At 42.0% G+C, this 143238-nt stretch overlaps 4 protein-coding genes, 1 long non-coding RNA gene and 1 other non-coding gene across 7 annotated transcripts in view; 3 read left to right on the forward strand and 3 right to left on the reverse strand.

Moving 5' to 3' along the window:
* Positions 1-653: 653 nt before the first annotated feature.
* Positions 654-48724, reverse strand: ARID4A (AT-rich interaction domain 4A). 2 transcript variants are annotated; one of them, XM_035551508.2, is made up of 25 exons: positions 48624-48724; positions 48113-48188; positions 46827-46937; positions 44349-44414; positions 43312-43402; positions 32415-32494; positions 32215-32309; positions 31693-31825; positions 29684-29763; positions 27916-27992; positions 26119-26282; positions 17866-17938; positions 15630-15724; positions 15384-15481; positions 13671-13899; positions 11863-12113; positions 9416-9613; positions 8041-8125; positions 7675-7870; positions 7408-7470; positions 5340-6470; positions 5055-5159; positions 3971-4186; positions 2888-3034; positions 654-2507 (listed from the first exon to the last, which is right to left on the reverse strand). In XM_035551508.2, the coding sequence occupies exons 2-25, from the start codon at positions 48116-48118 to the stop codon at positions 2404-2406; spliced, it is 3894 nt and encodes a 1297-aa protein (XP_035407401.1). In that variant the 5' UTR covers positions 48119-48188; positions 48624-48724; the 3' UTR covers positions 654-2403. The 2 variants fall into 2 exon arrangements, with proteins under 2 accessions (XP_035407401.1, XP_035407402.1); XM_035551509.2 differs by lacking the exon at positions 7408-7470.
* A 565-nt stretch (positions 48725-49289) lies between these two features.
* Positions 49290-55899, forward strand: LOC126913319 (uncharacterized). Its single transcript, XR_007708335.1, has 3 exons — positions 49290-49558; positions 50539-50620; positions 52930-55899. It is a non-coding gene; the product is annotated as an uncharacterized LOC126913319 (long non-coding RNA).
* A 4674-nt stretch (positions 55900-60573) lies between these two features.
* On the reverse strand, positions 60574-72042 carry PSMA3 (proteasome 20S subunit alpha 3). Its single transcript, XM_035551087.2, has 11 exons — positions 71897-72042; positions 71029-71111; positions 70119-70242; positions 69044-69145; positions 68844-68917; positions 68198-68270; positions 67181-67246; positions 63341-63387; positions 61512-61579; positions 61305-61369; positions 60574-60764 (listed from the first exon to the last, which is right to left on the reverse strand). Exons 1-11 carry the CDS (start codon positions 71915-71917, stop codon positions 60720-60722), a joined length of 768 nt encoding a protein of 255 aa, XP_035406980.1. The 5' UTR covers positions 71918-72042; the 3' UTR covers positions 60574-60719.
* A 70-nt stretch (positions 72043-72112) lies between these two features.
* Positions 72113-72185, forward strand: TRNAK-CUU (transfer RNA lysine (anticodon CUU)). The gene has a single exon. It is a non-coding gene; the product is annotated as a tRNA-Lys (tRNA).
* Positions 72186-73977: 1792 nt separating this feature from the next.
* On the reverse strand, positions 73978-88072 carry ACTR10 (actin related protein 10). Its single transcript, XM_035551085.2, has 13 exons — positions 87785-88072; positions 85862-85934; positions 85292-85374; positions 84195-84303; positions 82426-82533; positions 81998-82065; positions 81611-81690; positions 81174-81209; positions 79532-79611; positions 79370-79443; positions 78840-78921; positions 77135-77336; positions 73978-75411 (listed from the first exon to the last, which is right to left on the reverse strand). The coding sequence occupies exons 1-13, from the start codon at positions 87859-87861 to the stop codon at positions 75230-75232; spliced, it is 1254 nt and encodes a 417-aa protein (XP_035406978.1). The 5' UTR covers positions 87862-88072; the 3' UTR covers positions 73978-75229.
* Positions 88073-98452: 10380 nt separating this feature from the next.
* ARMH4 (armadillo like helical domain containing 4) overlaps positions 98453-143238 on the forward strand; it is a 53977-nt gene continuing 9191 nt past the window's right edge. Inside the window, exons 1-5 of the mRNA XM_035551411.2 lie at positions 98453-98528; positions 103293-104685; positions 106199-106408; positions 107603-107821; positions 120574-120822. Coding sequence (XP_035407304.1) covers positions 103350-104685; positions 106199-106408; positions 107603-107821; positions 120574-120822 — 2014 coding nt within the window. The 5' untranslated portion in view covers positions 98453-98528; positions 103293-103349. The remainder of the gene's footprint in view (positions 98529-103292; positions 104686-106198; positions 106409-107602; positions 107822-120573; positions 120823-143238) is intronic.

Genomic DNA, 143238 nt, shown 5'->3' on the forward strand with positions numbered 1-143238 from the left:
CATGTGAGAGGTTTTGCTGGTGACTTGGCAGAAACTCGTCCACCTTTTCTTGCTGGTTAACTTTCTCTCAGGATAACGTTAGTTGTTATTCCAGAGCTCTGATGAGTACTAGTGTGAGGTAAGCAGGTGGAAAGAGGGAACGGGGAGGAGAGTTTTCTTTATATGAAGCAGCAGCAATCTGTTAGACTGGGTTTCCATGTCTCATGGAAATTTTCCATGCGCTATTTTAAACATTCCTAAGAGATAAGGAGAAGCAGTGAGTGTACATACAGTCAATATCAATGCCAAAATGGAGGTCGCTGAGAGCTCATCCATCATTTATGCATGTTGAGTGTGTGTATATGTCTGTTTAAACCTTCATACAGTATATAGACAGAGGTTAGATATCTGCATAAAATATAATCTTGTTTCGCTGAATTTAAAATTTACTTCTATAAATACCAATCATGGAAGATAATCTGATAACCCGTGACCCATGTTATTTCCTTTAAATTGAGTATTGCTATTTTATTCACAGCTATTATGAGGTTAACAGTGAAAGCTAACTTTGAAAAAAAAGCCTTTACAAGAATTCATGGAGAATAATTTCCCTATTTAGATAAGTCCGGACATTTACAAGAACAATCACTTAAATAAAAATAGAATTTAAAGCCTATGTTTAAAACATAGCCTTTATTAATGCTGTCTAGTGAGCTCCATATTTATCTTACATTGAAAGAGTTCTGCTTTGCTTAAGAAAAGACAGAAAAAGTGCATTTACAAGAGTACTTTTTCTTTAATTTTCTGCGAAAATGGAAGGAATCGGAATCACAAGTTGACAAATGTTGTAAAATGAGATTTCAAGAAACATCAATTTTAGTAATGCTACTCCATCACTAGTGTTTCGTTCTGACTTTCTGCTGTGTGAACCAGAATATCCTGATATACAGTCTAGAGCATCTATGTTATTACTCTACAGCATATTAAACACAGAAAAAGGGGTTAGTTAAGAACCCTCTCCAATGTACAAACATGAATAAAAAAATTGATAAAAAAATCACTTTTATACATAATGTATATGCAAACTGCTTTAAATACATGGTTTTGGAAGAGTTATTTACAAAATGTATCTGTCTGTGGGACAATCCACAGACAAAGCAGACACAGTTGCTTTACTTTATTGTTGCATCTCAACTTTGGGAGATATAAGTTCATTCGGCAGTATAGCAAACACAAGAACTTGTGACAAAGTATCTTAAGGGCAACCCAAAAAATTTTGTTCCTCAAAACAAGGTAAGTACTAGGACTGCCAAAGTTTCCAAATAAAGTCATAGTTTAATCCAGATGCCCGCTTACAGATCTATATTGTAGAGGACACATCGACGGACCCACTTTTAATACAGGCATGGCCACTGGATAAAACCTCCTGTAAGAGCCATAACTGATAGGTATGTTTTATCGAAAGAGTGAACTAACCTAGATTTTTTTTTTTCCAATTTTATTAATATTTTAAAAAATACATAAAAATACAACATCCAATGTCTGAATAAATATATTTAACAAGTTGCAAGATACCTTATTTTACACAAAAATTTCAGCTTTAGAAATCTTGTTAAATAACTTCATCGTTGTTATATATTTCATTTTTTGTCTTTTTGTAACAAAATAAAAACTCTGAAATTACATAGAAAAAAGACAAAATATTTTTGTCAAGGGATAAGATAGTCCACTGAAAACCTATTCACAATTCCACTGTAAACATTAATAAACATTAAAATATTTGCATAATTGTGTGCTCAAAAATCCTATAAAAAGTGGAAGACTTATTACAACTGTAGTTTTCAGTCAACTACACTTCCTTTCACAATTTATTTTGTCCCATTTACATCTTTAAAACTGGGCACATTGCTGAACACATACTTTGGCAGTTCTGTATAGCAAGTGCTTCCACAAAGAGGAACTACTCACCAAGAGTTAATATACAGCTCGGTGAAAGTGCAGCAGTTTCTCAGTTCATTTTGATAATATTCTGATGTCTACTTGGTGCACTTGCTCTTCTAAGATTTCCCTAGAACACCTGAATGCTTCATTGGACATAACTTTTCAAATTTGATAAGTGCCCTTTCTCTGCATTAACAAAAAAAAACAAAACAAAACAAAAACAAACACAATGACAAGCATGTCACATTGTGCCTACAAACCTTCAGTTATCAATGAGCTTAATTTCTCTGAACAGTAAATTAAAAAACAAACAAACAAACAACAAAAAAAAGGAGGGTAGAAGGGTAGAACAGATATAGTCCAGCAGTGGAAGTGTGTACAGGATATACTTGGCAATGTCAAACCAGTTGAGTGCTTTCTGTGGTTGAATTTCAGGATTTAAGTCCATGGCAGCAAGTTGCTGGCAAGGCAGAGAAATGTGTATCACCTGCATTCTACAGCAAGCACATTTTGGGGAGGAGAAGACGACGATGGACTCATTCCAGTGTCAGATGAAGCAGATGACATAGACGCTCCTGTATGAGACACTGAATATACAGAACGTATCAGCAGACTGTCCAAGTATGTATCAGAATGAAAGTTTCTGTAGTTATTATATTAAAAAGACCTCAAAGATTTGGCATGTCATAGAAACTGATATACTCAGACCATGCTTACAACTAGGAAGTCCAAATTTTCAATGGACAATTATATACAAAAAAAAAAAAAAATCAGTAAATGTTTTTGTTAGGTTCAAGTTCTGAAAAGCCACAGATGCTCTTTCTAAATACATATATATGAACAGAATAAGCAGATAACACTTTTTTTCCCCAAAAAAATAATACTGTCAAACTTTAGTTGCTTCAGATTCTCTATTTTCAAGAAAATGAACATCTCAGGGGAAGCATAAAGCAAACTTGAAAATTACCTTCTCTGTCTTTCTTTTTTAATCGCTTTCTTCTCCTGTCTATGGTTGCTACTTCTGACTTCAGAGACATGTAGTACTTTCTGATTTCCTGTAGTTTTTCTTGTAAGAAAGAGATCCTTTCAGCGCTGCTCATATTGTCCAGTTCATCTTAAAAGTGGGAAGAAAAGGAATAAAAGCTTCATTAAGGTGATCTTAGAAAAATGAATGCAACTTTCAGAGTATACAAGACACAGTGTGAAAGATATCACTTCCGTAACACTACACCAAAAAGGCCTGTGACTGATTTAGAATATGAGAATTCACATATTTTTCTTCCAGAAAAAAAATTTTTGTAAAATCCCTCTAATCCAAGTCACTTAAATCAGGCAGACAACATTAATAAGAGTCATGCTGCCCATGAGGAAAAGTTAGATATTCAACTATCCTTTCCAGAATCCTTGCACTCTTAATGAAAGACCTTTCTTTAACAATAAGGCATCAGTGGAGGAGGGAAGAGTAACACTCAAAAAAATTCTTTATCTTCCTTAGTTTTAGGCTGTTGGTTTTTTTTAAATGACAGGTGAGAAAAACAAAAGAAAAACATCATAAAATACACCAAATAATTGCTTATCAGCCTGTTCATCCAATCACCACCTCTTCAGATCACAACCTCAATTTTAGCAGCATTGACTCCTGAACTTTAATTTAATATTTTGACCATGGCACCAAAAACTGGGGATTTCAGACTACATTCACTTCTTGGGGAAGCATGAGAGAGGTAGGACTGCAGTGTACAGATGCTCCATAACCCCAAAATTTACTGAAGATCACCCCAAATCATCTGGGATCAACAAGCAAAGGAAGGGGTGAGTGATGTGTGTGTGTGAGGGGGGGGATCAAATTTCTGTCTATTAAAAAAAAAGCTGGAAAGTACAGAAATAGTAGTGAATACGGATATGGAATTCAAGCATTCACTCTGCAGACTTTGCTGAAGCTTTTCTAAAATACTGAAGATCCTATGCCTCAAAATTTATGCTTCACTGTTTAAGATGATACTAAAAAAAAAAACACACCACCACCACCACCACAAAAAAACCAACTTACTGAGTTGAAAACTCCATTTGTGTACTCTAGGAGAAGCATTCTGGTGGTGGTGCTTCTCTCTGTGTTTATCTTTTTCTCCATCTTTGATGTGAGGTGACATCACTCTTGCAGGTGATCGAGAAATCTTCTGTGGTTTGGATGAGTTCATGTGTTTTACAGGAGTACATTTACTGGAACTGTCCAGGACAGGAAGGTCTTCACTGTCACTGCTTTGTCCTGCAGTAAGAGAAACGTACTTGACTTCAAAAACAAAACACTAGCATTTAAAAAATGTTATCTAAGTTACAAAAAGGATTAAGAAAGAACTGCTCCTTCTTGCTCGGAAAATTCCAAAATACACACAGGAAAATTTGAATCATCAGATTCACCACGTAACAATCAGATACAACATGCGCTGAACTCTCAAGTGAACTGATCTTCAATGCAGCAGAGTCAAGGGCTGACCAGGCCCATTAGTTAAGGAGCAATAATCAATTTTTTCTACAGAAGTAATAAGGAAGCTTATTTTAAAATAAGGACATTAGCACAATGATAAGCTATCTTAAGTCACATAGTTTGGGGTTCTAATACAAAGCAGACACTAGAACTCCCTTTTTAAAGATTAAGACTGTATTAATACAGATAGCTAACACATGATTCTGGATATACAGTATATTGCTTTATACATTTACTAAATTGCTTTAAACACCTAAAAGAACACTTGTGAAACTAATAGCATAGAGGCTTTAACAAGAAACAGAACATTTTAAGCTATAGAGTATGCAAACATTTTAGATTCACACAATAATCGCAATATTCTACATTAGCCAGAAAATATGTCTGAATATTCTATGTCAGATAATTAACTATTTTAGTTTGATATTAAAAAAAAATTGACAAAGCTTTCACAAGGCCCAAATACATTGACTCATTCTATTCAGCTTCTTCAAATTTTGATCAAGGTAACAATGATTACCAAAACTGAGGTATGGAAACGTAAGTTCCACCTAACAGAAATAATCTGTATGTAACAATGAAAGCAGGGGGCCCTATACATGTTTATATGACAGCACGCCCTTCCCCATCACCCCCCTCAGGAATGTACCTGTTCCATTCTTTTCATTTTTGGCTGCAGCACTTGATCGCTTTGGAGTACGCTTTTGTTTTTTTGCCAGTGTTCCACTATTGCTGTCACTGGGTCTTTTTTGACCTACATGAGGGGAAAAAGAAAAAAAGATGCACCTCAAATATTTCTGCTACAAACTCTTCATAAGCAAGAAAGAAACATAAAGCTAGAAGATAAAACAAACCAGTCAATTTTAGCAAAGTAATGCCAGACTTAAGATGACTTCAGAAACCATTAGACTGACTTGTCAGAGGAAACGCTCACCCTTCTCTCCGATGTCTCTTTCTTGCACCGCTATGCTACAATTGCTTGACGTAGTACTGGCCTCAAACCCGTTAGCAGACTCGCTTTCGCAGAGCCCTTCTTGAGATTCCTCTGCCACACTGTCGACTTCAATAGTCATGTCACTTTCGCTCTTGATGCTGCGGGACTCATCCTGACTAAGAGTAAGAGGTGAGGCCACTGAAAAGCTTGACTGGGCAGCAGGGGGTAAGGCAGACGGGTTTGAATTTGAAGTGTTCGGGTCTGGCTTTTCTGATATTGTATCTTCACTACTGCTCTTCTCCTTTTCATCCAAGTCATCCAAGTCTACTTCGTGACAGAGCAAAGTTTCCGGACCAATCTGAGGCATTGCATCATCCTCATCTTTTAAGGGAACGTTATCATTTTCCTCAGATGGACATTCAAAGTTCTCATTCCTCATCTCTTGACCGTGCTGAACCGATTCTGCCACCAGGGATGGCATTTCTTCATTTTCAGTTCTGAGAGACTCTTCAGCATTCAGCCCTCTACATTCCTCTGCCCCAGTACATTCATTGGTCCTCTCATCAGATACAATATTTGGGACTTCCATCTCACTCTCCCGTCGATTCCTTTTCTCAGGTGATGCCTGCTCCGAAGTTTTCCTTTTCAAAAGCTTCTTATCTTTTGTCGAAGGTTCCATTTCACTTTCAGTAGTGCTGGAAATCTCTTTACAGTCCAAGGAAGACATGTCTAATCTTTCAGTTTCTGTAAGAGATTCATTTGCCACATCTTCCTGACTTCCTGGTGAAATCTTTGCATTCTCTGAACAGGGATCTTTTGTCTTGCTCCTTCTCCCTTTTCCTTTAGGTGATTTTTCAGCTTCTCTCTTGATTTCTTCCATTTGTTCTGATTTATTTCCAAAAATCTGAACAATTTGTTCACTTTCTTCAACTTCCAGTTTCAGTGTTTCTAATGGCTGCACTTGACTCCTGTCATTTTCTCTCAGTGCATGAGGAATCTTTGGGCTTTCCTCATCTAGCTTCTCATCATTTAGTTTTTCGTTTTTTTCCAGTTCTGAAGTTTCTGGAGAAAATTCTTCATTCAAATTCTTCTCAGATGACTCATCTGCTTCACTGTCAGATGAGCCAGAGTCTGCAGAAATAAAAATAAAAAAAACAGAAGGGAAAAACACCCTAAATCATCAATTACAATTACTTTTGTCGACTACACAAAAACTTTTTACCAGTATTCTATGCTACTAAAATCAATTTAAAATAAACAATTCTAAACTTCAACAACAACAAAAATGTGTATTAATGAACATGCTTTTTACAGTTCTTATTATTACTCAAAATCCTTATTAACTACTGTACTAGTAGAAGTACTATTCCCCAAATTAGCCGGTATGAACAAATGAGTTTAGCAAAAATGATTTCACATATTTCCATGACCTGTAGATATCGTCACCCTATCTGGCATCAGCAAAACCAAGCAACCAACAACCAAACCAAACCATAACTCCCCTTTTCCCCTCTCCATGTACCCCCCCAATCAGGGAAAAAAAAAAACCAAGCATCCCTCCCACACCACAATATGGACCGTCCACTGCTAAACTATTGCACCAATCACACACCATTTACAACACAAGCACTATTATGTTACCAGAAGATTATTGAAGGGACCTGTACTAAAAGATGTTGATTTCACTTCAGTTCTTGTTCGCAGAGGCTTAGAAACATCAAAAATATCGTTGTAATTTGTATATAATTAACTTCGTTACTGGATGATGCACTACTGAGGCTGAGGACTTAATTACCATTATAGAAACTATTATTATACCCCTAGATTTGGTCTGTTCAGAATTAAGACTGAAAGGCTCTGGCCAAAGAAGACAGGATGACTTGCACTGTCATTTCCATGCCACAGCTTGCCAGTGAGCAAATTGTGCTCTTCAACAGTTTCAGTTCAACTACTTCCTCGGTAAAATTCACAAGGAGGGGAAGGAAAAATAAATAAATAAATAAAAACCTCTTCTCAAAAAAGGTACTAAAAAAACCTGAAAAACATACACAGGACTGAGATCACTCACCGTTTGATCCTCTATCAGAATCAAACATTCCTGAGCTACGTCTCGTCTGCCTGCGGGGTGTTGCTAAAATCAAAATCAAAAATATTAATTTTTATAGAGTAAAATCTGCACCGAATTTTGTGTTTTATTGCTTGCACACTGACTGGTTAAGTAGGACTTCAAAGCTGCTGAAAGCACTCTGTTCCCTGAAGTTGTCATGTTAATGCACTGCATTACATCACTGTTTACATGCACTTCCATGCCAGAACAAGAGTGTATCAGATGTACCTTCTGTTCCATTTGGCAATGGTGAGGAATCTGACAAGTTGTTCCGTGCACTTCTGGCTCCTGATTTACCTTCGCTATTAGGTGTTTTGGATAAAGACGTGTTTGATGGAAGAGTAGATTTCAGAGGGGGCCGCCCTCGCTTTGATTTTTGTTTCTCCTCCTCTTTCTTCTCATCCTTTTCGCTGTCTTCTTTATTCTGAGGGAGAGAATTAGGTATTTATTAAGGTGAAACCTTTTCTTATTTTACCCTATACATCAGTTAAAAAGCTACACTATGGACTAAATAATCTTATTTTTTTAAATTAGGAACAATCATAGTCATAAAGTAAGGTACTATAAGAAACTTATTAAAATAATCAGTATTACTTTTGTTCTTTTCTTCTGTTTTCTCTTTGGTCCTCCTTTGTCCACAGGCCAGATAATCCGATCAGCTTTCACCCATTCATCATACCTGAAAGCACGTATCAGCACACTTTCATTATGGCATATAAAAACTTGTTTGCAATATGATATTTAAAAGATTGAATTACAGAAAATGTTTATCAAGGAAAGGTAGAAAAGTAGAGCACGTATTTACAAATACATGCAGTATCTGCCATTAGAAAGATTAAATTTCTAATAAATTTTATTAATAATATTTTTTCTTCTAATAATAATTTCTAATTTGCCATTAAAAATTTACCTTCTAAGATCTTAAGAAAATTTGTGATGAACAGAGGCATGGGGGAATGGAGGTACAAAGTTCCCCGTCTCTTGCTAGCAAAGCACTACAAGTCAGGGAAACGACACAGCTACGCAATTTCTGAATAATTTCACACGATATACCAAAAGTCCATTTTCACCAAATCATGCCTCAACAACAAAATATACCTTTTTTCATTGAGTTTTTAAATTATAGCAACAGACAGAATGAGATTATGAAAAGCACAAAATATACTGCTAGTGCTTATCAAAACTTCCTGATTTATTATCAGGATAAAGGGAAGCCTGTAAGTACCTGGGAGAATACCACCCTCTCCTCCTGCCCAAACTTAAAGTTGCCTCAAAAATAGATTTGCTTAATTTACTTAAAAACTTACGGACTTATCATGTCTCAAGTTATACAACAGAAGTGTTTTATTTTTAAAAAAAATATCACTTTTGTGATACGTTTGCCTATATAATCACAATGTTCTTAAAAACAACAAACCCCGGCGATTTCTACAGCAGTGTTGCGCGGCTGCCAAGAGAAGCTTTTGATAATTTTTTTCCTGTAGTTCTTCGTTGCTTAGCTCTCTCCTACCCTCTCTACATGTAACAACCGTTCTTTATAATCAGTTAGCACTGAACGCAAGAATAAATTTTGTTGCCAAAACCTCAGTCCTTGATAATCTTCTAATTGCAGACGTCTTCACCGTTCCCAGTGACTCTTATTTGAAAGTCTGATGCTGCTAACGCTAGCTGACACAATAAATTACAGGGATACTCCTGTGAGGAGAGAGGATTACTCACTTCAAGCAGGATGGAAACTTGGAAACATACAAGTCTATTCTAAGATTTCAATGCAACAGCGTCACAGCATGAACAAAATTACTACCATTGAAAAATAGAAGAGTCAGATCCTGTTACCATGTTGGTAATTTAACTCAGAGCCAAGTCACCAACTATCTTTCTCTTTTTTTTTTTTTCCTAAAAACAAAAACTGTTTTGGAAGTAATAATCTTTTTAACAAAACAAGAAACGAAAGGCAATGTGTTCTCACCTTACATTCCAACCATAGTAATGAACTAAATATAAAACTTCTCCATCGTCAATTTCAGTGCTTTTAATACTGGCTTCATAAATTTTTTGAGTCTTTCCACGTCCGTATTTTACTTTTACTTTGGTTCCAGTAAGGCAGGGTTCTGTGTCCTCCTCATCCTCTTCACCTTCTGATTCTCCTTTGTTCTCCATTTCCTCCCTGCAGTAAAGTATATTCAAAATACCCACTAATTAGTGACAATCAAATTTTTAACATTTACCTAACACAGCCAAGCTACTAAAAAGAAGGCTGTGTCAAAAATTTTCTAATTTTTTGCATCCTGTGCTGTTTTTAAAACACATTTGCTTTTGACACACTACTTTGAAATATTTTTTTTTTCATCTACACTTTGCTTAATAGATTATAGTTTACTAACAGTGTATGGAAGTTTGGATGGCCATCCCAGTGGCCCTCTCATGGTTGGAAACACCATGGAATGGTGTTCAAACAAATCTTGAATAAATCTGAAACAAACCTTGATTACAACAGTTTTTAACCAAGTTTAAAAGTGTCTACACAGCTTTTATTAGCTATATCTACATCTTATTAGCTGTATCCAATATTTAAACACAGTATCAAAACATTGTTCCAACAATCACAGTCTAACCTATTTTTAGGGTGAACTTAGAGTAATGTAAAAGTTAAACTAAAAAAAAAAGTCACCAGGAAAGAAAATACTGAAAGACTGCGGATTTCTTTTAATACAATATTTTTGCTGGCCCTCAGTGAAAGATGAACTATCCTGTTGTAGCAAATAGTTGAAAGAAAAACAAAGATGACAAGCACCACCTGTATCACTTAAAAGAAAACTATTTTTGATGTCTTAGTCACTTGACATACCCCTGCAACCTGCTACACACCCACACTGCACCTCCATTTGAGGCATTTTTGCATGCTACGGTCTACTGCAAGGTTTTTCTTTGGGCTGCACAGTAACATTTTCTTTAAAATAACTGTGCATTGCCTCCACTCCTCAAACCTCTTTAGCAGAAAAGTTGCAATATCCCTACCCCTAACTCAACAAATCCTATTCATTATCAACTGTGTCCCACACAACTTGGCCACATGCACCAGCAAAAAAGGTAGGAAAACCAGCTTAAACAATTAAAATCCTGTCCTTGACCACAGCCAGAAGCTGTTAGCTAAGAAGACGTCTACTCTGGTAAAAACTCAGACACCTGATCACAGCTTGTTTCTAACCAGGAATGTAAATCCATTTCAAGTTGTCAGACTTTGGATGCAACTTTCCCTCGTGTGGTGGTTTTACCCTGCTGGGCAGCCACACTCCACCACAGCTGCTCTCTCACTCCCCCTCAGAAGAGGGGAAGAATTTAATTAAAGGGAAAAGGAAGAGGGGAAAAAAAAAAACAACTACCAAAGGCCATGAAGAAGCACAAGGAGAGGAAAAAAATGATTCTCTGCTTCCCACAACGAGCGATATTTGGTCATGTCCTGGGACACAGGGCCTCAGTAGGCGTAGCGGTTGTTTGGGAGGACAGACGTCTTCATAACGAGTCTCCCCTCTCCTTCTCCTTTCCCACCTTCTATTGCTGAGTGTGACATCATATGGCATGGAATATCCCTTTGGTTGGTTTAGGTGAGCTGTCCTGGTGATGTCCCCTCCCCACCTCTTGCCCACCCCGGGTTGGAGGGAGCCCTGATGCGGTGCCAGTATTGCTCAGCAGCAGACAAAACACTGCTGTGATACCAGTGCAGTTCTAGCTACAGGCGCAGAGCACAGCACTGCGGGGGCTGCTGCAGGGAACGTTACCTCCACCCCAGCCAGACCCGATACCCCTCTGCAGATGGTTTGTTTCCTCTGCTGTCTCCTCCCCCATCCACTACTCAGTCACTCTGTTGTTGCCCTGCCACGCATCTCCGTGCCATCCTTTTCAACCTGTCTTTAGGTTTCATTCAAACTCCTTTTTCCTCCTTTGCTTTCTTGGCAGATCCTCTCCTACCTACCTACAATACATTTAAGTAACAACAAAACCAAGCAAGCTGCAGGTTCAGTGGTCAGCATTAAGCACGGAAGAAGAGGGGCTCTTTTCCACCTATATTTTAACTGCCCAGTTGCTCACCATCCGTATAGCAGCCTGCTCTACTTGGCACCTATACGCACTAGGGTGATAAAACACAAAGACAACCTTGGCAGGACCTTCAAGGAAATGCAAGTGAAAAATACTGCCTGCCATCTCCCAGAAAAAGGTCACTCCTTAAAGTATAGTAAACTCTCCAAGCTTGAAATAGTATTTTCTTTTTCCTGTCTGGCTGAGTGAATTAAGGTCTTTGATTTTCACGTTTTAAGAACTGGTCAGATCTCCAGCTCTGTGGCTACCCTTGCTTGGAGCATGGCTCTATCAGGACACAGATATACTCCTAGGAAGGTGCTACAAATTAATTCTTACCTCTCCCTCTGCCTCTCTTCCTCTTCATCTGATTCTTTATCAGACTCTTCCTGTTTTTTAATTTTTTTCTCTTTTTGCTTTGGTGTACTTTTTCTCCCTAGTGGAGTTTCATTTTCTTTCTTTTCTGCATTCTCAAGTGTTTCCTCTACATCTTTGTTTTCCTTATTACTGTCTTTTAATTTATCTTGTGTTTTATCCTCTTCACTCTCTCTTTTAGCAGGGGTTACATCACGGACAAGTCTTCTTCGTCCCTAAAGCAGAAACAAAATCGGTTTAAATCTGTTTAATACTGGCACCTTCCTTTCAGCATCTTCTGTCCGGATAGCTACCTGTTGATTTTACAGAACAAATCTGCCAGCTTTAGAAATACTAAATTTTTAAAAGGTACTTTGAGTACCTGCTCAATTGGTGTCTGGCACTGTTGACAGGTTCTTGGGGGTCTAGTACAGATTAACAATTTTACTACTAGAACTATCTTTGATAAGGACATTGCACAGTAACCAGAGCATTTAAAATACATTATGAATGCAAGGTTAGTTATTTGGAGGCTATCCAAAGACAACAGTAGTGAAGGCACTATAACTACGATTCACAGTAAATCGGTAAATACTTTGAAATCATTCATAAACAGACAGTTGTTGACTGGATTAATAAAGCAATAAAATATATGATCAAGTAATATTTAGTTATTGTCAAATTAACATCAACAACAAACGATTAAAAAAAAAATCTTTGATTCCTTTACCATCTCAAGGACTAATTTTCTCCAAAAAGTTTGTCAAGGTAAAACAAACAAACGAAGCTAGTGTCACGCCAGGAATTTCATCAAGGCTGATACAATTTGGAAAAAACACTTTAGATAGAAATAGAATATATAATGCAAATCTAAACTTATGTTTACACTGTGTCTTTCAACTATTGATTTAAAGGCCATATCCTTGTTTGAAAAATTGATTTACAGGAGGTACTTCAGTAGAATTACAGTTCAGTTAACAGGATGCTTACAACTTCGGTGATTTTAAAAGTTGCATTTCCTTGTCCTTCAGTAATATTTCTCTTTTAAGGAGCACATAATGACTTTTTAAAAGATCCAACAGGAATACTACAGCACCCTAATTCAGTCATATTCAAATACCTTAAAAGTATCCTTGTATTCTCCATCAGGTTCAGTTTCCACCAGCTGATGGGTCACTGATCTTATCTACGTAACTACTAACACAACCCTCACCGATACAGCATTCAAAGACAGAGGAAGACAAAAAAAAAAAAGATATCTTCCCTCTCCTATTTTGTCTATGTGCTGTAAAATTGCATGTTTTCTTCAATTAAAAGAGATATTGTGATAAAAATCAACTCAAACAAATAGGACTTCCTTTGATTCTTTACGCTGTAGCAGTCCCTCGATATCCTTGCTTCTTGATGCACAGCTCTGAATTCCATGTGCCTGTGGAAATTCCCACCCACCACCAGGATTGTCCTGCTGGGCTTCTCTGTTCTGATGATATACAGCTCTCAGTAGCTCTCAAACTATCCCTGAATAGAAACATGACTGACACCAACACAGCCTTAGCAAATCCCATGGATGGTTTAGAACACAAAGAAATAGTGAAAACCGATTCTATTCACAGGTAGAATGTAATTAACAACTGAACACCAACTCTTCGATCACTGAACGCTGTCCTAAGCTCGTACAACCACATTAATTCATATGTACAGTTGCTCCACAAGGGAAAACTCATTATGTAAACTGTTCAGTATACAAAGGGGTTTTGTTAAGTACTAAATAGAAATCAGTTCGAACTACTTACCCTTGGGGATCTTAGTTCTATTTCTTCTTTTTCACTCTCACTGCTGGAATAATTTTCTTCTGCTTCTTTTTTTACTTCTGTTGGAGGCATTTTTTGTTCCTCTTTCACACTTTCCTCCATTGGTTCCTCGTGTTTCTGTATGTCTTCTACCACTTTTGGTTCATTGTGATGGATGGTCCTGAACTGAATGTTTGCCGAACGGCAGTATTCTTCAAAACCATAAAGATACCTATAGGTAGAAATAAAGATTCATTTATACGTTTCACCTTGTGTTTTTTAATTCACTGAAGTGCAAAAAAACCTATTTTTCTGCTTGTAGGGAAGAGCAGGAGGAGTAGTAACTTCAGGAAAAAAAAAAGCCAGAGGAGGTTTTGAAATGAAACAGTTCCACACACAAGTCAAGCAGCGAAAAAGAAAACTCTGCATGTACACACAGGTGCTTCTCACACATTTAACTTCATCTCTGTCCAATTAAGAACTCATGACAGTAAAGCTTACGAATATGTACACTGTTTTGCAAACATACACTGACAGCTAAGATCAGCCCAGTATTATAATATGGGCATACAAACAAGTTACCACATGGTAACGAATTGTCGTGCATCGGCTTGTCCTCTGGTAACTGCCTGTGTACACACTCTAATCCAGTTACAGATGAGAGAAGTATGAACTAGCTTATCCCTCAAAGAATAAATACGTAAATCACAACACACCATCATGTGTCCATACAACATCATTACCTCCACTGTAATAGCAACTTTGCACACGTTTATTTTTTTATCATACATACTCTTCTCTGTAAAATACAGACCTTAAACATGTGCCCGGTTCAAATCCCACTGAAGACAGTCTGAATATTTTCAACTTCATCAACATTAACACGAGTTGAGTCATTAGCGATCCCTATTCAATCAGCCAAATTTCCTTAGGTTCGAGTCAAGAGAACCTCATTCTCCCCTTTCACTCAGAAAGTCCAATTGTTTCTCGCTCAAAATTTCAGGAGAATAAATAATTAAAACAATCTTTATTTAGAAAATGAGACTGAAAAATGTAATTCCTAAAACGTTTCCACTTCAACAGTTATAGCCTCACTGAAAACCAGGGGTCAGAATAAAAAGTGTTTGCATTTTCAATTACAGTAGTAATTTTGCTACTCAATACCGTCACATCACCATAGCAATGTACACTGGTTATGCTCTAAAGCTATTACTCTACAGACGCCACACAAAGATGACATTTAAACATGCTGCCTGAAACACATCTTCCTCTACCAACATTTGTGAGGAAGTTAAAGAAACTGGTACAAAATTCTGCTCACAGCATGCAGCATCTACAGGCTTCAAAGAGCATGCGACTGAGATCAATAACCACAAATTGCAAAGCTGAATTTGCCCAAACCTTTTTGCTCCTAAATAACTGACTGTTATATTCTGAAATGGCAGCATCACCTGCTGAAAATAAATGCTTCTTGATAAGAAAATGAGCAGGATTCTACTGTTTTACAGCAACAAGAACTTATCCGGTCCTGACCACTCCTCCTTTTCTCCATTGTTTCAATCCTTGGCACTGGAAAACGCTCAAAACTCCTCATTAACTGAAGAATGTCAACTACTGTTTCATTAAACTATCAAAAATGGCTTTAATATTGTTCAAGTTATTAAAAAAAACAAACAACTAAGAATGTTTTCACCATTATACAACAGGAGAACTTACTTTCTATAAGCAGTTTTTACATTGTAGGAAGCAGCCGAGTTCAAAATAGGAATGCCAAGGTCCATATAAATTTGCTTCCATACAGCACCGCTCTCAATCTTTGATGGGGGAAAAAAGAAAAATAAAAAAGTAAGTTTTCAGGTTTTGTTAGCCAAGAACATTAAGGAATGACACTTAACACAGACACAGTTCACAGCCTTTAAGAACGATGAGACATGTTTAGTTTAGGAAACATCCGACACTTACATTGTCACACCCACCCTGCTGATATACCAGTCTAAAAAGTTTGAAGAGATTAAGGTCCTTGTAGCCCAGAACAGGTGGTTTGTTGATAGGAGTACCTAAATAAAACAAAGATAGAAATAAAACGTTATCACACAGAACAGAAAACTGCTGTTTCCATTCCTATAGCGCCCACTTGATTACCTGGATACACACTCTTCACACTTGACACCTTTCTACATTCTAACATCTCTATTTAATAGTTCTGTATGTTTCAGTTTAGTAGTTTCCAACCCTTCTTTTGGATACATCACATATTTCTGGGTGGTTTATTAGCATACTGCCACCAGCTGCTTGATAACTCTGATTTCTTGATCTCCTTTCCAGTTTTGTGCAATAATCCCTATCCAACTGGCTGCATCCCACTGTTCCTCTCTTGAGGGTGGGGGCAGCCAGAATTGCAGCAAACTCTGCAGAGTGCCTGATAAATGCTGGAATAGAGCGATGTGTGAAGACAGTAACTCAAAACACTGTGGTCTGAAAGGAATGTGAAAGAAGCAGAACTCTTCTGAACTATGAAAAGATACACAGGCAGAATGTGAAACAGCACAGTCCTAACAGGACGTGAATATTTGGGACAATTCTGAGAAAATGAAAGAATTTGACTCAGATGAGTGGGAATTATATAAAAAATAATTTCAAAAGGAGAAACCAAGTGACTGGGGAAAGCAGCTGCCTGTGTAGATGGTATTCATCCCAGCATGGAGGAATATCAAAACTCTTCCCTGCTGCTTGTCATCTTCACGCAATTGTATTTGGAATCTTGAAAATAACTTAATTTGGGAATACTGACATGATTATATGAATCAAAATATTCTTAGCGAGAGAAGAGAATAAAATGTAGAACAAATCTGGTGGGAACAGATGTTGCTATAAGAGCAGGGGGAAAAAAAAAGGTAGACGGGCAGGGGGAAAGACCCAGTCCTGAAGAAGACATGCATATTGCTCGCTCAACATGCTAGCTTAAAGATCAGTTTCTAGACTGGGACTTCAAATTCAGTGCACAAACACTTTCTTCTTTCTCCTCTGCGGATCACTGACGTCATCTCTCTACTTGGTTCATAGTAGGTTTGGTAAGAGTGTTTAAGAAAGGCAGCAGGGAAGGAAGAAAACAGAAAAGGGGGAAGAACCAGCCTACTAGAAATTTGGATTTTACACAACCAATGTAGGTTTTTTTTTTTTTTTTCCTGAAATAACCTGCCTTGGAAGAATAACAGGCTGTCTCTAAAAACACTGGTTCTACACAAATGGCCTCAAAATGCTGTACTGCAGTATACCCTGCCGTAATACACGATCTGTGATAAGCACCTGGCAATATTGAACAGACTTGGAACTCTTCTTTTATTATTGAGTGGTCAAGAACAGACCTCACTCATAGGGATGCAGAGCCTCTTTAACAAAGCTAACCTGATTTTTTATTTTCACTTTAAAACCCAAGAAAATGTACTTTAAAAGGAAATAAAGGAGAAATATTCTGACGCATTCCATTGTAGTGTCAGTCTCATCAAGACTTCAGATATGAACAGCTTATGTAACAGTTCTCCCAAGTCAGCAGGTACATCCTGCTCTCTATCTATACACTGCATGTGTACTACCAATGGATGTCTTACCCCACAACTTTGACTGCTCCAATTTATAACAGTCTCACCTAATTCTGTAAAGAAAAGCATTTAAAATACATTGTTTTCTTGTTCTAGCTACTGGACAAAGCAGAATTTTGTTTCTTCAGGTGAGTACCATGATTAAGATGGTTCTGCAAGGAGCTGAAGATGGCACATCTCCTATTATCTGCTGGTTGAATTTCATCATCCGTGAATAGCTGCCTCAGGTTCCAGCCTGAGATTAACAGCAGCAAAATTCCCAGCCGTGGCTGTCACAACAAGAAATCAACCAAGAGCTTATTCAACAGCGATTGTTAACACAAAAAAGGTTTTGTAAAAGCAAAACAAAACCAGAACACCTCAGGGGGGATTTATGTTTCCTTTGTGCACTGTGCTTCAAAGTATTTGAAGTAGATCTGCCACATGTGAAAATGGGGAGAAGTGTTTATCCTTGACCAGACCAGCTCTTACCCCGGTTCACTGATGTGAGAATATGCTCATAACAACATCCATTACATTTCAAGATACTTTTAAAGCTATTAGAAAAAGTGGACTGAAGTTTTTTGTTTGTTTGTTTTAAATAATTAATTTGCTATTACCTCTGTCTTCCATAAACTTATAAAGCTGTTGGAGGAAGTTGTCCCTCTCTTCAGGATCAAGCTCTTCCTCAGGCTGTGAAAACAAATGCAGTCATAATGAAAACAAAGCATGCAAAGCAACAATTGATTTGTATAAAAGCATAATGGCAAAAACTAAATCAAAACCACTTTCCACTTGGCCCTACACTCATATGATGGCGAAACATCCAGAAGACAAAATCTCCTCGGGCGACTGAAGTGGGTACCTCAAGAGGACAAAAAGGAAGTACAGGTTAGAGAAAACCTCAATCCATGACAGAAAGAGCCTAAGTGTGATCCTCAAAATGAAAATACACCTAATACCTGATACTAATACAGAAAAGATCTCTTATTTACAGGACCAGAGCAGTTCACAGGAATGCTAGTTTTTTTTTTTTTTTTTTTTTTTCAAAGCTCATATTTGGAAACACTTTTACAGTCACTTCCACAATTCTCTGACCACTTATCCTCTGTAATTTAGTATTATAAACTCCTGAATCTTATCTTTAAAACTTAACTCCTCAAAGAAACTCTTACAAACTTTATGGGAAGTAACCTAAACTGTATAACAAAGATTTTATTCTTTGCAGGTGAAAACTGTGAAAATAAAGTAAATTTGGGAAGGGGAGAGAAGGGGGGAAGACAGAAGGCAAGAGGAAATAATTTCCACGTATCTACATAAACTTAACAGCATTCTGAGATTCTAGAAGAGACCCAAAAAAAAATATTTTCCCTGCAACACTTTACGCATGCCACATTCTTCCTGCCAGCCTGGCAATCACAGGGATTGCTGGTAAGGCAGTTTGCTCAGGGAAGACTGCAGCTGTCTGAAAGGAAAGACATACAGTACGTGTCAAAAATCTTACCCTTACATTATTAAAAATAACAGCAAAGTCACACGCAGTTCCAGAAGGAAACCAGAACAGTAACTTCAGTTTCAGCTTTCTCTACATTCTGTAAGCTTTAAGCTTCGAGGCAGGAAGATATGCAGTAAAATGTAAATGTATATGCTACTGCCTTGTTAACCAGAAAGCAATCTGCCAAGCATCATGAATTTCAGCCCTCTCTGCTTCAGTGAATTCTAAGCTTCAAAGCCCAACAGGGATCACCTGTAGTCAGGCAGAGACGGTATCTGTTTCTTATTTTCCCATTTTTTCTTGTGAAATAATTTGAGGAAATTAAATGAAGAATCAGAACACTGCACAGTATCATCTACCATTTACTCATGCTGTGTATTATAGGGATTACATAAAGAGAAACAGTTATCTCAAGAATTATTATGTTCTTCCAGGTTAAGCAATGAATTATTGCTATAGAAACCACAGCTTTTTTTTCCTCTTAACAATCTAGACTGTGAACCAACTTCACGATCGAGAAATTTCTAACAGCTACTGTAATGTTTACCGATTGAAGGCAATACAACTCACACTATACTAACTCAATCTATCTAAATAACAGCAAACATTCAGAAATATTTCTGAATACTTGAACTCAAACCATTTCTTTTACATGGGCATAATGCCAAACCAGAGCTGTAGGTCAGAACAGCAGAAGCGCAGGTTAGGAATAGCATTCTTGCAGACAGAACATTAACCATTTCACTGACACCACGACTTTTCACCTGAAGAAGAACAAAAAAGGAAGGATGAAAAGCTTTTACATTCTTACAGAAGCAGGACAGAAAACCTGCCTGCAATATTCATTCACCTACGTGAGACACCCTGACTGCTGCACCTCCTTCTCTCTGGTGACAGCAGGAGCGAGGCTGGCACCCCTCGACAGGAAGAGTCTGACTCGTGCCCGGTGCCCACGCCAGAGAAGACACTGACTCCTTCTGAGAGGTGACTTGAATACGACCTGAATGCTATCCCCAGAGGAGTAAGTCATGGACTTTTTTTTTTTTCCCCCCCTAGTGACTAAAATTTTGTATTTAAGAAAAAGAAAAAGAGATGAGAAACTCAGGAGAGAGATCAACCCTTCACATATATTATTACTGCAACATTGAGACACATGGATTTTTTTAAGCGATCATTTTTTTCATCAAGGTTGTTTCCTATTTGTAACTGGGCATAGGACCTCCCAGAAGCGTCTGATGTTTTCTTTAACTATACAAAACCATCATCCAAGATGGTGAATCAGCATTCTTCAAAGCTGCACCTGAAGTGAAGAAAACCCCTGAGAAACACTGATGCCACAACCTGCCATCAGTGAGGGACTGAAGAGCTACAATTCCCCAAATGTCTTTCCAGCAAGCACTGGGACAACGTTTCTCCCCTCCAAAACTTACTTCTGTATCCAGGCACTTATACCCATTTTAGGTTGGGCATAAGTAAGTTCACGGTGATGATTCTTCAAAATTAGTTTTCTTTAGAGCATTCTGTCTCTCCATTCATTTTTTCCCTACATAGATGTTGAAAAAAGAGAGACACTACCCAAAGGTAAGTTCTAGCGAGAGGCAAAACAGTATGAATTTTTTAAGTGGCAGAAGTTCAAAAGTGAGACCTTTTTGTTGTTCATCCAATATCCATAACTAAATGCAGCATGAAAATATTTGTTTTGTTGCAGGGCAAGGCACATTTGAATTTCATAAAAAACCAACAAAATGTCCGTTTTCAATTAAAAAAAAAATTAGGGTGCTTGAGATGTTGTTCCTCCTTTCTAACTAGCAGATCCCATCAGTTAGAGAATACTGTAAACACTGAAAAATGAGAGCAGCAATAAAAAAACAGGATCTCTGTATAATGGATTTCCCATTTCCATTTCATATGACCTTCCAACTAATACTAACAGCACTTGTAAGTATCTTGTAAAAAGTATTTGGTGGTTCTTGTTATCAAAATAAGCACAACATAAAACCCACTGAAACTTGCAGAAAACTTGTAATTGGCTTTGCTTCATTTACTTTCAAGCCCCTTTATTTACCGGGAGCTTTCCCTCTATCTTTAGTGTGATTTTAAAAAAGAATACAGCTCTCTTACCCTGACTCATCATTTACTCTCCAGGAAGCTATTAAAGCTTCTGTGGATGCTAACCTGTGGAGCTGAGCGGGAGCAGAAAGGAAGCAGCAGCTTGTTTTATAAAACAAAGAATGAATCCCTACCTACATGATATACTCAATCACCACTGAGCCGAGGTACCAGGGACAGATCTTTCTTTTAATGTTATTAACGGCTGACAATACCATAAACTCGTGTGAAAGAAATGCAATCAAAGAGGAAGAACAATGTGTGCAGGATCTGGAGTTCAGAAGAGTATGCCATCAAGATAAGGTGCCAGAATCAGCGTAATTCTGTTGCTTCAGAGTATTTAATTACGTTTTTGTCACTTGCGTATTTGCTTTCTGATACTGAGTTTGAATGCTAATTAAGGAAATGAAAAGAATTAAACTGACTGCAACAAGTTAACAGCTTTATACCATGTGAAGATGAGAGAAGTCTTAAAACGTTCGTTTCTATTAATAAGAACCAAGAATCCAATCATCCTCAGCAGTGGCTCTCCCAAGAGCTACACCTCAGTTTGTAACCTTTTCACTCACCTTTGAAGAATATTCTGAGAATGGCTGTTAGCATGACATTGGGAGCGAGAAATTCTTTTTTAAGAACATTTGCTCATGGTATAACAGGCCGTGCTTCACAGTAGCCAAACTCCTACACATGCCTGTTTAGTATTTTTTTTTTAAATACATAGACCACTTCTTTCTGAAGGCCAGACTTCTTTAACTTTGAAGTTACAGTATTTCTGTACGCAGTTAGCTTTTTCTATATTTTCTTACATACACATAGGATGCAGCAGAAACGCACAATTGAGGTAAGGTGTTACCTGATCACTTACAGAGAAAAGGCTACATGGGAAACAAGAACTACTCTGAAGTGAAACTTAAGTATTATAACTAATAGATGACCACCACCGGTCATTTGGAGGATTCTCAAGGCTCCTAAAACACACCACGGATTTCATACACTCATCCTTCTTTTATGAACTTTGTGCTCATGAAATATATGATAATGGTTATCGTGAGAACTCAAATCCTTGCTCATTTGCAGAACGGCTACATTGGAATTTCTTCTGGCATTTTCCCTGCTCAAAAATGTAAAGCAATTCTGACTGCTGTTGTGATAGAAGAACCCTAAACACTTTAAGTTAATGCACGCTATTAAACCTACTCCACGTGTCTGTCAGGTGACAGTCAAAATGAAGAATGAAAGAAAAATCCCCTAAGCACACACACGGAGGTGCTACAACTCTTTTTTTTTTTTCAACGGCAAGAGAAGCATGGAGACAAACTAGCTAGATTATTTTTTCTGACCACGTTAGGCATGTTCAATTAGGAGGGGATAAAGTGAAAGAAGAAAAACTGTACTAAAGCGACAAGTTGGAAGTCTTTCAAAGATGGTATTATAACCAATTCTACAAGTAAGACAGAAATCCCCTTTTCCAGCTCATGATGCTATAAGATACAGTTTTGAAACTTGCAAAATTCAAACTCTAAAGAACAAATTCCTTACTTTCATTCTGATCTTACATAAATAGATCTATTAAGAACACGTACTGCGTACTGAAAATATATTTCAAATAACTGTAGGTTGAAATCGTGATTCCTTCAGAAACGGAAAGGCCTACAACAGGGAGACTAAGAGCACCAAAAGTTGCCTATATATTCCCTTGTAAAATGGCAAGTATTTAATTACTTAATCCTGAGAAACAAATAGGCATGGTTTCTTCCCTGACAGAACAACTTACGTAGAAACAAATACAGTAATATATGTAATAGGATTTATAATAAAAATCAAGTCATGCTCCAAAAGCTTCTATTTCCATGTGGAGATGCTGGAATTCAGATTTTTTCTTTCTTTCTAACTGCAGTGTATTCTTTGACTGCCAAACGTCCCCTGAAAATACAGCCATCCCTCTTATTCTGCCATGTTGAAAAATGGAGAAAAACCAAGAGATACCCAGATTCTTATCTGGAGTCAACCCAATAGAGTGATTTTTTAAAAACTTCCATTTGTTAAAGATTTTTTTCTACAGTACCTCCTCATTTTTCATCTTTTGTGACAAAAGCAACATCTGTTCTGTTACTCAAACTTCATATTGTGAATCAAAAGTAATCCTGAGTTGCATCATATGTTGCAATTATTGCCAAAAATCCAGCCATTTGAACATGCTGAGCAACTCACTGTAATACAACCCTTCGTAAAGCCAACGACAAGCAATTTCCACGTTTTCCTCCGTCACAGTCAACTCTGGGCCACCCAAGGCAGTTACCAGCAACGAGGATTGGCATCTCACCACCACCACCATATTGTTCCCATTCCTCAGAATATGAAAGACATCACAGAACAACCGTGTAAACCCTGAAAATAATAATTCTAATTGTGCTAATTCTACCACACTCTGCATATTTCGTGGAAGGCAGCATAATTAGAAAGACAGTCTCTGTCAAAACAAAGTTACAGATTTTAACCCAGCTACTGGAAAAATAGTAGGATCTATTATCACCAGCTACAGCAGGTCTCTGCTCCATTATCATTATAAAAGATTCTACTCCAGAAAAACAGGATCTCTTCCATTCTCACGATTAGGCTCTTCTGACTGACTTTATGCTCTCATTATATATTAAGTAGGCCTGGGCCCGTTTGATTGATGTGATGAAGGCCTATCGTGGCTGGTCAGCAGCAGGCCAAGCCTTGACAGCAAAGCTGCTGTGCATTTCAGACAGTGGGAGCGCAGGGCGTGGAGGAAAAAAGAGCATTTTGGAAATCTCTCCGTCACATCTCCAGCTACATAGCACCTTGCAGTTCTAAAACAAAAGGTTTGCTGAGAGTATTCTGGCAGAGGATGGACAGAAGCTGTTTTGACCTTGATAATAAAGGAGGAACTTTACAAAAGGTAAATGCAAAATTTGAGTAATTCAACATTCGCAGTGAAATACAGGCAAGGCACTACCATTCATTTGTCAATTCTGTTTGCAACCGTTATCACTGCCCTTCTAAGGGAAAAGAAAAAAGGAAATTATGACAAAATTCTCGAAATGATCTTTAACTGCAGTATCTAGCTTGGCCCACAATTAAAATAAGATTATGTACGGTAACAGTTGAATCAGGAATTTGATTGAATTGGCCAGAATGACAGTTCTGCTCTGACAATCTATAAAGATTAATATCTATCTCCTGCTACATAGCTTCAGCATGAAGATGCTCACCTTATTTTTATATCTCTGCCTGTCACCTGGAATTAATGGATTCCACAGCTTTTCCTATCAGCACACCTACCTGTCCGGAATCCTTCGCTTCACTACTCTACGTTTAGATTATTCCTTAAAAATATCCCTATTTCTTTTATAGAAATGCTTTTTTTTTTTCCTTTAAAAAAAAGCCACCAAGCTCCCCCTCCCCCTTCTTTGTTTGAAACACACAGCACTTTTATGCAATAGCCATGAAAAATGATTTTAAAAACGAATACTAGAAAACCAGTACAGCAATCCCTGATTTTTAGTGCCTGATATTCTGCAATTTTAGCCAATGTTAATACAAACAGACCAGTACAGACTGCAACAGTTCACACCCTGCAAAATGTGGCCTATTCAGTCCTTTTCACTGCAAACAGAGGAAAAAACCCAAAGGTTTTTTATATTCTACACACATTTAGCCTTACATTTATCTAACCAGACCAGTATTTTCATATAGACATCCACTCCATTTTGCAGAACACCGTTATTAAGGCATAAAATTAACACCAAAAATAGATTCTTATTGTCTTTTTTTACGTGGAAAGATCGACCCTGGTTGCATGCTCCACCAGACAGTTCACAGATCAGAAAGCTGTAAAATCTACCTCAAACCCCCATTCTCAACAAAAATGTTAACATCACCGATTAAAACACAACGTCCTTACCTATGAGCTGCATTCTTTCAAACGTAAAAATGCTTTTATTTCCTTTCTATCTAATCTGCCCAGTGCCTGGACATAATTTCAGCCTGCCTTCCAAATATTTGCTTGCTTTCTCTCGCACTGCACGGCATCCGCAGTTACACGGCATTACTTACATTCTCTTCCATAAAAAAAAAATCAGACATTACATGAAAGGAAAAAAAAAAAAAAGAAAGAGACAGCCCATTTCAAAGCATCTGGCAAGCCTCCCCTGGCGGGCGGCCAAGGCTCAGCTAAATCTTCCCTCTCCGGGCGAGCATGCTCACTGGAAACCAACAGAGTGTTGCTGAGGCAACACCGTAGGCAGCCTCCAAGTATGAACAGCCATTCTGTTTTCGCTGTGACAAACCGCATACTACAGGGGAAGTGAAAGGGAAACGATATTTGACCTTCCTCGGACGACAAACTTCGCCGTGTTTTTCTAGAGAAAAGAACCAAACGTTGCCAAGCGCATTGTGAAAATTACCAAAAACACAAAAAAACGCACCCAGACGCAACCGAGGATGCCCTGCCCATCCCCACCTCCCCCCTCCACACACACTTTATTTCTAAATTTAACATCAAGGTTAAAAACAGGTAGCAGAAATAAAAGGAAAATACGCAAATACATTTTGTTGACATGAAACCTTCACGAGAAAGGAACAACTCAAAATATTCCAACACAGAAAAACATTTTTACCATAAGTTTCAACTGAACATTAACCAAAATATTCATCCACTTTGTCCCATTCCTAACCTGTAATATAACCTGTAATGTTCAGAAGAAAACCCACTGTGACTCACTTACAAAGGTAAGTACTGCACTGCACTGCTTTCAGCGTCTTAGAAAGCAAACAGCTTTAACAGCCATTATGCACTACCTCACTCTTTGTCAAGCTTCTATTTTTGCTTCAGTGGTTTAATTTGACCTTTTATCAAACTAATTTTCAGAAACAAGCTACTTTTTATGTAAACTACATATGAACTACAGAAGAAAAAATACAAAGCTACTTTTACTTAATACTAAGATTACTACTATTTGGCTCAGTGTCAATTTCTTTTGTTCATGTTTCTCTTTCACCCAGATTCTTTCTATCACTCTTCTCCGCCTTGAATTTTTTTTTATTTCTTTACTTTACATACTTCTTTACCTAGCAGATAATAGCATGAAATCTGCCACTGGTCACAAGTACCAACAAAGAGGATGGGAGCAAAGGGAAGATGAATAGGTCTAAAAACACGAAGTAAGTAAGTCTGAGGGTAAAATGTTGGACATGCACATTACTCTATTACCTTTGAGGAATTACTGAAATTGTCCAGACTTACCATTACTTCTTCATTTTTCTCTTCTCTTTTTATTTCCTCCTCATCAGTTTCTGCCGTAGCTCCTTCTTCATCGCTGCTAGAGGATTCCATAATTTCACTTATGTCCATTTTCCAGTTCCGAGAAACACTCTTTGTGTTGAGAAACGTGCTTGCTTCCTGTAGCCCTACAGAAGAAAGGGCCCTGTTTTTACCTCATCCAAAGTATTCACAATCACAAAGCATTTTTAAGTTTCCTTTTCATGTTCTTGTACATTTCAATGTTAACTTAAACCAAATGATAAAGTAGGTACTTCAGTTTTAAAAGATCAGTCTACATGCTTTATATTTCAAGACAGTCAAATTTTAAAAATCAAGCACCAGTAAGTCAAGGAGCTTAGATCGAGAATAGCCATCCGTATTTTCAAGGCATATGTCCTCATGAACACTACTAAGATTTACACCTGTTTATTTACACAGCAAAGACAATCACCTATACTTATTCACATATGTTCTGTGCAACTGTGAAGCTGTTCTGTTTCTGTATGAAAGTAACAAATACTGGAATAAAGCTATGAAAAAAAAAAATCACAGCGAAAGTACCATAAATTTCTTTGTTGTTTACAAGTTATTTGCATCTTAAAGTTTTGATATACAGATACTTTGTTTAAGAGAACTGTGTTGGAACAGAGAAAAAATAATGAATACGGAAGTGATGATATGGGGAGAGGTCAAACTTGTACAATGGGAATACCCCTAACTGTTTAATGAAGAAGAATCAGAAGAGCATCCAAAAGAGGGACATACTGCAATGAACCATTCACAATATTGCTGGAGAAGAAAATATTTAACAGCATATTTAACAGCTGCTGATAAAGAGTAGACTTCAGAAAGTTGTCTGCTCTCTTCTTGAAACCATTTTTACATTTCATTCCTCAACGTCCCTCACAGCCAACTGTGTTCTGCATTTAAAAAAAAAACCAACACAATCCTTTCTTCAATTTACCTTAAACTTTTGGCTGTATTGAAGTTCCGTTATTCTGAAATAGTTAGCAAGATATATGGGAAAACTTAATCAAAACCACCTCAAACTGTCTTACTTGAATTATGTTAAATCCTTACTTGTAAAGGAGCTGTTCCACACCTTGACTCAAAATGGAGGAACTGTTGGTGGCAGGTTTGTTTTTTTTTTAATACATGTTTTAAGTTTTTTCCTTAAAAAATGTTACATTTTGAGGTGCGACTGGAATGAATAGCACTAAAATTTTAAGAATGATGTATATTAAGGTGAGAATCTGGCCTTTTACAAGCTCACTAAAAACATGAGTATTGTAGTCACATCATCCAAGCATTCAGAAAAACCAACCTCTGTAATTATACTCTTAAACATTAATCACAGGCTATTCACAGAGGCTATTCTAATAAAGTTTACACCTTGATGCCTGGGTATTTTTCACGTAAAGACAAAGTATTTTGAGCTGTAGCACAAAACTGTGGTTTTAGGAGAGGTAACTAAATATTCCATTGTTTAATGACATTTCAAATACTGTACCTTCAAAATATTCTCTTCAATTTGCATGAATTTGGAGCAGAACAAAAGAAGAAAGTCAAATCAAGTAAACAACACCTTTACTAGTTGCTCTATTGATAAGGCAGCTGTATCCACAGTTTCTCTAATTTGTCACATTTAAAATTGTTTATGAAATATCCAAGAGCATTCATCTCAAAACAACATGTGGTTACTAATTTGCAAAAGGTAAATTACCATTGTATGAGTTTTTGTTTTTTTTTTTTTTAAATCTAGAATTTATTCTAATTTACCTTTTTTAGGGGAGGACTCGGATTTTGGTAAGTTTAGAGCATCTAGTTCTTTGATGTCTTTTCTTGCTACTGCGTAACTGAAAAAAGAAGGTGGTTCTGTTATTTTCATAACACAGTAAAGCAAACACAGTAAAGCAAGTGTTTGACTTAGAAAAATAGCAATTTCTAAAAATTCTTTAAATTTATTATTTGCTTTCAAGCTCCTCTCTAACAACTAAATGCGTAGGGCATTTGTCATTGTAAGCCACAATATAAGATTCAAAACCAGGATAGTTTCCAACATTCCTCTGAAATTCAGACTAAAAGAACTCTTATAATTAAAATTAAGAAAAGTTTGTAAAGTTTCTGTATCTACAGAAAAAAAAAATTGCACAAATTTGAAAAGTTAAAATACCCGCCATAGGCTGAAAACACCTTCCAAATTTAAAATGCTCACACCATTCAACAGCTGCTACCCAAAATAGCAATTGAGTTAAAAGGAAACAAAACCTCCATTTTCAAAATGCATTTCGAGTAGCACAAAAGAACAGTGAAGCCAAACTCACATATCTGCACTGATACATGGTTCGTGTTTATTTTTAAATTACAAAAGTGCTTTCATAGCAAAATATATGGAAGCTACTCTGTTCTAAAGTTATAATAAATATTCAGTTACTGAATTACTACAATAGAAATGCTAACCAACCTGCAAGGAAAGCCTTACAAGTGAGTTATTATAATAAGATTTTTTTCTTCTTTCATTATATTCAGAAAAACTGGAGTAAAACCTCAGGAATTGGAGGCCGCCATTTTCTGAAGTTAAAGCCATAATACTATGGGAAAAAAAGTAAAACAGAGCAAGGCTGCATGTTTTTCCAATAACACTCCACCTTTGGTATTTAAGGAACCATACAAACCTAGAAGGCTGATGATACAAGTCTACATTAAGAGGCCAGACTGAATAAAGCCTTCAGCTACCTGAAACATGTTTCAGTAACCAAAACCTCACATGCTAGTCAACATCAAGACTATTAAAAATCACAACTTGTTCACTTTGAAAGAGAGAAAGAGGGGTGACAGGTGGCCTTCACCAAGGATGTTAGTTACAATATGTTGAGACAGATGCATTAGAAATGCTTTAGAAAGAAGATGACAAATAAGGGGAAACAGCTTTGAAAAACAGATTTGGTATTCTTTTGAATATGTTATTCCTTAAGTAACACGCATCTCTCTCTTTCTCTCTCTCTCACTCAAGGTAATGGGACAATCAGATATTGAAACTACTGCAACAGGGGCCTGTAAAGTTGTAATAACTAAGACTTTCAGGGTAATTGTTAGAACCAAAGCACATATTATACAAACACATTATAGAACAGGAAATACTTAAGGTTAACATCTGTTTTTTTGAATTTGTTGATTTTAAAGACACCCAAACTGTACCAATCTGTAATACAAACACAATGTAAAGGGTAAGATGGGGAACACAAAAGAAGAAAATAGTTGAACTATGAATGACAAGGGTTAACAAAAAAAAAGTACTTCAATTCTGTTAAATTGAAATCAGTCATTAACCAGGTATGTTTCTCTAACCATGCAATATTTCTAGCCCTTAAGTGGTAAGCCATTTGCTTGCACTTTTCACTAAGAAACTGCAACAGTCTACAAGCAACAACATACTAAATTGCACCCTTTTGGAAATTTTGGAAAAAAATGTTAACGTCTTCAGAAGTAATGTCTTATGAAAAAAATGAAAAAATGGTAAGTCTAATAAAAGTTAGCTATTACTTACAATTTGGAATCTGCAAAGGATCGAACTAAACACTGGTCCTTTTTCACAGTGACGTCATCATTACAGCTGGGAGATACAACCTGAAGTTTCAAATAAAACACTTTTTTAAGCAAAAAAGAAAAAAAAAGCTTATCTTGAAAGGACTGACAGCAGGAAAATAGCTGTTTTCCTGTTTCTTCTATCATAGTTACCAGTTCTGAGAAAAAAAACATACTACAATATGGATTACTAAAGCCAACAATAACAAATTTCAAGAAGCAGTTTATCTCCAACTATTTATTTACTCTACTTGTCATGTACAAGCTAGAAAAGTTTACTATTTCATTTGTAAACTCAAAAAGTACTCTACAGGGGTGACAACACGGAATCCTGTTAATGCACTTAGCTTTTTTCTCCTGTTCGTACAAAAACCGTTTAAAGCATCTTTTTAAAATGAAAGTTGCAAACCCACTTATTTTACACCAACATCTGATCTTAAGCACTCAAATTGATAGCTAAGTAGCGATTTTTTTTTAGGTGTGAATAATGTAAACCAGTACAGATTTCATTATTTCACAGCAGTATCATCTCCAGAAGTCTAAAAATGTGATAAAAATGCGTTTGCAGTATTTGTATTACCACAAACACATTTACGTTCTGTTCTAGACCATGTATGGACAAAAACCATGAAATGCAGATTGATCTACCAGGATTCAGTGGAAGCTGCGCCACCCCATTCCAATGAGGCAGAAATCATCCCCAAACCACGACAAGACATTACCGGTTCTCAGCTAGCAAAGAACACAGCAAGTACATGGCTTCTAAGTAACTTAATCCCCTGCCTGGAACCACGTAAAGTTAAAATCTGCCGTTAGTGAAGGGATATACAGCAACGAGAACACTTGTAACAGTACCGCATTTCACATTTTTAACTGTGGTATAGTTGGCTAAGTCAGTGTCAGCTATTCACCCTACATTACATCATTATGTTCTCTCAGGGAAGGGAAGACAACTAGCCAGTGATTAGTTCATTACCTTTTGATATTAGATTTACTTAGGGAATAAAATGTTAAACTAAGTTGGAAGATTGCTATAAAGCCAAGCCCTTTCCATCTAAGGAAATCAAGATTCAAAACACAGGACTATGGTATATTCAGTTAAGTAAATGAAATCTGTAAAAATTAGTGAACGAAACCTGCCTGTCTGTTTAATATTCCAAGTACTTTTTAAATTTAAAATACGCACATCCCTGATGGATGACAGAAGATGCATATTCAGCTTGTCTAATAAATTGAATACTAAAGCTGTCTACTAAAAGTTTACTAAAGAAAGCAACTTTTGATATATATATCTATAAACCTTTTTGTGCTTACAAGCAATCTGCAAAGTGTCTGTCTTTACAGTACAAGCCTAGTCACTTGAATTTATTCAAAATATATTTATTGTTAGCAATAGCAATGAACATCTGTATCCTACACTGACTGCTATTTTTATTTGACTGTCAATTTCTAGAGCTAGAGAAACTAGCGATTCACGTAAATGTAAGGATGAAAGGAACTAATACTTCAACTTAAAATGCAAGTCTAAGGAAAAAGGCAATCATTAAACACAAAAAGATAAAAATTCCACTGCACTTAAGGCTCATAAACCTAGTTGCTCTTTAACTGCCTGGGAGTGCAAGTCCTAACTTACTCTATTTTTAGTAGAAAAATATCTTTGCATACCAATCATTTTATGTGCAGTTTTGAAAGACTTAAGAGCCATTAAACTGTAAGTTATACACAAATGATCATCTTCACTCTCCTACTGTTCACAGATACTGCAGAATATTCAGATTTTTAGAGAATACGAGCAGCAGAGTTTAGCCTGACCGCATTCACAACTTTGCTATGAAAGTTGTGAATTCTGCAAATTTTCCTATCCGGGAAAAGCACTATAAGAACAATGCAACAAGTCAGATGACATTCTTGTAAAAATAAAATAAATTAAGTAGTATGACATTAGAGATGTCAACGCTTTAAATCACTTACCAATGCTGGATACCAGTCTGACTTCTCAGAATTACAAGTCACACTCACAACTTTGCCAAGCAATTCATCATTGAGACGCCTTTTATCTTCATCCTCTTCTTCACTACTTTCTTCTTCCTTTTCATCTTCAGTACTGAATTATTAAAACACACGGTATTTTAAAGTTTTCAACTGAAGTTAACATTTGAGAGCAAATACAGCTTACAGCCAGATCTTTCTTGCTCTTCTGCAAAGCTTCACAAACAGAATTTTAAGAGCTGAAATAGCTTGAAATATTCTTGAATATTAAGTGATCTTACTTAGAGGAATTTGGTAGAAATTCTTTCCAAGAATTAGCATTTTGCAAGAGCAGATGTTAGAATTGGAGGCATGAATCAGGTTTGATTGTGTATAGATATGAAACAAAGATAGTCTCTACCCTCAAAATTTAAAAGCATCTTTTTCCCTACTTTGCACAGTATAAAGAAGGTTAAAACCTCCAGGTTTTAAGGAAAGTTAAAACAGAGCACTATCAAAACTCACACAGGAATAGAAGATCTCCTTCCTCTATTAGATTTCTTCCCAATAACTGGGGTTCCAAAGTGCTCTGGATTGGTTAGTGGTAGCTGGTCAAGTGTCTACATGGATAAAGAGAAAACAAAAATAATTTGCAATTTCTTACTATATTAAAAAAAAAAAGCTTGTACTACTTAGCTTTCAAAGTATATCCATCATTGTCTTACCTCACTTTCTGCAAAGTGCCTTTCTCCCTTCAAGCATAATGAAGTTCGTCTCAAGGTCCTTTCATCACCATCATCAAAAACTAGAATGAAGTCAAGAAAACACAATGGCAGAAGATGATCAGATCTCTTTCCCAAGCTGACAAAACAAGTCAGCTACTATTTATGTCACAATTTAGAATATTCTCTAAAACATGATTTCAAAGACCTTCATTTTAATGTTTCTTTGGTTCACAAACAAAAGGAAGGGTGGTATTCAAGATTCAGTCTCAGAACAGATAACATTTTCACAAAGAGATTCAAGTCAGTTCAAAGTAAGGCTTTTGGAGGCAACAGTCTCAGTCTAATTTAGACGTCCTAGTCATCAATACATTGCACTTCTTCGTAACATAGCTATTGGCTGCACACCAGTTACTATTACCTAACAATCTTTTTATTTTTTTTTTTATGATTGTTGTTTTTAGCCTATCCATTTATTCCATACATTCTTCATTTTAATTCTTTCTCTTCCTACAAACAACTCCTCAAAAAGACAAATCAATGGAAAGAATTCCAAGTGTGATAGTTTTTGCTACACTGTCAGTACTGTGCTACCAACAGCCTGAGAGTACTAGAAACTTGCAACTGTACATCTAACCGATTTAGAAAAAGTATAGAAAGAATAGTCAGACAAACATGAGTTTTAACAGAACGGGGTAAGTCAAAAGGAAGTTCCATTAATTTACAACATGCAGCTGAAGAAGTCTAGGACACAACGAGTTTTGGCCAAGAAACATCTACTATTTAGTAGGTTTAAATAAAACATTTTCACAAAGATTTCTTTTAAGAGAAGGAAAGAAAAGATATTAATCCCCCCCCCCCATCCTCCCCACTCCTACCCCAAATTTTATTTTGAAGATTTTTAAATGGTTTGGTACCTACAATTTGTAGTCAGCAATAATATTCCTTTTAACTTAAGTAAGTCACAGAAAGAGTTTGTATTTTAAGATGCACATGATATTTTGGCAGTCCTACATCCCTCGGTTCTGGTTCAGACCCCTCTGTCTGAGCCACACGAACAAGCTCTTCTCAGAGAGCAGAGACCAGGTGGCTGCAGTCTGGCATTCCAGTAAGGTAAAAGTTTATTTGTCCGGGTCAAAGTGCAGAATACAATTCTATATTTAAACTACTTGAAACACGCTTTGTCCAGTAGTGAACCTCTTTTTTTTTTTTTAAATAAAGTTTAAAGATTGTTGTGTTTATCCATATGATAATTTTGACTTCCAGTAAAAAAAATAAGAAATCCTATGATCTAGCAGGAATATGGAATGCATGGGTATTGTTAACAGGAACAGTTTGGTTACAGCAAGAAAAACGCTTAATTTATTTGTCAAAAAAAAAATGAACAGAATAGCCACATTCTCAAAATCTGAGATTAAATCCTTAGACTGAAATAAGACTACAATAATAGCTATATAAAAAGGTATGAGCACAAATGCAGTTACACTTACAGGAACCTTAAAGCTAAGATAAGCTTTAAGGTTCCTAGATCTTCAGAGTAGAGATACTGCTGTGACATGTTCCACTACCAAATAATCTTAATGGCTTAAACCATAATATAGTAAACATGAAGCAAGTAACTTTTTCCCCTCCAAAACCCTAATATTTTAAAACCAGCAGATAGCTATAAGCCTAATTAGCCATACTAGTCAATAATCTTTTCAAAAAACTTTAAAACAGAGATACCACAAAGACCTGTCAACCCCAATGTCAATACACTACTCTCAAAATCCTCTAGTTCGGTTTACAGCTTCAGGAAACCACCGCTGATACACTTTGCACTAAAAGGGAAAACAAAATATGAGGCCTTCCTCTCAGCACTGTACATTAACATGTGTGTATATATATATATATATATGCCACTATATACATATATATATATATACACACAAATATATACACATATATGTGCCACTCCTTTGAAGTTTGAGTTTCGTTACCCAATCCAAATGTATCACTCATGATCTCTCTACGTATACTTTGATATCAATATTTCAACAGGATATTTTAAGTTTTAGGGTGTTTAAAAAAAACAGCAAACAAAAAATATTTTATGGACCCTGCAGTGCTTGTCATTTCTCGTTGGTCTAGAGAGGTTTAAAAGCAGATTATCATCATTATCCTTTACCAAACGCGTTCAGAACTTCAGTCAAAATACTCATTTTTCACAAATTTTAGGGGACAGAAGTCTGGGGATTAGAAACAGGTAACTTTATTGGAAAACGCAAACAGAATCTGATACGTGACAGCAAAGACAAAAAATCAGTATAGTTTCTCCCCACTTTCAGAAGCTCTATTTAATTAAAAGTAGTATAGTATACGAAGAAATCAAGCAAACCATTCATAAACTGAAACAATTTTCAAAATGAGGAGAAGGCATGAGAGGTCCCTAATATTTTTCAAGTTTCAAAGTCATGCTTATTTAATTGCTTCAAGGGCAAAACGAAACTTCCTTTGACCATACGAGATTTTTTTTAGATACCTAAGAAATTCTCTGCTCATTCTAAAGCAATTTATGTTGTGGACATATGCAACAGCACGTGCAACTGACCACATGGTTGGACAACTCAGAGCAAGGCAATATCCTTGCAGAACAACAATGTACATTATAGAAAAGCAGAAAGAGGAAGAATTCCTTAGCTAAATCAGCCATCATGTTTTATGAAGTGTCAACAGAGGAAGGAAAGAACCATTTTTCCATACAAAAATATAATTTGAGTTTCTAAAGTGAAGCAAAACGAGTCTCACAAATTAACTGCGATAAATGAAATATTTTGTAATTGTAGCTACTTTAAACTTCCCTCCCTTCTAGTGAAAGTCTTTAAGTCTTACTTAAAAGGTAACCAGAACCACGCATCGATATTGTTAGCACCTTTAATATATATAGCTTTCCAGAACTAAGTAAAGGCCTTGTGGTTCCCACCTCACTTGCTATTTATGAAAACTCTACAAGCAGTACTGCTCATATTACTGCCACCTTTTGCACGACATTTTAAAGCAAGTCCGAGGTGCTTGTCTTTTCAACATATGGGATGGTATATTAGGGATTTCATGAACAGGAGCAGTAGGTAAGACAGCAGAGTGGTTTTGGCTATTCAGTACGTTGACAGTCTGACAGCAGTCGTGGCAGAACTTAATGCACTCAGGATATGCTATAAGCCCCAAATTCCTTCCACTGTTTAACCACACCCAGAAGTAAAAGTTCTTAACTCTAGTTAAAATGCTTATTACAAACAAAGAGACAAATTTAAAATGATAAATTAATGTTGAACAACCTGTATTAATTGTATAATTATATATATTGTACAATATATATACAATATAGTTTCTTATACTATATATATATATTGTATAATAATAATATTAATTGTATTAATATTAATGCTTTATCATTTCCCAAACAAGTTGTTGTTATAATTCCAAATTCTCTGCCAGCAGGAATTCTACAGGTTGTTCTCCACGAGAAAGACTTTACTGAACAGAGTCAGTTGTGTAAAGGAGGGATGGAAACAGGGATGGAAGATAGGGAGCTCTCTCTCCATACACATGTAATTTAGTCATCAGAGGACGTATTTACAGGGCCACAATATTTATCTTAGAAGAGGAACTTACAATCCTGTCCTTCCAAAGATGCGAGTAAGAAAAAGCAGAAGCCCTTTACGTACCACTGTTGCCTAACCTCGAAGTGGGCACGTACTTGTGGCGATGGGGTGTAGCAGCATGTACGTCTGGAGAGAGAATGACACACACGAGCAGGAACCTAAACCTACTACTGAAGAGTCAATCTAACAAAGTAGGGATGACAAGAGGAAAAGCTGGACAAGAGGCCTTTCTTCCAATACGTGTTATTTAATGAAGAACACTGACAGAAGGAAAAAAAAAAAAAATAGATGACGAAGCAGCACAGCCTGGAGGAACTGTCTCTGTTATAATGTTTGTTCTAATTTCATTCCCAAGATGCCCTACATGGTGCTCAATATGCTCCATACAGAGCATATTTAAACAGCGGAAACAAAATGGAAAAATTCAAACTTTCACTGCATCCCTTGTCAATAATAATAGTAAATTAACAGAAATCATTTTTTTTCCTGCTTGTGGAAGCCTAGGCAAGCCAAAGCTATGACGGAAAAACAAAACTCTCCACTGGGAATCAATGCAATGCTTCCAAAATGCTAGTAATTTGTGAGCTATCTGAGATGCCATCCATGAACACATCCACAACCCCGTGAAAGCTTTGTAGCTTTTTGGTTTTCAACTGTGCAAACAATATAGGAAGTACCAGGATGAGTATTTCTCAGCTGATTAAAAACTGAGTACCTCCAAAATGCATTTATCCGTGTAACTTTCCACACGCTACGGATGAGCACTGTAAAAGGCCTGTATGTGCCTACATATGCCATTAACAAAAATAATATTAATCTTCTTTTCACCAAGATGCTGTCTCAACATCTGTTCTCGTTTACTTAAAGAGAGAGAAAAAGCAGAACAAAGCAGGAGACTAGTGATAACATCCTCATAAGAGTTACAATATTACTCATACATAGAGCCATCAGTCTTACCAGAACAAGGCAGTCTTGTAATAGATGAGAGAATATGGAAAACAACCCTCAAGGCTGCATCTGCTTGCTGACTTCAAATCCAACAAGTTCTGGTACTGTTGTTGCCCAAAGGAGGAGATGTTCTATACAGCATAGCAAGTACTTTTATCTCATTCCCCCCTCCTATTGAAAAATCTTTAAGTCTACCAAGACAACAAAGGTGCACACCAACAAGTAGGAATTGTTCCTGTGCCACTACGCACACTTACTTATTTTCACTTGCTGCCTGACAAAATAATAGTTTGTGAGCTACCAGAGATGCTATCCACGAATGCATCCAGAAACCTGTAAAAGCTCTATAGTTTTTGTTTTTCAACTGTGGAAACAATATAGGAAGTACCAGGGTTCAGGCAATACTTGCTGAATGACCTTGGAGCCAGGGATTGCACTAATCAATGATTCATCTTTGTAACAAGACGCTGCAGAGTATTGTGCTACCGTAGAGACTACAGAATTCAGTGTTCTGTTTTTGTTTTTTTTTTTTTTTAAAAGAAAACTATTTTAAATGAGCTTCAGTTCCTTTGCAGAAAGGGATAGAAATACGGCTGAAAGCACAGAAGAATGAACTTGGAGAGTACTCATATAAAACTATCACCTCACAAAAACCTACTGCCTGAAAGTGTTTCTTCTTTCCTGAGATGTTACAGTAATCTTACTATTGTAACATAGAAAGAGATTAAAAAAAAAAAAATCTATCTCCTGAACATGTCCCAGTACAAAACATGGTGCTGCTATGCTCCTTTCGGCTTCTTCAGAAAGCAACGAATGCAGTTTTATATGTGCCACGGATACCCTAAATTCATGATATGCCCCACAGAAGGATTCCAGGTAAATATGGGATTTCTTCAAAATCCACCCAAGCAACGTTTTAGAGACAGAAAGAGCAAACTCACCGTGGGTGAGGGAAGTCCGGAGCACCAGCTAGATGGGGACAACCGGACAGTTCCCCTGCCACGCTTGTCATTTAGGAATCCGGGATGACACACACAGCCAGAGGATGAAGTGATGCTTCTGGGATGTAGTACTCAACAGGATGCAGGGAAGACGGACTGGTCAAACCAGCCGCACAAACATGACCTGTGCTGTGCGCATACTACGAGAAGCGTGCTGTTGATGTTACAAAAAGGCAAACTAGCAGGACTCTGGCATGGATAAAATCAACTGTCTGTCATGGCTCTGATAGCTTTTCTGATCCTTCATAAAGGAATAAGGCAAGTTAGGAGCTTCAAGTTGTAGTGGAGACAGGACCAAGTGAATTTTTCCTCTAAGCAGAAATATCCCCACTCAACAACAGGTGAGGAAAATACTACAGATAGATAGCTCCCGTTTCTCCTGCTACTGCAAGTCCTAGGACATCACAGCTCATTTTATGAAAAATGTTTTCAGAACTGTCAACTGGAATTTTTAAAACCCACAGAGCATATTTAGCATCTGACATTTCTGTCACCTGCCCTCCTAAGCGTGATACCCCTGGGTGACACAACCTGTGGCTCACGCTGTACTTCATTTCCACAGCAACTCCTGCCACCCCAAACCCCACTTGCACAAGGACGAGCATCAGGTGCCAAACTCCTCCCAGCACACTCACTCACTCAGCCGACAGCATTCCCTGCAAACCCTGCAGCGACCACACGCCAGGAGGAAGCCGCCACCACCACCACAAGAGCCTGGAGAGCGGCGCCAGCAGGAGCCGGGGGCTCACGGAGGTCTCAGAAGCGGTGCCCAGCCTACAGCACAGCCAAAGCTGGGCCATGTCGATGTACAACACGGCACCAGAGCCAAAGAGGAAAACCCTTTTGGCTTTGCATACTCATGTGGTATTGAAAAGAATGAGAGAAATAGTTTACTATTTATAATAAAATATTCTGCCTGAAAACCATAGTTCTCAAAGAAATAAAAAATCATGTTCTCTTGCACTCTGACCAGTACGTAAGCCCTACTACGGACAGCAAGGTCCGCTAGAAACTGCAAATGCCCCTCAATATTTTTAATTTCCTATTTCCTTTTCATTTCAGAGGAAAAATAACTGAGATTTAACTACGTTTTCTCTTTCTTCAGAATAACTTTTCCATGACTCTCTCTCAAAAGACAAGTCACAAGGCTTGTACGTATACAACATATTTGGTCTGTTTTTACTTCCATTTAAAGTTGTAGGTATGGTTAAATTACACATCCTCAACAAAAGATCTAAGCACATGCATGTTATTGGCCTTAGCCTTGTCAAAAGAAAGATGATACTTGTTTTGATGAGACAAGAAAAAAAGGTTGATTTAACAGCAGCTCTTCAGATGCTTCCTGAAAATACTGTTTTGCACTTTTATATAAAAACCGCATTGCTTTCACCTCGGAAAAGTTTTATAAAAGTACTTCCTTAAAGAACTTATACACGGGGGTTTCTGTTTTCTGAACTTATGGTAACAATTCTAAGATTCCAGAGAAGGTTAAGGAAGGAAAATATAACCATGTACTCTGTTAGGTGTGGCCCATTTTCTTTCTTTTTTTTTAAGTTATTTTAGACATTACTGCAGTATTTACCCGCAGCATTTTACAGATTAACAGAGAATCAGATAGATGGTACACTAAGCAAGCAGCAATTCAAACATGGCTCCGCTGAAAACAGATCTGATGGACTGTTCTAATGCTGTATAATTATCACCTAGTAAAATATTCAGCACTTCAAAAGCATCAAGGCAGCACTTCAAAAATTTTAAGTACGTTCATTTAAAATAATTAAGTTTTAAAAGAATAAAACATCCAACTGAGCCATTTGTTACTCAAAGAACTTAAACTGCTATTACTGTCATCCCTCTTTAGATTCTGTTGAGCAGACGAGAGGGCAGAGACGCGTGATGGAGTTTTCCAGATGTTAAACTTTCACTCCAAACAGATTTTGTTTCTTTACCTGCTTATACTTCTTTACCTACTTAAGCTCTCAGAGAGCTGGATTTTGAAGGTATTTCCACATCACATTTGAAAATTTCAATATGACTAAACAGCTACAGAAACACCATTACTATGTAATAATAGGTGAAATAATTCCACGGCAGCTAGCAAAGAAAGTAAACCTTGATTTATTTTGGGCAGAACACCAGTAATAGACAGGAGATGTACTGTTAAAATAGACTTATCGACATTGTGTCTCTCTTGTTATGTTGGTGACAAAGTAGCCGACCACAGCAAATTATTTATTTATTTATTAACGAGTATTTATTACTGATTTCTCTATCCTCATCAGACTACTTTTAAATCACTGAGAACGAGATGCTACATAAAACAGAAAATAAATAGCACAGGAAAAGCACTACTTAAAAGCAAGCTTTCCCTTGTGCTTTCCAACTCAAGCCTGACCGCATTCAAGAAAACATTCTCGAACTGGGAAAGCTGTTTAATCCACTTCCTTTCAGCTTTTAGCTTTGACTGAATCCGTCAATAAGACTGCCAAGTAGTATGGCCACCATCTATTAAAAAGGAACCAATTCAACTCTGTTTACTTGACAGCAACATAAACATACACTCAATATCTATCCAAACCTTTCTACAAGGATACAATGGGAGAAACGGGCTAAAAACAAGGCTTATTTTTCACACCTCAGTGTTTCTGTACTCAAGCTAGAGCATTTCCCCAACTTTAAAAGTTAAAGTAACCACGTTATTAAGATACTCAGATATTAAGATACAGGTATTTCATAATCTGCTTAATCTGGACAGTATTACCTCTGCTTACAATACCTATAAACCTGCCACCACATGCTGCTCATAAACATGTTCTTAACATCTAAATACAATTCCAGTGCGTTACAATTGTATTTTTGTAGTCAAAGATATATATACTCTTATGTGCCATACTACAGTACTGCATGTTAACTTACCATAGAATTACTTAAATCCCCTTCCACTCCCAACAGTTCCAAATTTTGACAAAGTCCTAGCAGTCTTAATACATTTGCATAGGGAAAACATATGACCTTATTTTCTCTATTCTAGCTGTCAAAAGATATTTCTTCAGGGAAAAAAAAGGGATAATAAATCAAGCCGTTCTTTCGAGTTTCTGAGGAACAGCAGTTAATAAATGTATAAGGTAAAAATCACGACATGCATGATTTATCTGTTATTGTAGAGTGTTGAAAAACTTGTTAAATCTAAACAACAATCCACTAAAGCAAGGCAAAGTATGTATTCACACTTCAAATTATCCACTCATCAAGTAAAGATTTTTGACAGAAGTGCTCAGCTCAAAAGAAGAAAACAGACAAAAACCCACCCCCCCAAAACAGGGGATTTGAAGTTCACCTGTCAAATGTAAAAAGGCATAGAAATTTAATTATTTGTATCAATTAATAATTTTTAATCACTGAAGAGGGAATGTGGACGGTTGGTTTACTGATTAAATTTTCCAGTTCAAATTCAGATTTAGCAAAAAAAATGCTATTTAAAACTAAAATAAGGAGAAGTTTCAAAATGGAAATGCTAATTCATTAACCACAAAATTATTAGTGCAAGAAACGTGTTTCTTATCTCTTCTGGATCTGAATGGTGCAAGTCTAAGTCTCATATAGAAAAGGTCCAATGTTCTTCACCAAGTATGTTACATCATAGCGCAAAGCCAAGCAGGTTTAAAATCTGCACTCCAAAATAAGCCTGCCTTTTCCCCCTGACCTGACACACACTACAATTTTAAAGCTAAATCTAGAATTTTACAGCAGTGGTATATCCTCGAAGGAAAATTACAGAATCACAGCATGGTTGAGGTTGGCGGGTCTGGAGGTCTTCTGGTCCCACCCTGTGCTCAAACAGGGCCACCCAGAGAATGGGTGCCCAGGACCCCACATCCAGGAGACTTTTGAAAATCTCCAAAGAGGAGACTCCAAAACCTCTCTGAGCAACCTGTGCCAGTGCCCCGTCACCTGCACAGTAAAGAAGTGCTTCCTGATATTTGAGATAATGATATATGATGATATGAATATGCAAAGAGCAGTGGGGCTTTGTCAACTGATAAGTGAACTGGCTTACATTTAAAGTGTGCAATAATAATAATCACGTAGCGATAAATCCGTCCAAATTACTTCTATTGAGGTTGTGAGTCTTATCCTGATCCCATCAAAGACTACATAGTCTCGCCTACCACAATGGAAAGGTTGGATTACTGAAAATATCTTCCTTCTAACTTAAGGAAAAAAAAAAGGGCTACTGAATCAAAATAATTGACACGTCATGCTATATGGGACGCCTCAGCAGGGTACTGAAGCATATGCAGTAAAACCTGAATACATTCTATATATAACACTGCTAGTAAGAAGAAACAAATACCAATTTAAATTTACAAGTACCTATCTCAAAAGCAGTGGACTAAATTAGAATGTACAGCTTTTCCTCTCAGCCAGGTACTTGCAAAACTATTTGATTCAATTACTGTGGTTTGAAATATTTGCTTATCTAGTATTATTAATTGAGTGTTGCTGGCTGTTGTCATTCTACTGTTAAAAGTTATTGCAGAAAAATCTAGATATCATAATGAGCGATTCTAATTATGGAAAATAATGAAGTTTCTCTTGCAATAAATCCATATTCAACTTTGAAATTTCACTGACAGTGCATTCTGAGGTTTGTTTCAGTAACTGAGAAATGCATGAGCATTCAGCACAAGAGGCAAAGTTGTTTTCTATTTTACTTTAGGTATACTCATTACTTGTTAATGATTTAAACCAATGGTTAATTTCAAGTCACAAAAGAACGTTCTCTCTTTTCTTTGAAAGGCAATTCCTTAAAAAAAAATAAATCCTTTCTGCTGTTGTTTCATACAAAATGTGACTCTCAACTCTACACAAAATGGAGAAATAACTTCAGAAGACATAGAAGCTATTTCATGTTTATAAGATTGCATCAAGTGAAAGAATGCTTGAATGTCAATCATTCATTACATGTCACGAGTTTTCAGCTAGAACTGGAATTTTGAAGTTTATGTCTTAAAATCTGCAAAAACTCTCTCAAATTCCAATGAGTGAAACCAGCTTCAGCATACAGACGTTGTGCCAAATAACACTTGACTGCTGAGCTCTGCAATTATCTCCGCAACAGCCTCCCTCAACATCAAATAATTACTATCCTATTTTAAAAGAAAAAGGACAACAAGACCTGGAAGACAAAGTCCCCTCCAAAATCTCAGCTTTTACGACACAGGATATAATTACTTACATTATTATCTATAATTAGAAATACATTGTTCAAAGATTAGAGGCCATAAATTAAAACATGTGGCTACTCACCTACAGTATACCAACTAGCGTCTGTCAACTTGCTGATAACAGCTTCTTGAAAGGATCCGTCAGGCATTTTTGTTTCAACCATTGCACCGACCTGCAAAAAGGAGTATCTCAAGGTTACATAAAATCTCTAACTCAAATAATGGAGGTAAAACTCATGTAAGCATTAATTCTTCCACTAAGCTGGTTTGCTTGTTTAAGATGCATTTTAGCTATATGTTACTCTGTGAAATGTAGTTACATGGTTGGTACGAACAAAGGTTCCTAGGCTAGAAAGCTGAACTCTAAGTAGACAGTAAAGCAGTAAAAAACTTGGAACATCTAATTTCAGCATGACTTACAATAAATAATAGAAAGCTAATTGGAAATAAATATTCAACTATTCAAAGTAACTGGTACTTTATTGTTGATGTGCATACAATCTCTACTCATTTTTATATTTTAAAACACTTATACCATTCTCTCTAAATTCAAACATGTTTATTCACTGTTGTACCATCAACTAGATCAGAATCTAAGTATCAGCCTACAACATGTACTGGTGTTCTTGCATTAGCTACAAAGAAAAATACAAAAAAAGGTGATCTATAAAGAGCTCTATGTGCAGCTGATGCTCTACAATGCAGCTGTTCCGGCAGACAACTATTAGGTATCATAAAAATACACATCAACACACATTTTTATATAAAATACATTAACTACTTTAACAACACATTTAGAACAATCATATTTACTATTATCTAACAGGCTTGAATTTAGCCTCATGGAATCAAGATCTCCATTACTTATGAGAAGTTTAGAAAAATCAGCGTGTGCAATATTGTTTGCATACGAAATATTCTACAGAGAAGCATAAACAGCCTCCAAACATTACAAGAGTTGATGCTAACTATTCAGAATCAATCTGATTGAAAGCAATGGGCCACCTCCTGTTGATTTCAATTCTGTAGATCAGGTACCCAGATAAACACCATCAAAACTTTCTATTTTACAAATCAACTATGTGATTAAGAAAAAAAAAAGACATGCAGTATACATACTCTTAGAGGTCCTTTCACTTGATCATCTTGCACTAACTGAGTTGAGTTATCCCCCTTCAGAACCACCTGGAAGATATTCATTAACTTTTCAATACATATCTTATTTTTAATGGTAGATAAAAAGCATATGGAAGTGTAATAATAATTTGGAAAATAAGATCTATCAATCAAACGTACTCAAACATTATTGAACGTAAAACCTTTGGCATGGATGGTTTTACTCACAGGAAGCCCCAAGTATCAGACTTAACACTCAACCTGAAACATCATAATTAAAGAAAAGGGCAAATCAAATACCAGGTATATCAACTTTTTGATTGGAGTTTGAATATCAATGCAATCCGGGTTATACCTGGAACCGGGTCTGCAGACCAGAAAATTAATGGGCTTTTTCTCTCTCTCTAACTGTAGCACTTCGTTAACAACACATCGTTTGAGTACTAAACTGCAACCAAAACACAAAGCTCTCTATATTAAAACATATCCAAAAAAAATCTTTGAACTGACCACAATACCACCGTTTCTGCTATCTCAAACAAGAAAAGGTTTCTATGGTAAAGATGTGAACCAGTAAAAGTGTAATTAAAATAAGGATCAGCTACACTGCAAGTAAGCCATGTTTTTCCATTTAAAATCCTGTGTCTGAGAGAGTAACACTGATGACAGAATGAACATAAGCCTATGCAATTTGAATCCCTAAGTTTGCAGAGGCTCGGATTTAGAAACATTAAAAACAAATAATTAATGTTAATGGTTATTAACTGTTTCTCTGCCATTTTCTATGGCAAAAAGAGCTACTTAAGTGTCAAACATGTTTTAATCAAGAGTTCCTACTTCTTTTCAGGATCCAAAAATTCAAGGAACTTCCTTTCTACCTATAAAGATTCCCAGTTATCCAGCTCCCTCTTTATATCATTCAACCACAGCCTATATGGCAGCTGCATGCTAACATGCAGTTTGCAGTACTATGAGTTCCAAACAATAACACAGTTCATCCAGTTTTTACTTTTTTTTTTTTTTTTTATCAGCATTGAGATAAATACAGGTAGTTCTGCTACTCAGGAAGAGACTGCTGGACTCTTTGCACTTGGGAAGTACGCCGGGGTGTGCCCGCACGCTCTTAATTACAATATCAGGCTTAGCTTGCTTAAACTTCAATTGTTATTTTACAATTGAGATACAGTGACAAGAATTTCCACCAAGTCAGAGCAGCCTCCTATACTTACAAGTCTTTCCGTGGAGCAATAAAGCATATTAAATGCTTTAAAAGCTATAGAGTAAAAGAAACTCACACCCATGAACAGTCTTAAATGCTCAGACCAAAGAAATAGATACAAAGATCAAGGATATCACATGAGGAAAGGGAGCACATTGCTTCCTACAGAGCATCTCATTAACACAGATTTCAAAGAACATTGCGAATTTCTAGAAGTACTCATTAAGAATGGGAGAAAAACTGAAATATCTGAAGTTTTTTTTTTTCTGTTTAAATCATGAAAAGAACTCTGATAAAGTGATATGATCTATATATAACTGAAGAGACTGATAGCTTGTTCTACTTGATCCAAGCATTAAAGCACGTGAAAACTTAGATGCATTCTAAAAAGAAGCTTTCATCTCTATTTGGTAAGTTTTATTGGGTCACTAGTGCCTTATTTACATATCCTGGACAGTAGACTAGAAAGTACGAACTGGGAAGAATTTGAGAGAACAAAGTACAAGAACAACTTCTATATTTACTTTGCATCCTTAACTTCTATTTAACTAGGTTTTATTTTTGTTTTCCCACATTAGCATTAACAACAGTACTACAACATCAAAATAATGACTTTCTGTTTTGGTTGTTTTGGCATAAGACCTGTAAATGTAAATGAGTATTAAGTGCCAGTTCTACACTAGCATAGGAATTCAGCTACAGCTAAAGAACACTACTTTAGAAGCGGCTGCAAGACGCTCAAAACTAACAAGTATCATCCTAAACATTTCTAAAACCTGACCGAAAACGCTATTGCCATCTTTTTCATTCTAACCTTGATTTATTTTGGCATTGTCTCTTAAGTAAAACTGACAACGTCAGCTGGAAGGAAATGTAATTTTTGCTTCTGAAGAGTCTGCTCTTATCTCTCATTACTCATGTAAAGCCATAAGCCTCTATTCGTAACATCAAAACTGATTGCTGTGAAACTGATGCATTCCAAACAGAAGACAACCGTGATCAGGAAGTAAGTAGCACAAATAGGTAATTTTTAAGCCCATTCCTGCTGAAACAGGAGTGAGCTCAAAAATCTGGAAAACAAACCAAAAAAAATTTGAAAAAAAAAAAACACATGAAAATCATAACTGCACCAGCATTCAAGCGTTCTTAAAATTCATTTACTAAACTGATGAACATTTCCTAATATTCAGGATTTTTATCTTTTCTAATAACCCTTTCAACACAGTGTTTTAATACCACCAACAACAACCACAGCATACTACCTTGACTTTCACAAGCCTTTTCACTGTCTTAATCTTTGCCTCACAGAAGGCACCACGGTACTTGGCACTGACATCAGTTCCCACTGTCAGGTAGGCAGGTTCATCCGCTGCCTATTAAGAAACAAAAAATAGGAAGAAAGTTAAGTTTTTATTTATTTTTACAGCTACAGCATCATATATTTAATTTTCCATCTAAACTTTGAGACTTATCGATCTTTAAGTGATAAACAATGTCTGCAATCAGACTGCTCTACCCATAATAATTAAAAAACAACAAAAACAACAAACAAACAAGTTACAGGAAGTTTTGTTTCACATAGTGTCGCTGACCCCCGATTCTGTCAGCCTAATTGCTCTCCTAGAAATATCTTTGAGACTTTTAAATTGATCTTTCAAACATCTTATAAAAAGGGTAATAATGTGTAAGAATGACAATTAATTCAAGTTACTCTCATACAACATACAAAAGGAAAATACTTCAGCTGCAGAACTGCAGTACAAAAGATAGCTGCACTTTTCTCAGTTATAAGCAATTCAATGACACAGATTATTTAAAGCATTTGAGACTGTTATCATCCCAATACCTACAATTAAGTCTGTACCATTCTATATATAGGACTTTTTTTTCTCCTGCGGACTAAAAGGAGGCCTCTAGAGAAATTTGCTCTGCTCTTTCAAACAGTTGTTAACTGTTATTTTTTTTCTTAAAACCCCTTTATGAAAGTTCAGCCGCTTCTGCATTCTGAGAGAAACAAATATTTGTCAGCGTGTTTTTTTCCTTAATCTGGATCTTATTACTTAACGTTTCACTTTATCGTGCTTGTAGCAACAGATAAACAAGGACAAAACCCCCGTGCTGAAAACGTCCATCAGGACAGGAAATCAGCGTGGAATATTAAGACGCCGCTTTGTTGTTGTTTTTCAATCGCTATTATTTCTTCGACTGCGAAGGCAAGAAAAGTTTTTCTCTCTTTTGTGAGTTATCCTGCAGTAGTTAAGGCTACGAACGGAGAAAAAACAACACCGGCAACAGCAAAGAGAGGACAAAAGCTGTGGTTTTGCAAACTTGCAACAGCGGTTGCTGGTACAGGAAGCATTTCGGGGCTGGAGCATGAAGGACAACAACTCGCAGGCACCGTGCGGACCTTCAGGTTGGAGCTCCCTCCGCTCTCCCCCCTCAGCTTGGCGGCGAGAGGAGGCAGAAGCGAAGCGAAAACCTCCGGAGGAGAAGAAGGAGGAGGAGAAGGAGGAGAGGCGAGCCGGGGCCGGCCCAGGAGGCAGCCTACCTTCATCTTCGGCCGTTACGTGAGGGCTTCCAGCTCCGGGACTCCTCTCGGCCGCGGCCAGGCAGGAGGAGAAGGGCTGCAACACAACGAGAGCGGCTGAGGCGCGGGGGGCTGCCCGTGAGGGGGCGGTGGATTGGGGGGGGGGGGGGGGGGGGGCGCGCTCCGGGCCGTCCCGGGGCCGCTCGGTGTGTCACGGCGCCATTGCTCCCGCTCCCGGAACCGCACGGGGAAGGAGGGGGGGGGGGGGGGGAGGGGGGGAGAGAACGGGGGAACCGGGGCCCCGCCGCCGCCGCCGTCGCCTTCCCCGCCCCTCCCCGGCCCTCGCAAGTTTGGGCGGCCCGCCGGGGGGACGCGCCGAGCCGCCGCCACCGCCGGGCTTCGGGCTGCCCGCGGGGGGCTGAGGGGGGCAGCAACGGGCGGCCCCCTCCTCCGAGCCCCCCTCCCCTGAGCACCCCCCCGGGGACGGAGCGACGGAGTTGCGGCTGCCCGCCCGCCCCGCTCTGCCTCGTACCTGGAAAGTCGGAGCGAAGTGGGCAGCGCCCGCCTCGGCTCGGCTCTGCCCGGCTCGGCTCGGCCCCGCCGCGACGACGCCGACGCCCCCCCCCCGCCCCCCCCGCGAGCGGCGGCGCTGAGCGCGGCCCCGCTCCGCCCCCCCCCCGGCCCGCCCGCCCGGACTGGCAGCGGCCGGGCAGCGCCGAGCCCAATAACAAGCTGTTGAGCAGAATCCGGCCTGCTCGAGCTCCCATTGGTCCCTTCCTGACGCCCCCAGGGCTCTGCCCCGCCCGGATTGGGCGCCGCGGACGGCGCTGCTATTGGTCGCGGTGAGGACGGCGAGGGCTATTGGTCAGGCGTCGACGCAGGTAGAGCCACGGGGACTTTTGATTGGCTCTCCGCCGGGGAGTGATGAGATTGGTAGTAGTTGAAGTGAAGTCACCGTCCCCCCCGCGGCTGATTGGCGAGAAGCGGAGCCGGATGTGTCTCCGAGCGCGGCGATTGGCCGAGACCGGGAGGCGAGGAACAGCGACGGCGCGACGAGATTGGCTGGAGCCGCCTCTCCGAGCCGCGCAGGGGCGGGGGGACGAGGAGAAGGGCGGGGCGGGGGGAGGGAGGGGGGAGGCTGCGGCGGGCGCGGCGCGGCGCGCATGCGCGGCGGCGGTCAGCCTCCCGGCGCCATTTTGTGTGCGGCTTCTTCCCATTTTAGGCGGCCGCGGGGCGGGGGGGGAGGTGGCGGTGCCGCGGGGCCGGGCCCTCACATGGCGGCCGCGGAGCCCCCTCAGCGCCCCGGGGCCGCCTCGCGGAGTGGTTTCGGTGGCTCCTCAGCGGCCGTGGCGCAGCCGGGAGGCTCCGGAGAAGCAGCGGTGGTGCCGCTGGTGGTGGTGCTCGGCGGGACCGCCTCCGCCGGAGGGAGGCGGAACAGGCGGCCGCGGGGCTGTGAGGCGGCTGCAGGTAGGGGGCGGTTAGCGGGGGGGGGAAGGGGGAGGTATGTGGGGGGGGGGGTTACTCGCTGTTACCGGAGTCCGCACCGCTATAGGCTGCCGGCTCTCCCGGTGCCTTGAGGTGGTGCTGCCTAGTGGCGGTTACTGACAGGAACCGGTTACACATGGCCGTGCTCGTGTTTTAATGGCAGCCTCGCGTTTTGACTCTGTGTGTAAAGCCTGTTCTGTGCTCAGACCTGGCGTAGATCCATTATTTTTCCTCACATTAACGAAAGTCTGTTTGATTTCAGTAGCTCTCTCTCAGCTACATCTGTACCTTAGGCTTATTTAGAGCATCAGTGATGTTACCTATCAGTGTAACTACAAAGCCTGCTTTGCTAATGCTGAAAGGAATGGATTGTTAGCTTATTCGTAGCTTCCATGTGAGATCTGATCTAAAGTTTTTTCTTTTTAAACTAAATTTGATTTTTTAGGAAGCAGCAGGCAAAGAGACAATTCTGTAGTGAGTTTAAGTGCCAGTTAATAGTGTAGTAGTATACTATACTACAGTATAATATTTGTAGTAAGGATTAACGCACGCAAAGAATATTTAGAATTGACTACAGATCACGCATAACACATCTGAAGCATAGCTTCAGGTTCCTGATGTTCAGATCTTGGTTGTAAAGATGTACAAGTTATAGGAAGGCTTGGGGCATTTCTTTTAATGCTGAGGGAATTTTGATTTTGTGTTGTGGTTCCAGCTGATGCAGTGAATAAACTGAAGAGCAGATAATTATTTAGAATACATTAAACTTAATTCTGCTGTTAGTAAAACTTTGAGACTTTACTTCAAATGTAAACTTATGATATCTCTGTGGATTGTATTAGCTGAGTCATGACTTAGACTGTGAGATTTTGGAGCAATGGTTTATATCTCTGTACTAAGTAGAGTACCACTCAATAAATAAATCTATGACAAAACTAATCAGTCTTGTTTCTGATTTCTAGCAGAAAAATTCTGTCCACCTGGGTGTATCTGTTGCAGCTGGCGTGCCTTGGAAGTTCTTGGCACGTCATCCATCTAACTACTGTGAGCAAGGTTTTTTTTTTCCTATATAATTAGTCATCAGAGGAGGTGACTTGTGCTTTTATGGCATTTAAAGCACCTAAGAATGTCTAGCTAGGCAGCACACCAAAGAGCATAAACATTCACACGCAACTTGGGGATGATGTCTGGTATAATGGAATGAAAAGGCTGCACTTCTGGCAAGCCAGAGACAACAACTATTTTTGGTTTAAAGCAACTTTTCATTGAAACATGAACTTCCGAACTCGGAGCAGCACTAGGATATTGAAGTTTTGCATCTAAAAGTATGTCCGTGTGAACTAGCCCTTGAGAATTAAATATAGCTTGGCTATACTGTATCCTTGCAGTTGTGCCCCTTCCCCCACCATGTGATCTTTTACAGGGAAACAGTTGACAGGAGTGGAAAAAATGAGCAGCAGTTTTCTGGTGTGAGCCACTTTAACTTTACAAAGCTAACACTTTCTTCTGAGTTATAGTATGAAACAATCAGTAGGGGTTTTTATCTAATCTCTCTGTAAATAGACATGCTAAAAGAAAAATATTTAACACCATTGTTCAAAGCAGTGGCACTTGTATTATGTGTACTCTGTTAGTACTAAAGGCCTTGTAGGACAGAATAATCACCTTTTGGGTGTGCATTTTGCTCTTAGCTCGTGCAAAGCAATGAACACTGAGGCATCAAGATACTCTAAATGCATAGCTGGTCTTGATGGCTCAGTCCTGTAAGTAAATTAGAAAAGATAACTTCAAATTTCTTTGGTGTAATAGTTGCAGAATTCACAGGAAGTTTGTTCAGTCTTGCATATATGTGGCATTCAATAAGAAAAGGCAAATACACTGATTTCTGTGTCTTGCAATTTCCTTAGTACTATGAGTAGCATCTTTAATATAATTTTTTTTAAAGTGTGGACTCCTTAGGAAAAGAGAATATAACGAGAAGAGAGATTTCTGGGATAAGTAAGGTGTTTTAATTCTGTTCAGTAGTCAGACACTGCTCTTGATGTACTGCATTTACATATAATTAGAAACTCAGAATATGTATACAGTAAGAGCCAAAACATTCAAAGAGTGTTAAAAATAGTGATTCTTGTTCTAAATTGAGCTTCTCTGTATACAGTGAAACACTATGTTACTTTGTCAAACTTCACAGATGTTCAGGAGACTGCTAGCTTTTATTTTTTGTTTCTAGTGTTCAGTTCTCCTTTTTTAGATGCCCTTCCCCTTGGTGTTTCTGTGCTGCCAGTAAGTAGGCAATATTTTTCCAGCAGTGGTTGAGCAAACATCTGCCTTGTGGTTCAAAACCTGTCTGTGTGGAACTGCTGTATTTCTGCATACATGAAGGTCAAATGTGTGCCTGCCGCAGAGCTCTGTCTGATTCTCCGTAATTGGCTCAAAAGAGTGTGTCAAGGAGTTCTGGAGTACTTGGTATACTTTTATAAGGAAAAAAGGGGGGGAGGGAGGAGAGGAAGAAACCCCACAGGAAAGCGATGACACCAGAAGGATCAGTTGTTAATAGCTACATCATAAAAATGAAAGGCCAAACTTTTCCTTGTGATGGAAGTAGTTGTGCTTTACTGCTAACTCTCAGCAACAAGTTCCTTCATGGTTTTTCTATAGATATATAAATAGAGGTAGATATAAAAAGTGTATGTTTTATTTAAAAAAAAAAAAAACACTAATACTGACTGCTTAGTTACCCCAGAACTGGCACTTTCCTGTTCCCATGTTCAGGAAAATGGGTGTTCAGTTATTCAAACGTAAATGTGAATGCTATCTTTGAACACTTCATTGTGAGCGTTGTTGGAGAAAGCACAGCAACCCTTCAACCTGCACTAGTTCAACCTGAATTAGTGCATTTTGTTCCCCAAATCTTACTACTGCTTTCTTGAACCTGTTAGAGGCATGTTTTTCACCGGTGCAGTAAGTTCTGGATATGAATAGTTATGAAAATACTTCTAATGTAGTACTTTGTATGAGGGGAGAGGGAAAAAATCTGAGTCAGCTTTCCTGTTAGCTCTGACCTAGCTGTAGTACTCACTTTGCAGTTTCTCCTTCCAGTAACATGAGTAAAGTGCTGATACCTGCTCAGCTTGTCAGAGTGTATCTCGTTAGTGGCTTCAGAGATCTCCGGGGAGAAATGGTCCTGTTCTTCCTGAATAAACTACATCCAGACTTTATTGTGCTTGTGGCTGCAGTTTGTAAATGCAATCCTGTGTGCTATAAGATGTGTGCAGAAACTAGTGACGCATCAGCCGATCTGTTATTAGCAGCGTTTTAGTTCTCAACTGATGGAACTGCTGCTTTCATCCTAGAAGCTGAAGACTTGTGTAGCAGCTGCCGTTTCAGTGTGGCGGAGAGCTTTGGTTGCCATCACCTGGAACCAAGTGATCAGTCTGTCCTCCAAAACCTGAAGTAAGTGCTCGAGATCAAGTGTGGATTCCGTTACTGCTCTGGGTGGTAACATTACTTCACGTGGCTGCTGAAGGAGAATATTCTTACGTACGTTTTCACAGGCTAACTGGTATTTTAAATGTCAGGAGTAAAGGTGAAAGATTAGATCTAGCTGTCATTCATGCGTCATCACACTTTGTTTCAGCCTTCCATGTAACTTGTTTGCAACAGGCACAACTTGGTACTAGAAATGTATTCTGTGCGTATATCCACGTGGGCTGTGCCAGTGCATCAACCATTCTAGCACAGTAAACCTAACGAGCACAGAATTAAAATAAAATTAACTGGTTTCCAAAGCATTTCTACTGCATGCAGCTTTTTTTCTTTTTGCCTGGCCTCCAATGTGTAGGCTTTATTGTTGGTCTAAACAGTTTACCTGTGCAATTTTTGATCTTTCAAAGTGAGAAGAGACGTTTTCTATGGGATTGGAAGAGTGGTTCTCTGTAAATATAGTCAGTCACTAGTCTACAGAGCAAATATGGTTTTAGTGTTCCTGAAATAAACTCAAGTTGAAAACTTTTAAACTTGCATGTGAAACTCTAGATACTCCTAACTAATTCTTCCTAATGGAGTCAAATCTTGTTTATAAATAGTAGTGCTTGAGTAGTTTCTCATCTAAATCAAACATATGGGGTGAAACTTGAATGCAAAAACTGCTTTGGGGAGTTGCAGTTACATAATTTAAACTTTATCATTTAAATGAGGTTGCATGCTGTGTTTGAAGAATCCTACTGCAGTCTTCCAAGTAAGTTAAGATTTCTGGTAGAATATACTCCTCCTCAAATACTGAACTTTTGGAACCGTCTTGGATATGGATTCACTTCTTCAGCTTTTGGTGAAACCAGACTGGGAGTAAACATACATTGAATGCGTGTCTGTTGTTCACATTGTTCATATCTAAGATGTTGACTGATGCTGAAGTTGGAGAGCTAAAATCAGTTTTTTCTTTTGGTAAAGAGAAGTAACTCCAGTTGGATTATTTTTCTCAATACCTGTGTTAGAATATTCAGGATAGTGTTGTTTTTTGTTCTTAAAGTAATTTTCAGAGTGATTTGTCACAGCCAATCTGAAGTTAGAGTCCTCCTTGCTCATGCTACCTGTTGCCAGTTTATATCTTGACTGTCTTTTTCCGTCTGCAGAAGGAGTAGTTTAAAAAGTATAAGAGGAAATAAAACTTAAAAGCTGTGTTTTCATATGCACAGCCTTTTTCTTGCTCAGTTTGGATTTATACTAAGACACATTTCCATACTTGCAGAGAAAGAAAATACTGTTTTAATACTGAAGGTGAGTCCTTGGACGTGGTCAACCTGCTAGCACAGGTGTCCCCTCCAAGCCTGTCAGCACTGACAAGCTGTTGATTAAAATGGGGGATTGTTTCAGATGCAGGCTGTCAAGCACCATCACCCAGCTGGCTTAGGGCTAGGGCTGCATGCTCTCTCCTTGTCACTTTTCCAGAAAGCAATGCGTATGCCACTATTAGTATGCAGCCCAGCAGAAAGAAGCAAAACTACTTGTGCAAGCAGGGATGTTCAGCAAAAGAAAGCCTGTGAGGGCAGTAGTTATGCCCTTTCTTCTAGGGCTTTTACTTGTCCAAATTACTTTAATCACTTCTGGTTAATTTACTTTTCAGCCTCAGCCAACAAGACTGCAGTTCGTTGGTATTGATTCTTTTCTAAAAGCATTAATGCCCTCAGTCTTTTGAATTAAATGTTATTAGCTGTAAGTAGCTGCTGTTAGTGAGAATCACTTTGGCCAGTGATTACCTTCTGATTTTCCTCCTGCTTAGGCCTTTTTTCAAAAGCTACTTTTTCCTTTGTGTATTTTGCTTGAAGGATATTATTAGTGGTAGTTAACTTCCAAGTGGTGAGGGAATTAGCTGACCAGCCAGCACTGTGTTAGCACAGTTAAGCTGTGAATTAATTGCAAGATCGCGCTGTTTGCTGGTACCTTCAGGGATAAGCTTTCTCCTGTCAGGAGCTGCAGTTCTGCTGTGCACTCTGCCACCCCATTAGTTGCACCAGCACAGCGTAAACAGAACTGCGGAGATGAGCTGTGTTGTGTTGACGTACAGAACTGTCAAGGAACAAAATGTGTGACTTCTTGTGAGTTTAATTATTTTGGGTCAACGAAATGTGTCCTATTAGTGTGGTAGTGGTCTCTTCCTTGCGAGCAGCAAAATGAGGTGACAAACTGCTATGAGAATGGAAAGGAGCATTTGGCTGGGTGAAATAGTTGCTTGTTAAACTGACTTTCCTACTGGAAACACATCAAGCTATGCTTTCATTCTGCTTCCTGAGACAGCATTTCAGATTTCTTCTATTCCTGATGTATAGAGAACCGGGTTTGGGGAAAAACAGCTTCCTAAAGTGGCAATCTTTTTAGTGTGGAAATGCACAGAATGAGAGCTGAAATTGCGCTTTATGTAAGCAAGCTGTTAAAGTCACCTGAAACTTCCTTTGCTGCTGTTGGAACCTGTTAACGTAGTCTCCTTCCTACCCCAAATAATGAACGCAGCAGATTCCTGCTTTTCTAAAAGCTCTGCGAACAAAACTTTCAAAAGCTTCCTGGTGTTAATTTAAGCATTGCTTTTTGTGTGTGTTCAGAATGTATCAGCCTCTGGGTGAATTCACTGTAAGTTAACCTACCCTTAGAGTAACAGAATGGTTTGGGTTTGAAGGGGTCTTAAAGATGAGCTGATTCCACCCTCCCATGGGGAGACTAGCAATCTGTTGCTGAAAGTGGACTCTTAATGCATGCGTTTGGGGCTTGCAGGCTATACATGTAATATCAAATGATGTCTAACTTTATACAACAATAAACAAAACTTTTTCTAAATTTTTACTCGTCTCATCTTGTGTCAACCAAAATGTGTTTGGTGGTTTGTGTTTGTTTTTTTTTTTTTGGTGGGTAGTTCGTATATTGTCTTTAGGGGAAACTTCAGGGGATTCCATTTTTTTTTCTTCTGTATCTGATCATATGCACATGTTTGGACTATAAACTATGCCTGGCTGCTGCCTGCTTTATTCTAGTTGTCCATTTTTGGTTGGCACAGCAATTTGTAAGAACTGTTTTTAAACAACTGTTTCAGAGTCCTTTAATAGCAGTGTACTGAAGATGAAGAGCACTGCATGGTGGTTTAGGCCTCCTGGAAATGGGAGACTTGGTCTGAACTCGGTTGTAGGTCTGGTGTTCTCAAATCCCAACATCTATCTATTGGATAGACAGCAAGGCTACAACCTTACCTCTTCTGCAGCGTGGTTTCTACAGCTCTATAATTGGGTGTAAGTAGAAGATCATTTAATATGGAAAGTTAGGAGCAGTTAATGTCTCAAAATAGCTCCCAATTCGTAGGTAAAAGTAACTTCCTTGCTGTATGTAACCTGAAAAACTGGTGGGTGGAGGAAAAACTAGTCCTTGTCTTGGAGGCAACTGAAAGAAGAAAACAAGGGGGAGAGAACACTCCTTACTGAATTTTGGGTGGTGGTACAGTCTCAAAATTTTCATGACAACTAATGCTACTTTTCTCTTCAGTATCTTGTAGTTCTGCACTTAAAAGTCCGATTATTTTGCCTTCCTGCTGATAAATGCTTAAGCTATGTTGTGGAAATCATTGTTTGGTGTTTTGTTGTATGGTTACAGTTTGTCTTAAGGACGAGACCTGCAGTATCACCTATGTAGTTACACCAAAGCTCCTTCCTTAAGGGTGACTTGGACTGCAGAGCCAAACAGCATCTCAAGCGTTACCGTGTCTGTACGGACAGCAAAACTTGCAGCGTGGGGGGCTTTTAACCTTAGGCCATCAAGCTATTTTTGGGTATGAGAAGTAACAAATGACCTGATGCTTGGCACGCTCCAGATCTGCGTGGAATTAATTGTTTCAAGTGCTTTTTTCTGAGTCAACACCAACTATGGAGTAGTAATAGCTATTAGGGAGATATCCTTATGTATATTTGCTATGCTGGATTTTATGTATGGGTTACTTCTGAGATGTTCAAACAGCTCAATCTTACCTTTGTTTAATCAGCAATACCAGTCATTTTTAATGAAGACAATACCCAAAACACTTCTTTTAATGGCCATGTAAATCAGTACAAATAATCGATTACCCTGATGCTACAGTTTAAATCTCATTTTTGAACACTTCAAGTGAATTTGCATATTCTAAAACCTGTTTTGGTGCAGTCATGGAGATAAATGTAAACTGGAAGGATTACTTTTAAACTTGTCACCTGCAGTCTCCTTAATTTCCTCAAACAAGGCCTCTGTGCATGGACTCGCTGACTAACTGATTGTAACAGGGAATGTGACGTACCCAGTTGTACTAAATATCAGAGCAGTGATTCATCAGGTGCTGAATAACTATCAGTGGGTGTGTGAGACGCAAGAGGAAGGATTATAATGTACATCCTTCCTCGTTCATTGCTAGATCTATGTATTTCTAAAACCTTCCGTGGTGGAAGGATGACTTTAAGCTAAGAGATGAGTTGGTCTGTACAGTCTCTTTTCTGTTGTGCTGTTAGGGCACATGCTTTGGGTCTCAAACAACAGTATTTGCCATGAATACTCCGAAGTTGTGTTCCAGCATGGCAGGAACTACAGTTATGCATTCCAAATGCGTATCTGACTTTCTGCTCTATTATGTATTCCCATAAATGGCCAGAGCCCAGACCAAGAAGGTTACTTGTTAAGCCCGCAGCAAGAAATGCTGCCATGGTGTGGGCTAATTAGGCTCTTCTGCTATCTTCAGAACTGAAACTTCCCAGTACTCCTGGCAGAAATACTCAAAATGAGTGCTAAGAATCGCCTCTTGCTTAAACCTGTGATTCAGAAATTTACCTTACCAAGGACAAGTTTGTTTTTTTTTTTTTTTAGCCTTGCAATGTACTCTTACATTTCAATGTTAAACTACAATCAACCACTTCCAGGCCTCTCACTAGTATCTATAATACAGCTAGATATTTGTTTTTTCCAGGCCTGTATTTAAGAAATGGCCCCTATTAAAGGGAAGCTTTTTTCTTTTTGATATTTCTCTCTCTTGTTCTGTAACAAATCTTGTCCTTGTGTACGTGGTGATCTCAGATCTAGTTTTAGCCCTTCTCGAGCTTAGCTCCAACCAAGTGATTTGCCTCAGCTCTGTATGTTTAGAAATAGGACACAGTCTTCATTTAATCAAAGTTCAATGATGCTGTGCTGTCCTACAGCATTTGCAAGTTTTTATGTAGTTGGTGTTGCCATTTCCTTCTCTTGGAAGACTTCTTCCCCTGCTCAACTTACTGTTTGACACAGCAACGCTAATTCTTAGTAGCAAAATTCACAAAGGCTGGCATTTAGCCTATCAGCTGTAGACTAAAATTAGTGAAAAGTGATACTGCGCAAATATAAATAGTCGTGTTCTTAAGTAACATCTTTCAAATTAATAAGGTATTAAAGTGCAGAATGGTTGTCTCATTGGCTATTGCTGAAAGGTAGCAATTCTTAATGCACTGGAAGCCTGCTAGATTTCTACTGTTGCCCTTTTAAATGTTAAGGAAAACTTCAGTACTAAAATAGCTTGTTCAGTAATTACCTCTCCTCCTGTTTTTTACCACCCCTGAATAAATGCAAATATTCTTCCCCCAAAAAGATCCTTCTAATTCTTGCTTTCTTTATCTTTCCCCATCTGCAGCCAATGAAAATAAGAGTGGCTTTGTTCCTTACTATAGGTGCAGGTCAGTTCTCACAGTCTGATAACTTAAAACCTGACAGTAACACTCAGCTTGGTGTTGTTTAACTGAATGTTGCCATGACAAGTAAGTTCACTGGAAACGTGTAAGCTCTTAAATTACTTCTCATTGGGCTTTTCTACACAACAAGCAACAAACCAGAGCATGCTTTTTCAAAGGAACTTCTTAGATTGTCATGTTTTCTGATAAGTATCTGCTTTGAAACTTGAGTAAGAAAGGAGGCAGCTATGTTCCTGCCTATATCTTAACATGGTGAAACATTTTTCTCATGCAGAATTGATCTTGTTCTTCTCACTTAACCCAGAAACCGAACTTGTACGACTGCTGTACTTCCTGGGCCTAGTTCTGAATGGCTCTTACTGAAAGGATTAGCGGGATAGCTGTAGCCACATAAGGATGGCTTTTAATTTCCCTTTAGCAATATTTCAGGTGCAGAATAAAGACAGCCTGAAGAGAATCAAGGAGTCCTGTTACATACAGTGAGTGGAAGCTCAGCCCTCAGCAAATGCTTTAGACTACTGATCAGTTTCCTAACTGGCTCTCACTGACTCGAAGAGCTGAATCAGCAGTAAGCTTCAGTAGTAAATTCCAGCCGAATGCAATACAGAACTAAGCCCTGATTCAGTGTAACAACTGCACTGTTGCCTCAGGAGACAATGCTGACTGAAGCTATCCGTCATGGTCACCATTCACCTCAGTGAGGGAGGCCTGACAGTTCAAGCAGAGTTTGAAAGCTGCGCCTAGCTGGAGAAGCAGGAGTTCATGTAGCTTGACTGCAGCGAAGGCGTAAGCTGAGATGGTCATTAAGCACTGACACAGACCCATCTATCTCTATTTTCTTTCTTTTGCCAAGAAAAGGAAACACTACCTGTATCCTGTAATCCCATTAGAAAAGAGAAAGCAGAAGCATGGAAAGAAAAAGAAAACTAAGGAAACTTTTTAATGGGCTTGTCATTACTAATATGTAGTACTGAAGCTGAGGCATTTGATTTGTTAGGAAAGTGCATTTTAGATTAAAAATGACCTCTGAATTTTAATTCAGTGTATAAGACTTGCATTTGAAGTTTTAAAGTGGTGAATAGACTTTATCTTTTGAGACTTTGAAGTGACTAGATTAGATGCTGCCCCTTTTCCTAGGAAAGGGGGGGAATAGCTTTTTTTGTTTGCAGCTCCTGGGAAAGTTAACTATTGATTCAGAACTGATTTGAGAAACCACAGCTGAATAAAGCTGTGAGTACTTGAACTGAACTTCTTTATTCCAGTTACACAGCTTAGTAGATCTCAGCCTTACAACTTAACACACGCACTGTTCAAATGCTTCACATTGTTCACTTTTTCTAGTGTGGTCTTAATACTGCAGATTCAAGTGTTTTTTTCTCCCCCCTGCGTTTCTGGTTGTTACATAGGCTGTTTGAAGTTGTCAGCTGTGTGTATCACCAAAACTGGCCAGCTTTTTTTTTTTTAACAGCTAGGTAGGTTGTCTCCTGCCAAGAAGAATCAGGGACTGTGGTGACAGATGAACTTGATTAACTAAGATCATGATTTGCAGGAATAACCAAGTTCTACTATGTACTAAACTAGGTAATGTAAGCAGGAGACTTGTTAGATTTCTAAGCAGATGACTTCTGTACTTAGCCTAGCTCCGTACTCTGAAGTGAGAGAAAGCAACGCCAGCCTGATAAAATTTTTCCTTCTAGTGGCGGTTTTGAAGTACTGTACAGTTTGGAACACAGTTGCCTCTTGATAATGCTGACCTGTACTATATTGAAATAACAGCTAGCAGACAGTAAAATGGAAAATTTATTAGTGCAAGTTGGTCACTCAGTTTTTTCCAGCAAGTACATAGTAGCATCCCATGCTTAATACATTATAAACAAACTTGTACTAAGTTTAAAAAAAAGTTGAACTTGTCTTGAAGTAACAATGTGTTACATATTGTCATCATCTGATTCATCTTCCTCTTTCAAAGATTCCTATTTAAAAAAAGATTAATGAAAAGAATGGTTTAATATCTGTTCTACAGCTTGCCTGGAATAAGCAAAGGCAGTTCTGCTGTTGCTTTACAATCCTCTCAATCTGTACAAAGGTTGGTATTCAGCAGGCTAGTTCCTATTTTTAGGAGTTTAACAATGAGCACCATCACTACTTTTAGAACAAATATAAAACTGTTAAATGCTGGAGGGCTAACTTTCTCCAGCTGCTTGTCTTTAAGTCATGTTGACTGCAATAATTTTACCTTTCCTACTTACACCATTATTGAAGAGAAATATCATTTCTCTTTCAGAAGTAAATATAACTGTAAACCTGCTGAAGTATAGTTTTTAAGAGTAAAAATTCTCTGGATTACACTGAGAAACTCACAATTCTCTTCAGAATAATATCAGCTACTACGTAAGTGATGTGTGACTCTACATTTTCCAGCCATCACAATGCTGGAATCCTACTGTTGATTCGTTCCATCCCAGCTTTGTCAAGCGGAGCCCTGAGATGACAACAACGATGTTGGACCTTACCTTGGCGTATTTTTCTGCTTCTTCCCTTATGTCTTTGGGAACGATTTCATGTTTTCCACCAGTTACTGCAAATAAAAAGTACATATGAAGCAGAATTCATATAAAGATTTTGACATACAGAAAGAAGTTAAGAAGCAAATATTTCTAAGTTCCTGTAACTGAAGTAAAGTTTTATATAGTGTTTCTAGAAGTTTAGAAATGCCTTACCTTCTCCAACCCAGCTGAGTTCCAACTCAAATGCTTTATCTTTTACTTCATCATGAACTATGTAGATTCTGTAAAGAAATATAGATTAGAACAGATTTGTCAACAGGTTAAATATACTCTTCTCCTTTCACAGATTTCTTATTCTGTTGAAATACTGTTCTTATAGCTAATACAAGCTCTGCTTTCTCCCTTACCCTTCCCTTATGTGTATCCCCCACAAAAACAAGAGCACACCAGAGAATATTCTAGGGTTGTTAGTATAAAGGGATGTTAAATGAATACAGCTAAGATGCAAGTTATTTATCTAGTTGAGATGCTTGAGTTATCTTAAACAGAACAGCAGCACCTCTACAATAAGTGTTATTTAAGATTCAGATACTGCAGAACCAAGGCATCATGGCCTGCTCCTGCTGGATCAGTCACAGCAGCATCATATATTTCTCCTGTAAATCTTACTTTAGTTTACACTTGAGACTAAATATGAACATCATACCTTGTATAAAAAAATACATAAAGTGTACTACTACAAGCTCTTGAAGAAATCATTACTTTGGACTCTGGCAAGTACGTTAGGATTTTAAAGAAATGTTTAAAGTGTTTGGTATCTTGCTAAATGCTACTAGGGACTAGCCCTAAGCTAGAAGAAAACAGAACTGTATCTAGAATTGCCGTTAAGTTTTGAGCTGAGGCTGAATTAAAGAACAGGAGGCTTCTGAGCACTTGAGAATCTGTGCCTCATTTGTACAGTTTTAGAATCGGTCCTTGTTAGGTTTAAAGAAGAGTCTACACATTCTTTCCTTTAGCTGCTACCACCATAGCCTCTGACACAAACTCTGAAATAAACTCACAGGCTGCACCACCAACGATGGAAACATTTGTTCCTTCTTTATAGCCTTCTAAATAATAGCCATAAAACGCCTGAGATCAGTATCAGATGTGACAAGCACAGAAATGTCCCTGGAAAACATCAAGTGTTGTAGGTAGCTGAGGGATACTTATATTTGTTTGACAATGTTAAATTCACAAAGTATTCTCAAGATTACTACTGGCCAATTCATGCTCTACCTAGCAGAAGTCGTCCTGGTCTCTTTTCTCCCCTTACTAGTATGTGATTTGCATCATGCCACTCAGTCAGCACGCTACACTCGGAGTTTGTGGGATGGCATTAGCAAGTTCAGGTGATTAGGGCACCGACGCATCATCTTAAATTGCATCAGTAAATAAACCGCCCAGCAGGTTAGCAAATTCAGTATTTCCCATATCTTCACAGGGTATGAACCTAATCAGTGAAAGGAAAACAGCTATACCCTATATGCCTCTTTAAACAAGGAGTTATACCGTGTTTCTTTTCCAAGTACTTGAATCTTTTAAGAAAATAAGGCTAGGTCAGAGACCTCAGCTTCATTTTTGGCCTGCTACTTCATGTCTGAAGCCCCAGGTGATTGTTCAGTCTGCACAACACAGTATGCACCTCTTCAGGACCAGGACACTGAGCTTCTCCCACCTGTCACTTGGTTTATATATTTTAAAAGCAGTGACTATGCTCAGACATTTTAAGCTTTAACCCATTGCTGCTACAAAACTGCACCTGTAACGAGTAGCAGATGAGATAAGTGTATTTTTTGCATCCTTTGTCATTTTGCAGTATTTGGGTAGCATATCCCACCTCAGAAGAGGACAAATAGTAATATACTAGAGTCAACATGAGCACGCATCTAAGAGAAGTGAGACCTGGTACCAAATATAAAAGGAACAGTCTCAGTTTGAAACCATAGCAAGCTCACCAGTACCAATTTCTGTCAAGTTGGAAAAACAGGTTGGAGACTTACATTTTCGCAACCTCTTTAACGACATCACGGCAGGTCATTTCCTTCATCTGTAGGCAAAAAAATACACAGCGTAAGAGAACGTCCAGTCTTCCGTTTCCACAAGGCCAGAAACTGAGTGTGCACATACCTAATGAGCTTGCTGTTATTCTCTACAAATGCATCTTTCACTTTTGCTCATCCTACTACATGCAAGCCCATCTTCCAGTGAAGAATTTTATACGTGAATGGTTCTTTAAATAAAATGTCAGTGTGAAAGACTCCCCACTTTAAAGCACTTACCAGCTGGAATCCTAGAAACTGAACAGCTAACTGTAACATCATCAAAGCTTGACTCATTCTTAGATGCTTTCTGATAAACTACTGTAAAATACCCACACGTACAGTATGGAGGAGGCACTGTATTTTCACATACAACATCTACACTCTTTCTAGGTAGCATGCTAATACTTTAGCTCTTACCAACGTACTGTTGCAAGCAAGTCTGACTTGTAAGTGGTGCCCAAAGAGAGGAGTACTGGTAGCGTGTTAACAACCAACTACATGGCTGAGCAAGGTATCAGCAACTCATTTTGTATTTTTTCCACTGTTAAATCTCAGTCTTCTGACAGCTTCAGAGTTAATCATGATGAAGTCTCATCCCACTTTCTGTAACAAACTCAAGTTTTGCAGATCAAATCTCTTGCCAGTCAACTCTTTTGGACCACTGTATTTCATTAATGCAGGTTTGAAACAAGATTAATTTTACTTCCTTGCTCAATGTTTCATTTGCACCAACCAAATAGACATCAGCCTTTGATCTATCACTCACAAAAACTCACCTGCCGTTATTAATTGAAACCAACGGGCCCTCAGTCACAGGATACAGACCAATATGTTATACATTTTACTAACACTTTCCCTAGCATAAAGTGATTTCAAGTTCAAAATTATTTCTTCCTTTTCCCATTATTTACACTGAGCTCAGAGTAAAACCCACTAATTATGCAGTTTACCACCTCTGTCAGATTTTCAAAAAGTTTTCAAAGCCCCAGTATAGAAGTTACGTCCTTCACCCGTGTCTCAAAACTAAGATGACAACAGTCCTTTGTTCATGTTGAGTCTCACTGCACTTTCTAGGGGTAAAGCACATGCCTGAGTAAGCAATGGGCAGGGAAAGGAACATGCCTGGTCAGACAGACGTGCCATCATATTTGCATTCCAAGAAGTTTCCTAAACAGAGACCCATTGTGCCAGCCCTTACGTTTGCGACACTCAATCCGTAACGCAGCCGCTGACACTCGCTGCTATTTACAAGTACAACTTGTGTCACACAAACATTTAAATGACTATGTACGTTTACGTGTATGAACTTAGCAGTGAACCAGGAGAACCCAAAGGTCTTAGGTTGGATATTAGGAAGAACTTCTTTACCGAAAGGGTTGTTAGGCATTGGAACGGGCTCCCCAGGGAAGCGGTTGAGTCACCATCCCTGGAGGTCTTTAAAAGACGTTTAGGTGTAGAGCTTAGTGATATGGTTTAGTGGAGGACTTGTTAGTGTCAGGTCAGAGGTTGGACTCGGTGATCTTGGAGGTCTCTTCCAACCTAGATGATTCTGTGATTCTGTTACCATCATGCATGTTTACAAGTCAAAACTTGGAGGTTAAGTTTATCTTTTGCCATGATCCTTCTCCCATCCTAGATAATGTTAACTGCAGACAATAGGAAACACCGTAATGGTTTATCACAGATTAATTACAATTATGTCTATATATCAAAAGATTTTAAATAGTATCTGGAGATGCGTGAGAAGCACTGCAGAAGAGATGAAAAGATTCAAACCCTCTTCACATGACTACAAGTTTTCCCCGCAGCTGAAGATAGGAAGTGCTTGCGTAACACGCAACAGATGTGATCCCTGCAGTGTTTTTCACTTGCAGTGTAAGCTGCACACAAGGGTTTCTCATGCTACGTCCCCTCCCAGATACAGCTTCTGCTCCGCAGTACCTGTAAGGCAGGTTTTCAGGTTATGCCTACATGCGTGCCTCTTTCTTCCCACCTGTAGTCATTTCTTCCATGGTAAGAGTCTTAGTCAATAGGCCCCGATAGGCAAATCGCCCCACAAAAGCTTGTGCACTTCTGTCTTTTTCCCACCTCAGTTCTGTCATTCGATCAGAAATTCATCTTAGCAAAATTAACTCTGCCCTGGGAACCTGCCCAGCCTACGGTTAACAAGAAGCATCAGCATGCAAGACTGCGCTTGCTTCACACTGCTCTGACAGGATCAGACGCCTTACTGAAGGCATTCTGCAAACAAGCCATTGAATAAATCAACGCCGTTGTGCTGTGTGGCACACCACTCCTCCCATGTACTACACTTCATAGGCCCTACTGCACAGCTCAAGCAATACACACACTAATTAGCTGCACCAATATCAAGCAATAAAGGTTTTGAAAATCCCAGAACTGCAGAGAATTTTTTTCAGTAAATTATCTATTACTCAACATATTATCTTTATGTCAGTTTGCACATGTGGAAATTGAAATGATGATTTCTCAGATGCCAAGATTTCAATATCGAGATCAGATCATCTTGTAGGACTCCAACCTTTGGTTTGGTGTTCAAGCATCTGACCACATTCAAGACTGAATGAATCGTGTCTAGGAATATTTTCAATTTTCCTGTAATTTTTCAGATGTGATGCTGCACCACCATAAATGGACTATTCTTAAGAGTCTAACAACCGGATGAACTTGAGTTTTTCAATGAACAGCTGTGATGTACTTTTGTAGATCAAAACTATAAATAACACTCAAGAAGAGTATAAAGAAAGAATTACAACGAACAGGCCAAGAGCAGGGCTGCCCCATGCTGTCTCTGGTTCCAAGTGATTCAAATACTACAACCCAAGAGAAGGACAGAAGTCTTCCAGGATTCTAACCTAAGTCAGCTTAAGGCACGCTGATACATTTCGGTCAGCTTCTCTCCGTGGACCACTTTCACACAGCTAACTGTCTACACGCTCATTCAGAAGGCTATGAAACAACTTCTCAGTGTGCATCCACAGAACTTCCTTGTAACACTTCACAAAATTAATTACAGTATTGTGCAAGCAAGAAATGCTGAACAAAAACTGCCCTTTTTGTTTTCCATGACAGCATGCCATACAGTTTATTCCCTCTAGCATTCACAGCACTAAAGTCCTCTTCATCAGATGTAACAGATGTTTTGGAGGGTGCATTACAGTCAGCAACAACAAGCAGCTAGGGGAAAAGAAAAGACAGAAAAGGAGAAGAGAAAAAAAAGACAGAAAAGGAGAAAAGACAGAAAGGGAAAAGAGACAGTACCTCAACATCAGCTAGCTGAGAAACACTGTCTTAGCTGACAAGGATTTTCTTTTTCTCCATTAACATTTCAAAGTCATAATATTCCAGCGGTCACTCTGTATTCTGCAGTTTCACTCGCTGTCCTTAACAAGACCAGCTTTTTTCAACTTTTTAAGAAAAGGATCATCTAAAACCTTTGGGGAAAAATAGATATACCACCCTGTACAATGCTGCCCTAAGGCTTTCATTCACAACTAAAAAAACTCTATGACATTTTTATATGAATTCAATGACTTTGTTTACTGGCATGCGTGGCAGTGTATGTTCATGCTTCCTGTTTTCAAAACACGGACTCCCTACTGACTACACGTTGCCCAGGGGCAAGACTTCTGAAATACTATCGTTGAGGCTAAAACCATCTACAAGACATTTCTTCCGCTTCTCTTGTATCTTACATATTTTAGGCATCCAAAAAAGTAGTATTATAAAGGTAGGAATATTTGCCTTGAACAACACAACAGAACTGGAACATCGTACCTGAAGTTTTTCGATCTCTGTTTTTGCAGCCTGCCTGGCTTTACCAATGGCGCACCCCCAATAACCCTAAAAAAAAAAAAAAGAGACAAAAAGTTTAATTAAATACTATGTCCCCTACAGTTCTTACCATTACATATGACAACCCCCCCCCCCCCCAAATCCCATAATAATAAGGCAAATACACAGTAAACCTTGGTATTCTGTTTCAAGTAAGATTCCTAAACTGGAGAACAGAACCCAATTACTAGATTAAATACTGCCACCATTGATAGATAAGTGCTCAGTAGTTCCTCTGGGCAGAAACGCATCTGCTCAATTTGTTGCAACAGATCATCTACTGTAACTGAAAACAAAAAGAAAAGCAAACTAGAATTGGAGAGGATCCATGCAGGGGGAAAAAAAAACAAAACACAAAAGTCCAAAGCCCCACCTACCATGAAAATACATTGAAGTGTAAGCACGTAAAAATTGAGCACTTTTGCTTCCCTCAAGAGTTACTGTATTAAACATATTGAAATTGAAAAAAAAAAAGAGGACCATCCTGTGTAACACAAAGCTGAAGAGACAAACAGAAGTACCCATTTTGATTTGACTTGCTGTTAGCAGCCAGCATCAGAGTAGCAGCCCTTGTTTATCTAAACCTCTCTCTTACACAAAGTATTTTGTGAACGGGGCATCACTACAATACTCACATTTTTGGGGTAACTTATGGGGCTTTTCATTGGATATAATCAGGTGGAGTGAACTCCCAAATTTCTGAGAGACAAGCTTAAAAAAACTAGTTTCATGGAGACTGCGCTACTTCCAATAAATAGACAATGTCTCTTTAAGAAAGGCATGCAAAAGAAGAAAAAAAAACCAGCTCTGTTCATCTTAGGCAGCGATTCACTGGAGATCTTCCCAGGGGAAGAGAGCAACAATTAAGAGCACTTCTGGAATGGCACTTACTGGTTTCCAAATTAGGAGCTTTTAAAGGGGGAACTTACGCTAAGATGGAAATATTTCTGACACACTCACGTATGAAACTCCAGATGGATCAATCATGTACAGCTGTGCACCATCATCGTTATCATAGGACCCCAACATGAAACTGATGGAGAAAAAGGGAAATTAAAAACATTTGTTCTACCAACGCACACAACTATGAAGACTAAACCAGGTTTCCTACATTCTTGGTGCCTAACTCCTATTGTTCTGTTACATTCTAATACGTGGTTTGTCTGAACAGCTTAGCGTAATCACAACACCAAAGTGTGTGCAAGAAACATTGTGCTCGATCTGTAACCAGACAGCAGATCTCAGCTTATCAGTCCTTTTGTGCTGTAGCTGCATGGCAGCTCTAACCTCTTCTTTAGCTATGAGGGTAAGCAGGATGATCACAGAGGAAAGTTCTGCTTTCAGAACTGCCCCAGATTTAAATCTTTAAACTGCCTCAGCTTTAAAACTGAGGGACAGGCATGTGATCCACCTAGAAGCTTGGTGTTCTCTCATGCAAACATGAATTTTATCCCGTAAGTTTTTCCACACATACAAAAAAGGGATCTGTTTACCAAATGACTCCTAGGTTACTAACGCCAAACTTGAAAGAGACTTTAGCCGACCTAACTAGTTCCAGCAGGTGTGAAACAAGATCCTTACAAACAAGCATTTTCAAAAGACTCACCTGCAACCGAAAGGCCTGACAGCGCTGTACAGAGTGTATGCGTGCACGTACATGGCCACTCTGTCTGCAAGATGCTAAGTGGAAACAAAAATTAATGTCTTTATTTGAAGAAGTAAGCAAGCCTCAAGCAGTAAAATTTAATTCTCAGAATCAAGACTAAGAAAACAAAGAACCCTACACAAGCCGTGCCCGTTTCTTACCTTCAGCGGAATATCATAGCCGTAGTTAGATCTAAAGTTGGAAGCCTCTTCTCTAGCTATGTCTGCCAAAGAACGAGCATCGGCCAGAAGTCCTGCTACTGCCTGAAATGAGAATGACCATCAGCTAGTCCAAACGTTTCTTACAGAAAGCTTTTGAAAAGTCTAATCACGTGACTTAACCAAGATCTTCACTGAATTCTACATATTATTTATTACAGGTGAGTTCAACCAAGCCATGTCAAGATGATTAGATATTAACACGGTATAGAATTTTTCTCTAGGAAAAATCAATAACTAAAATTATCTTCATTTTAAGTAGTGTCTTCTGATTTGCCAGGGCTATATTAATCCAAGCAATACTTCATATTTTATACTTGGTATTTCACATGAAGTATTCATAACATGAGAATTATGAACGTCACGTATTACACATGAGATACAGTTTGGTGTAATACTTCGTGTAACACTTCACAAAGGACACCCATAGCAATGTCCTTTTTTTGCCTCCATTCTGCATGGCCGCTTAGATTACAAGAAAGTCCAGTTCTCTCCCCGATACCGGTGACATCACCAGTAAATACAGCTTCACGCACTTTGGTCACCCAGCAGCCACTGCGTGGCGTCATCCTGACATCACTGGTAGGGATTAGCCAGTAATTGATGTCAGCCTTGACAGAATTCAGTTGACTCTCAGACTGTTAAGAAGGAAAAGATAATCTTGTACTCAAGTGCTATTGCAATATTTTCCCTCTTAACACACCTCATTTGTTTACTACATAAGAGGGACGTGTTTATGTTCATATTCAAGTTTGAGCAACTGGACTGCTGAAAAAAACTTCCACGAAATTTATAGCAGCCTCAAAACGCGTACATACCTTCTACTCTAAGTTTAGAACTTTGTGTGTGTGCAATCAAGAATAAGTTACAGAAAAATAGTCAAAAATTCTATAGCATTTCTACGTACACACAAATCTTAGCATAACTTACTTAAACTCTTCGTTAGTGATTCTCAGGTCTATATATTTCTACTTTTGAGCAGGAAGTCCCTTTCAGACTCTGAGAAATTGTAACTCACCATTCCAACGTGTCGGTCAACATTGAAGAGACGTTTATTGGAACCCTCCTCGTACAGCTTGGACAGAACTAGTTTCTCTACTCCAAAGACAACACCGTCCTTGCATCTTATCCCAATTGCTGTACTGAAAGACAAGGTAAATGGAAGTTTCTCACACAGCACTGATCCGTAGTGTAACTAAGGAAGAATTCGCAAAATACTAGAAACTATGACATAATTTCCACAGAAGTAGATCTGTTACAACCCCACGACTGAAGACAACAAGGGGGAGGAGGGGGAAAACAGAGCAGACTGAACACATCAACATTTCCTCGGACGAAGGCAGAGCTGGCTGACAAGTCCCCACACAAACGTTTCACCGCTCCTTATTTGGCACTCGGGTGATCCAGCCCATGCCTTGCTAAGCCATCAGCTTCTTGTTGCTACAGCGCAGTTGGGGTTTTTGCCTTCCAGCTTTGCCTTGTGTATACTTGAAGGAAGACAGACGCTCTCAGAGAAGCTGAAGTAGCTTTCAGAGAACTTGGATGTCCTCAAGTTCTTCACGAATGCAAAGAAGCCATCAAAAATTAATGAGGCTTTGAGCATATCAGGCTTTCAGTGACTCAGTTTGCATCCAGATTTTGCCCCAAAGCATAAGATTTTGTTGTCCTTAACACAGATGAGTAATTTTACTGCCTGCCTTTGCGTTCTCCACAAAATACCGATTTCCACAAAACTGCAAAGCAAGCAGAAGCTGTTATACTACTTTTATGCTTAATTTGAAGCCTTGTAAAATGAAGCTAGGAACACTGTTGCTTAAAGAGACATTAAAATTATTTCCATCTGCAATGCCATCATGCTTGGCTAATCCAATTACATCGCTTTAATAACGGCCATCCAAGAAGCAGAAATGCAGGCAGTTGTATCTTACCTACTGTTCTCCACAGCTTTCATCGCATATTCAACTTGAAACACTCTGCCATCTGGAGAGAACGTCGAAGCTGACAGGTCATACTGAGGAAGAAAACAGTACTCAGCAGGAGAGCATTATTGCAACATCCCGTTATTTTCAGAACAGGTCTATTTATTTTAAAATGTAGGATTGTCACTTGTGGGACATCCACGGGTATTAAGTACTATAAGGAGGTACTATAAGGAGGCTGCTCCATTCTGTGCAGGAATCACAGAATCACAAAGGTTGGAAAAGCCCTCCAGGATCATCTGGTCCAGGCACCCCCCTACCACCAATGTCACCACTAAACCATGTCCCTAAGCACCAGGCCCAACCTTCCCTTGAACACCCCCAGGGACAGTGACGCCACCACCTCCCTGGGCAACCCGTCCCAATGCCTGACTGCTCTTGCTGAGCAGAAATGTCTCCTCATTTCCAGCCTGAACCTCCCCTGGCACAACCTGAGGCCGTTCCCTCTAGTCCTGTCACTAGTTACCTGTGAGAAGAGGCCGACCCCCAGCTCCCCACACCTCCCTTTCAGGTAGCTGCAGAGAGCAATGAGGTCTGCCCTGAGCCTCCTCTTCCCCAGCCCAGCCCCCCCAGCCCCCCCAGCAGCCCCTCACAGGACCTGGGCTCCGCGTCCCTGTGGCACCGAGGGCCCCAAACCGAACGCAGCCCCGGGGCCGGCCCCACACCCGCTGGGGGAGCTGCAGGCCCAGCCGTGACTCAGCACGGCCCCGTCCCGCCGCTCCCGGCCCGGTCCCCGCTCCCCTCACAGCCGCCCCGGGGCCGCGCGGCCGCCGCTGCCCCCCAGCCCCCCCCCCCCGGTGCCCCCCCCCCCGCTCACCCCGGTGCCGATGGAGCTCATGGCGGCGCCGCAGCCCGACGGAGCCCCCTCGCGCTCCCCACCGCCCAACAAGGCGCGCTCCCATTGGCCGCCGCTGCGGCCCGCGGGAGGGCTGGGCGGGCGGAGAGGCGCGGCGGGGTGGTGACGTCACCCGCGGGCAGCGCGCACGCGCCTGTGCGGCGGTGAAGGGCAGGCGGCGGGAGGCGGCCTCGCAGCGCCCGGCTAGCTCAGTCGGTAGAGCATGGGACTCTTAATCCCAGGGTCGTGGGTTCGAGCCCCACGTTGGGCGGGGAGCTTTTTGCCTCCCCCGCGGAAGGTGCCGGGCGGGGGACGCCGCTGGGACTCCAACCCCGGCGGCGGAGGGCTCGGGGAGCGCCGCAGGAGCTCCCAAAGCAAAGGTGGGCGGTGCGGGCGCGGGGCGCGTAATTACGTGGGGTAGCGGGGCAGACGCTGTGCGACGGCAACAGCTGGGTGAGAGGAAGCTGCTGAGGGCCCTGCTCCAGCCGCCAGTGCTGCTGTCGCTCCCCCAGGCACGGCGCGGCGCTGGCAGTCGGTGCCTGCTCCACCGGTGTCCCGCCTGCGGGCGCCTGGCTTGGCTCACGCCGCTCACTCGGCTACAGCAAAACGTCAAAAACGGCACCCAGTAAAGATCCGAGAACCTCGGAGGGGGAAAAAAAAACAAAAACAAAAAAAACAACCCAGCTGTACTGCCGTGGTTCATGTTTGTCACTAACGCAAGTTACGCCGTGAATTTTTCTGCCGTGCCAAGGAAGGATTAAAACATTTAATCTGGAAAAAAAAGTGCCAAACCTCTCTCTACACGGTAACATTAAGGGCTTCCCCAGGGCTAGGTGTTCTAAAAAGCAGAGCACAGACTTAGCTCACCCCTTGGGCGAAATAAGAAGCCTCGGTTCTGTCCTTAACAGGGCAGGGGGCTCTGCTCTACCACCTGCCGGTAAGGCAGGACGCGCTACCTCTGGCTGTGCGCTTGGAACAGCGCTGTCAGAGCTGTCCGGTGATCGGAAACACCGCGGGACAGTGGGCAGAAGGAAGACGAGGTGGCAGAACCCACCAGCTTTGGCGGCAGAACCCACCAGCTTTGTGGAGCGCCTGAGGCTCTGCCTCAGTTCTTGCCGGGCAGGACGCAACCTGTGTCACGGAGCTGCACCCCAATTATTCACGTTGTAAATGAAAACGAGCTGAAGTTGGGTCTGAATGTCTCCAAAAACTGCATTTTTTACTGTTGTGCTTTTTATTTTTTAAGCATAACTGCTGCAGTCAGACATGCTTTATGAAGTCAAGAAAACCGCTGACATCCCAAATACTTGCCAAAGGCTAGGTCCAGGCGGATCAAATTCACGTACTCGGTAGTTCTTCCCTCGTGCAGCTCCCACCCCGAGTTTCCATGCCAGAAGCCGTCGGATCCTGGAGTTTCCCAGCCAGCCCCGCAGGCACCACACTTTAGGAGCAAGGTTAGGGCAGAGCCGCACACGGCGCAGCAGGGCCGGCTGGAGGGAATGCTCTCCAACGCGTGTGCAACCCAGTGTGCTTGGTGTCAGTGCAGGAGGGAGAGAAAGGGGTTGGTGGGCTGGAACAAGAGCAGTTAGAGCGAAGGTACTGAACCCATCGGGAAACGAGCGCAATGCCGGTGTTTCAAGAATCTGCTCAGCAACAAGCAGCCCCAAGGATATTAAACCATTGAACGACTGGAGGTTTATAGAAGCGAGAGAAGCCTAAGAAATAAAAGAATGCTAAATATCAGACACAATGGGAATACAGGCAACTATGGTGTTTAACCCGTTGCTCCGAGTCCAGGCTACGGCCTGACAGGTAAAACCCCACATTGTATTTTGAAGAACTGTTCCGTCACAGCAGACCAGTACTGCCCTCAGCTTGCCACGGAAAAACTCCTGCGCGTGGTAATCACAACCTGCTTCACCTGGGAACCCACTGCTTGGACCGGAGACTCTCACGTCAGTTCAAAGAGGCACCGGCCAGGCCCCATCGTGCTCCGAGGGCTGAGAAACCACTGCTAAAAAACAGCTTCGGCCCGGGAGTATAAAAGAAGCATCGAGAACTGCTCACAACGATGTCTGTTTATTTTCCTGTTTCCTGTACAACAGCCAAGCAGCTCATTTGAAGTAGGAAGAAGGCGATTTAAAAATACACCTGCCAACACCACTGGAGAGAAATCATTTGTTGTAATGCTTATCAGACCTCTGTTACCAACCAGCAAAATCTCCCCCATGACAGACTATAACACTTTAAACAATGATTCCTTTTTATTTTTTTTAATTTCAAAAACAATAAGATAAAAAGAAACATCTCCTACCATGTGTCAAATAACCCCAACATGCTAAAATAAAACATCTGAAACAGAACAGCAAAGTCATGCAGAAGCTTATTTAAATGCTGCCTCGTGTTAAGTTTCACCACCAGAATGTTTCTTTTAACATATGCTTAAATTTTAGAAACGTGCTACGAGAACCACAGCAGGTAGTTAGCAGACATCATGGGGAAACCAGCCTCAAAAAGCATCTTTCCCAAATACAGTGTTCATGTCAAAATGTACATCGTTTTCTGGAGCAAGGAACTTTGTAGTGCATTTGCATTTAATACATATTGTTGCAGTACAATGAGGTTTTAATATTTCTGATGGGGGGAAGGAGGGCAAAGAAGTGACTTCTGAACTGGGCATTTCAGTAACAGGTTCAAGATTTCCTCATACGCCTGTTTATAATCCTTGCATAGCTGAAGCCTTCCTTGGAGGAGAGGCACTGGGGGAGCTATGTGAGAACTACAGGCAGACGAGTTCTCTGCTAAAACTCTGCAAGCAGGACTCTCTGTGCAGGGGAAATATTGTTCCAGCACCTTTGCTAAACAGCCCCAAACCATTTCCTAACAGTCCTCACAGGTGATTCAAGGGTGGAATACTTCATATAGAATGTGGCAGAAAAGCTTTCACAGATGTTTCCCAAAGTAGACTCTCCGTCATTCTTCTGAGCATACTTTAAATCAAAATATCTTTAAACAAATCTCAACCATGTCATTTACTGTACAGACAAACAACAAAACTCAGAAAGCTACATCTCATCACTATACATTTTTTCAGAAGAGGACAGAATAGCGCAGTAGTTGCCAAAGTTAATTTTTTGAACTACTGGACATGGTTTTAAATACAGTGTTAGTACATACCATGCTACTCCCCAAAACCATCCACACTGGTCATACTTAAGCGTTACATAAATTACTGAATACAAAAAAAAAGTTCCCAATGCGTGTGTGTGTGTACTTGAAATAGATGAGGAGAATCCTTGCGCGGCATTTAGGTGCTTATTTCTCAGTAGAGAAAGCCCTCTTCATCAACGGTGGGGGTGCTTTTCCAACATCAAACATCATTTCCAGTGGAGGGTTATTGAGACAGCACCAGTCAGGTATGCGGCCTGTCTGGCTGTAATACTCTTTGGACACAGACCGGCTCCCAAGGATGTCCTGAAGTGCTCCAAAAATGGCTCCTACATTGTTGGGGAAAAAAAAAAAAAAGCTTTTATTTGGTGTACCGAACTTCTTTTCCTACTTCTCATCAAGAGTCTTAATTTTTTTTTAGCTTTGTCCAAAATAAACAAATAAAGGAATGAAAGGATCTAGTCACTTTCCGTTTTAGCAGCCCAGCTAGACTCAAATTGCTTCCAATAATGTCCCTTGAAAGTAAGTGAAAACAAGAAAAAATAGTTTCTGCTGAGAACAAAACTGGCCTGGTTGACCCCCTTCTTATGATAAGCCTTCTTCAAATTTTGATTTTAAGCACTTCAAACAAACCCTCATGTGTTTAAGATTTCCTCTCCCAAAAAAGGATGCAGCACAAGAAGTTCCCCCAAGCTGTGAGAAGATTTAGAGCACAGCAGCTGATTAGCACTGCCAGTGAAAGTAAGTGTCAGAGAACTTGGTGCATATAAGTCATTCCTGTTTGCTAATCCTAAAATGAGACTCAGAAAGTTTTAAAACTAAAATATGATAAACACATACCAAAAGTATATGGAAATAAAATTAAAATTAGTTCCTCATACATATCGGATGGTCTCAGCTTACTAGCCAGAAGTTTAGAGAAGCAGCAATTCTTTCCAATCTGAGAATCCTCCTGGAAAGAGTTGCTAGCAATGCAAAGCCCTTCTTGACCACCCTTTTTCCCTGTCCTGTCAGTAGTGCATCCAAACTCCACTGCACAGTTGAAGCACTTGTTATCGGCACCCTGGAGCAGCACAGGTGTCCTGGTTTCAGGTAGGACAGAGTTAATTTTCCTCCTAGTAGCTGGCAGGGTGCTATGTTTTGGATTAGGATGAGAAGAGCGCTGATAACATGCCGATGTTTTAATTGTTGTAGAGCAGTGCTTACACCAAGCCAAGGACTTTTCAGCTTCTCGCTCTGTCCTGCTAGCGAGCAGGCTGGGGGTGCAGCAGGAGCTGGGAGGGGACAGACCCAGGACAGCTGACCCAAACTGGCCAAAGGGGTATTCCATACCATCTGACGTCATGCTGAACAATATATAGGGGTGGCTAGCCGGGGTGGGGGGCCGGCTGCTCGGGGATAGGCTGGGCATCGGTCAACGGGTGGTGAGCAATTGCACTGAGCATCACTTATTTCGTACACATTATTACTATTAATACTATTATTATTATTATTGTTATTGTTGTTATTATTTTCCCTGTCTTAATAAACTGTCGTTATCTCAACTCCCAGGCTTCACTTTCCCGTTTCTCTCCCCCATCCCGGAGAGGGAGGGGGGAGGGTGAGCGAACGGCTGTGTGGTGTTTGGCTGCCAGCCGGGCTAAACCACAACAACAGGGCAGTAACCGCCCGCAGCCTCGCCGCAGCTAGCAGCTCCTTGATTTTCAAACGAGATTTTCAGGCACGCTGCAGGTCTCTGCTCTCCCCAATTTCTTCACTGGTGCCGCCCCATGGCAGTAGCCATGCACTGCACTCGAGTCAGCGCTGGTTCAAATTGCACGTCACCTGTTTAAAGCTCCCACAAACCTCGGTGCCATTCTGCCCTCCAAGTGTCCCCGAGGGAGCCGCAGTCTGCGAGATTTCTTCCAGGAGGGCAGAACAATTCCACAGAGCTCAGGTGCAACTTACGTTCAATACTTCATCTACATTTTACTGCTATTTATTTATTACAAATCCCAGCTGGGAAGTTTGTTTTTCCACTTTGTACCTGTGCTTAATCATTTTCGTTCTTACCTCCCAGCCACGCCACGCAGTTGGGTTTGGCAGGCGGAGTGTGAATTCTGAAGGTTTTAGTGGCGAGTGCTTCTTTGTATTTTGGTTTCTCTACCAGGTACCTGATTTCAGCCATGAGTCTGTGCAGGAATCCTGGCAACATGGCAGTGCCACCGATAACTACCAAGTTCTCCGCCAGCTGCTTCCTGGTGTCTATTGGACACTAAAGCAAAAGAGAATTAAAACAAACAAACAAAAAAACATTAAAAAAAACAACACTAACTGAAATTGCATGTATGAGCATTCAAAGGTCTCTTCGAAATTCAGCTAGTTTTCCTGTGCATTTCAATCGTTGTTTTCTATTACTTCTCTGAAAAATAATCTACATCTTTTTTTACCCAGACTTCCCAAGAAAACCAGGCTCAGGGACCTGCCCAGTTGAGGCTTGCATGAGCACGCCGTGAGTTGCTGTGAAGCCCCGTAGCTGAGACGGGCCAAGACAACAGAGGACAGAGGTATCAGTGACTAATTCCCCTGAGCTCTGGGAGATCTGCCAGAAGAGACACACAAAACCTCAACCAGTGCTCTCAGAGAGAAAACTGTTAAATATGAGCTTGACTTGTTTTAGCTTCATATGGGAGAAAGATGCTACAGAAACCTCCGTGGCAGAAAAGCCAGAGCATGCCTTTGGTATCAGATAATCTAACAAGAAGACATACGGGTACAAGAAAACCAAGCTTTGTCAGTTCTGCCCCTCAACAAGCAGACCTGTGGTACCCCTTTGAAAAAAAAAAATCTATTGCCAGAGCACTGTGCTCCTCTTGTCCAGCAGAAGTAACTGGACACTCTCTGATATTTGAAAATTTAACATTTGTCTTTGCTAGCCAAAGAATGATGCAAGGTAAAGGCCTGGAGGTAGAGGGGGGAGGGAACAGATCCAGGAACAGATCTTGTCAAGCATCAGGAGCTGTAACTGATTGTCATGCCATCTAAGTCTGTCACTCCCCAATAAAATATGTCTCAGCAAACTAATTTAAATAACATTAGTAACTACAGGAAGGAAGTGAACTTTACACCACATCATAATGAAAATTTCCATCTATTTTGGTTTTCTAATCATTTTTTTCTTAAACCTAGTAAGAAATGAAGTGTTTGTATATGCCGAGAAAACTTTCCATACTATTTCTACAATACCGCCTGTAATAGAGATGTCCAAATTAATTTTATTCTACCTCAGGTAAGTAAACAGTCTGCAGGATGCAGAAAGTCTAGCTGTGAGCAAAACACCTTTAAAATGACGAAATAGAATACCTATTACTTTGGTTCAAGCAGTGTAATTCTTATAACAACAAAAGTATTAGCTACTCCTTTGTATGTACGCATATATGTATGTACAGAGCTTCACCACCAAAATAAACGCAGCTAGATTCTCCCTTTTGCTGAGGAACACGCACAGTGTTGCTTCTTTTCTTGACTGAAAACTGTTCTAAATAAATTGCTGTATACCCAGGAGTACGAAAACAATCACAGAGCGGATGACGCACCGTGACTTGCTGCCCCACAGTAATTCATCATGTGGCAGAAGGCGAGGAGTCATGCTGTGCTGAGATTTTGAAACCAACTGTAACCTGCAGTCAGGGGGGCATCACTCTAAAAAGAGACGTTTCTAAGAGCAGGTTCCCTAACTCTGGAGACATGCAAGCAATTGTTTAGAAGACAAAGATACCTGAATGAGCGAATCTAAGATCAAAGTGGCAACAGATGTCTCTTCATTATCCTGTTCAAACAGTATTTCCACAACTGAGTCTCTGTTGAAAGGACAGGAAATGAGTGTTAATGAGAAGCAATGCTACACCATGAGCTAACAGCGGGGCTGGAAGTAACTACAGACTTCCTGCTGACAGCACGACATCACAGCTTCTTCTGTCACGCAGTGCGTGCACCAGGCAGTGCCAAAGGGGAGGCAACAGCTTCATTCACTCCACTTAAACCTGTCTCACCATCATGCATTCACACTCCATTTCTGCTTTCCCCCACCCCTCTGATCTGCTGGCTCGTCTTCAACTGTGAGCTATTTGGGGAAGCAGAAACCTCTTATTATAGGCTTTGCACTGTGCCTATCGCAAAGGCTTTATTTAAGAGACATAAAAAAAATGCAAGTGCTTCATTACAATTCAGTTTTATGAAAATTTATGTGCTCTCAGAGTTAAAAATACGTCCTCCTAAAGACAAACATTTCACTACAGTATTTCTCACCTGATGGGGCCAACTACATGGAGAATCTTTTCTCCGTCTAAAGGGTAGTCCACATCTGGAGGTGGCGGAGGACGCTAGAAATAAAAACACGAGCATTGTTTTAAAGGCCAAAACTGCTACGTCTACTTCAAAAGACCAGGATAAGTTTCATTCTCCACCCACCTCAGCACTGCCATCAATGTTGAACTTGGCTGCTTGGATCTTCAGTCCACGCTGGAGATCACTCACAAAACAAGTGCGAACTTCATAAAAGAAAAGGAAGGGACAGAAGAAAGACTGTCGGATCCTTTCATCAATAAAACAGACAATTTTGTTTAACTTAGAGAACACATTTTAGGCCCTGCTGGTAGAAAACAAAACAAAACAAAAAAGCAAACAAACAAAAAAAACACAACACAAGCCTCTACACTTCCATCTGAATTCAGATGTATGTAGATCATAAATTTAAATGAAAACGACACCAGAACTATGTGAGAACAGGCAAGATTTCTTTCTCAAACAAGCTACGTAAGATTTAAAGACAAAAGATGCTATTAATCATGTTTTTGGTTACCACAAGGTGGCAGAGGTTGAATTCCGCTGTCAAACACACCATTCCTGGTCTTGCACTATGGCTTCAAGTAAGACATTGTATTTTTTTTTTTCTTTTAAGCAATCACTGATCATGTAAATATTTTTCCTAATGCACCTCTTCAGCTTCGTAAGAAATCCAGAAGTTTTTTATTTTCCTCTAAGCAGCACTGACAGACCACAATTTTATTTGTATGCCTACTACGATTAATTTGTGCTATATTAAAATAATAATATAATGCATATAATAAGAATCTTCTTCATAATGGTTGTCACAAAGGAACAACCCTTCAATACACAAGCAATTCTAATTTCAACCCTAACACATTATATCTGATGCCAAGAGATTGCATCAAAACCAGAACCAATCAGGAAACTGTGTTCCATGTCCAGGAACTAGAAAAGGAGCTTCCACTTGACAAAGCACCAGCTCTATTTCAGTTATTTTGCATTTCACTGATGGATTTCTTCCTAATGTCGTCCAGAAGATAGATCCTAGTTACTATCTTCTGCAATTATATCTATCTTTATATCACATGAAACCACATGAAACATTACACAGGAGCCCATTTAAGTTCTGCCTAAAGAGATACCCTATTTTCTTTCTGGTGTAAATGTAGTCCTCAGCTCCTCCTGCCTACTTAATTAATGTATCAACATCTCTTTTATACACACTTGATTTTTTTTTTTTGCAAAGTTTATCCTGAGGCAAATGGACACCTTGTAGTTAATTTCTAAACAAAATCAGTTTAAAATATTCATATTGCATGATATTAAAATTACTTAAATGCTGCATTTACAAGCAAAATATTTCTATGATAGTAATTTTTGAAATTAGATCTGCTAACTTTCTACCATGTGCAGTACAGACTGTACACATTCATACACAAAGTGTTGGTAGTTAAAGAAAAATGCAACACCAAGTTAACCTGACCTGCTGATCATCGGATATATGCAATAGTGTAACATGTAACGCTCCTACTGCACTATTCTACCAAAATACGAGCTGTCTTGACAGCACAAAGGCTAAACCTGAATGAGAACTTCAACGTTGTTTTGTGTTTGCTTTCAGAGAGGGAGAACAAGGCAAGTTCTTCTGGTAGGTTAAGAAATACGATAAACAGAGAAGCCAAAATAAGTACCTGAATACAATGTTTTGCATGCTTGTTATGATCATTCTCTCCTCTACTGCACAATTTAATAAACTAGGGTTTCATAAAAAAGAAAGTTTTACCTTTTATATCTTCTACTATGTCTTCTGGAACTGAGCCTGCAGCAACAACAACAAAATCAGTTAGAGCAAAAACTTTTTAAGTAGAAAGAGAATTTAACAATCGAACTAACTTTGAGTTACATTTAGGACACTTCCATTTTGACAGCAGCTTTTAAAGATTTCTAAGTAGAAGAATATTACAGAAAGAAGTTAGCCTTCTCTCAAAAGAGACCGAAAAAATACTACTGACCTTTTATCTGGGCTTTCATTTAAACTTACTGTCATAAGTGGCTTACTTTTGAAGTAATATACTCATTTAATATGGAGAAAGAAATCATGAGAGAAAATCACGTAAGATATGATGAATACTACACACACATTTTTTATTCACTGTCAGTATTAATCCCCTTTCCCCAGTGCAAGTTCACAGCACTTACACCGCAGCAAACAGACCTTACCCATCACAGATGGAAGGCTTTGTCCTTTGGCTAACCCTGTATCAACTGTGCACTGTTCCAACAACTGATATTCCAGCTCCCTAGAACATTGCAAATTAAGTTAGGTAAAGGCAGCTATTAACTCAGGACAATTCTCTGTATTATGCTTAAGGGACAGTATTTACCCCCTTCAGACAGATTCTTTTAAATACAGGCTGAAGTAGATCGGGTTTCCACAACTTTTACTACATCAACAAAAGCCAGAAAGTGGTAACTTTCAAAATGGAATACTGGCATAGCAACAGTTACGATTTAAGTAATGTTCAGTAGGAATCTTTGGTCACTGATCAAAGGGTAACTTCCACAAATCACTTAACAGTAGCCTGGGATGTGTAAGGGTGAACTTACTTGTGGATAGCCTTTCCTCCCAACGGCAGAGAACCCCAGCAGCTCAGAATCGGAATTCCCTCATATATCTACATAAAGATCAGGAAACTCTCCTTTTTTGTCACGCGTTTTCAGACTGCTGGAACTGCTTTTTCTCCTCAACATTTTCTTACATTAGCCGCCTTTCTCCAAAACTAGTTACTAATATATACACAATGGAGTTATGAACCACCTAAGAATCCCATACCACCTTTCCCAAGCTTCAGTGGAACACGGACTTAACATGTCAGCTGTGAAGAGATTCCCCAAGTGATGATATCTTATAATTAAAAGCTGGATGGGCTGATCTGTTTCTATTGCTTTTTATCACACTTGAAAGCCTATAAAATAGCAGCTTGTCATGATAGCCTTACTGCTGACAATGTTCGTTCTGTATTATTAAAGGATACAGGCAGCACCAAGCTTTCTTTATATCCGCAGTCCAGCACCATGGCAGAATTGATCCCAAGTGTCAGGAGAGACATTAGATGACTCGGAGCAAACAATACAGAAGGTACCTTCGTGGAAACCAAGAGGGCAATTGACAGAAGAGGGGAAAATACAAACAACATAAAACACCTAAAGCAATGATGCTTTCCCTAAATGTTATATTAAAATCGAAATCCAAGCAATTGTGTCTTGAGATGTCAATTTTTAGTTTATTTTTTAAGGTAGGGTAGTAATTAATAAAATACAACAGGACAGTAAGATCTATATTCATCTAATTCATGGTACATACAGTTCGTGGTACATACGAGGCACTTCAGTAATATTTAATCTTGGAATAGACTCATAAGAAAAGTGTCAATTACAGAACTAATCTTAAGTCATAGTTCAGATTTCCTATTGTCATTTGAAAAGAAAGAAACAAACACGACTACTTGAAATGCTGCATAAAGATTTGAAGATGTGATTAAAGGCGACAGGAAAATCATGAAAGTGTGCCCTATAACATGCTGTGCACACAATCTCCCAGAAGAAGCGATTTATAATGCTTTTCCCAAAGCAACGTGGAAACTCAAGTCATAATTACATGAGAATGACTTTCTTCCCCTAGAATTCTGCAAAACAAATTTCCTAGACTGTGACTGTTCCTTTATTGAATACCATGCCTTGAAGCGTGAATTACAGAAGCAATTTCAATAAAGCCTGCATTAAAGGGCAACATTACTGGTACTTGGCCCAGAGACAAGTTATAATATTGACTGTGTATTAAAATGCCACTCTTATGCGTTGCACCAGATGGAAGTATTAGCCAGAGAGAATTAACCTCACTTCAGTATTAACTGGCTTCTTAACATGCTACAAAGCCTCTCCATCAAAATATGATTCTCCAAGTCATGAGTCACTTTAGACAACCAATTTTGCATGCAAGTGCTTTTTTGGGAGACGTTTTTTTCCCCCAGGAAGGGATTTGGGGTGGAGGGACTGGGACAAAAAACACACACAAATATTTCAGCAAATTCAAGTCAGAAAATGTATTTATCATAGGAAAGAATTATGCAGAATTTCAATTCAAGATCAGTTGTTAAATTGTGTTGTGGAATCATAGTGGAGTAGGACTGCAGACAAACTAGTTCCACTGCTTTTTATAGAAGAACTTCAACTTTTGTTCTATTTGAATTGAAAAAGTTACGGAACCACCTTCCAATACTTTTTACTTTAGAACTAACCAAGAGTTAGCTTCAGATTTTTCTTGACTCTATCAGAAAGACTGATTAAGCTGAGTAGATAATGAATTTCTGGTAAGCTCTCATTTCTAAATGAGTACAGCCAAAAGTTAGATCATGTGCTAGACAAAGATATTGACTCTGATAGAAGTCATGAGATTTGATGACAGAGCACTAAGAAGTGTTTAAATATAAATTCTGGCTTCCGGCAGTGCTCAATAGAAATTATTGGATCTGTCTGGAACAGGATGATGTGAGCTGTAGTTTCATACAAGCCAGAGAAACCTTTCAGATTCTTAATAGCTGCTGGTTTTTGCAGCCTTTAAGGTGCTTTAGTCTGATCTCCAAGCCCCACCTTCCCAAATGACCAGTAAGATTTTTTTCCAACTTCTTTATGTCTCTCTCATTCTTCTGGCATTACTTCCATGTCTGTCCACATACGGTAGTGATCATCAGTAAGATTTCTACTGTCAAGTGCTATGCTTACAGTAATTATGTGAAACACATACCTCAAAATGCTTGAAAAGGACTCTTGTGAGTGTGTCTCTGAAGTGTGAAGGGCAGAGGACAGATTCTATGATAACAACACGACGGTCTCTGGGATTCACCAGCAGATGTCTGAAAAAGGCAAGATGTGTAAAACAAAACTGGCAAGTTTATGCACATATTACAAGCCCTACCTTATTTTAATATTCCATTCTACCTGAAAATCCTAATCATTTGCATTTAGATAGCATTTTCCATGGCAGATCTCAGTCTTCTTCCCAAATTTAAAGTATAAAAAACAAATTCCTAATAGAAAGTTAGGAAATCAAGTTACAGAAAGCAAGTTAGAGAGCTCTCCGCCAGCAGCCTGTAGCTACAAACGTTATACATTTCTAAAGCAACATAAAGAAATGCAAAAATAGGCATGCACGGTAGTCATTAACGGCTTGTCCAGTGTCATACAGTATATCCATAAAAGAGAGGATACAAATGTCCTGATTTCAATTACAAATCAATGATAAAGGACACAAAAAAGTACCCAACACTGGAGATCTGAGGTACAGAAATTAAGTACTCATTTGCCCTGGGTCAAACGATGTTTTCTGCTGCATAAAAGTACAGACTGGAAATAAAGAGAAAATTACCAGCTCCAAGTTCATTACTCACTCATACTAAAAATACAACAAAAAGATGTATTAATCAGGCAAAAGTGTCCTATACGTTAAGATTCCTCCTTATAACCATGGTCATGTGGCAAGGAATTCTGCACTGATGCAGGATGAGCTTCAGCCCTGCCAAAATCAGTACAACTCCTCAGGTTCTCCTTCAGCTTCTCCATCGAGTCCTTTATGAGCTGCATAGTTAAAAGGCCAATTACAAAATATATTTTATTTCTAGAGAGAGACTGATGCTGCAGGCCACTAAGTCTTTGTAATAACACCTGAATCTCAGCACCACTGAATTTCTCCAGCAAGAATACAGCGAGGCAGCTACCTGCAGATCTTCTTTCTGTTTTCCTACTCAACTAGACAGAAGTCCCCAGTGACACTTGAAAACCTCTGGACGCACTCAGAAAAAAGCTGCAGAAGGCACGAATAATTAACATCCACGTATCCCTTACCTGAAATACAACATATGAATAAATTCCTTCAGATACGAGTATAGCTCTTCTGTATTGATATTATACTGGACTACTTTGATAGGCTGTAAAGAAAAGAAATATCCATCATCAGCATAAATATTAAACAGTGATAATATAAAAAGAAATGTATCTATCATGTATCTGAATATATATAACCTGATACATACAAAGAAATACTAACTTTTGCCTGTTTTGCTATATATACTTAACAATGTACCTCATAATTCACCCTATAACTAAACTCCAGAGTTTATTGATCCTAATTTTTCATACTGGTAACTTATCTCAACATTAGTTTTCCAAAGCTGCCTTTCTCTACTAAAAAAAGAGCACAGGCAAAGAAATGTCTCAATAAGTGTCCCCAAAATAAGATGGGTGAGCAATGAGTACCAACTAATACATGTTGGTATCACACTTACTTGTATCTAGTTACAATATTTAATAGCAGCTGTTATAATGAAAAATAGCTGATGATGAACAGAAGACGTATCTGAAAATTCCCCCTGAAAATTATAACATACTAAACATTGCAAAGCTAAAATAGTTTACCTTGGGGACATCAGGTTTCTTTATTTCACTAGGAATAATGCATCTTGGTCCTGTTTCTCCTGCAAAACCGCACCTAAAAGAAAACATGGAAAACTTTATCACTGGAAGTCACTATTAGCAGACAAGCCTGTGATTCAAAGAGTAATTAATTAGGAGTATTTCTGTAACTGCAAGGAGGTGTTTTACATACGACTTTTCTATCTAGTTATTTTGAATGAGAAACACTGTATATCTTTTTATTGACTCCCTCTCAGCTGCATTAAGTGAAATACGGTTTCTTCACTTCTGTAAGGACTGTAAAGCTCAACTCTGACGTGCCTCCTAATTTCCACTGAATACAACTTTCTGTTGACAACTCTCCACCTACAACCTTCCTTACTGCCTATTAAATTTCCAGAGAAATACCTTCCTATGCCCTCCATACCAGCCCAGTTTTCACTGAAGCTCTCAGTAAACACAGGCAGCACCAACTCATTATGTCCTCTTTAAATCCTCACTTTTTGTGATGTTTATTTAATCACAGGATGGTCTGGGTTGGAAGGGACCTTACAGCCCCCTGCCATGGGCAGGGACCCCTGCCCCCAGCCCAGGCTGCCCCCAGCCCCATCCAGCCTGGCCTTGGGGACTGCCAGGGATGGGGCAGCCACAGCTCCTCGGGGCAGCTGGCGCCAGGGCCTCACTGCCCTCTGAGGGAAGAACTATTGGAAGCCTATTTGGTTTTCATAAATAGATTACAACTTAAAATACATAAGCAAAATGCATTGAAGAAAGCAAATAAAAAAAACAAAAGAAATTACAGATTTGATTAAGTACAAATATCAGAAGAAAACAATGGTAGAAAACACTAGTAGAAAGCTCGAAACTGCTGGAATTCAAGTACTTTTAATACAAAAGGTCAACTAACAATTTATTCTGGTATTTGGCAACTGTAAACTCGTTTCTTCGGATCATTTCAGAAAAACTCTAAAGAAGTCCCAGTGTGTACACGTGGTTGTTTACCTGTCATCCTAATAACTTCTAAACTTTCTGTTAATTTTGGTCATACTTAGAAAAGGACAGGTAACTCAGAGGTAATGAAATTACCACCACTTCTGTAAGAACACAGGTTGGAAACAGACCCTAAAAGCATGCTATTCAAGAGAAACACTTTTGTATGAGAGCACGGGATAGAAGTATAAAAGCATCCCAAATTTGGGAAAAGCTGGTGATCACTGACACAACAAACCCACAGGAGGCCACTCGTGGAGTTACTTGTCTCCATCTGGGCTGGGTTTTATTAAATCCTTTCCACAACCAGTGACTTCCAGGTAACAAAGCCAGGCTGCTGGTATGTAATTATACAGTCACTTCAAAAAAAAGCAAGCACAACAAAACACAAAACCAGATTTGGGCAAGAAACCCTGCTCCTACAAGTGTGCCTCATCAGGGGGGCAGAGACAGCACCAGGGTTTTGAGCAGGTAAATGCCCCAAAAGAACACAGACAGGGGACTAGTAAGAGATGGTTTTGTTGCAATCTAATGTTTGTTTGTTTGTCTGTCTGTTTTTCCTTTGTGCAAGGCTACTGAAACCTCAGGGGCACTTGCAGCCTATTCTAGCCCAGGACATGGGGGGACGTGGCTCTGCGACACCCATGTGAGACGTCGCTTTTTTATTTTTTTCAACCCAAAACACGAGATCGGAAAGCAAGGCTCTGGTCAGCTTTACACAAAGCAAATCGCCATAGAAAAGAGGCGGGGGGGGGAAAAAAAAAAAAAAAAAAAGCAAACACCACCACCAAACTCATTATTTACTAATTATTTCTCCCGACAGCAGACACCGGAAGCAACCCCCCGGCGCCAGGTCCGCCCCGCGGTCGCGACACGGACTCCCCGGCGAGTCGCGACAGAAGTGGGGACGGGGACACGCCGACACACGCCACTCACTTGGTGAAGGCCTCGCCCAGGTCTATCACCACGGCGGTCTTCTCCCCGCCGCTGCCCAGCCCCTCGTAGAGCGGCATCGCGGCCTCCCCTCGCCTCCCACGGCCTCACAATGGCGGAGCCGCCTTCCTTCCTGCCTGCCTGCCTCCCTGCCTCCTTCCTTCCTTCCTGCCTCCTTCCCTCCTCCTCCTCCTCCCCGCCGCTCCGCCCCGCAGCCCTGCCCGGTGGGCCCTGGGCTGTCAGCCCCGGGAAGAGGAGGCTGAGGGGAGGGCTCATGGCGGCCTGCGGCCCCCTCACGGGGAGCGGAGGGGCAGGCGCTGCAAATGGAGGCCGGGGCGTGAAGGAAGGCGCGCTGTGCCGCTGAGCGCAGGGCGGAGGAGGGCAGGAGAAATCCGAGAATCACGGAATGGTTTGGAAGGGGTCTCAAAGATACCTAGATCCATCCCCTCTGCCATGGGCAGGGATAAATGAAGTAAATTATAGGAAGCTATCACTTAGGAGGCTATTAGGATGACATGTAAATATACCAAAGTGCTAGCTGAAACCCTTTAGGGTACAATAGCCTTGCTCTCCACCAGAAATAAGAGATCTGTCATGGAAAAACAACAGCAACAAAAAGCAAATAAACAAAAAATCACCATACCTCCTTACTGCTATAAGAGATCTCTCATGGAAAACAAACAAACAAAAACAAACCACAACCAACCAAACAAAAACACGAACTATACCTCTTTACCCCAAGAGAATGACAATTAGGAAGTGAAGATAAGAACTCGCAAATACACTGAGGGTAGAAATATCAAACCCCACCGTGCCACCCCATGCATCCAGGACTGGGTTGCCTGTGCCTGGCAGTCAGAGGTAGATGGTGGTGAGCTCTGGTGGGAGTTGACTGATAGGACCCATGTGCTAAAGATGTAATTTGATTTAGTTCTATTTTATTTCCTTTCATGAAAGTGTATTGTTGTGCCATTACAGCTGGGGTTTACCTTCATCAGCCTTTTTTTTTTGAAGGGGTGAATTACTGTTCAGATTCAATCGTAGAGCCACATCAGCATTTTGCAGAATTTGTAGGAACGCTGTATTGCATCAAGTCCTCACAAAATGGCAAGCCATTGAAACCAAGACCTTACTCAGTTTTGGAGAAAATAAAAATTTGTGTTTGTATGTGTGCAAGTTTGTATATAACCATATATAATAAAATACTTTGACACAGTACTGAGGCTTTAACTCCATCAAGGTTAGGAAATGTTAAGTTATTCTAAATAATCCTAAATCTTTGTGTTGTAGGTAGATGCCAGCTCTGCGGTAGGTAAGCTCGGTCACCACTTTCTGTTTACAAGTTACTTAATGTCTCTGAAATACGCAGCCTTGCTTTGACGGTCTTGGCATTTCTGGTTGGTAACAGCCGTGTCATGAAAGCCTCTTAGTGTGTTTGAATGAATGAGTTCTGTAGGCACCTACCGGTGTGGATGGAGGAGCTGTTATCCAGAAACAGACCAAAGAGAGGAAAAATACATGCTGAAAGGCAATGTGAATCTGCAGGAAATAACACAGGACACCAAGAGTTTGCTGCATCTGCACAAGGCCCCCAGCACACACCAACATCAGCAGCGGGTTGTATAAATCCAACAGCGTCCACAAAGGCTGCTCTGTGCTGAGAGAGACAACAGGATTATCTCTATACCCAAAGAAAGAAGGTGTCCTTTGACAAGCTGTCATTTTCTGGATAAACAGCTGGGCCTTCCAACTGTTGATCCAGCTGGAAACCTATGAGAGCATGCGTGCATGCGAGTGAAGTGTGTCATTAGTTAACTACTATTAGTAATAACTGCTTGGCACTATAAATAGAGCTTAATTAATAAAAGGTGTTCTAATAAATATTGGTTGTGATATATGACTCCCTGTGACTTGATTCCTTTTCTGGGAAAAGGGAATTTATAACAGATGTTGGCTAGTGTAATGCAAATCTGGGATCACTTGAGAAAGAGATTCCTAAAGCAACGTTTATCCCACTACCATCAACAACCTCCTTTCCCCTACCTATCATGTCCTTTCCCCACAATAACCAGACTTATAAAATCAGCTGCTTTTCAGGCATTTTTATGCATGCCCAGGAGTGTCACGCATGATCACATCCCCAAAAGATCTGTTGTAGGGTATTTGTACCAAAGGAGTGCATGGGATCCACTTCATTTTTCAGGGAAACAAAATAAATATTCAAAAAAAAATACTGAAAAGCCATGAACTGGTGGGTTGTGTTTTTGCTCATGCCAGATAGGCAAACCAAAGAGGCTGAAGTGTGCATGTGCAGCCAGACAAGGGCTCTCAATGAAGTGAGATTTCAATGTAGGCTGTTGTCACAGTGAACTCAAGGGCTCATACTGGTGTGCTCTGTAGCCCCAAACGCAAGCTATGTGAACTGTGAGGTGCTGTTAGTTTCTAGATGTTTTTCATGTACTTTGCCGGAGTGGTGTTTGTCCCACATCCACACTTTCTATTTAAGATCTGTGAAGGTGGAGCTGTGTGGTAGAGCTGGACGATAAACAGGAGTGATGTGGGACACCAAAAGCTGTTGCTGCCACCATCTGCTCTATCGCCTGAGCAAACCTCAGCACTAGCCCGTCGTCGGACTAGCGGCTCTGCAAATCCATTTGCTCTTCTGCTCCTGTCACAGCCCTGTCACCTGCCCCCGCTTCTGGCCTCCCTAAATTTAACTGGGTCACAAAGTGGAGTCAGGAATATAGAGCTGAGAAGAGAAGGTCCATGTGTGTGGAGGACTGGAAACTTGAGGAGTCGAAGCACTTGGAGCATCCTGGAAGGGCTCTGTATATTTGGAGGAAACACAAGGAATCCAGGCAGTGTAGCGGGAGTGCAAGAAAGATGTAAAGAAGGGGAACTCTACAGTGACAAACCCAGGGGAAACTCCTCGCAAAGCCTGTATTTTCCTCATAAAGCCTGTATATCTTTTGTTCAAACTCTGTCCCATAATTCAGTATAAGCCCCTGCACTCTTCATATGACCCATCGCCATTTTGATATCCTGTCAGCTCCTTCTTGTTGCGGAGGAAAACTGAGGAGAAGGAAGAAGCTTGTGGTGGTGATGTGGGATGCAGGAACAGCAAAGGGACCAGCACACAACCAGTAGGCTCTTGGAGTAGGAGTAAGCACTGCCAAGGCAGCAGAGGAGGATGCCAACACATTAAAAAATAAACAAACAAAACCCTGTAGCTATTAAATGCTCCAAGACCCAGTTCAAATTGTCTTCTGATTTTGTGTGTTTTTATGTTATCAACGTTTTTTATTATTATATTTTATAGTTAGTATTATATGCCCTTCCAAAATATGGAAATGCAGCTGACCTTTAAAGCATATGCAAACAACCGTGCCTGAAAATATGTTTAAATGTCATTCTCACACCAGAGCCTTAGCTCTACCATGTCTGAGCAATACCCCAGTGTACCAAGAAGCCACGTTCAGTTAGAATTATCCCTGCCAGATGCTCTTCTCTCTTTGGGCTTCCTGTCAGGAAAACGATCCTGGAATTCCCAAGCTCATGTACTGAGTGCTGCCTGCTGCCCTGGGTTCTTTTGAGGACAGTGGGAGGAAGCTCATGAGGTTGCCGGGCGTGTTGAGAATGTGCTCACGCTGATATGTGAATTTTCACACTTTTAAATTCCATATAATGCTCCTGAATATCTCTGTGACAAGGATCCTATAAAGATGTAACCTATCATACTTAATGTTGAGGCTCTTGAAACTTGGGCTAAAAAATTAAATAATATGTGATTAATTTAATGACTAATGTCAAATCTGAGCATGATGTTTTCATGACCATTTCCGGCCCCAGATCTCACCTGTTTATGATGTATTACTGCGTCATAATTATGCCTACGTCACGCTTATGTTTTAAATAAAAAAATTACTTGGATATGTTTTAGAGGTCACAGGCCCTACTTGGAATATATAGCCCATTGCTTTCTCCTAAACATATTATCGCTGGGTTAGGAAAGATCAGAGCTTGCTGCTAATCACATCACTGCCTTTATAGTCCATTGGAAATCTCTCCTTAAATTACATTAATCAATCACAGTTAACACGAGCTCTGAAATGCAAGCTGCAGCTTAGAAGTGGCTTAATTTAATGGATGGTCTTTCCAGAGCCTAGCAGTTATTGATAATAGAAGCCAGAGAGCCTAGAAGTGTGCCAGTGTTTCATAACAAAATCTATCCACATCATGCTGGTTTAATCAAGGAAGCTACTTGCATAATAATGTGGAAAGCATGCTCGCTATCCCGAATATGTAACTGTTGAAGAAACAGATGGTGATGCTAACCCATAAGAATCAGGATATAAATACATTCAAGATAACAATATAAATGAAGATAATTATTCACAATCTAAGGAGATGGTAGGACAATTAAGCCCTCTGCTAAGCAGGAGGTTGAGGGGAGTAAAACACAGGATCTCCTTAACACAGTAAGACGATGTTCCCTGAATGCAGCCGGCTCCTATAACTCTTGTTAAGTAGTGGTATGCTCTGATATGCAGGGAAGAGCTTGCATAAATATATAAAAATACAAGGACTGAATTGTAGTCTATTGAAATCAGTGAAAATATCAAGTATCCAGTTTATATCAAATATATAAGATACTTCTTTTGGCTAGTGGAGTGCCTTTCAGTTTTTTAAGACTCTGTTAGTATTCAAGCCATTGGCAGAAATAATCTTTTTGAATATCTTGCAGACAAGTTATTGTCACAAGCAGCGCTGTGCGCTCGTCTGCAGGGAGCGGTGGTGAAAGCGAAGCTGGTGCCTCGAGGTGGCAGCTCAAGAACTGCCCCGGAGGATTAAAAGGGAGCAGTTTTCATAAAGAAAATGACTTTTCTGTATGAGTCCTGAAACACGGCAGCTCTTGGATGAATTAATCCCCACAGTGCCCTTGCAAGCATTGCAGACATAAAGGAACGTGTCCTCCAGCATAAACACTGCAGGCCCAAATGGGTAGAACACAGAGGCACCTTGCCCAACTAATATTCTGCTGCCTTTAGTGCAGAAATGCCTATCTGGACCCCCGCAGAAACTCAGATTTCAGTAAACCCCTATGCATGTTTCATTGGCAAAGCATAATTTTTTCTTGGACACAAAATAAACAGTCTTTTGTGTCCCCTCGTTGGACGGCTTTGTCTGTGTGCTTGCCTTTAAGCCTTCTTAATCCTTATATACCAGCTAACCGAGTCACATACCCATTTTTCTCACAAAATCACATAGTTGCATACTTAGGGGCAGCTTTAAGCACAGTAAAAAAGCAATTGCTCAGAGGTCTAGTTCAGTTCCTGGGGCTCGCATTTCCTCAACTTATCCCAGCACAAGGATTGATGGAGATCCACGTATCTCTTTTTCAAAGAGGGAAAGAGGAAGAAACCCCGCAGTCTTTCTACTGCTTGGTGCTTTGTGAACAGCTGGAACTGGTTCCTGCTGTAGGATTTCACCTTAATTGTTTTGAATATTAATTTCCAAAACACATATATATATTTTACTCATAACCACCCAAAAAGTTGTCTGCATTACTCTAAAAATCCCCCAAAGGGGAAATAATGAAAACACTGATGGTGTCTGGATTGAAACTGCTGTTTCTCACTAAAACACAGCCTGCCTCCCACCCAGGCACCCTGACACCATCAACCTACCCATGGCAAAGCTCCTGTTCGTCCTTGTGGTTGCATGCTCCAGCCCCTCTGAGTTGGTTTAGTGAGGGCTGTGCCCCAAGGGATGGGGTGGCAGGGCTCAAACTCAGGCTGCAGGTCTTTAAAACTTGGGGTTGCAGGTTCTTGGTGTAACCTCAAGTTCTGGGAAGCAAAACAAAGCTGAAGTTTTCGAAGTGACTCTGTCTACGATTATCAAGAAGCAGGGAGTTTAAAGTCAGAGCATTGCTTAGGGTTAGCTTGCTTTGGGGTGGCGTGTCAATTGCTTTTTTTATTATCAGCCTAATTTCATAGTGGAGTATGTAGGACGGGGGAAAAAAATATCCAAGCGCTACAGGGAATTGACAGATGGTTCACGTTTTAGCTGAGGCTCCAATATCCATGGGGATGGCTTCTTCAGCACTTTATTTCTGGGAAAATTGTAACAGGCAGTACACTAACTGCATTGATTTTGTTAAAGGGTATGAAGAGTGAGGGTTGTGCAACATTCAGTTATGGCCATGAGCGCTGGTCCTCCTGGGCTGTATTCCCAGAGCAACTGCGACTGATTCCAGCGACCTTGGACAAGTCAGCAAAATCGTGGTTCTGTCCTTAAAAGTGACTGTGTAAAAATGGCACTCTCCTACTCAGCAGATCTGAGCGCTGTGTGTGCTCCAAGTCACATCTGCTGACTTTAGTGACAAAAATAAGTTTTTCACGGCTTTCCTGCTCCCTGAGCACTGCAGAATCTCAAGAGCTGGGAAAGCAGAAGCTGGATCCTGAGCCTTCCTGTAGGATGGATTGCTGTAAATTACAGTCAGCAGTGGGGCTGCTCTTGCATCGCGAGGCCTTGCACAGCTTTTGTTAGTGCCAATGGTGATGAGCGTGGAAGAAAGGGATCCAAGGGGATCGTGTGGATTCAGTTCTGACTGCAGATCGCATTTACTGGGTTTGCAGTTTGAGGCAAAAAATAAATAAAATAAAATCTTTTCATCTGTAAGATGATCACATTTCAAATAGAACCATCGATTGGCCATAAACTTCCTCATGTTTTTCAAAGTGGGCTTGTTTTACACATACCTCCCTGCCTGTAAGATGGGGATACTGTTCTCACTTTCACATCAGCCTGATTTAGACTCATTGTTGCTCTGTTCCAGTGACTCCTGTTTAATGGGCAGAGTAGGTCCCCTTAAACAGGTGCTACCAGCTGATATAAAGGTGGATTGTGAAGTGAAAATACAGACGGAGGTGTGTGCTGCTTTGAGTGCTGAATGTCCCCAATATTCAATTTGGGAACATCATTCAGCAGAGAAATTAGTGTTAACTATTTTAAAATTGCCTTTACCTTCTGTGGCATGTCCTGACATACTTAGGATACCTGACAGTGTCTCACCAGAGATGCCAGGAGCTGCGTTGTAAGGTGCAGTACTTTGATGTCAGGACAATGATGTTTCAGTTAGTTTTGTACATACGCATACCAAATGTGTCTTCATGTAAATTTTGAGGTGACCCAGTCTCTTAATTAGGACATGTTATTTGTACTTTCTGGGTTGAGCAATAAGGCTGCAACAGGGATATCACCTTCTGAAGAAATCTACTGCATTGTGTTATTGCTTCCTACAACAGGGGTTGCAATTATAACAATATGCAGATCTTACAGGGGACTCTGACAAAAACTACGTATTGCCATTTCCATTTTACAGAAAGGGAAATGAAGGCAGAGAGCGACGAAGGAGAGTTTTGAAAGTCATCTAACAAGTCAGAGCCAGGGATGGGACAGGAGTCCCGTGCTATTTTTACTAGCTACGCTACCTGCATGGAAGAACAAAACAGCTTACATCCCTCTGAATTTCACCTGAGCCTGTGGGAAATCTCTCAAGGATGAGACGCATAAATAGAGACTTGAACTGAAGTGTTTCAAACCAGAGCAATGGTAAGAAGGGGAAGGAATGGAAATTTCTTAACTTGCTGTGGAAGCTGGGTGGGTTTTGCTCTGCAGCATACTGAGCTGAGTTAAAAAAATAGCATTTCCAATTAATAAACCATAGAAATGAATAACAAAACAGTGCTCTTCGTTGATTTCTGAGCTGAATTCTGCCTGTTCCATCATGCATCCTTCCACCACATTTCAGTCTGCAGAATTTTTGTTGATCGTGCAGAAACACATGATTTTGGCAGGTTATGCGGGGTAGAGAAACTTGCAGTGTATGGGGAATTTGCAATTTCAGATGGGGGAAAAACAGCTATTTTGGTTACAGTGTTTATCAGTGAGATATTTAACCTTGACAGTACACAGTGATAATCCGGGTTCAGAGTCGGTTACGCAGAGAAACTACAAGGGGAAAGCAAAAACCTTTCCAGCTGGTAAGAACTTCAGAGAACAGCAGAGCATCTGCTACACATGCTTTACAATTTTAAAATTGCCCCCATAACTTTAAAGGTTAGAAGAAAAGTGGAATGGTTTGAATGTAAACCTTTCCTTTGGACTCACAGGTTCACACTGAGGGAATTTTGTAGCTACCGAAGCCAAGTCTCTGGCTAGAGCCTGGTGGCCTCGCCAGCAGCTCTGCTGTCTGCAAGGGGCATCTCCCCCTCCCCGTACACGTGTGACTGAGCTGCCTGTGAATCAATCCCTGAACCACCACAACATGCACTGCTGTGTTTTAAAATAAGCCCTCATTGATTTCAGCTTGCTGTAAGGCCTTGCTACACCGGTAACTCCAGAGCTGGTGCCTCCTCCGTGTCCGAGCCATCCCCTCTGCTGAAGCAGAGCCCTCAGCCAAAACGAAATGAGGAGAATGAAGTTGAACCTGCAGAAAGTTTTGGATCCCTAATCTGGTGTTTAAAATGGCCACAAGAATGCAAAACTTGTCTCTTCCTTTTTTTTTTTTCCCCATCTCCCTTATAGGTGAAAGTAAACATCCTTTCTTTTCACGTATTTCCTTTTTTTTTTTTTAAATTGAAGATTTTGCAGCACTAGAAATATTAAGTCATGAATACCTTCCCAGATTTTACAATTCATAGATGGAAAGCCAGAAGTGACTATTCCAATCACTTTGTGTGACCGTTAGCTCCACCAAGCCTAACTCCGGAGTTCTTTTTGATGCCTTTTTGCAATGGCTGTCTTTACTGCTGATACAGGCATTTTTACACTTTATTTTCAACTTATGCAGAGGTTAGCAATATTACTCTGAAAGAAATTGCCCTGACCTACAACAAATCTGTCTCTTAAAGTTTAAATACTGGATGCAGAATGCTAGCAAAATGAATTGGGTTGCTTCCAGTTTGGTTGAATTCCAGTAGAAAACACTGTGTAAAATCAGATAGGTAAAGCATCGGGGTGAGTGTGGCAAAGAGAAGAAACCACTGATGTAAATGATATTTCCAGTAGCACAACAAACAGGAAAAAAAAAAAAGAAAAAAATAACAACAAACAAAACCAGAGAATTTATTGAATATAGGAATAGGAATATCTCAGTTTTCCTTCATCAATTCTTCTGTGTTATGTATTTGGAGAGTCAAGTGTTTGGCAGGTGCAAGCAGGTGAAATCTCACCCCCACCTGAAAAACAGAGCCTCATTTTAAAGATTATTATGAGTAGAAGTACAGAGGAATTTGCTCATTTGCTTCATGTTCATAGCAAAGTCAAGATTTTGACTTTCCTTGTCATCTCCTGCATTATTTCTTTATTCCTTCCTAGCTACCCCCCCCCAGCCTCTCTGCCCTAGCCCTTTCCTCCTCTGGAAGATTATTTTTCGTCTCTCCTCACCTGTCCCTGCCCAACGAGAAGGGTTTGCACCTGCTGCAGCACCGCTTCCAATGACTCATTGCCCAGGAGTGTATAAAATCCTGGGAGTGCAGTTGGGCCCCTGAGGTGCCCCTGATGCTTAGCTGAAGGGAAGGTGAGAAGCTGCTTTCTTCATTTTTTTTGGTGACAAGGTATGGAATTCTGAGTTGCAGTAATTCTCTGCTATTTGATGAAGTGAGCGTGTGTACCCTGGGAGCTGATGGTGTAGCTGCAGGGAAAAAACATCTGGGAATAAAGCAGGAGTAAAATTGTTTACTTTTTTTTTCTCCCTAGCCAAATAGGTGTTTAAAACAACAACAAAAAATGAAACAAGCCCTTTCTAGTATGTGTGTAGGTGAGGTATTGTTTTCTAAAAAAAAAAAAATTCTCTGCAGAGAGAATGTTAGGGGAAGGTGACCTCTAAGGCTGAAGATAGTGGAGGAGCATCTCTAATGGACAGAAAACTGCTAAGAGCATTGCAGGCCTTGCTTTTAGGTTTTCTTGCAAGCCTCCTGCAAAGGAAGGGAGTCTGCCTGGTTGGGTTCTGACCCTGGCTCTTGCACAGGAGTTGGAAATCAAGTCAGTGCTCTGTTTGTGTATGGTGTGGACTGCTGGGCTGGATGCAAACTTCCTTCAGCAAGGAGTGAATAGCAGATGGGCAGTGGGTGACCTCTCTCAAGCAGCTTTAAGGGGTGCAGGCAGCCCTAAAAGCACTGTCTTAATGCTGGAGCACACCTGTGTGTGTGGCAAGCCCTAAATAACCCCCCACTGTTTGATTTCCTGAAGCAGTCATAGAATGTCTCAGCCTGGAAGGGACCTTAAAAATTAAAAATATCTCTTCCCAACCAGGGGGAAGAGATGCCACCCACCAGACCAGGCTGCCCAGTGCCTCATCCAACCTGCTCCTGAACACCCCCAGGGCTGGAGCACCCCCAACCTTTCTGGGCAGCCTCTCCCAGTGCTTCCCCACTTTCTGAGCGAATAATTTATTTTTTTTCCCCCTATCTCCTCCAGCCCTCACTCTGGGCGGGGTACAGCTTCCCCCTTGGGGAAGGGGCTGGGGGTGGGGGGGCCCTGAGCACGACGGCTGCGCGGCTCGGTGCTGGCAGGGCCGGGCCTACCTCCATCCCTCCCTGCTTCCATCCATCCCTCCTTCCTTCCATCCTCCTCCTCCCCAAGCGGGGGCGGTGTCGCGGCCGCCCCGCCCCGGCCCCGTGCGGCCCCGGGATGCTGCGGGGGAGCGCGGCGAGGTGCCGGGGGGCCGGGCGGAGCAGCTCCGGTGAGCCCCGGGACGTCGGGGGGGGGGGGGGGGGGTGCTGCGATGCTGAGGGTGGGGGTGATGGAAGGTGCCCCCCAAAAATAATAATTAAATAAAAACCCCTTTGTTCTAGGGGAGGGGGTGGGGGGATTTTCCCTGTGTTCATTTATTTTTAGTTATTTATTTTAATTGATTGGGATTGTCGTGCACCCGCTTTGTTGGGAGGGGGGGTCAGCAGCAACCCCATATGGAAAGCCCAAAGGGGGGCTCGGGGGTGGTCCAGTCGTCGCTGGGGGTTGTGTGTACCCCCCTGCTGTGCTCCTAGGGCGGCTCGGGGGGTCCCCGGGGAGCCCTGGCGGTGGGCAGCTGGGCGGGGGGCTCTGTGCTGCCCTGCGGCTGCAGGCGGGGACAATGGGACGGGGCCGCAGCTAGCGGGCGGTGGCATCGGGTCTTGAGCCACCCCGAATCCCGTTCCCTCACCGAAAAGCCAGATCAACCCTAAAAAGGGCCAGACGAGGTGTATTCCGTATTTAAAATCCTCACCTGCAGAGACTTGCGGTCTATTGTGTGGGCTCGCTGCCTGTGTGAGCTGGGCACTGAAATTTCTGAATGTTTCTCGCTTGTTGGAGCCCCAGTGCTACCTCTCTGGTCCCAGTGAATCTGGAGAGTGACATCTCTGTGCTTTTGCTGTTCGAAAACTGTTCCACCCTTTGGGCTCACCCTTAAAACACCACTCCTCCCGGTCCTTTTAATTGCTCAGCAATTCAGCAGACCTCTGACTTGTGTGGTGCTGGGGACCTGGCACAGGTCAGAAGCCCCAAAGAAGTGCACAGCTTTTACCCGCAAATACAAGCGGGGACTGACACAGGTGGCCTGTGCCCTTCCGAACAAAGCCATTGCTGAATGGCCGGGGGGAATAATGTCTGAACCATGTCTCACTTCTCAAAGAGCTGCCGCTGGAACACAAATGCTCCGAGTGGAGGTAATGTATTATGTATTAAGGTGCCTCGCTAGGGCTGGCAGCAAGCTGGCTCTACAGAATAATCTCATTTCTTTGCTTATAGCAATTTGTCCTCAAAGCTAGAGGAAGATGTGCCCTTCTGAGTGATAAGCAGTTGTGCCTGTATGGTTTTTGCTCATCCAACTTGTGTTAGCGGCTGGCGTGGGGTGGTTATTGCTGGGGTTTTGTGGTGAGCTGCTGGAGGTGGTTGAGGTCTGTTTATCTGAAGTATGTGCTCTAAGAGCACTGGTCTGCAATTCACTTGATTCAACCGGATGAGGACAATGTAAGATGAAATGAAGGCATTTTTCTCAGCTTGTGCACAAAAGTAGGAGTTGGAGCTCTGCAGTGTCGGATCATTTATCTGCTGGCTTTTGCATTCAGCTCAAGTAATAAGGCTTGGATAGCATACATTAGCACTCCAGTAACATACCACTCGATTGCTGGCAGTTGCTTGACTTGGACACTTTAGCTGAATCTTCACATTAAAAGATTTGCAGTGTTTTTGTCCAACTTCCCATACCAGTTGGTGGAAGAATCGCAGGGCTGAGCGCATCTACAACTGTTCAGCTGGTCAAAGCTGGGCTGGTGTATCCAAGCATGTACTGGAGGTGCGAAAGGCTGTGTTCTGCACAGGCAGTGATGTATCTGGAGCTGACCTGTTAATCTCCTGTGCTCTATGTGATGTATGCAGCCTCTTCAGTTTTGGAGTACAAGTCTCCTCTCTGTGTGAGAGAGGGATTGCTAGAACAGGGTTATTAATTCAAGCGAGTTAAAAGCCTGATCCTTTTCTCTTGCTGGTTCAACAACTTGGCAAGTTCTGGCTATATTTTTCCAACAGCAGAAAATAACAGCAAATGGTTTTCTTGTGTGTTTCATCAAGTAAACTGGGCAAAACCCTGGAAAGCCATCCTAGGGAATGGCTGTGTGCAGCTGGGCAGAGGGGAAGTTTCGTCCATTTGCAGTGTGCATTAACTGATTGCTGTTCCATGTCAGGATCAGCTATTGAACTAGATGAATCTCTGCTTGTCCCCTTCGAGCCTGCTGTTGGAGTGATAATAACAGGTTGGGGTTCCTCCTGAGCTTGCTTGCCTCAGGCTTCCTGAGGGCTGACTCTACAAATGGCTCTCTAAACTCGATGGAGGGGAGTTGATGGTTTAATAGCTACTGCTAAGGCTAATTGTATGGAGAAAGGAAGCAGCCTGGTTCAGGAAGATCTAGCTGAGTCTGTGAGACTTGTCACCACGTGAAGCATTTGTATTTATTGTCCCCTGGCTTGGTGACTAGCCAACAATAGCAGGCAGTTCTTTGTCTGAAGGGCATCTTTCAGAGGTGCTCAGTTCCAGCACCTTTTTTTTAGCCTAGCAGCCCTTTGTGCTTCTTTCCAGCTCACCAGGAGTTAAAAAGAAATTTTCTCTGTGCTAAAGGTGAAGCTGCTCGGCTCTCTGCAGCTGTGCTGCCTCTGCGGACAGGGGAGCTGCATCTCTTGGGATGTGTTATGTGCAGGGAAGTAGCTGGTGGTGTCTCCTGCCCCCTGGGTGTGCTTCCCACTTGAAGCAAGGATTAGTCTTCCCCAGAGCCCAACCACTGCTTGGTAGCTGTCCTCCCAGGCTTTAGCTTGGAGAATTCCAGGTGAAATCTGGGGACAAAGAGCTCCTGCAGCATGAAATACTGGGTTATTTCCAGCTTCAAGCTAGAAATGAAATGCCTTAAGCCCACTGTTGCAGAGGTGCTGGGTGAAAGCAGCATGCTGCAGCTTGCTTTACTTGTTTAGAGCAGGCTGACTTACACAGCCAGACAGGAGGAAAGATGTGTAGCCCAACAGCTTGAGTAACAGGCTGCTGCAGCCAGCTGCTAAATCCTGGATCACTTGCATCGAGTGGAAGTACTACAGCAAGGTGTTAAACTCTGTTTAAGTAGATAGCTAGGTCACTACTGTTCATACACTTTAATCTAGCCTCTTCCTAAAGTTAAGTAGATCTTAAGCTCTGACTAATCTTCTTTGAAGCATGAACTTGTGCCATTATCCTGCAGCAAGCTCTGTGCCACTGTCTCTGGATCTTATTGAGTGCAGAGGTCTAGGTTAGCTTAGATCTAGATGTTGTGGATTTCCTGAGCAAATAACTTTCCACTGCTATCTCTACCCTTTACAAATACAGAGCTGTGGCCAGCAGCGCTTTTCAGCCTGGGAGAAACTGCATGAGGCTGTCTGAAGTTCCCCAGGAACTGTGCTGTCAGGCTTGTACTGAGCACTATCCATGTAGTGGGTAAAAAAACATGTCTTTATTTCACAGTATCTGATCTCCCTTGGCACTTGCTAAAGGGGTGTGAGGTGAATATCACTTAAATTCATACAGTGAGGCTGATGCATGTTACTGAGCGCTATTAATTTGCAAAATATATTCTTAGTGCTTCTGAATTATGAAAGCACATAAAGGATTAACCTGGAAGAGTTGCTGCATACTGTCAGTTTTCAACTATTTTCCCTTCAGGGTAGAGGAGATGGATGGGTGGCTGCCCATCCTCCAGGGGAAAGAACTGTTGAAAGGGTGGGAGATCTGTGCTGCTGCTGGTGGACAGCTTCTTGGTGGCTTCTGCTTGGAGCCTGAGCACCTGGTGCATGTGTGTGGCCTATGACAGCAAATTACTCCAGCAGCTCCAACCCCTGATGAACAGGGCTGTGAGGAGAGTGGGGAAAATGTCTCTGCCCAGGAGGCTCAATCAGGTAATGGAGCCTGCAGTAGTTAACTCTAATGATCTGTCTCTAGGCTGGTAATGCTGAGGTTATTGCATATGCTACAGCCAGGTGTATAGATTGTAAGGTGCATAGCCCTTGTGGGGGCCTTCAGCTGGAGGAATCTGTGTGGAGTAAGAGGTACACTTGATGATGGAAATGCACAGAGAGCTGAGTGACCTATTATAATAAGCTTTCTAGTATCTTGGTTGTGTCTAGCTGATTGGTTACATACAATAACTCTTCCCACAAGAAGAGACAAATGTACATGAACAGCAGGACTTGGGGTCTGTGTGTTGGATGCATTAGCACAAATGCAGTATTTCTGAAGTCCTTCACCCTATGGCAGAGGCTGCCTCTGTCACAGCATCACAAGGTTGTGTGGCAGGGTATGGAGGGATGATGCACCCTTGTGTAACAAAGCAGTGCTAGGCAGCTTGCTACTGCACTGTGTTCAAATGTAAGTAGTATTCGCCTGTGTACTGCTTGTGTGTGGAAAAGAGTATAGCAAGCTGGGGAAGACAACTCATCCTGGTGTTCATGAACAAAGGTAACCTTTGCCTAGTTCCATGAGAACCAGGGGGTGATTCTGATAGCCACAGCTTTTCCTTCCTAATATCCCTTATCCCCCTGCAGCTTGAAGGGACGAGCAGTTCTTACAGGCAAGATTTGCTGTAACAGGTCAGCCCTGACAAGCCTCATGTCTCCTTTCTGGACTTGGTGAAGAACAAACAAACTGATCATCAATGGTTACTTGCAAGTCTGATGCCTGCTGGGTGGAACATAGCACTCCATGGGGGCAAGAGCTTGGCAAGGTCTGTCTTGGTCTTCAGATTGAGATTTGGTTTTGTCTGTGTAAGACCTTGAATAGGTAGGTTAGGAAGAATAAAATGAGACACAGGGATCCATTGCTTGGGATGTGTGGGAGGGATCTGCACAAAACTGACCATGGATTTCCATAACCATCTATTGACCCCATGCCCTAAATAACTGGATGACAAGTTCCAAACATAGATGTGTGTAATCTGGGTTCCTCTTTTCCCCTTTATAGGTCTTGCTTTCTGGACTTGTCAGCCTTGTGGACCTCTGCGCACACCTCTGTTCAGCAATGAGTAGATCAATAGGATTTAACATCTGTGTGGTCACCTGCTGCATCTTGCTCCTGTCCTCCAGGCCACCATGCCTTGCCTCTCCGCTCCCGGAGGAGAGCGACATGACAAAGGTCCAGCAAGACCTGTGGGCAGGGAATGGGGTAGAAGATGAATGGACAAGCATGCCAGACTTAAATAACCTGGGTCCTGAGCAAACTGTCTCTGAAGAGCCAGCTGGAGTGTCAGCAAAGCCATCTGGGATGCCCTTAGATGAAGCCTTCACTGCAGGAGGAGAAACACGGCCCGTAAGCCCAAGCCATGTCTTCCTCAGCAGCCAGAGCCTGGGTGTTAGCACCCCTGCTGGGAAAGTGGCTGCTGAGGAAGAGAAGGAGCTCAGTCCCACAAAGTCAGAGCTGGATGAAAATGGAGAGTTCAAGGCCATGCTGACCACAGCTGTGACCACGCTGAACCCCTCTGTCCAGGAAGAATCTGTCAGCGGCCTCGTCAGCAAGGCCACCACGGAGGACTGTGAGGTGGGGCAGGGCTCTGCCAGCCTCTTGGCGAGCCCCCTTTCTGTGACAGCTGCAGCAGAGGAGGGGACAGCAGAGAGCAGCCTGCACCCCTCCGCGGCACCCCAACCCCACAGCGAGCGGGTGCCCACGCTGCACCCTGGCACTCCCAGCCTGGAGACAGTTGGTGACCACTTCATCCCAACTCCACAGGCCTCAAGTGCAAGCTCTGAGGTGGGAGCACTAAAAACAAGCACAGGGAGCACTCTGAGGCTACTGTCTGCTCGAGGAACCATTGCTGCAAGCCACCCCCTTGTGACCACTGAGGCCTCCGTCCATCTGGAAGCAGATGTGGGTGCTGGGCAAGGAGAGCTGCCCACCACAGCTAGCACCATCACCGGCCACCCTACTGGCTCCATGCTGCCTGACTGGGATGACACAAAACCGGGGAATATAAGTCAAGGGGGAAGCATGCTGTATGAGGAGGTGGAAGAGGACCGAGTGGCAATGGAAGCATCCCAAACCCCACTGGGAAGTGAGGAGGAGGATGTGATGAGAGTGGTGCCATCCCCAGCATCTGCTCCACCAACTCCAGGGCTTGCCAAGGAGAGCAATTGCACAGCTCCAGCGGTGCGTGGGGATGGTGTGCTGCTCACTTCCACAGCCAGCAGCGATGTTCCCCTCACAGTGGACTTGCCAGGTGTAGACACTGCTGGTCTGAACTCTCTGGAAAACATTAATGTGGTCACAGCAGAAGAGAAGAGCATCCCTCCATCACAGCCAGAGGCTGTTGTGATGACAGATGCATCTGATCTCTCTTCTACTCTGGAAAGCTCACTGAAAGGTAAAACCTGCTTGTTAACAGACACTTGCTTTTATGTGTAGGTTTAGGAGGGATGCTTCTGTGAGCCTGTGCTTTCTTTCGTGGAGATAAAGCAGTGAAAGGTGCAATCTTCCTACTTGCAGAAGAGGTGAACCTTTGTTTGGGGGTAACAGCTTGAATGGGTAACTTGCATCCATTGCCTGCTCCTGGTGTAGGATGTTCCTACACCCAGAGCACAGGCTGGTGTGGTCACTTGGGTGGTACAACGCCCTGAGTGATGTGAAGCCACTGCTCTGAGCTGCCTACTCTCTGCCTCCTTGAGCTGAGAGGACAGCTTTAGCACCAAACAGGCAAGCTGGGCTTCAAAAGGCTGTGGTAGCTGGGAATATAGGGATATGTCTGAATAGGTTTCAGAGTTATCTCACAGCAGAGACTTGGTGCTAGCTAAAAAGCTTATTTTTAATGACTTAGAGAAGCTCTGCATGTGTGGCGTACCCCCTAAAGCAGGGCCTTCAGTTTTGGTGTTCCCATAGGAAAAGGGAGCACATGTCAGTGTGGAGGTGGCTGGAGATGCTTCTTAAGCTGAGGAATAGGCAAACTGTACCAGCAGCCTGTGACTGAGGTCTTCCTTGACAATACAAGGATGACCAGAGCAGATTAAATGATCTGTCCAGAAACTTATTTTGTCTTTTGTTACAAAAGTTCCTGGTTCTGTCTCCCTGCCCTAGAGAAAAGCTATGGCCAGGCTCTGACTCTACAGTGCTTGTGCTGTCCTACATGCATAGATGTAGGCCCACTGACAACACTTCCACTTGTGTTTAAAATGCTTGGAAAAATGTTTGTCTGGGCAATTGTGGGGCAGCAATGTGTTTCTAGGCTGGTGAGGGACATGAGCTGTGGCTTAGGACTTTGTTTTAATTGCTGGACATCTCTGATCTTACCTATTTGGCTGCAGGGGCAAAGGGAAGGGCAAGGGCAAACTTCCCCTTGCTGCATCCAGCAAATATAGCTCTTGCTGTAAAAGATGGAAAGCTAATTGCATGCTGGTGCTGAAAATAGACCAATCAATTTCTAGATTAATTTATAACCACTTGACTTGTCAGCAGGTTCCCCTGCGCTGCTCCCAGGTGTTGGGGAAACAGCAGTTATCAATAAGGCTTGTATAGTGAAAATAAACCCTTCTACAAAGCTGAAGTCTAGCTCTAAGAACTGGCCACCAAAAGTACCCTTCTGGCAGCCTTGTTTCCTTTGAGGGGTGTTTCACCATGGGCCTGCAGTGCTGTGCTCACCAGTAGGTCCACGTGTCCCTAAGGGTTGGCTAACCAAGTGAGGACTGATTCTGGTGCTTTTTCTTCTGTTATACAGGGGGTCTATTCTGTATCTACACTGTAAAACAGCAGCACCTGCTGCTTGTACTGTGGCTCTGGAAGTGCTAATGCATGGGGTAGACCCTGCAAGTGTTAATTCTGTTACTGCCTGATCACAAACCAGCAGCTGTCCGATGAGCTGGTGCTGATGCTTGTTCTTGCTGTAGGTGCTACTCAGGAGGTGACAACTGCTGCCCAGGAGGCTGATGCTGCTCTGTCGGTTGTGACGCTGGCACCCACTGCTCCCCAGGGAACAGGAGCCTCAAGCCTGCCCCAGGAAACTAGCGGGGAGGACACCCAAATGTCAGCTGCTCCTGGTGCCACCCAGATGCTGACAGCAGCTGGCAGCTCCACAGCAAAACCTCCTGATGTGGAAGGTAGGGTTCTGCCCCCTGCTCTGTGGGCTTCTTCCCCCATAAGACACAACAGCGCATCTGAAATCAGTATTGATGCTTAGACACTGAAGTCTTAACACACAGCATCCAGACTCAAACTTGCTTTTTTTCCTAGCTTTCTGCAGGCTGCATCTAGCTTTGGGCTGCCACTGCTTTTTTGACTGTGCAGATCCATCATGTTGAAATACACCAGCAGGGCAGAATTTTTGCCCCAAATAACAGTGAAGTAGAGATCTTAAAAAAAAAAAACAAAAAAAAAAAACACAAATGACCAAGCAAAACTCCACATCTATTCTTGCTAACAAATTGACTTTTGGCCTTAATTGTTTAAGCCAGCTCCTATTTGTGGAGGGATTACTTCTGGTTTGCTGATGCCCAATCCAAAGGAGCAAAGAAGTTTAACTAGGCTAGAATATGGAAGTGGTATAAGGGGGTTTTCTTGTGAGAATCTAGCAAGCCTTTGGGGAAGTCTGCACTATAGCCACTTGCGTTGAGCAATAGTGAGTTCTTGATTCTGTTGTGTGCAGAGTTGATGTAGCTCACACAGATATAGTTTAAGCAGTCATGTTCCTCCAGCTGCTGCCTACTAGCTTGGTGTCACCTTGAGAGGTACATGTAGGAGCCTTGACAGGAGTATAGCAAGGGTTTCCTTGGCACAAAACTGACTGAGATTAGTTCTGGTGTGGTAGGTCCCACTGCAGTGAAACAGCTGCTGGGCAACTTTTCTGGTAGTTCTTATATTGCAGAGCATCAAAGGAAGCAATCCACTTGCAATGTATCCCTTGAAGTAGAGTTGCTCTGCAGGGGAGGGAAGGCTCTTCCAGCAATTACCACTAATTTGCTTCTGGGATTTAATTATAAATTCTTATCTTTGTGATAAACATCTAGATCTGTTACTGGTTCAGAACTCACCCAGTGTCTCAGTGCTCTGACCTTGCTGTGGGGTGGTGACTGGCAGCCCTCAAAGCAACGGGAGTAAATCCTAGCTGAGTTCTCGCTAAGGGGGAACCTCCTGAGCTGGCTGTCCTGGAGGAAAAGCTTTCATTACAGTAGAGTCACATCAAAAGATGCGAGCATTTGAGCTTCTAAGTAAGCTTTCATTAAGAAGCTTGTTCTTAAATGGTGATTTTTTTAATGGCGTTGTGCCAAAATGCTGCTGCTTCTTGTCCCGTGTAGACTTTGCGGATGTGATCCTGGTCACCAGCGAGAAGGCTGCTTCAGCTCCTGGTGGGCTGTCTGCTACGCAGCCTGGACAGACAGAAGAGCCATCCAGCCGAACGGTGGTCCTGGTAACTCCAGCGTCAGTGGCATCTTCTGTCAGGAGGACAGCTCTTCCAGCTGTGAGGAAGATCAGTACTGCTGTAACCTATGGGCTGGACCGGCTGGAGTCAGAAGGTACTGCTGTTCCCCAGCTGAAAAGGCAGGAGGCTTCGTGTGGGGAGGCACGCTTCCCTTGACAGCGGGGGCTCCCCAGTTGGTCTGTCTGGCACACAGCTATGCACATATGTTAGTGTTCCTAATAAAGTTGTTGGACAACCTGTCCCCTTCCAGGTGGTACAGGAGGCTAGCAGTGAACAGTGTCATGGAAGATGTCTGAAATTCAGGTGGTTGTGGTGGGAGGGGTGGACTTTTGCTCGGAGAAGGAGCTGCAGCGGGGTCTGGGTCTGTGCACCGCTAGCTGCTGGTGTCTGCATCCACTGCAGAACCTCTGTACCAGGCAGGCAGTCACAGGAACACGTTCAGACAGATGGAGAGGCCCTGTCATGCTGCTGCTGAAGCCCCATCCCCAAATGGGGATGCTCGGCATGAGATGGCTGCCTGTGTTCAGCTGGATTTCACCTTGCCAGAGCAATTGGTACAATACTTGTGCTCATGTCCTTGTGCTGGGAGGGGCAAAGAATGCAACCCCTTTGAGATGTTTTCCCATCTTGGCACTGCCTGCTAAGCTGTTCTCCCACCCCTGGCTACTCTAGTCACACCTCACCCCTCAGTCTCCCTTGTCTTAAGCGGCTTTTGCCCACTGCTGGGCTTGGAGTCTCTGCTCCCTGTCTACTAGCCTTCAGGTGCTTGAAACTCCATGATGCAAATTCTTTCCTGATGGATATTTGACAGGCAGGTTTTTGAAGTGATTTCTACTCTGGAGCCTGTCTGGAACTCAGACATGATATTTCTTCAGCTCATTTTTAACTTTCCTGTAGGGAATTGCTTCACTTGTGCTTCTTGCTCTTTGTCCTACTTAAACTCTTCTCTGCTTGCTCATCCATCTACAATGTTGCACTCTGGTGTCTGGGCTGACACCACCTGGCAGGGATTAATCTTTCTGCCTGTTTTGCTCCCCTTCCTTTATCTTGACCTTCTCCTGCCTTCATATTTTACTGCAAAGGTTGGCAGCCCTCCAGGGGTGGCATGCCAGATGGTATTTTTCCTCTGATTAGAGGTAGGGTGCCACAGACAACAGCTAATCAGCATCTTTTCTCCACGTGAAGTGATAACTCTAACTCCTGTTAAGTTTAGAGGGCAGCAGAAGCAGGGAGCCCTCCCCACTGCACGTGTGAGATGCTGCAGCTCCTGCCCTTTGTCAGGGTGGTTTTGAAACCTGCCAGGAATTACAGCACGTGCTCCATGCCCTGATGACTCTTCCTTGCATCCAGCAATGCAGGGATGTGTCCCTGATGGTGGCATCAGGGGGAGAGGGAGGTGTGAAGAAAATGTGATCTTCAGGCTGGGAAATGAAGTCCCTGCTTAGCCAGAGCTGTGTGATTCAGGAAGCTAAACAGTTTCTGAGCCCCCTGGGATCTCCTCTGGAAGCCTGGTTTTCTGCACTAGAAGATAAGAGGATTTCTGTTCTAACTGCACATTGGTCCTCCTGTTAATGAGGCTTTCTGCATAGCCTTTAAAAGAAAACTTCTCATGTAGGAATATAATTTTTTTTTGCATTCCTACTAAGCTTTCTTATGCAGCTGCAGGCCTGCTTCCTCTGCTCTTGAATAAGCCCCCAGCCCATGCAAGGGCAGGTGCAGGCTGTGGCTAGGACCAGCTTTCCTAAATTACAACTCTAACTGGAGCCTGTGGGTTTCTTGGGTCTGAGGCATGGCTCTGTAGGTGCCTGTCACCAAAGGTACGTGGTGCTCCTTGGCATGCTGTGTTTCTTTTGACAACTACAACTGGCACAGGTTTTTGTGGTCTAAAGCTCTTCATAACAAAAAACTTTGTAACAACCTAGACTTCAGTGCAGTGAGCCAGAACTTTCTCTGGTGTTAGGGATCATCACCGATCTACATATTGTAAAATGGGACAAATACCACTTGGGGACAGACTTTCTGCCTGGGGATGCTACTGCTCCAATTAAGTACAGAGGAAACTTTTGAGCTGCAACTCTTTTTTCTAATATTTCTTTTTCTAATGGCAATTAGTGGATACCTCCCTCTCATGGTGGAGTGGTGTTTGGAAGCGTTGTTTCTGTTCCCTCCTGAATTTCAGTACCTAGTGCTTACTCAAATATCTGTGCTGCCAGAGATGAGATGCTTGGGAGTGCTTTGCTATGAAGCTCCAGCCCAGGCTCTTGGGGAATGTGAGGTCGGACACTGCAGGTGTACAGTGGAGTCCCCAGGGAGAGGCCCTGGCCCTCTGCAGGGAGGCTGTGCCTTGCTGACCCATGAAAGAAGTGCAAGGAGCTGAGTGAGGTCAGCTGGCCTCCCAGCCCTCCGTGGGGCTTGCTGATTTGCCTGGTTCATCATTAAATATGGACTCCTGCTGTGCAGCTAGTGTGGTTTCTTGGGGACCATCTGTGCTAAACTGCTTGCAGTTAATTGCCTCAGTATATTCACCTGCCTGGCTTGGATGCAAAACTGTTTTTAAAAAAAATCAAGTTGTACAGACAAACATGAGGTGCTTTGAATAGCTTTCTAGATGAGCTTATCCTCATCTCTAGTGGACTCTGGAGAGATCAGTAGAGTAACGAGCATCTTCCTATCTTGACTGTGCAGTGAGACTGGTTTTACTTGCCCTTCTTAGCCAAGGAAATCCTATAAAGGGATTACAGGGTATGGGAACAGGACACAGCAGAGGATGAGCCTTACTTGTCTGGGAGACTCAACTCTATATTTTGTTCCTGTGCCCAGAACTTGAGCATCTCTCTGGGAAGCTTAACACTTTAGCTTTCTCTATGGGGCTATTAGGGTCCAAAGAGAAAGTCTAGTTTAACTTGCCTATTCAGGACCACTGTGTAAACCTCCCAACACACTTCTTGAAGTGGCTCTTTTAAAATGAACTATTTTACTTTAGGACTAGATTCCTTGGCCATAACATCAGCCCTGTGCAGGGATGCTGTACTCCTTCAGCATGGCAGCACTTGGCAGATATAACTACCCAAAGTGGCAAGCAGTCTGTCACATCCTCTCTTCTGCAAGGTCCTTGTAGTGTTTAGTTGAAGCCTTGTGGCCATAGCACAACATCAGCTGGCTCCCCTCGACTCATCAAGCAGCTTTTGTCACTGGTTCATACAGGATGTGACTTGGGGATGCATTGAAGCTAAGTAGAAGATCCTAGGTGGACTTTGTAGGTTATGTTATCCTGTACTAATCCTAAACCAGCAGGTACAGAACTAGCCTGCTGCTAAGAGCAATGCCTTGCCTGTCACAACCTGCATCCAAAAAACAGTTCAGTGTGCACAGCTTGCAGCACCACTGCCTGTGGCTGTTGGTGAGGGTGGGTTTTCTTGCATGCTGCCACCTTGTTTAGGCAGCTGGAGGGGGGTGTTGTGAAGCAAGACATGCAGGGTTGAAGGTGGCAGTGTCTTGATATTCATCAGACTGTGAAGTTTAACATCTTGGAGATGCAGACATGTCAATGCTGGGTTGCCTTCCTAGGCTGCTGCTTTAACTTGCAAGTCCCTAGGAGTTCTTCAGCTGTTAGGCTCCTGCATGTTAGTCCCACCCTTGTTATGTCTAAATTCAATAGTGAAAACCAGCCCAAGTTCAGTGCTGCCCACTTCCTGCAGCTGAATAAGCTCCAGCTTGTCCCACTTCATTATTAACCGGGGATTTAGAGGATGTTTACTTGCAGTGGTGATTTTGGGATGGAAGGAGGGACACAATCTGGTTCTTACTATTTTCCCATGGGGGCTTTAAAGGTAATTAAAAAGAAGGGTCTGTTTATGTAGGTGTTTCTGCAGGCTAATATGCCCATTGCATTTTTCAGGCACTCCTTCAAAAAGAAGTCCAAATGACTACAGCAGTGTGTAAGCCCTTGGGCTGGTTTCTGTTCAGTCATCTAGGCTGCTTCAAGTATAGCTGCTGGGGTTGAGCTGCTTTCGCAGTTCAGCTTTTCACGTAGGCTGCTGGATGGGGAAGATACTTGTAGAAGATGCTCTACTTAGTGCGTGTTGTATAGTGTCAGGAACACCTCTGAAAATAGGCAACTTAAATTGTGTTCTAGAGGGAGGAGAATTTAGCCATATAGCTCTTGAATAGGAGGTGCTCCTGATTAATCAGGCTGGCTCTCAGCATGTAGCTGGCAAAGCCCTTGTCAACAGCGTGGAGGAGTGATCCCAGGGTTGGGAAGGCATGCTGAGAAACTAAGGTTCAGCCAAGAGCTGTGTTGGGTGAGTCTGAATGTGTAAGTATGGAGTTTAGTTCTGAGTCAGGGCTGAGTAACAACAGCCTTAGGGTGGAATTTCACCTTGCTTTTCATAGCATCAAACACAGTTCCTAACACCAGCAAGTGCTGGTGTGAAAGTGCAATGAGCAGTAGGGTTGGGTCTGTTGTACAGAGCCCATTACTGGTGGTAGCCACAAGAGAAGCCAGTTACAGACTGAGGAACCTGTCTTGAGCAATGGGGAGGCAGCACTCATGGGCATTGTAACAAAAACTGAGGAAAGTATTGCTCTCAGCCTGCTCTAAAAGCTTTCTGACCTGTCTGACCTGTATAGGTAAACACCAGTCAGTTGGTAGGCTTCTTTTTGGATTTTGGATCAACCATCTCACAAGTACAAGGTCCCTGCTGTGTAGGACAGCCCACAGTGTTCCCAGTGAGCTGCTGTACGCCTGCCTAATGCCACATCTGGCTGCAAAGTCCCTCAGCTGTCCTGAGACAAGGGGCTGGACCTGCCTTTGGGATTAGCAAATCCAATGTCCAGCAGTTGTAGGGCACCTCATTGCTGAATCTTGGCTGCAGGTTTAACTCTTTTGCTTTGTCTACAACAAAGGCTGCTCCAGAACAGGGTCAGTATGAAGCTTTAGACTTTGACCTTACCATATTCATGATATTTTAATGATGCCCCCTTGGTCTTTGGGTTTCGGTGGTTCCTGTCATGCTTTGCTCTGACCTGTGTACCTGTATTTATCCTTCCAGCATACGGTGGGGCTTAGCTAATCTCAGTAAGAGCTCTCATACTCTTCCCATTTCTCTACCTATTTTGGCAGTTCTGTGCTTCCACTTGGTCTTATTTCTTTGCAGAGGCATCCAAGCTGTGCATAATATTTAGAAGTGAAGGCAGCAGTTGCCTTTATTTGAGAAAATACTTCAGAACTTGTAGTTGTTTACATCTTAAAAAAAAAAAAACTTCATTCTCCTTACTTCTGGGCTGTGTTGCAGTGCATGGAACCTTCTTTTGGATATGAAGAATTTTTAATGAAAATTAAGGCTTTGAGTGGATCATGATTGTGTGGATTAAGGCATGCCTCATTACATTTCTGCAACCCCATTAAAAATTTAAATGAGGTTGCAGGGGTGTAAATAAGAAGGGTACTTAGCCCAGCATGTTAACTAGCCTGATACGATCATCTGGATATCAACTAAACTGGCAATAATCTGAAGATTTAAGACACAGCACATGCAAGATACACTAGTAACTAAATGTTTTTATTACACACATCCTATTGCTTCTAGTTCATTGTTGCTACTAAATGAGAACTGTCCCTTTGGTGCAGGTTGACCTTGATGTCTTTCACAGTAGATGGTAGTTCATCCCTGCTTCTCTTTTGTAGTAAAAAAAAAAAAAAAACAAACTGGGGAGGAGAAAAAGCTGTGACAGCTTTTTATATCAAAACCAAGCATTTTAATATTTACCCCAAGTACACTGTTTGACTGAAGCACCAGCAATGTTGTCCAGATCTGGTGATGCCTTGTTTGATTTCATGAAATCAAGGGGTGTAGAGGGTGATCAAGCCCTTAAAGTTGGAAACTCTTAGGTAAACAGCTAAGAGAGGGTGTTAGGCTAGTTAGTTGAAGGATAGCTAGAAGAAGAGCAAGGAACCTCCTGCTGTGTGATGCCTTGTCAGTGACTCCCTGCAGAGGGAGGCAGGCATGGGTCCAGCTGTCCTGCTCCACTGCAGGTGTGCTGGCAGCCCTGGTGTAACTAAACCCACAGCATCTCTTCTTTAAGTGACTGGGTATGCCAAAGGAGACGCACTTTAGGGCTTTGTACCTCCAAGTACAAGAAGTTTGTATCTGCTGTGCTTCATAGTTTTTTAACATTAACTTCTGTAAGAATTGCTAGGAAGGGTTTAATGTCACTGCTTTTTCCCCAGATGTCTGGTAGCTAGCATGTGTCTGTCCAGCTCTCTGGCAGAAATAAGCTGCACAGTCTCCTTTTGAGGAGGAAAAAGTGTCTTCATTACTACATTTGTTCTCATGTTTAGAGACCTGATCCTGGTTGCCACTATTCTGCCTCCTGCTGCCTAGGTGGCCTGGTTTACTCTGATCCTCTGCTTGCTGTTCTAGCCAGGCTATGCTTGAAACTTTTTAACTTTATCTGACTTCCCATTTTGTCCAAAAAATTAGAGTTCACTTAAACATCAGCTGAATGTTGTAGCTTTTCCATGCTTATCTTTCAGCTAGAATAAAAATGACAAACCCCCTGCAGTTGCTATTGAGAGGTAATTGGAGTGTGTGGGTGAAAGTTTTTAATTACTTCTTGTTTTCTAATCTGGGGATTAGTTCACTCTCACAGCTTTAGGGTGGCGGATTCAGGTAAGCAGGTATATGGCATTTTCTTCTGAAGGCTTTGCAAGGAACATTTTTATGCAATCTCTCTCTGGAGCCACTAATGCTTGGGGTCCATCGGCACACACAGGAGGCTTGCTCATGAGGCTTCTTTGTGGAGCTTTGGGCATCAGGTGCAAGGCAAACCACACTGAACTGGCTTAGCTCTCTCAAAACTTCCAAGGCAGTTTATGGCCTCTCTCAGGATAATCCTAGAGCTTCATGCTCAGTGGTGTGAAGCTTTGACTGGAAATGAGCTGAGTGGGCTTGCAGTCATCCTCCCTTCTGGCATCGGATAGGACTTGAGTTAACTTTGGTATCCTGGAGGCTGTTGCCCATAACAGACCCAGCCCCTAGTCCATGTTATCTGTGATGGATCCATGCTGGTTGCACCTGTGGATTTGCCTGGAAAATGAAGCTTAACAGCCCAAGAGTTAAGAAAGCATTTAGTAGTTCCCTTCCCAGGTAGTGTGGTTGAATTGGAGACCTCTAAAGAGACACCATCAAAACTTTTTTTAAGAAGTGTGATTAATATTTCTGCTTGAGACCTCTTTGGGGATAGGGGGATACCATGCCCACAGCCCTCTTCACTATAAAAGCATTTTGTTGAGAGAAGTAAACTCTGTCTCTCTCTTCCTCTGGTCTATCCACTTACAGGTCACAGTAGTTAAGTCTGGACTGATTCACATCCCTCATTTGATAAAATTTGATAAATCACCTTTTTTTGACTGGTTGGCGGCTCAGCAACTGCCTACCCCAGGCTAGAGGAGCTCTACTGCAGCAAACTATTGAGCTAACTTGTTGGAGTCAGTGCTGTTTTATTCCGCAGTATTCATTTTTTCTCAAAAATAGCATTGCATTGCTAAATCTACTCCTTAGCCTGGCTCAGTGTGAAAGCAATTCTGTGGTGAATGCTGCTGGAAATACAGCTCTTAGGAATGGTCATTTCTGATCTTAATACAGAAGCAGACCCATGGTCCCTGCTAGACCTTTTTTTTGCCTTTTTTCCCCTCAAGAGCTCTTCAGTGCCTCAGCTCCACTGCGATGAGCCAGGACTGAATACAAGTGTGAAGTCCCTCAAATTTGGGTGGGGGTAGGTTAGGATCAGAATCCAAATCTCTCCTTTTACCATTTTACCATCTTTGCAATGTCACAGAGCCCTCTGCTGGGGACCAGTTTCTGCAGAGCCTGGTTTTTGGCTGGTAGATGCTGAAGACCTCCTGGAGCTTGTAAAGAAACATTGAACTTCAACACTGCTGCCCTGTTCCCTCTCTTAGATGTAGCAAGAACATCCTTCTTTTACAGAAAAACTTAGAATGTTTCCTCTCCTCTTGACACTTAGGATAGTAGGTTTAGTGTCCTGCCTTGTGAGATAGGATCCTGTTTGACAGATGTGTTCTTCCCAGTATTCCCTTTCCTTATCTGTGCAGCAGGCCAGGTGTTGAATTCCTCCTTTGGACACCTCTTCTACAGCAAAACATTTAAGGCTACAGTCATGCAATGAGTCTGCAGGCACCCTCGACAGCTTTACACTGGAAGTAGATGGGTTTAGCTGAACTATCAGGGTAAAAACCCTGCGGGCTTGTGCCCAGTGCTAGCTTGGGCACCCCTGCCCTGCTCAGAAAGCTGTCTGGGCAGGGCAGAGCCCAGCTCCTGCCAGCCCTCCCTTTCCACGCTGGGTTCTGTCACAACTGATTGTTCCTGGCAGCATTTTGGAAATATCAGATGGTGACATTATTACTGATCACAGGAAAGCAACAGATTAATAATGAAGGTTCTCCTAGAAAGGTCTTTGTGGATTGATAGTCAGCTGTGATTATCAAAGCAGTGCAGAAAATGAGCCATGTTCCCACACTGCAAGTACATGGGGAGAAAAGAGCTGGTGGAGACTTCTTAATGCCTCTTCTTCCTTCTCTGGCAAAAGAAGGTAGTTGTGGGCCTCCCTAACCCTGTCCTTATTTAAAAACGTCTGCTTCCTATACTGCATGTGTGTGACCAAGGCCCAATGCTGTGGTGTGGGTGGAAGTGGATGAGGGCAGAAAATGAGCTGTGGGGTGTGTGTCACCTTTGTCTTTGGGGCAGTTGCAGATGTCAAAGCAGCCTCTGGGTTCCCTGGCGTGTGTTCTTCTCAGGCACCTTGTGCAGGTAGGTGCTAGGTCCCTGTTCTAGGTCCTTTTTAGCTCTCTGCAGCAGTTGCTCAGCTCTTGGGCTGCTTTGCTTGGTGTTTGCACAGGAGGGCGCTCCATGTGCTCCACCTTCTTGAGAAGTGAAAAGTGGACTCACAGCTGGAAACCAATTAGCAGTGGCTCCTGATTAATCACAACATAGTTGGCACTCATTAGATGCTCTTAGGCACTCAGACCCCATGGTGCTGGGTACCTGATAAAATTGCAGCCTAAGAGACTATCACTGTCTAGTGAGTATTGCTGCTCAGGGTATAGTAAAATATTTCTTGTGTGCATAAAATCTGACAGATAATGGCTTCTTAAGTCTTCTAATGAATAAAACAATTTGCAACTGCATTTGCAAATGTTAATGGAAAATATCTAAACATCTATCTTCAGTGCAGGTATCTTCACCTCAAAGGTCCCTTGACTTCAGTGGGGTTATAACAAGGGTGCCTCAGTTCCAGCTTGTTACATGGCATTATACAAAAACAAACAAACAAAAACTTCCCTGCCTTTGCAGCCTGTTTGTAGCACATTCCCGAACCCTGGTTCTACTGCTGGGAGGGCTGGTGGTGCATTTCAGTGCCTTGCTGATGGTGCTTGCCAGCAGCTTGGGCTTATAGCTACTGCCCTGTGCTAGTAACACTGAATAACATAGATCTATTCCTGCTCGGGGGCAGCATGACTTTCTGCAGCTGTATGAAGATTGTAAAGAAATGCAAGGCTTGGCTGAAGCCATCTGTGAAGAATGGAGGGGCTGTTGCCACTTTTGAGGGGCCAGGAGGAAGAACTGGCCCAATGCTCCCCTTCCCCATGTCATGGGATGGGCCCTCTTTGCCCAGGGGTTATGAGGGCACAGGAGTTTTGGCTACTAGCCTCCAATAATAAATTCTATCCTGTGGATTTCGGCAGGGGTGCTAATGGATCACTCGTGACCCCATGATAAAGCCCAGCCATTGCTGTTTCTGCAGACTATTAATAAAGGTAGCAACTCACCAAAACGCTCCTAAAAACTTTTTATTCTCTCAAATGTGTTTTCTTGGTGCTCTCTTACACCTTCTCCAAAACCAAACACTTCAATACCTGTTACAGGGTTGTCAGGTCCTTTAAAACCAAAATCTTTGTCAGAGGAAGCCGGAATCTCATTTTTATGGGGATTCCTGCTGCTTAGGTTGCACTGTAATCACAGCAGGGAAGTGTTAAATATCCCGATTTTTTTTTTCCTTCATGTGTCAAAGGAGGAAGAGCTGAGCCCCTGTTACAGAATACACTGCTTATTTAGTCTGTCAGGGTGACAATTTTTGCATTTTTCCGCTCTTTTTTCCACTCTTGAAGATAACACTAATTCACTCCTAGCCTATTTATACCTTTTCCTTACTGGAGGAGAAAGTATGGGCATCTTGGACTGTGTTTTGGTGCTGAAGCCCTGGTGTCACAGGGAGAGGAGATGGGATATCATCTCTCTAGGGCTTTGTTAGATTCAAGTTGCATGTCACAAGTAAGAGCTAGAATTTGATGTGTGCAAAGAAAATAAAGTTTGCATGTAACACTGCAAAGATCTGCAGAGCAAAGAGCTCCCAGTAGGAGCTGCTGTGTGTGGTGTGCCTGTCTGCTGTAGTGGGCAAGGGGGCACCTGTGACCAGTGCCAGATGTTCAGAAGAGCTCATACACCTGGGCTATACCCAAGTGCCTGGTTTGGATAGACTCACATGCAGCCAGAAAAACCATACTTACATGTTTTTTTTGTTAGAATTAGTGCCTTGACCATGAGATACGTTTCATCGTACATTTATCTTGCTTCCTTTGCAAGAAGAACCTTAGCCAAGACTTACGAGTATACATAAGCACGCTACACAAAATAATTCACAAGGGATTTGAGCGTGCATGTGGAAACCCACATGCCTTCTGAATCTGCTGGCCTTTGCAGTTTTGGTCCTTTCAGTCTCTTCTTATCTTTGAAGCAGCTGCTGAGAGCTCTGAATGTCCAAGCAGGGTGGTTTAGGAGGAGAAACGTAATTTTGTAAAAAGGCTCTGGTCTGAGGCACAAAGCTGCAGCTTTTGGGGTTCAGCTGTGTGATGTGTGCATCCTTTCCTATCCCACGGTACCATCGGGTGCTATGTCCGTGCCTGCCAGGTTCCTGGTGTGCCTCTGCACCTGAAATCTGACATTTGTGAAGTGTGCATTTCTTTAGAAGCATAAATTCCTGTTCGTGACCACCAAGTGGTGCTCTGTGCTGCACCTTGCAGGAAGGCAAGCTCTTAGCATTTTGGGATGGGGGTTCAAAAGCTGTTTTCAGACGTGAATGAGCTGGAGAGAAGAAGCAGCAGCGAGTCAAGAGCCCTTTTTTCCTCCTCGCAGCAGCTGTGCTATGAGGGCTATACATTATTCTCATCCTTATGCTGTGGCTGTGGGATGATTGATGTGGCTGGGTGATTTTCAGATGTGATAAGTAGTCTTGGCACTTCGATTCAGGTGTTCAGCTTGACTGCCTGCTAGAGTTTGGAGTTGCAAAGATGGATATCTGCTTCTTCAAAATTAGCTCCTGGCAGGTGTCTCCAATTAGCTTGCTAAAATCACAAGAACCTTCTGAAAACGTTGTTCCAAGGTAGTTTTTCAGAGAGAAAATCTGATCCCTGTTTTCTCTTGACTGCTTTTTCATCCAGTCCATCTAGGGAAAATGCGTTCGTGGTCCTGTTCTCCAGTGTGCTGGCTGTTTAGCATCTTTGCTATTGAAGCTTGGAAATCTTTTGTTTATAGCTGTGTTGCTCTCAGCAGAGGCAAAAGACCTATTTTAACTTGTCTTTGCAGGTTTCCTGCAAGCGCTGTCTGGTTGCTGTTCTTGTGTGTACAGAGGCTGTGTGTTTTGTATGGAAACATGCAGTTTGAGAGAGAAAATTCTGACGTTGGTTTGAAATGATGGGCACATTATAAGACAAAAACCGTCTGTAAAATGTAATGGGAATTTAAGTGGCAAACTACATCCCTGTAGGCTCCATTAGATGCTTTGCATGGTGTAATTGTTTACAGGAGTGATCATTCCTTTCCAAATACCGAAAGACATGCTGTAGCAGAATGATGCAGCGGAATTCAAGTAGCAGCTCATCTGTATGAAATGCAGGGCTAAAACTGAAAGGTGGCAAGAGGAATTGTCCTGTCTGGTGAGCTGGAAAAAACACGCAGTGCTTTAAAGCAAATCCTTGAATTGGAAGGAAAGGAAATGCTATGCAACAGCATTGTGAACGCCTTGGTTTTATGATGTACATCGATTTCTCGAGGTGTTCTGATCTCGGAAGTAGAGGCCAGCTCCCCCGTTAATTACTAAGCTGGATAACCACCAATTAAATAGATTCCCCAAAGTTCCCTAGTTAGTTTTCTTGGTTACTTTGGGGAGCAGCCTTGCTGGAGTGCCACTGCATCCCAGAGCAGAAGGGAAAAGGGTGAAACATCACACAATTGCTAAGGTGCAGCTTGCTTTGCTTACAACAGGTACAACACATCCAGCCCCGTGGGTGTCCTACCCAGGCTGCTCCAACTTATTGCACCACCTTGGTTGGGTCATTAGTTGTTAATGTGGTCTTCAGCCCCCCAGCTAAACCAGCTCCTCAGCTGCCGGGTGATGGCTCTCCCAGGCTGGGAACACCAGGACAGAGTTTTGTTAAAGGGCTGAGCAGAGCATCGTGTAAATTAGGTAAAGTGCGTGAATATTATGCATTATTTTTTGGCTTTGAAAAATTATCCGTTGAAAATTCAGTTATGTCATTATTCCAGGCACTGTTTTTTCACAGTGGGTGGTTCTCTTTTGTAGCTATTAAATAGCTTGGACAAAACTTCTGGCTTGAGAAGTCCTTGTGTCTTTATAACTAAAAGGGAAGGCACAACTTTGCCTTTGGAGAGGTGGTAGCAGCAGGCCGTCTTGGTGCTCGCTGGTAGAGATGTAAGAACCTTCTGCCTTGTGGGACCTTTCCTGATGTTACATTTGTCTTTCCCTGTGCAGAGGGTGAGGAAGAGGAAGAGGATGAAGAGGAGGAGGAAGAAGAAGAGGAAGAGGAAGATGAAGAGGACAAAGACATAGATTCAATGGATGAAAGCTTGGAAGGTGACACGGAGCTGCCAGGTTTCACGCTTCCAGGCGAGACCTCCCAGGAGCCCATAGCTGGCCTGGAAAACCCTGCGGCCCAGCTGGCTGGGGTGTCCTACCAGGTTCCCGACACCATTGAGTGGGAGCAGCAGAACCAGGGTCTGGGTAAGAGGAAAAGTCCCTTCTTCCCTTATCCTCATGGTGGCCACGTCTCCTGCTCTTCGCTTTGTGTGGGACAGCCCATCATGCTTAAGGCCTCATGGGTTGGCCTTCAAGATCTTTCGCTAAACACAGAGCAGGAGCATTTCCGAGGAAACCCCGTCCCCCAGTACCAAACTGGGATGGGTCCCAGGTGATGTGCCCTGAGGTTTTAGTGCGGGGAGAGCCTTTCTGAATACTCCAGACCTGTTCCTTCATTCCCAGAGCTTAGTGTTGTGTGGCTCAGAGGGTGGACAAAAAAATACTGCTCAAGTGAGACTCCTGGGGAAATTTCAGGGCCCTTTGCTTGAATTGGGTTGGTGCAGGGATATAAGTCCCATGAGGATGAAGCAAATAGGGTAGTTGCTAATCAGCCCATTGCTAGTGCAGCAGCATTCTTGTGCCATTTTTCTGACATTTCTTCAGTGTTGTATGTCCAGGCATGGGACCCCGTGGTGGTTAAGCAAGACAGACCTGCAAGGCCTGTATAAAGCTTTATATAGTTTATTCCCACTGTATGTATAGACCCTGTGCTTTATGGCTGGACTAATTTATTCTGCGTGGAATTAGCTGATTCACGTTTGCGTGTGCGCTGTCCATCTGATGTAAGTCAAAGCTGGTGTGGAACAAGGTAGAATTTAAAAGGAAACTTGCCCAGTTTGGCTACTTGGAAAAAGCACTGGGATCATTTTGTAGAAAATTCAATTTCCAAGCCAAACTCCATCAAAAGCAGTGGGAACCTTTCAGGTGAATCAGTGGGAGCTGAACCACATCTGTAGGGAAAGTCTCTGTGTGTGACTAGTAGCGATCTAGCTCCTTTTGAGAGCCTCATCAAACACAGAAACCCCAAAACTCTTTTATATGTTGAGTTATATGAACTGTCGCCTCCCCTGGATTTTTAATTCTGACATAACCTGGTGTTTCTCCCTATGTAGTCCAATTTTCAGTCCGCTTGAGTGTTATTTGCTTCCTTTGAAATGAATCAAAGAACGTATTTCAAGAGCCCCATGGGAGGGTTGCTCTTTGCAGGCTGAGTTTGCATCGGGTCTGGATCTCCCTGTCCCACTAACTCTTGCCTGAAAAGCATTGTTTCTGGTGGTTCATGTCAGATCTGGTTCACGTGTCCCGTTGTCCCACCAGGCTGGACAGGAGCTGTGTGAGGGGAATAATTCTAATATTTAGTGGCTTTCTGGTAGGCCTTGACAAGCTGGATTAGAGAGATACGTGACAGTGCTAGGAGGAAAAGCATAGGAAACAGAGTTATCATGAGGAATATCCTCATGTCCTCAGCAGGAGGCAACGAAGGAGGTTGTTCTGCATAAGGCATCAGGCACAGCTGTGTTCAAGGCTGATGCAGGTCTGAGGGGGTCATGGCTGTGTTTCCAGCCCTGCCACCTTCACTGCTGGAGGAGAAGGCTCAGGGTGGGAGGTACCAGTCACATACCTTGGTAATGAGACAGGAGAATAAGCAGTGGCCAGAGGCTGAAGGTGCCCTGGTGTGCGACAAACCTCTCTGCCTGGAGAGACTGTAATAACTATGCACAGAAAATAAGTAGACCTAGGCTATGAAACAACACGTAGCTTTAACACTCCTTGTGTTGTAATTTGTTATGAGAGATCCTTATTCTAGAGCAGGATGCTCCTTATGGTATCTTTTTCTGAACATATGGGACCCAGTTCTGTTTCTGATGTTTATTATTACTGCATCGTGCAGCCTTCATCCTCTACCACCTTCTCTCGTTCTTAGACCTTGGAAAGGTTGTCTTTCCAAAAATTTCAGACATGGAATGAGTTGACTGTGCAGCAAAACACAAGGTTTTTGTCCCTCACGTGTGTTTTATTTACCCTCACGCAAATTGGAGGAGCCTGCTGTGAGGTCTGTCATGTTCGTTCAGCTGCAAAGCGCCAAGCCCAGGCACCTGAAGGACTGGGCAGGTGTGAATTTCTGCTCTCTCTCTAAGTGCCTTATTAATGACTGGGTTATGCATCACCACTTCCAGAAGGTTTGGCCTGCCTTCATTTTGAAGCTGTTGCAGTCTGCGCAAGCAGCCACGAGGGAGGGGGTGAGCAGAGCTCGTCCTCAGGGGCTGGGTGGGACTTCTGTGCTGAGATGCTGGGGAGAAAGGAGGGGGAGCGGTGGGATCAGTCTCTAGACTTTGACTCACCTCTCTTATTCTACCAGGTAAACACTTACATAAAGAGCTATTTATTCTTTTTCTGGCTGGATGACCTAAATGTCTCGTTGATACCGGCTCCTTCCCCATCTAGAATGTGCTTATGTGCTCATCTTCCCCATCTGCAGTGCTCCTAAGAGGAAGGGAAATTATCTGTGTTTTAGACAGAGGCACAAAGAAAAACAAGGACTTGCATGAGCTCACCTGGAAAACCCGATGCCACACACAGAACTGAACCCAGGTGTTCACAGTGTCCTTTGCTGGGGGTGGATGGGGGGCAGGAGATGCCAGCAAGGCTGGAGCATCTCCACGGCAGCTGTGAGCAGTGCTGGGCTCCTTCTCCCCTCCCTGGGCTCCTTCTTCCCATTTGTGCCAGCTGGGGGTTTCTGTCCTGTGCCCCTTGTCCAGGGTGAGCATGCACAGCCTGAGCTGTTGCTCTGTCTGCAGCTGGTCCTGGTTACATGCTTCTTTACGGGGTGTGTTAACAGGGGTGCTCAGAAAGGAGAACAGACAGGATGGAAAAAAGTGTATAGCTTGTGCCAGCAGGAGGAGGATTGTTAAGAAGAAAAGAAGTATCCCAAACCTGACAAGAGGCCGAAAGCGCTGCCCACATTGTTCTGCTGGAGTGTGTGGAGAGACCAGATGTACTGCGAAGGGCTCGTAAAAACTTCAGATGTGCTGGACACGTGCATAGACTATTGCTCTTTGAAACCCTTTTTCTCTAAGTGCTTTTCTTCCAAAGGTAGCTCTTTGAAATCCATTTCCTTTAAGTGCTTTTCTTCTACAGCTAAAATTAACTTGACTTTCATTTTAAGACAGCTTCATAACCACTGTACATCCCTAGTCACAGCTCTGGAGAAGGGAGGGCTGCAGTTGTGAATCCACCTGGGCCAGGGCATGGTGCACCTGCCTGTCTCGGCCCATGGTGAGTCTTAGGAGTGGGAAGGGAGGTGCAGAGCTCTTCCCTGGGATCCACAAGCAGTGCTGAGGAGTGAAGAACTTCCCATTCTGTGCAAATGAAATACAGCTTAGAGGGGAGGTTATTCTGCCTAACCTGGGATATGGCACAGTATGGAAGTCCTGAAGAAAGGTAACAGTACCCAGTGGGGTACAAGGTAAGGGCACAAGAAGAGACAGGGCAATGCAGTCCTGTGACCAGGACAACATGAATTTGTATACTTTAGTTTGCACATTATTGGCTCAATAGCTTGCAACAGATCCTGTGAAGTTACTGCAGTCTGCTTTATTAATGACTGGTTTCTCTAGGAGCTAGCTGAAGATATTTCTGTTGGAGTAAATTACAGTACACACACGGCAGTCAATTTTTCTACCCCTGTGTTTGTTTCTGTCACTGTTCTGTTAAATGGAGAAGAGGAATGGGCTTGTTTCTTCTGGATTCTCTTTTTTTTTTTTTTTTTTTGCTCCCTAAGCATCAAACTTACAGTTGGCATCTTCCATCTTTTAAATTCTTTGCACATACATCCTTCTCCTGGGGTGCATCTGTCCTCTGGCCTTCAGAATTTTGAGATTTAACTCTAAAATCTGTAGCACAGAAGAGTCCAGAAGTATCAGAGTAGCTATACTCAGGTCAGTTATTATTGAGTTTACTTTGTCTGATAGCTGACATGCCCCAAATCCATAGAGAACGAGTGACTTGATCCACAGACAGCTTGGCAAAGCAAGAGACGGTTTGGATTTTCGTAGTGGTCAATGAAAACATGCCAGAGAAAGAGAATCATTAAAAATGTCAATTCTGGGAAGTCAGATGGTCCTACATTAACTCCAGCTGAGCAAAAGCAATTTATATGCACCAGTAATGAGGCTGTCAGTTTTACAGTCAGTCGGCTGACTCTCTAAACAGCAATATTTAGACAAAAAAAATAGAAGTTGATCCTCCAAACACTGCTGTGATGGCATGTGTCTCTGGAGAAGGAAGGTCTGAATATGCTTTGGGATCTCTGTCGGTGTCCTGTTCAAATGCTTTGTGTTCAGATGTTGCTAGCAAAGGACATGTTGGCAGTACTTTGGGATCCCCCTGAGATGACCTGTCTCCACTTGTTTGATTTGTACCTAGGTGGCATGTAGCAGGTGAACACAAACTGTTTGGAGAACATCAGAGGGGCAGGAAACTTGGGCTTTCTAGGAATTAATAAAAATTTATCATTTTTTGTCCACAGTCAGGTAGGGGGAGGAGGACCAGGGCAATTTGCTAGTCCTCTAATTTTGCTGCTTTGGGGCTTAAAGTTAGTTTGTTTTGTGCATTCAAAATGTATGCGGTTGTTTGGAGCAACACTGGGATTTGCTTTTAGAGTCTTACAAGGTTGTGACTTTTTGAATGTATGGCTCACATCGTCTACGTAAAGGGTTATGGTGGAATTTGGTTCTTCAATACGTTGACTAAAACCCAAGAGTTGCTTATCCTAAGCCACTGCTAATATGAGATAACAGTAAACAGAGGAGAAACTGATATGAACCAGAAATCTTAACAGAGGAACCTGTTGTTATGCTCAAAATCTTGTTTTTTGTGCAAAGAGAAGGCATATCGCATCTATACCTAAAACCAATAATTTACTGCTAATATAATTGAAATCTAATTATTATTAGTCTATATATAGCTACTATAACAGAAAAAAAAGAGGAAATAATTGTGCTGATACACTTGCTGTACCTACACTTCTTAGTTTCTGTGCCTTTTCCTGGTGTTAGGCTCATCCTTCCCTTGCATCTGTTAGCATTAAGGTCAGTGGCTTCATTCTGGGGTTGGTGGTGGGCTCGTTAGCATGGTCATCATAGTCTGGAGTCCTTGCTGGGAGAAATATGATGTTCATGGTAGTTTCTTCTTCCTCACTCTAGGATACACTTAAAGTCATTTTTATGTGTTTACTGACACAATTTTTCACCTTGCCCTTTCTTTATTGATCTGCAGCTCCATATTACATCTCAGTTTGCTATTTATGGTGGCTTTTATGTATTTTAGATACTATTTAAGTTCTCTTTTTTACCCTAAAACATTTTTGTCCAGGTCTATATTTCTTTAACTGACCATTGGTGTGTTGCTTATAGACATGGGGACTCTAGTGCCAGCACGGTCCTGTCTTATGGCAGTACTCAGCACTGTATCTCCATTGCTCGAGGATTCTGTTATCATACCTGGCATGTGTTTCCCCATATGGAACCGTTATGTTAGAGTCCTAAAACCATTCAGTACTGTACAAAAATAAACAAAAGTAAAACATAATAGCCATAGGTACCGTCAGTTAGAAACAAAAACTGCTGCTGCAGCTAAATCAAGAAAAACAAAGCTGTAGGTAGGTCAAGGAAATGTCAGACAGAGAAAGACTGACAAGCCTCTGTCCTGAGGCCTTACAACCTCGTAGCAAGGCGACAGCAGTACCACGTTACAGGGCTATGTGATTGTGCTGTAGCTCATAAGAAGTCCCATGAGCTGCTAGATTCCACAACATCTGTTACTGGTTTCCATCTACCCATGTAGGTATTGTACACGGTGGAGTTTGGACCATCGCTGTAGATGGGAAATTAAACATATAAAAAAAAATCAGCAGAGTTATAAAGAAGTTATGAAGTGTGTCAACATCATTCTCAACGTGCAGTTTCCAGAATATATACCCAGTCTTTGTTTCATGTACTTGAGTGTATGATCTTGGTTCATACGATAATGGAAAGCCATAAAACTGTCTCCGTTATGCAAGTGCCTTGTCGCTACCTAATAAACACACGCTTTTGGAAGCATGTGTTTTGTTTTGTTTTGTTTTTTTAAGGAGTAAACATATTCTCAGCTCTGACTAACAGAAAATAGCTGTATTGCAGATCTGTGGCTGCAAATTATACTACATAAACCATGTAACCTCTATCACTTTGATTAGTGGTGGTAAGGCAGAGCAGCAGCAGCAGAGTAGTGCAAGATGGTAAAATTTTGAAATGACATTTTTACAGGAAGACAGGATTAATGCTTTTGTGGGCAAAAATAACCAGCATTAGGCAGACAGAATCTGAGACTCAGAAGTTAGTAGTGCGTTCTTTAATTGCTGCCCCAAACGGATCTATTTTAGGCACTCTTACAGCTCGCGTTATTGGAATATCAGAGTGCCTTTTAATCTTTAATGCATTTATCTTCTTAATTATCCTGGAGAGGTTGTCCATGTTTTACAGGTGCCAAGCAAAAACATGGAGAGGCCAAGTGACCCCAGCAGTTTCACAGGGACCCTTTAGCAGAGCAGGGATTTGTTTCAGGTGACGGAAGCAATGCCTGGGCATCACCATTCTCTGGCTGATGTGCCTGAGGTAGGACTTTGCACCTGCATTTCTCCCTGGATAAGTGCAAGGGATCACACACGGCAGAAAAAGCACTGATAAGACAGAACCACCATTACAACAGAAGGGACCGAGTCTGCAGGAGTCCCAGATGAGAGTGGCCGACAGGAGCCAGGATAAGCAGCAGCTGTAATTTGTGGTGTGTTTGTTCAAAGCGTGGCTCCTCGCAGCAGTCTTGCCCTCTTTAGCTTTGCCTCGTGTGTGTTTATTGATGTTTTGTTGTGCACGGCATTGGCCACGCGAGGTCTGTCTTCCAGACGGCTGCAGACTTAAATGAGCAGTCTCGGAAATATAGATGATTATTTTTGCTGTCTTCCTGGGTGCTTCAAGTAATTTGTACGGTTCCATATGCTCCCCACTAGCTTCCCTTCCCTCTCCAAATCAGTAATAAAGCTCCCATCATCAGCCTGTGCATGAATCTCTTATTTCTGTTCCTCATAAGGATGTGTACTGTTTGGAATTACTTCTTTTTAACTGTTTTAAGAGTTTGCTCATGGTTGTACCTCAATCCTACAGCAGACTAATATTCAGTCAGGTTTGCCTTGTCAAGGGAAATTTTGCATCCAAGTACCTGTCAGCAATAGCGATCCTCTTTCCCGGCTTGTTGTGACATACGCTTTTATAATGACAGAGCAGCTCCCAAAAGAGAATAATTCACATCAGTCAGCCTTTTCTTTTTGTCAAATTTCGTCCCGAGGTGCTTTAAGGATCGTGTCTGCTGCATTTTTACGTCCAGCACAAGACCACCGTGCCGCTGCCAATGCAGCCTGCGTGTTTTAAAGGTGAGAAGCTGGCAGTGCCACGCTCTTCCTATTGGGAGCTCTTCAGACATTGTCCTCAGAGCAGAAATAAAGACCAAGAGAAGGGAACAGCAATGAGTGGAACAGAAGATATGAGACTCAGTCGCTCATACCTGGCTCTGGAAGCAAACAGTTGTCAGAAATAGGTGAAATAAAGCTGTTGCTTACGGTAAAGGAAAGTGTGCCTGCAATTTATCAGAAGGAAGGGGAAGGCAGCAGGGGCCTTGGTACACAGAAACTTCTAGCAGGAAGCTTCAGTTGATATTTCAGCCCTGACGTTTTTGCTGGCATATGTTGAGAAACAGCAGCACTGTCACCTCAGATACATCACTTTGAAATAGCAGCCCTGCCATGAGTGTTACGCCTCTGGTTAAAACCATCTCAGGGTAAGGTTAGCTAAGCCTACTCGTTATCAGTCCTCAAGTGCTGCTTCCAGGAGCTAGGGGCAGGTGTAGAGGGCTTTGCTCACGTGTGGGGCCAGGTTTGGCTCTGCCCTCCTTCTCCTTGCCCACAAAAAGTGTGGGATCCCACCAGCAGCTGAACGTTTAGTTGGTTTAGTGGAGTACTTAGTGTTAGGTCGGAGGTTGGACTCGATGATCTTGAGGTCTCTTCCAACCTAGAAATCTGTGTCTGTGTCTGTGTCTGTTTTGACCTCCAGCTGTCTGGCTCCATCCATCCATTAGTGGCAGTCTTACAGTTAGGATGTCTCTGATGTGGATTGGCACTGACTACTCCAGGTAATTTATCTGATCTTTTTTTTTTTCCTGAATTAAGGGGTAGGGTCCATTAGCCAGCGCACTGCTCCGTGCTGCAGAGGCTGGACCAGCCCAGCACCGCCTGTGCCTGCACGGGGCTGTCAGGCTGGCACCGTTTGAGGCTGTCAGCTACTTTGGCACAGTCTGTCCATCCTGCTGTCTGTCAGCCCTGCTGTAACAGAAACCCTAGTATCTCGGCTGTCTTTTTAATCTGCAGTAATCCGGTTCCTACTCAAGTCTGCAGTTTCGGTGTGTCACATTTCAGCACGCCTTGCCTCACCCTCTGTCCTCCGGCTTATATATGTCACAAATCCCGGCTCCGTTCAGGCAGAGGAGATGGTTTTCAGCCCCCTCTCCCACTGGGCTGCAGCAATCACTTAGCTTGATTGAAGAACGCAGGCAGGCTAGCAGCTCTCCCTGGGTCAGAGTTATTAATTTGTGCTTGATGTGCTTGTCTAGGTGGCCTTCGCCTCGTAAAACGAGACTTGTCCTTACGTTGGAGAAATCAGATTTATTTTCTAATAGCGATACATGTATACTACAGTGCAAAAAATCTGTTTTCGTGACATTTCAGCCCTCAAAAAAAAAAATAGAGAGAGGGAATGTGAAGGTTCATTGGCCTTGAATTTCCTCTCCTCTTCTGGGGATTTGCGTCAGAGCCTGATCTTTTGGGTTAAAATGTAGCCTCCGATCGCAGAGTAATAAGAGAAAAATGGAGGAAAAGAGCTCATTGCAACTAGTACCAGAAAGAGTGGTGGTAATGTATTGAGAAGATGGCTCTAAAATATTCCTTTCTAATGAGAAAGTAGATATGTTCTCTCTCCGCTTGGGCAGTGCAAGCCGCAGATGACTGATGCTAAACTTGCCTCCCCGCTGGTGTTTGTTCAAATTCAGATGACTTGAGGATCAAAGGAGATCTAAGTTCCTTCCTGGAAGGACGCTCTCTTGATAAACATATAAATCCTGCCCTGCCTGAGATCAAGTTAGGGACACGTATTGGAAATAAGTAAATTGCTCGGATTTTGACTGACAATAAAATAATTACCTCAAACTGCAAGCAATTGGTGTTTTGCGAAAACGCTGTGTATCAGCATTAATCACCAAGAGGGGTCGATACGGTGAGAATTACTGGAGGCTTTTGCTTGCTTTTATTTTTTTTGCCTTATGTTTGAATAACTCTAATCACAGCCTCATCCAAGCCTGGGATGTAATAAAGGGTTTCAGCAAAGCTGTTCCCAATAACCTATCATTTCTTTTAATATACTGGCAATGCCATCAGTGCCTGAGGATTTATTAATGTGAAGCAAGCCCAGGAGCTCTCCCAATTTTCTCCATTTTGTTCCTTTTCTAGGCTGCTTTCCCCACACCTCCCCTGCTTCCCTCTGGCTGCTCAGGTATTTGCACAGACCAGTTTTGCACGCCTGGGGTCGTGATGCTCTTTCTGTGATGTGGCCAGGGCCAGGTCTAATGCCCATGGGGGATCTCAGAGGGCTCTGGGTCACCTCCCTCTCCCCACACCACCCGTATGGCCTGGCAGGTGACAGCCTGCCAGGAAAATACCTTCCTCTTGGGCGTTGTTATTTCTTGTATCTGGAAGAAGTGGCTAAATGCAGTTTCTTTCTATTTTTTGGTTGTAGGGAGTGTTGTATAGAGGGTCGAGTGTAGCATTAGGGTGAACGGAGAGCCCCGATGAGGCAGTGCTTTCTGGAGATGTGCTCTCCCATAGCTGGAACACACTCCTGGGGGTGCTGTTTTTGAGGGGTGGGTTTCACTTGGTTGTAAATAATATGCTGCTGATTTAGGAGATGTTCTGGGGCTTAGTGGGCAGGGGTATAGTCCTCCAATAGGTATCTGCTGCCTAGAGCTGGCGTCCCCAGCTCTGAATCACCTGCTGCAGGGAAAGCATGCTTCAGTGGTGCTAACTGACAGCAGCAATGAGTAGTTATTAAGCACTGAGTAGTCACTAATGTGTGGGCTCTGAAGATGAATATGAGGGTTTAAAAAGCCGGTGGAACTCATAATTCTTCATGTATTCTGAATCTGCTTCAAGGCATCCATTACAGCGTTCACTCTCATATCCCATTCTGAAGATACCAACACCTGCACAGAGAAGAACTGTGTCATGGGCTCAGTATTTCTGTGTACGACCTTGTGGTCCTGCTGGCAGGTAACAAGGGAGATTTACAAATGAGGCATGAATGCTCCAGAGCCCGGCTAGAACCTGATTTTCTCCTCGCGACCTGATGGTCATTTGCATTTTCTTTCCCTTCTCTGCTCTGTGATGCTTAAACCCAGACTCTGCTAACAGGGTCCGCAAGGGCTGGAGCTTCCCAGGCCCTGGGTAGCGATGCAGAGCTTCTCTCCTGAGTCACTCTGAGCTTGGGATGGGTGGGTGTAAATGCTCAGAGTCAATATCCCTGCTGAATCATGGAAGAAAACAGGACTTATTTATGCCTGGGTGAGGAGGAAAGCGTGGAGAATGTTTCCAAAACAGATCCTTGAGAAACTTTTAGGGACAGTCAAGTTCCAGGGGGAAAATTTAAGCTGAGAGTTATTTTTATTGTTAGTCCTACCACTGTAACAGTGAGTTGGGATGATCATCTGGAGACTTGGTTGGCAGAGAGTAGAAATTAAAACAAATCCTCTGCTCCAGATCCTCCTGAGAGGAAGAGGAGGATGTTACAGTAAGAACACTGGCCTGGTGGGATGGGGGGAGCAAAGGAACAGAGGGCAGAATAACAGCCATCATTCTGACCATAAATGTGTTGTTCTACCCATCTAGATGAGGATGTATGGGAGCTGGAAAAGGTACATGTAAGACGAACAAGAACTAAAAGGCAGTCAAAAAGATAGCCTGGTCTCTTCTGCTTAATTTCAGAAAGAAGCAGTGCTGCATTTTTCTTATGTGACCTTGAGCAAATCCTTTACTTCTCCTGTTCCTGAGTCCTGGCATCCATAAACGGGCTGGTATCAGTGCTTCTGTGTGGTTTGTTCATTCAGGTTCTTTAGAGCAGATACCGTCTCTCTTTATGAGTTTATAGAGCATTTATTACATGAATATAGCATCTCAGGTGGGCTTTCAGCGCTTACAATGATAGGAATAATTCACAAGAAATTCCTTCCTTTCCTCTCTGTATTATTTTTGGCTGATAAACAAAAATATTGATAGCTGCTGAGACAAAAGCATGTACTGAAGCTGGCTGAAGAGGTAACGTGGCCCCTGGATCAGCAGTAAATGGCCACGGGCTGGAGAGCGAGCCAGGGAGGTGTCACTGTGAGTTTGCCCTGCTTTTATGCTGTCTGGTGAGTGTTCAGGGATGGGTTATGTCATGAAGCTGATCCCATACAGCCACTCTTATGTGCTTTTCCTTTGGCACAAGCTTTGCCCTGAAGCCCTTAGCCTTGTTCCAAGGACAGAAACCCCAGCAACCAGCTGGTTTTGCTCGCTGCAGGGAGACGTGACTCAGTAACCCAAGGCACCTCCCTAGGCTCTTGTTGTGCAGTGTCTTTCAGGTTCACAGAGCTTCACATAAAGCATTGTTATTCTGAAATCAGAGGCATGAGCCTGTTGATAATTTAGCTCAGGGGCCAGACGTGCAGCAGAGCACAGACATCAGTGTGAGTTCTCGTCGTCCCCTTCCCTTGCTGAGGACTCATTTTTGTATTTGGCTGCTCTGCCTGCAGTGCTTGCAACTGTTGGGCTGAACTAATTTCCCTTGCAGCACAGGCAGGATCATGTCTCGAGTCCTCAAAGCAGAAAAGCTTGTGCACTAGCACAGAGAGTAGTGGCCTTTTCAGCCACCAGGTAGGCTTTCTCTGCTCTGTTTTGCAGGGTCTTGTTTGCTGTCATGGATATTTGGATGGAAATTTTCTTGTATGCATAAAATGCCTGTGGATTCCCACAGCTGCCTAGGTTGTGGGTCCAAAAGCTCATCCTGAGACGTGTGGTCTGTCAGCTCTTGGCTTCCGTGGATCTGTTTGTTATCTCTTAGAAAGTGGCTTCGAAAATGAAACTTAAGCTCCTGTATGCCTAGGGGGAGTTTAAATAAATGTGGACAAATAGCATTTCTCAGTAAGTGTACAGATTTATAAATCAGGATGTTGTGATGAACTGGTTTGAGTCAAGAGTTCACCTGGTCTGTCGATCAAACCTCTAACTGGGTTTGATCAGTAATTGCCTGAATCTGTCAACCAATTCACAGCATTACAGGACAAGGCCAGTAATTTATCTTTCATGTGTAGAATTACATTTCAGAAGTGCTCTGCGGTTTTACTTTTTCTGTACCTACAAAGAATTGCAGATTTTAGGTGATCCAGAGAGGTTTTGCTCATGCTGTGGAAAAGGAAATCTTTCCCCAGGAAATTCCCTGTGCATATTCTTTGCTGTTTTAAATGAAAAAAAGAAAAAGAAAATGCAATCCAGAGCTCTCCTGACCAAGGGGCTGTGATACTTCCAAAACAGCCAGAAGAAAATTCTGGTTACTAACCCTTTTTTTTGGCTTTGTGTATTTCTAAAATATGCTGTTGGATAATAATTTCTTTCTGAGGGAAGGCCATTAGCATTGACTTTGAGATTAGAGCTTGCTCACTGACTTACTTGCAGGATTTTGCGAGACTTTTTGGAAGATAAGCGAGCAGCCCCCTGCTTGAAGCCTGATGAAATGCCTGTGTCTTTCTCCAGGCTGATTACTTTTAGCATGTAATGTGGAGATTTATCTGCACGCCGGGAGACACAGAATCCTGGCAAAAGTCTTTTAATATTTCGTTGTGCCTTCCCCTGCTGCTGCTTCTTGTCTTTTTTTGACCTTTGTTTCATCCTCTTCCCTTGGTGGGTGTTGCTGTGCCCTACCGACCTTCCAGCCTGGAGGTGAGAGTTGCCCGCAGTGAGTTCAGACAAAGATCTCCCCGCTCACTCGGGGTATGAATGAGTCTCTGTGTGTGATGGAGCACATGAGCCGGATACATCCCATCGTCTGACAAGGACCTGGAGGTCTCAGGAGGAGTGCGTGCCCCGCAGCTAGAAGGGAAGCCCCCTTTGAGCTCTGCCCCTCTTCATGTCTCACCTGGTGGGCACGAAGCACCGGATCAGCACGGGCTGAACGAGACCTGCCTGGTTGGTGCAGGGGGCCACGGAGGAGGAGGGAGCCTTGATCAGACCCTGATACACCTGTCAGGTGAACAGAAAACTTTGTTCTCTCTCACGTTGAGCTGCACAGAGTGGCCATCAGCATTTAGACAATAACCATTTGCTGCTGCTTTGAAAGCAGATTAAGTTCTGAGCTTTATCCAGATAATTTCATGAAGGTTCTCACATGTCAAATCATTTCCTTGTTATTTGAACAGATGATGGCAGCAAAATCAGGAGTTATTCAGGGATCTTCATTTTCCAAAATGTCTTCTTAGAGCCTCACCTTGTTGCTGTCCTCATCAGAGAGTGGTGTCCGACCAGTTCCAATCAGGGTAATGCCCTTTCAGTGTAAGTAAATTGTTAGAGATTATCTTAATCTGCTTGGAGAAACACCAGATCCATTCATTTCTGAGCAGAAGGATTGGGGCAGAAAATGCCATAAAGCATCCTCTGACAACTCATGGATTTTGTGTTGAGGCATTTTGAAGGCCAAGGACACCACCATCGATGTAAACAGCACAGGAGCATCCTATCCTGTTTTCTGTATCCCCGTCCTCCTGGGCAGATTTCTCTTCTGAAAGGCAGGCATGGGCAAGACCAGGGGAGCTGGCGTGCTCTGCAGATAGCCTTGCTGCTAAAACTGCATCTCTCGGTGTTATGAAGCACATCTTGATGCTCTGAGACGTGTTCTCTGGGGAGCTGGGTGGGTTTGCCATCATTCAGGTTGGGCTCTCCAGAGGGAGCACCAGTAACTGTGTGCCACAGCAGCAAACCCCATGGAGAACAGAGTCACCCAGACTTTAATCTAGCCTCTCAGTTGGGCAGGAACAGTGCTCTGTGCCATTAGTGAAATAAGTGGAAAATGCAGAAAACAGACAATCTGAGGATAAGTTAACCCTTTCACTTATAGGAACATGCAGAGCTGGCTGGGAGGTGCAGAGAAAAGAGATTTAGCTTCTCCACAGCCCTTGAAACTTCCACTCTGCAGCAATTAACTTTGTATATGAGGACCTAGGATAAAGGTGCAAGTCCAGAAGGATGGGGAGGTTTATCGTGCCAGCCCGTGCCTGGTCTGGGGTTTATTGTTTCCAATAAACACCACCTCTGTGGGACGTAGGTGCAGTCTGAGGGGGATCCAGGAGAAGCAGGGCCCAAGGGAAGACCAGGCCCTGTACCACTTTCCTGCACAGTGTCGAGGCCTGTCAGAAGGGGCTTCCACCATCAGCCCCATGGAACCAGGCCTGCATGTTTGGGGGTTGAATTTGGCCTCGTGCTGGTTCAAAACACCAAATAAAGAAAGCTGCAGCCTCCCAAGGTACATACCTTGGAGTTGCCAGTGCAGCCAGAAATGAAAACTGCTCCTTTCCCTCAATGCACTCCCTTTCAGAGACTTTTCAGTTTGAACGTGTTTGAGATCAGGCATTTCCCACCATGAAAAGGGAGCTGCCTTCTCCAGCTTTATCTACCAAATATATTTGTGGCTCCTTCATTTGGATGACCCGTCATCAGGCTGTCACGTTCTGCCTCCCAGCAGAGTTTTCATCTGTCAGACTTGCTTTATCCTCAGCCGGCACAGGCTGAGTGAAACCATTTTGGTGATTATCATCGTGTATATGAGTCATTATTACTGAGAAATACCCACTGACTTTGAGCACTCGTTGCCTTGTGTGGCCCAACTTGCAATAAGAAGCTTTGCTATTAGCTGGATGGAAGTGTCATCTAGGTAATTTTGTTATGACAGTAAAAAAGGGCTTTGGGTGAGATTGGCAGAGCTCAGCACTGGTCTGAACCTCTTGGTGTTGAAATGGAAATTCCTCTTCTCAGCTGGAACAGGATTATGTCTGTGCTCAAGGTATTTGCAGATTTTGGCCCTGCTTTCTCCATTGGACTTGGGTCTTCCTGCCTCCTTTTGGCTGTAGATATCCAAATCCTGTATTTGGATCCATCAGGTCTGCACTCCCAGTTGGTAGATGAAGATAACACTGCTTGCTTATGTTAGAGAACTGTTGAGAATGCAATTAATAGAGCTGCAAAGCCGAAAAGTGGTGGAAGAGCTAAATACCGTAACGTAATGAGACCTCATTCGCAGTAAATGGTATGAAAAATGATTTCTTGCAAAGAACAACAAATTGCTATGGCTTTTTAGCTTAATTGTAGATGCTTGATTCTAATTTGTTATTTGTCTTTTCCATGTTAATGAAGTTTTAGATATAATTACTGTGCTGATGGCAAATAAGCTATCATTTTCTAAACTGGGTTTCCAGGCTTGTTCTGGTCAGTGATAGAGCAGACGTTACCACAGTCAGGAAGATGATCCCCAAGCCTCATTCACGGGCATATTGCAGACAGTTCAGAATCATAGGATCAGAAAATCATCTAGGCTGGGAAAGACCTTCAAGATCACCAAGTACAACCATCAGCATGACCTACCGAGTCCCATCACTAAGCCCTGTTCCTTAGCACCACAACCCCACATCTCTTAAATACCTCCAGGGATGAGAACTCCTCCACTTCCCTGGGCAGCCTGTCCCAATGCTTGACCACCCTCTCCATGAAGAAGTTATTTCTAATATCCAATCTAAACCTCTCAAGCACAACTTGAGACTGTTTCTTCATTTCGCTTGATCAAGGCTAGGTTTGACTCCCATTGGTGGAGATGGGAAAGTTTCATCATTTCTGGGCTTCTCTCCTTGGGGTGGCAAAAGGCAATTTTGCCACACCACTGAGAAGCTTTGATGCACAGCGATGAGAGGGAGGGGTCCCAGCTCACTGACTTGAGATGCTGGTGACCACCTCACTTCTCTGTGATGGGCAGCCATCCCACACCATTCTCCTCTGCTGGCAAGCTCCATCTCAGAGCTACTTTGAGGTGTGGCCGATGCAGTAGAATCCTAGAATCATAAAAGTTGGAAAAGACCTCCAAGATCATCTGGTCCAACTGTTGCCTTGTACTTCTGGTCATTTTGTTTTCCAGTCTTGAGTTTCCATGGTCCCTTTTTCCCTGGAGCAACATAACTACCTCTTCTCCATACCTCTTCTTCCTGTCCTGGTGCTTGCAGGATGTGCTTACAGAAGTCAACTCTGTTCTGTGCTGTTCCCTTTCAGCCTTTGTTACGGCTGAATAAGCCAAGATGCTTGTGTTTTTACTTGTAAGCGAGTTTCTGCTTTTGCATCCTAGCACTGAGACCGTCTGAGCCTGTTACAGACATCTGTATGTGGCTTTTCATTGCCCATTAGGGAACGTGGATGCAACTCTCTGAGAAAGATCATGGGAAACCAGCAACAAGGAGATGCTTTACAAATATCATCAGGGTTTGGCACATAGCATGGGCCAGAGGCACGTGCTCACTTTGAGGACAGATGTTCCAGTGCAGAGTGCAAGGGTATGATCCTCAATGTCAGGATATGTCATGAATTAGGGATTTATTTCCCTCCAACCTCCCAAAATGGGGCAAACTTTCACTCCTTTCCATTCTTTAGGCTCCTGCCTTTTGGAGAGCTGAGGGCCCAGGAGATGGCACGTAATGTGTCTGAAGCAGAATAAATCAGCGGGCTCCGCTTTCAGTTATCCCAACCCAGGCTTGTTCCCTGCACAAGGCAGCCTGTGAAATACGGCAGGCCTGACAAGGTGTGAGAGCTGCCAGAGCATTAACTGCAGGCAGGCATCAGCGTAGTGCCTGCAACAAGCAGCAGTGCCTGCCTGTGACAGCTCCGACTGCCCCTGTTTGGGGATGCTGAGCGCTGAGGTGCAGGGAGGGGGGCATGGACGTGTGGGTTTCTGCTGTCGTGTCCCTGCTGAAAGCCTCGAGCAGGTCCTACAGCTGGTGCTTGGATCCACTTCGGCTTTTCTGGTCAAACACTGGATGTCCTGGAGCTGCTTGTTTTGAGACAGCATCGCTCATCTCACAGTGGAGAGAGAAACTCTGCCCCTTGGTAGTAATGCCATCAGTAAGGCTCTAGGACACAAATTGGGATAGAGGACCTGTGTCCTGCCCCCATCCCAGCCATTTTCTCCTGTGTTCAAACACCACAGTGTTTTCTGCTCAGCCTACACTGGTGTAAGTGCTCATTTGCAGTGCTGCAGCAATTGCAGTTGGCTCAGAAGTGGGCTTAGACATTGTGACTGTACCTAGGGCTTGTCCCTTTTTCAGCTTTCCTGGGATGATGTCTGATCTTCCCTTACATGCACCTAATTTCTGAATGGTCACATCCCTAAACACCTCTATGGACTTGACCACCAAGGAGACCTGTCCCACGGCTGGCCCAGCTTGGAGAAGAACAGGGAAAGATCTTCTGCCCTTCTGCTCCTTGGCAGCGTGGTAGCACCTGCGATGGGACCTCGCCGCAGGAGTGTTTGGTGACAGTCAGACCATGTCCCCATAGCCCTCCGTGTTGTCTCCGCCAGACTTGTCTCCCCCTTGCAAGTCCTTTACAGCTGTGTCCTCTCGGGTCAGTTTTGAGTTTGCAGTCACCAGCAAAGCACACCACGAGCAGGAGCCTTGGCCGAGGGGTGCTGCCTGCTTTTCCCTTGAGCTCTCAGCTCGTGCTGGCCTGAGAAGCAGCAGGGAGGTGCAACAGCTCCGTGCTGCGGGATGGTGTTTGAGACACAGCAGTGCCTAGGTTTGCTTGTTCTGCGCTATAATTTCCTTGCTGTCCTTTGGCAAAGTGCTTGAAAACGTAATACTGACATGTGGCGTTGCTAGATATTTCATCGCGGTGGCGATTAGCGACAGCAAAGCTGAAGGGTTTGGCACCCTTTCTGCATATCAGGAGGTTGCTGAGCAAGGCGTTCCTTTTTGTTAGGGCTCAAGATGCTCCTTTGCGTTATTTATGATTTGGATCAGAAGTTTTTAAATTTTTGTACAATTGTAGCACTACATTATTTTTTTTCTCTCTTTTGCACTTTGTGATTCTCCTGTTGCATTCAAAGAGAAATTGTTTGGAGAGATATTAAGTGATTGCTAAGTCTCTGCAGGTATGAGTTGCCCATCAAGACTCCAAGCAAAAAGTAATTTAAAAAGTCAGCCTTTATTTGACTTAATTATTTAATTGTCCCTTTTTAAATGACCTGTGAATTTTACCGTAAGTGGAGATGGGTATTGACCATTTGGGACTTAATATATAAGGTATATATAAGACCATATATGTATGGTTTTCAGTCAGGGTCATGTTGACCTTAGTGGACAGCAGGTAAGGCACTACGTGAATTAAATGAAGCAGCGTCTTTCGTGGACTCTTCGTTAGCATCAGGTAGGAAGTTTGTGCACAGATTGTTGAGTAGCAATTGTGTATCACCTGCTCTCTGCAGCTGGGCTTCTCCTGCTGCCACGCAGAATTCTACTTAGGTTATTTGCATGTATCACTGGACACTACAGGCAAAAAATGTGGCAGCACACCTGGACAGGGCACATCCTCTGGTAGAAATGATGCAGCTCTGCTGAATTCACTAGAGTTTCACCACTTAGGAGAAGGCTGAGTTTGGTCTGTTATCCCCCTCCTGGAGCAGGAGTGAGGACAGGATCAGTTTCTCAGTTAAGCACTGTCACTGATACATGTGCAGAGCTGCTTTCTGAGCAGCAGAGTTCTTCTCTCTTTGGTCCTATATTTATAAGACAATTTGCTTCTCCCTGCAAGCATTTGTTAAAAACTTCCCTGCACGTAATGCGTTCAAGAATAAGTATTACCATGTTCTGCCTGAGTGCATGCTAATGAGAACAGGGAAAGGTCAATATATTTGTTTTTCCTTAGCACCTTAGATACTTTAATACTCAAACTAATGGCCTCCTAAAGAGCATTTGTTTCTGCATAACACTGTCGTACTGTGATTTATTTGGTAGATTTATTTGTATTGTATTAGCTTCTAAACCCTAAAACATCACACACCAAGATGGCGATATTACAGTAAAGGCCATTAAAATATGTAGGAAGAGTCCGACACAAGCAAGAGAAACAGAAAAGACAAACTAAACATTATCCGTTATGCCCGTAAGATTCCCATAGTAAGGATGGGAAATGGAGTAGCAGAGATTAATTTACTTGCCTGCGGTTATACAAGAAGTCAATTGCAAGGCTATCGAACCGGTGTTCAAACCAGGAACCTTAAGCCCCTCTTTGGCTATTTGCAGCCCAAGAGCATTGCATCGCGGTGAGAATCAGTGTTCAGTTCTTGATGCACAAGGAATTTGCAATCAGATTTTTTTTTGTTAGCAAATGTAGGCAAATACATCTGCCTTTTGTGACTAGCACTGCACACTGCGCAGTCTGCTGATGTTCCGTAGTATTTGCATGAACATGAGTCTCTGAGATAATCAGATTTTATTTCTAGCATCTAATCGATGCTCAGGGCTTTGTGGTTTAATTACTAGAATAATTGTTTGCTGAAAACAGAGTTCGATATCTATTTTTTCCTTTGAAAGTCAACTCCATCATTTTTATTTCCAGCCATTTAGTACTTTATTGATCTTTATGTCACTTCATGACAAGCGCTGCATCTTTCCAGCCAAAATAAGAAAAATACATTATTTGTCTTAAATACAAAAATGGAAAGTACCCCATTTCAGTATTGCTTGCTGCGGGCAGATCACTCATACAGCGTCCCCAGGAAAAATGATTTTGAAAAGTACATTTGCTCTAAATGGAAGGAAAGAAAAAAACAAGCCAAGATTTTTTTTTTCAGAACCTGATGAGTCTGAGACTTAAACTGAGGTACAGAGGTAAATTTCTCTGTTTAACTGCTGATCCTTTAAGATAGCTAAGGACGTGTGAGGAAGATATGGGAGTTTATGTGGCTTGCATTTAGAGAAGGCTGAGGTGAACGGGTGGATTGAGGAGCAGCATGGCCAAACGACCTCTCCTCTCCGTAGACAGGAGGAACACATGGCCTCAACTGGAGATTTTGGAGGTACTCAGCCCAATAACAGTGCCTGTTCTGCTGCCATCCCGCAGTAGCAGAGGGATGCTGTTAGAGTGGAGAGAGGATGCGTGGGGCTCTCTCCAGCTGCAGCATCTCTGGCTTTTTCGCTCCCCCCATCACAGCCTCCTGACATTCAGTTTTAATTTGCAAAAATGGACTGTTGCATGGGAACTGTAAAAGTTACCTTGGTCAATTCAAAGTTTGCCTGGGAGAAGTTTATTATTATTATTTTTTTTCCAAAAACCATAAATGGTAATTGTTGATTTGACCCTTTGATTATCTGCCTTTCAAGTCTGTTTGAATCGGGCGTGGAGAGAAATGCATTCATCAAATTTCCCATCAAGTAGAAATAGTTTTTCTTCTGGAATTAAAAATATGCTGCCTCCCAGCAAAATGCCATTTTCTGTATTATTTATTTGTGCTAGTAAGTAAATTGGCCATTGTGTTTCCTAAGGAAAAGGAGCTGGTGCAGCCTTGTGCCATTAAGTTGTCAGAGCTGAGCAGACGAAGCACGGAGCATTTTTTTTGCAAAATTGTTCTCTGTAGCCTCATTTACCAGAAAGTTTTACCTGAAAGAGATGAAATCCGTAACGTAATAGGACAGATTGCCTGGTGTCTCCAGACTGATTTAAAGCAATCAATCTTTTCTTTATTTTTATACCTCTTGCACAGCAACGAGGTGCGGAGCTTGGGGTTTGTGTGTGCCTCTGGGTATGTCAGGGAGGGAGGAGGAGAGCTTCCTACAGCAAGCTGCTGGCCCTGGTGCATGCCATGGAGGTGTTGCAGGTGCTTTAGGGGACTGTAACATCCCGTTTTCTCACTGCAGATGAGCCAACTATTTTGCCAGGGTGGTCTCTGTAGCAAAGTCTTAACGTTAAGGACAAGGTTTGCTCCTTCTGCCCACCACCCGTTGTTAGCCCTGGCCAGGAGCAACACCAAACCCCAGCCATTTGGTGACGAGGAAGAGCAGGGTGATGTGCAGGCCTGGAACAGATGAATACATTTGTTTTAGAGAAAAAAATGCTGGTAGAGTTGTGATGAGCTGCATCGGTTGCAGAGCGCAGTGAATTCTTCCCCTGCAGTGACACACACCAGTGCATATTTAAAAAGCCCACATTCTTGCAAATATGCCAAGCTGGTCATTTTGTTCTCTACAGCACCTGCTGCAGCGGGGGTCTTGTTCTGAAATGTCATACCTGGGTTGTGAGCTGATAAAAAGAGCTGGGTGAGGGAGGGAGGCCTGCGCTCTGACTTCAGACAGAGGTGAAAGCAAAGTCGTTTCATGCCCTGACAGAATACAAGCGGCTGATATTTTCTGATTTCTCAGAATTAAACTTTGTGCAGGTTTCTCAGCCTGTTGCATCTGAGGAGGTACAGATGTAATTGTCAGGTCAGAATTTTGTCCTAAGGACAGAATTTCCCTTTGGGGCATATGTAGGAACTTGGGTGCCGCATTTTCAGAACTGGTCTCTGTGGTCACGATGGAGAACTGTTGAAAGAGAAGGAGAGAAGGTACTGGATGTGGATATCAACATGCGGTTCTGGGATGAAGATGCAAACGCTGGATCTGAAAATGCAGTAAGGTGTGCCGGCCATAGGGATAATGTGCTGTTTTGTCCTGGAGAAACAGAGTTGCTTTAGATGGTGATTAAAAAAAGGAATATGATTAAAACAAGCTAAGAAGATGGAAACTGAAGTGACAAGATAAAATAGCAGGGCCTCCAAGAGAGGAAGGGAGAGCTGGAACTGATGGTGTGAGGGCACAAATTATTGATCACAATCGTCACCAGAAGGTGCAGTTTTTGCATTTTCTTATCTGGAGAAGGGAGAGAATGAATGAATGAATGAACGAACAGAATCATTAAGCAGCCTTATCATTGCGTTGGAGCGGATAATTAGGCAGCAAGAATTACAACAAGTTGACAAAGCATGCAGCCCGGAGGACCTGTGCTCCTGATTTCTGAGGGCAGTGGTGAGGGAAGCAGGAAAAGGCTCTGGTGAGATCTGGCAGTGCGTTACAGCTGGTAGAAACCCAGAGCCTGGCCCTGGTACCCTGCAGCCTTCGGGTTTGAGGTGAGAATAAATGGAGGTTCAGAAGGCCTGACCAACAGAGAAGAACATATTCGAAGTTGAACAGTCCTCTGAATAGCAGCAACAAGTGAGGTTGTGAGCAAAGGCCACCCATAAGATTGAGGGAAGGGGAGCCCAGCTATTAGCTGTACCTATGGACCCACTTTTTTCCATGGTGGGGATGCATGGTAGCCACGGGAGTCACTGCAGA

This window comes from Cygnus atratus, chromosome 5, assembly GCF_013377495.2.
Source record: "Cygnus atratus isolate AKBS03 ecotype Queensland, Australia chromosome 5, CAtr_DNAZoo_HiC_assembly, whole genome shotgun sequence".
Taxonomy (NCBI): Eukaryota; Metazoa; Chordata; class Aves; order Anseriformes; family Anatidae; genus Cygnus; species Cygnus atratus.

What these genes read in the sequence shown, in the direction of transcription:
- ACTR10 (XM_035551085.2), bottom strand. Translation starts at nt 87,861, where the DNA reads ATGCCGCTCTACGAGGGGCTGGGCAGCGGCGGGGAGAAGACCGCCGTG. An exon ending in CATGTAGTTGGCCCCATCAG is followed by an intron (nt 78,922 to 79,369) that starts GTGAGAAATACT and finishes TCCTTTCAACAG; the next exon opens with AGACTCAGTTGTGGAAATAC. An exon ending in CTGCGTGGCGTGGCTGGGAG is followed by an intron (nt 75,412 to 77,134) that starts GTAAGAACGAAA and finishes CCAACAATGTAG; the next exon opens with GAGCCATTTTTGGAGCACTT.
- PSMA3 (XM_035551087.2), bottom strand. Translation starts at nt 71,917, where the DNA reads ATGAGCTCCATCGGCACCGGG. An exon ending in CAGAGATCGAAAAACTTCAG is followed by an intron (nt 63,388 to 67,180) that starts GTACGATGTTCC and finishes TTTTGCCTACAG; the next exon opens with ATGAAGGAAATGACCTGCCG. An exon ending in GTTAAAGAGGTTGCGAAAAT is followed by an intron (nt 61,580 to 63,340) that starts GTAAGTCTCCAA and finishes ATTTCTTTACAG; the next exon opens with AATCTACATAGTTCATGATG.
- ARID4A (XM_035551508.2), bottom strand. An exon ending in TCCTTTGCAGATTCCAAATT is followed by an intron (nt 27,993 to 29,683) that starts GTAAGTAATAGC and finishes TTCTTTTTTCAG; the next exon opens with TTACGCAGTAGCAAGAAAAG. An exon ending in TAAGTTTATGGAAGACAGAG is followed by an intron (nt 15,725 to 17,865) that starts GTAATAGCAAAT and finishes TGTTTTATTTAG; the next exon opens with GTACTCCTATCAACAAACCA.